General features: G+C 43.5%; 1 pseudogene; it reads left to right on the top strand.

Moving 5' to 3' along the window:
• The first annotated feature begins 79907 nt into the window (after positions 1 to 79907).
• On the top strand, positions 79908 to 139199 carry LOC114283162 (uncharacterized; annotated as a pseudogene).
• Positions 139200 to 144179: the final 4980 nt, after the last annotated feature.

The following is a 144179-nucleotide window of genomic DNA, read 5'->3' as shown; positions in this document are numbered from 1 at the left end:
TTCGGACTTGATTTGTTGTCACGGTTCCTAATCTTGAACCAAAGAGTCCAAATCCGGCAAATCGTTTTGAGAAACAGATTTTTTTTGAAAAGAAGTGCCAAACATGGACTGCTTTGCCAGATACAGAGTCGCCACCTAAACATTTTTTAATGGAGAAATTTAGGAAACCCTGACTCGGTGCCGAAGGCCACATGTCCGTCATCACCGGAGTTGTCTCGGCTCGGGAGCTTGGGTACGATCGGGGAAGGTCAGCTATGAGCACCCCCTTTCGCCCGGTCCGAAGACCGGCCTCTACTAACCATGATATCCGATTTTGAAAACGTTATGTGTTCTTATTCCATTTATTAGCCTAGAATTACTATGTTATGCGCGCAGCAAACAAGTATAGGGTAGATTGCCTAATTTGGAAATAAGCATTGCATATCCGTTTGTTTTAGAAAACACTTTGGAATTTGCTACTCGCAAGTAGGCTAAAATACGGATTTCAACGAGTTTCTCCAACTCAAACAATCTAACCTTCACCCACAGGCATTCAAACAATTTATCACATAAGCATTTAGCCGCATGGCAAGCATACTGGCATGGCAACACTCACACGCATGCGGGATGCTAAAACATAAATACTTACATCGTACTCCGTGCCAAAACAATAAACTAGTTAGTAAACATGCATGTCCTAGTTCATGTTAAAATGACTAATGCAACACAAGCAAAATGTCACTAGAGTAGGCTCGGCTAGTCTATGAATGACATGTGGAAATGCATAACATATATTCAATTTGGGGTTTGAAATACAGATGTAGTTAGAATGATGCGCCGAGCCCGATGCATGCAAAGCAAATGTATGAATGCATGCATGCATTGCATGAGGTATGCTAATTTAGACGTGCCCTAATACTAACCATCAAAGTGGGTAAATAAAAGGGAAGAAAGAAGTGGGGATTGGAAGACATACACGCCACTCACCCACACTTATTACAGATTTGCTCTCGCCCGGAGGGACCAAATAAATAATACAAATTAATTAACTACGCAAGCTAATTAAATATTACAAATTACCTAATTAGCTAACAAACTAATTAAGCTAGGAAAAACAGTAAACCGCCTCAGGAGGAGGGTCGGATGCAGCGCGTGCTCGGGTCTTGCTCGGAAGTGCACCGCCATGCATAGTCTGCCTCTGTTTTCCCTGCTCTGCCCCTCTGAAGACTGCCAAAGTCTCAAAGATGCTCTTCTGGATACTGGAGATCACCACCGGCTGAATGAAATTACCACCGGCAGTGGTATATAGTCACCGGCACAAGATGAAGCTATCGGCAGGAGAATGACTGCCGGTCGGCAATGTACACTGCCGGTCGGCAAAGAATGCCTGCAGAACCTGCAACTCACAGCAGCAGAGGACAAAACTTGCATGGCAATACAATTCAAACAGTGTATGCACCAATCATGCCCCCTATCATGTTTGTGACTCAAAAGGGCATGTGGCTCGATTCCCGGACCGCCAATCGCGCATTTCCATGCATGACGGCCCAAAGAATCAAGTGTGCAACTTTCATGTCAAATGAAATGCAAACCAAACAAACAAACCAAGGCCCAATTCCTATCACCAAGTCAAGGAACAAGGCATGCATGCAAGATGCAATGCAACCTAGGCATGCAAGCTAAGGGTGCAACATGGCATGGCAAGACACTTATGCAAGCATACAAGCAAACATGAGGTAATGCAAATCAATGGAAAGGTGGACTTACACATGATTTAGGCAACTCTAAATAGGCCTAAAACAATGGCCAAAATGACCAAAATAAGGGACCAAACACATACACACATGCACATGTTGAAGGCCTAAATGCTTAAGCATCAAAAGACTACTTCTAAGCACACTTAGGAGGGAATGATCATGGATAAATGACATGCAACATGAACTCTGAAAATCATGTTAAAACATGGTGCCAAACCAAGCAACAAGTCAAGTTAATCATGCAACAAATAACCCAAGTGCTTGAAGCAAGTCAAAGGGGCTTGAACCATGACCAAGCCAACCAAGCCTCACAAGGCTAAGAGGACTTAAAATAGGCTCAAGGCAGACCTAGACCATGCAAAGGGGACTCTTAGATGGCATCTAAGTGGCTCAAATTTAAAGGCATGCAAAATGGCCAAAACATGGAACATGCTACACAAGCTTTCAAAGCATTAAAGAGGTGTCCAAGGCAAACATACAAGCATGCTATAAGGTCTGAAATGACATGGTGGATGATTCCAAATCACCAAATCAATGCAAAAATGTCATGCTATACACTCATACACTTAAGGCCAACAAGCCGGAATGCAAAGGAGCTATACTAAGCATGCCAAATTCGACCCAAACAACCTAGGACAGACCTTAAACATGGCAAAATGAGCACAAAACCTTCACAAGGCTAAGCCTAAAACATGCTAGAACTAAGGCTAACAACCTAAGGCATATTAAGGCAATATCATGGCATTACATGGTAGGTATGCTAAGCATGCATTGTGTACCAAAACCAAGTAAAAACAGAGGCATATTATGACATAATAAGCACAAAAAACAACTAAGGCATGGTCAACATGAAGCTTAGCTAGGTGCTCCCTCAAGAGGCCAAAAATGGTCCTTTTCAAGGACAACAAGGAGAGGGGGTGGCCCTCTCCTTTTGGAGACTTCAAGGCACCATCTTCACCACTGAAATCCCTCAAGATTTCAGTGGTGAAGAGGCCCAAACACCAAAGTCTCGAAACTCACTCAAAATGGCTCAAAATGGGGCCTTTCAAGGCCTAAGAGGGGTCAAACACCCTCAAACCACAAAACACTCTTAATAAACAATCAAGAGGGCTAAAAAATAGAACTTTTTTGTATTATACACTAAGCACAAAAACAGTTCAAAGATAGGCAAAAACAAGATGCAAAAATGGGGAACAAAAGGGAAGTTTCTCACCCTTGTAGACCACCTTCACAAATGATGCTCCAATGGCCCTCCTTGGCTTGAATCCAACACCAAAACACCAAAATCAGCCCCTTAGAACCTCAGGAGCCAAAGGAAGGTGAAACACTAGGTGTTTGTGTGCAATAGTATGAAATAAAACACCTAGAGCACAAAGAGAGAAAAAGAGAGATAGGAGATATGTATGAACCCTAACCCTAAAACCAGAGCTTCTCTCTGTCTTTTCTATCTCTAAAATGTCTCAAGTGTCTAACCCTAAAGCCAAGAGACAAGGCTTCTCTTTATAGAGGCTTTTGTCTTGTAAAGCTTACAAGACAAGCTTCTAAAGAGGGAGATCCCTCCATACACGTGTATGGAGGGGAGCCAAAAGTAAGACAGCTGTCTTAAAATATCTGCAAAAGCAGATGCACAGTAGTCGGTCGGCCAAAAATGCCATTTTGGCAAAATTGAGTGCCGACCGGCAACAAAGAGTGCCGACCGGCAATATACATTGCCGATGGCATCAAAAACCAGCCGGTGTCCTCTAGCCACTGCCGGTGGTATGTGGGGATGCCTCACAAGGCATTCCCTGCCCCTCCAAGGCAAAACACAAGCGTTTGGTGCAAAACCAGACACTAAACAGTCGAGTTCGGAGATCCTGAGGCAAGGCGCGCGAGCCGAGACCTCCGGGAACTCCAAACGAACACAAACATGGATAATCACCGAGTGTTCCAAGCGGTGACGTCCGAGTCTTGAGGACGGTCAAAAATGGGGTGTCTACAAGGTCTCATAGAACATCTCTCAGTGGCCGTAGGCTACGTTTCGTGGTCGTAGGCCATTTTTCCCGTTTGGAGCCTAGTTTTCGATTTTCGGAGTCGTCGGTCGTGTGCCTCGATTCGGGACCGCTTAACTTCCTCCGTTTGCTCCGATTTTTGGTACACACCTTATTTCCTCCCTTTAGAGGGACACTGTGGCCCAGGAGACCACCTCCGTGGTCATACGCCACTTCCGGTGCCTAACAGCCTGTTTTCGGAGCCCCGGACTGCGCGTTTTGGCCCCCAAACCTTCGTTTTGCATCCGTCTTGGTCCATTTTTGGTAGGGACCCTATTTTCATTGCTAGGGAGGTGGTAGGATGGTGGAAGGCCACCTTTTCCCCTGAAAAACCAGTTTTTTCTTTTTCTCTCTCCTAAAGCCAGTTTTTCTGACAGAAAGCTGGTTTTTCTCACTTTTAAGCCACAATTTCTGGCTTTTCATACCACCATTGTGTTGTGCTCATCTGGGAGACCACCAATATGGGTAGGCCAACCAGTAATTCTTCTGGACCCTTTTGAACCTTGCTAAAAAGCTGGTTTTCCTCTCTCTTGGGTCACATTATCTGGTTTTCCACCATACAGCTGTGTTGCACTCATCTGGGAGGCCACCTTTCTGGGGTGGCCGGCCAGCATTTCTCCTTGAACCTTTTGACCCCTGGTCGGCTGACCAGGGGGAGTGGCCAGCCGACCACCTTCACTGGTCGGCTTGCTTCCTGCTTTTTGGTCTCTTTGAGTGTAAGCCTGTTGTGCCAGCTGGAAGCCTCAGAAGTGATCCTCCATACACGTGTATGGAGGATCTTTGAGCTTGGTTTTTAGCTTCCTTAAGAAGCTTTAGAGCCTCTCCTCTATAAAGGAGGGGCTGAGCTTCCATTGCAAGGGTTGAACACCTTTGAAGGGTTACAACTCTCTCTCTCTCTCTCTCTCTCTCTATATATATCTCTACACTTGAGCTTCCAAACCCTAGTTTTCTTGGACCATTTGCACTACAACCCTTAGCACCACACCTCCTCCATCCATTCCAGCACTTTGGGACTGATTTTCAAGGGTTGAAGGTTCACCAAATTGGTCCAAAAGCTCTACCTTTGCTGCTCTTCAAGGGTAAGCACCTATTTTCCTTAAACTTGCATTTTTTTTGTTCCATTGATTAGCCTTACTTGCAAGTATTTCTAGACTTTTTCATAAACTAAAAAGTGTCATATTTTGAGCCCCTCTTGAATATTGATTAAGGACAGTTTTCTGTTTGAGGTCTCCTACATCCTTGTATGCTTGATCCCTCTTTGTAGGCCTATTTTGCATCATATCTTAGTCCTACTTGTGAGTATTTTCGAGATTCGTTATAAACTAGAAAAAGTTTTATTTTGAGCTTATAAACATGTTTACTTAAGGCCACTTCTCTGTTTGGGGTCATCTCCCCCCTTTCATGCTTTATTTCTTCATGTTTTGAGCTGTGCATGTGAGTATTTGCATTGGCCTTGGTTTAGCCTCTTGGCCACTGAAATCCAGTGGATTTTCAATGGCTTGGATGTGTTTTTGAGAGCTAAAATCAAAGGAGGGTGACCCCCTCTCTCCTTGTTTTGTTTATTGGCCCTCTTGGCCTTCCAAAGGGCCCCTCACTTTCATGTTGTGAAGTCACTTTTTGGGCCCAATTCGGTGAGTTTCAAGGTCTGCCCTAGCTTTTTTTGGAGCCTCTTTGACCATATTTTATGTCTATGATGCATGTATAGAGCAATCCTATTCAAGGCCTTTCAAAGAGACCTTTCATTGCATGCTTCCTAGACCAATTCCAGGGCCTATTTGTTGAGTTTTAAGGTTGTCATAACTCATTTCCAGAGGTGGTTTTGACCTTTTATGTGTCCATCATATAGGTGTAGAATACCCCCTTGTATGGACTTCCAAAGGAGCTCATCTTTTTTGCATGCATTGACTGAGTTTCAGTGATTATGTGGGCATATTTTGGCATGGCATATATCTTTTTTTGGCTGGTTTAATGAGCTTTTATATGCTTCATATAGTTGTAGAACAACTCATGGTTCACTAGCTTTCTTTGCATACTTTGTGGGCCCTTGATTTTAGCACTTTTTGGCCATGACTTAAACTAACATTGTGCTTATTTTGGACTACCCTAGCTCTATTTTTGGGCCTCGTGGTCGAATGATGTCTATTTTGCATACTTGTAGTTCAATGCATTTGCCTAGCTTCGAGTTTTGAGTTTCATTGCATGCATATGCTGAGGTATTTTCGTGCTTTGGGATTGTTTTGCATCACATTTCAGAGCTTATACGAATGCCATGTTGCCATGTTTTGTACTCTTTAAATGCGTTTGAGAGTCGGGCTTGTATGCCTCATTTACCGACCATTGAATGAGCTCTATTCCGTTGCATTTCGAGCCATCATTTTAGGCCATTTCCCCACTATTTCAGACTTGCCTAGGGTCTGTTTGGGGTTGGTTTTGCCATTGGTGCATTGCTTTGGGTACCTCTAGTGTAACGCACTTCACTAGTTTCGGTACCCGGGCCCCCTAGCTTGCATTGTGTGACATATTTGCATGTTTCGGGACCATATTTCATGCTGTTTTAGAGCTGTAATTTATGCTATTCCATGTCATGTTTCATCCTTGCCATGCTTTGGTAGAGTGGTATTTCATGCCTTAGGTTTGGTCCTTGGCATCGTGCATGTGTGCATGCATTTCAGCTCGGTCCTTGGCATTCTCATTTTCATTTTCATCCTTGCGCATGCCATTTAGTGTTAGCATTGTATATGCTAGGTGCATGTTTGCATTTTATCCCTTGCATGCTTGCATCACTTGGTTGCATTACACTTAGGATTGCATGCTAGTCACATTTGCACGTGCCATGCATTGCTTGTTGCATTGTGTTTAGAGTAGGGTTTAGTCCAAGCACGGGAAACGAGGGACGTTTTGTACTCCAAGTGACGAAACGTGCCTCGATTCTTGGTCGCCAACATTCCGGATTTCCCATGATGGAGTTTAGGCCTTAAGTGTGTATTTGTACATTTATGTCACATTAAAACATGCAATTCGACTCCTCGGCCATCACGCATTGAGATGCGTGGTTGATGGCCCGAGGACCGAGGGCCACACTCCCTAGAGCTTGTGCAAGGACAGGGAGGAGTGGTCGTGCACACATATGTTGAAAATACCTTGCTTTCTCTCCTTCTTGCCTTTGTTGCAGAAAAACCAGAGTCCAGGGGTAGAAAGTGGTCGGCCGACCAGGTTTCCTGGTAGGCCGACCACTTTTTTGGGTTTCCACCACAAGGGGTGGTCGGCAAGGGTTTTCCAAGCCAATACCTGGTCGGTGGCTTTCCCAAGGTGGAGTTTCAGCCTTCTGGAGCTTTGTGTAAGTTTCTGAAATTAGCTGCAAACAAAGGCGAGACGAGGCATCGTGATGGAATTTACCGACAAAGCGTATCGAGCATGCATGCATCCATTATCATCCAAAACAGAGCAGAGGCAGTCACATTCATTTAATTTATTTGCTTACTTAGCTAATTTGTTAATTAGTTAGTGGTTGTGTAATAATTAATTGTAATTCGTTATTCATTCGGACTGTATATTATTTATTCGGACCCTCCGAGCGAGGGCACAATTGTAATAAGTGTGCGTGCGTGTGATGTATGTCTTCCAACCCCACGTCTTTCTCCCTTTTATTTACCAGCTTATGATGGTTAGATTAGGCCATGTTTCATTTAGCATACTTATGCTCGCATGTTTGCATTCATTCACCTGTCTTGCATGCACCCGGGCTCGGCGCATCATACTAACTGCATTTGTATTTCAATTCCGAGTTGAATACTTGTTAGCTGTAGCATTTCACATGTCATTTTAGAATAGCCGAGCCTATTGTAGTTGCATTTTTGCGTGTGTTGCATTAGGCACTTCTGTATAGTTAGGATCATGCATTGATTTCTAACTAGTTTCTGTTTTGGCTTGGAGTACTGGGTAAGTGTTTATGCTTTAGCATCTTGCATGCGTGTGGATGTTACCATGATAGCATGTTTACCATGAGGCTATATGCTTATATGATATAACTGCCTGAATGCTTGTGGGTAAAGGTTGGGTTATTTGGATTGGAACAATTCATCAATTGTGAGTTTTAAGCCCACTTGAGAATGGCAAATCATCATGTTTTCTAAGCCCACCTGAGGGTGGCAAATCCACATTTTAGCCTACTTGCGAGTAGCAAACCGTTTTCAAAACAAACATGAGATGTTTCGTTCCAAATCAGGCGACCCAGTCTGTACTTGTATGCTGTGCACATCACGTAGTAAATCTAGGCTAATAACCGGAATAAGAATGCATAAGGTTTTCAAAACTAGATATCATGGTTAGTAGAGGCCGATCTTTGATCGGGCGAGCGGGGGTGCTCACGAAGTGACCTTCCCCAATCGTACCCAAGTTCCAGAGCCGAGGCAACTTTGGTGATGACGGACACGTGGCCTTAGGCAATGAGTCAGGGTTTCCTAAATTACCCCAAAATAAATATTTAAGTGGCGACTCTGTATCTGGCAAAGCAGTCCATGTTTGATACTTCTTTCAAAAAATATGTTTTCAAAAACGATTTGCTAGATTTGGACCCTTTGATGATTCATCGGTATTGCATTGTACTCCGCGAGATTAGATACAGGACCGTGACACAAATTGAGTATGAACTGTAGTGAGGCCTGAGGGCGCGTCTACAGTTTCTGGCGACTCTGCTGGGGACTTAGAGAACTTGACTCAAACTCATGATATCTAGTTTTGACTACACTTATGTGTTTCTTTGCATTGCATTTGCATTGGTGCGCCTAGGACACCGTATTTGCCGTATGCTATTCCTAAACGATTTGCCGGAGGCTCGCTTCGAGAAGCGTGCCATAAGGCTGATCGGTTGTGGGCTCTGCCACGATGGGAACACAAACTCCGATTTTACCAGGGCACCCTTTTTGACCATTCGACCTAGTGCATATTCGGAACCCATAGTGACCATTCCAAACTAGGACAGGTTGCTTACCCGTTTATAGGTTGTTTGAAACCGCTACGTGCGTAATGAAACCCTAGCTCCTGACAAAATAGGACAGGGAAACCCTACCCTAACATAGCGGTGTTTTGGCTCTCACTTGTTTGTTATGTGCTTTTAGAGTGCATCTCTATACGAATGCATGCATCAGTTTACAAGTTTGGGCATCAGGCCTGCGAGCGCCAGTTCAGTATTTTGGGTATCAGGCCTGCGGGCACCAGTTCAGTATTTTCAGGAATCAGTTATCTGCGAGTATCAGATTCAGCTTCGGGGACAGTGATTTGGGAATAATGATCTGTCTTTGAGAACAGTGTATCAATTGCGTGTTAATTATACCCGACTGTGTGTTGTGTTTATTTACGCCGTTATGTTGTCCGTTTGTTTGCTCGTTTATTTCCTTATTATTGCTTTATTTATCTTTTGCTAGGATAGTTTAGCACAATTGCTTCAGACCAAGCAGATATTCCCCAAGCACTCTAGACAAGAGGCCGCCGACTCAATCGATCTGAGGATCTGGTCGACGGACAACTAGTGTATCATTCCCTACCCCCGGTTATCAGACGGAGGTCGAGAAGACGCAGTGTATCCAAGCAGAGGTTGCCAGAGCAGTGGATTACCCCATCAGTGGACAGTCAGATTGAGATCCCAATTGTTGCTATAGAGATAGACCTGCCAGTAGTTCAGACAGATAAGGGCAGTATGGCAGGATCGACAACAGTTAAGGAAATGATGTGTGATACCTCTGTCCCGTAATATGCTAATTGGTCCTTAATTTGAGTATGATTATGTGTTTAGCATGATTTTATGCGCCATTATGTGAATGTTTGTGATTTTGAAGTCTTATCTGTTCACCGTAGGAATACTTGTCTGAATAATTCGTTTTGGAAATTAAATTGAGGGCCTTATCGGCCACAGAACTCGAAATTGATTACGCCATCGTGATTGGCATAATTTTTAGAGCCTACGGTGAAATTTAATTAGAAATTGATTCGGGTTAGATTAAATCAATTAAATTGATGAATAATGCCAAATTACTTTATTATTATTATTATATTGTGAGTGGGGATTTATGTAAAGGCATGTTACACACAATTCCTTTCCTTTAACTTCATTTGGGCTGATCAACTCTCTAGAGAGAGGCAAGGTCGACTGTTAGAGTGAGAGAGGAGAGAACTGTGCAAATTTGGCCTAAAGCTTGGGAATCTTGGAGATTTAGCTCAAGAATTGACTAGAGCTTAGGAGATCAAAGCTTCTAGGTGAGTAATTCTTGGAGTATAGTTTGTTATTTTGTGTGTTCAAGCTAATTTGGTGATCAAGAGTAAGGTTAAAATGAAATTGGGTTGTATTTGTTGAATTGAAGCTTATTATGTGCATGTATGTAGGAAATCACCTTGATATTGCATGTTTGAGCACAAATGTGTATAATCCATGTGAAATGTTAAAGGAAACTCATGTCTTGATCACCATTTGTGTTACCTAAGTTGAGAGTGTGGCTAATTCATCACATGCATGTACAATTTGAGAAGATATGAGCTTGGATGCATGAGTTTGTTATGTTGGTGTTGAGTTTGACATATTTTGGGACATGCATGTAGATAAATCAAGAAATTGAGCTCTATAATGTTATAATCTTGCATTAGTACCATGTTGATATGATTATATTGAGATTTGAGCCATTGCGAGCAAGTATTGTGGCTTGAAAACCGAATTGGAGCTCAAGAACACATTCTGGGTTTTCCAGAATTTTGAAGTCCGCTCGAGCGGGGTAATGGCCGCTCGAGCAGGAAATACGTGCTCCCAGTATTTTTTTTCTTTAGACCTCGATGTCCGCTCGAACGGGTAAGTCCACGCTCGAGCGGGGAGCTATGTAGGATGGACTTCCACTCGAGCGTCCGAGGTCACACTCGAGCGTAAAAATGATACATCCAGAACTTTTTGCAGACATGGCTTATGCTCGAGCGGGGAATTTCATGCTCGAGCGGGGAGCCATGTAAAGAGGCCTTATGCTCGAGCGCCGGATTGAACGCTCGAGCGTAAATTTCCCATATCCAGTACTTTTGCAGGCCTCAGGGGCCCGCTCGAGCGGGTAAGTCCACGCTCAAGCGGGGACCCTGTTTTCTGAAATTTTGTTCATGCATTTTGTGATTCGTTTTCCATTCTCTTTCACTTATAAGCACTCTTAGGCATATGTTAAGCATTGTAAATGAGTTAATGAGATATGAACAAAGCCTAAAGAGGAATATGTGAATTAAGGAACGGATTGAATTGTTAGTGACCCTTTTGTGTTCATGAAATGTGTAGGGTCAAGCTCCAGGGCAAATCCACAAGCCGATCACTGTGAGTAATATCAATATTTGAAAGCTTGTCAATGTCCAATTGTTTATTCCCTTATAAACTTTATGAATTGTTAATTGGGATTGTGGACAAAATTCTGACATGAATGAATGAATGGACCGAAGGTCGTTTTGATGTAAATGAATGGACCGAAGGTCGTTTTGATATAAATGAACGGACCGAAGGTCGTTTTGACCTATATGAATGGACCAAAGGTCGTTCTGATAGAAATGAATGGGCTAAAGGTCATTTTGACGGAAATGAATGGGCCGAAGGCCGTTTTGACATAAATGAGTGCGCCGAAGGCCGTTTTGACAGGAATGGAAACCTGAATGCACCAAAGGCCAGTATGTTGGAACTACAGCCACTTCATCTAAATTTCGTATAGGTATATATATATGTTAAGTAGAAATGTGAATTGGGCCCAAGGCCGTTTGAAACATGTTGTTCTACATTGTTATGTAATTTTTGTATTTGATATTATTCACTGGGCTGTTGCTCACGCTCATTCATGTGTTTGTAGGTGAGCCAAGAGAAGTCCAAACCCATCCCTAGTGAAGTCTGCCAGGAACAACATGAGTTTTGGAGAGTTAGCCTTGTGTCTCATGCACGAGACCCATCCTTGCCATTTTGCTTTGTATTTATATTTTGTCTTGTTGGCTAGGACTTTATGGATATCTGTTTATAGTTTTGATATGTGTTGACTCAGTTTGGATGATCCTGTCTGTAAAGGATTTTATGGTACTGTATTTTGTTGTGGGTTATTAACATGTATGTGTATAGTTTGTTTGATGTGCATATAAGCATGGCTCTATGGACAAAGTTTTAAATTTTTGCTTTCGTTTGACCCCTTTACTCTGATGAGTTATGTCTGTTTTGGTTTGAGACCGTAGGTAATCTCTGGATTACTGGCCAGTTATGTCCTTAACCCATAGGGGCGGGTTCGGGTCGTGACAGAGTGGTATTAGAGCACGAGTTAATAACTCACACACTTGTCCAATAAGAGCAATAAGCGTCTAGATAAGATCTAGGATGCATTCATGTGGTAAATATGAATTTGGAAGCATTGATTATATGCTTAAATGTTTTGATATGAACAATTATAGGTTATGAGTTGTGAATTACTTGCATTGCAAACTACCTGAAAATGTATGCTCCTTGTTACATGCATATGTGTGTATCTTTTGTATAAAATATAATGCAAGTTTAATCAGATGGTGAGAACCAGAGGAGATGAAATAGAAGAATCCTCAACTGCCAGAATGGACAGGATGGAAAGACTGATACAGGAAATGGCAGAAGCTTTGAGACAGCAACGGGAGTGGCAACAACAGTGGCAGCAACCACACGCGCCATCTCCACCTCTGGCACCACCTGTGCCAGATCATCAGAATGATGATCGGATTATAGCTCTCACTAAGGAATTCAAGAAAATGAAACCACCACAGTTTCATGGGGGATTAGATCCGTTGAAAGCCGAAGCGTGGGTCCTCGGCATTGAGAAATTATTCGAAGTGTTCCCCTGTTCAGAGACTCAGAAAGTGCCTCTAGCCACTTTTATGCTAGAAGACGAGGCAAGAAGATGGTGGATGTTGATGAGAGAAAATCATAGGGATGTTGACTGGGTAAAGTTTCTAGAAATATTCTATGACAAGTACTTCCCGTAGTGTGCCCGGGATAGGAAAGTGGCAGAATTCATGGAACTCAAGCAAGACAGCATGACTGTAGCTGAGTATGAGGCCAAATTCACTGAATTGGCCAGGTTTGCACCACATGTAATTGACACAGACTATAAGAAGGCAAGACATTTTGAAGGTGGGCTCCGCAATGACATCCTAGAAAGGGTGAATGTCCTGAAATTGGAAACCTACATTGGGGTGCTTGACAGAGCCATCATATCAGAGGCTAACATAGCCAGACAAGCTAAGCCAGTAACAGAATGGAAAGGCAACAAAAGACAAGGCTTCTTCTCGAAGAAGAAATTTCTGAAAAAGAAAAACACCGGCTCCTCAAATACTTCGAGTTCTTCCCGAGACACAGCTCCCATGTGCAATATTTGTAGCAAAAGGCACCGTGGAGTCTGTTACCGTGCATCAGGAGCCTATTTTAAATGTGGGAAGCAAGGGCACATAGCCCGAGAATGTAATCAGAACAGTGGGAAACTAGCAGCTAGTTCCACTGCATCGATCCCAAAGCGGGAAACACTTTGAAAGCTGCTACTACTGGGGATAAAGTGAGACAGGGGAGAGTCTTTGCACTTGTTCCGGGCGATACACGGAATGCCAATGCCGTTGTCTCAGGTACTATTTCAATATGTAATCAGGATGTGTTTCTATTAATTGATTCTCGATCAACGCACTCATTTGTGACATATACTTTTGCATCTAGACTAAATAGACCCCTAGAGCTATTGCCATATTTATTATGTGTGTCTGCTCCATCGGGGGAATCTGTGTTATGTGATTATATATATCGGTTTTGTGACATGCATATCGAGGATGCTACCCTATATGTAGATTTGTTGCCCTTGAACTTTAGACATTTCGATGTAATTTTGGGCATGGATTGGTTGACCAAGTACTGTGCCACCATAGACTGTGTGACAAAAAGGGTTGTATTTAACCTACCAGAACAGAAAGAGATTGTGTTTGTGGGTAATGGGGTAGTGCCTCCACCTTATTTGATATCCGCAATGAAAGCATGTAAACTGATTAGGAAAGGGTGCCAGGGTTAATTGTGCTATGTGTCGTCTGAACAATCTAAGAATGTTGAATTGAATAATATTCCTATTGTTAGAGAATTTCCAGATGTGTTTCCGAATGAATTACCAGGGGAATTGGTAGACAGGGAGATCGAGTTTACCATTGAAACTGTGCCAGGCACCCAGCCTATTTCTAAAACTCCCTATAGAATGGCTACTGCCAAAATGAAAGAATTAAAGGAATAGTTGCAAGACCTTCTTGATAAAGGGTTTATTCGGCCTAGCACTTCGCCTTGGGGTCCACCAGTGTTATTTGTAAAGAAGAAGGATGGTACTTTGCGTCTGTGCATTAATTACCGGGAGTTGAACAAGGTAACGATAAAGAACAAATATCCCTTACCCCGTATTGACGACTTATTTGACTAGTTGCAGGGATCACAGGTGTTTTCTAAGATTGGTTTGAGATCCGGGTATCATCAGCTGAAAGTTAAGGCAGAGGATGTTGAGAAAACCGCATTCAGAATGAGGTATGGTCATTTTGAGTTTCTTGTTATGCCGTTTGGAGTGACTAATGCTCCGGCAGCATTTATGGACTTAATGAATAGAATTTTTAAAACCTACCTTGATGAGTTTGTTGTAGTCTTCATTGATGATATTTTGATATACTCTAAAGATAGACTTGAGCATGAACATCATTTGAGGACCGTTTTACAAATACTTCGGGAAAGAAAACTATTTGCTAAATTAAAGAAATGTGAGTTTTAGTTGGATGAGGTTGTTTTCTTAGGGCACGTGATCAACAAGGAAGGAATCTCAGTGGACCCGCAGAAGATAGAGGCAATTATGAATTGGCCTACACCGACCAATGTGACAGAAGTTCGCAGCTTCATGGGCTTGGCTGGGTACTACAGGAGGTTTGTGAAGGACTTTTCGAAATTAACAGTGCCTCTTACCCAACTGACATGTAAGGGGTAACCTTTTGAGTGGAACGAAGAAAGAGAATCAGTCTTTCATGAATTGAAGACAAGATTGACTACTGCACCAATTTTAACACTACCTTCAGGTACGGAAAATTTCGTAATCTTTAGTGATGCATCTTATAAGGGTTTGGGTTGTGTGCTAATGTAGAATGGAACGGTTATTGCTTACGCCTCCCAACAGTTGAGGCCACACGAGAAAAACTACCCAACACATGACCTTGAATTGGCCGCAGTCGTTTTTACTTTGAAAATCTGGCGGCATTATTTGTATGGGGCAAAGTGTGAAGTCTACACGGATCATAAGAGCCTGAAATACTTCGTCACGCAGAAAGACTTGAATATGCGTCAGAGAAGGTGGCTGGAACTAATAAAAGATTACGACCTAGAAATTCAGTACCACCCTGGGAAAGCTAATACAGTTGCTGATGCCTTGAGCAGAAAATCAATGGGGAGTATGGCCTGTTTGCTTATTGAACAGAGAGAGATCTTGCAAGATTTTGAGAAGTCTGAAATTGAAGTGGTAATGTGTGAACGGGGCAGATTGATACCCGTTATTACTGCCGAGCCGGCGATCATTGATGAAATCCAACGGAAACAGAAAGAGGATGAGTACCTCAAGAAAGTGATTGACGAATTCGAGGCAAGCCCGAAAGTAGAATTCAGTATTGAGAATGAAATGTTGAAATTTCGAAACCGGATATGTGTCCCAGATATCCCAGAACTGAAGAAGAGGGTTTTAGATGAAGCTCACAGGTCCATATTTGCTATGCATCAGGGTAACAATAAAATGTATCGGGATTTGAAACAAACCTATTGGTGGCCCAAAATGAAGAAAGAGATTGCAGAATATGTGTCCAAGTGCCTACAGTGTCAGCAAGTTAAGGCTGAACATCAGAAACCAGGCGGCCTACTTCAACCTCTCCCTATTCCTGAATGGAAGTGAGAACATGTGACTATGGATTTCGTTGTTGGCCTACCTCGGACTTCTCGAGGTATGGATTCTGTTTGGGTTGTAGTTGATAGACTGACTAAGTCTGCACTTTTTCTGCCTGTCAAAACTATATTTACCGCTTATAGATTGGCTACCATTTATGTTGATGAGATTGTCCGTTTACACGGAGTTCCAGTAGCTATTGTATCGGATAGAGATCCGAAATTTGTGTCTAGATTGTGGAAGAGTTCGCAGGAAGCTATGGGAACAGAACTAAGGTTCAATACTGCATTTCACCCACAGACAGACGGGCAATCAGAACGAATGATTCAAACTTTGGAAGATATGCTTTGCATGTGTGCTTTGGATTTTCAGGGGAGTTGGGAAGATTATTTGCCACTTGTAGAATTTGCTTATAATAACAGCTTCCACTCTAGCATTGGTATGGCACCATACGAGGCTTTGTATGGTAGGAGGTGTAGATCACCTAACTGTTGGACAGAGGTCGGGGATAGAGCTTTGCTTGGGCCAGAAATTATACAAGACACTTCTGAGAAAATCAAGACTATTCGTTAAAGGCTCAAAACAGCTCAGGACCGATAAAAGAATTATGCAGACATTCGAAGAAGACCTCTTGAGTATGAGGTTGGTGACCATGTGTTCATCCGTATTTCCCCGATGAAAGGCCAAGTCAGACTTGGGAAAAAGGGCAAATTGTCGCCCCGTTATATTGGGCCGTTCCAGATTTTGGAGAGACTCGGTCCAGTTGCTTATAGAGTTGCCTTGCCACCGGGATTTGAGCAAATCCATAATGTATTTCATGTGTCAATGTTGAGGGGTCACCTTCGAGACTCGTTGCATGTGATTGATTATCACCGGGTTGCTATTGATGAAAATATGGAATATGCTGAATGGCCGAAAAGAATTGTTGACCGACAAGTGAAAGAATTGAGAAACAAATCCATTCCAATGGTGAAAGTGGAATGGAAGGAACACTATGGGATAGATGCTACATGGGAAAAAGAGGAGGAAATGCGTCTACGCTATCCACATTTGTTTCCCGACGAAGGTAAATTAAGTTTGGAGGACCAAACTTCCTAAAGAGGGGAAGACTGTGATACCCCTGTCCCGTAATATGCTAATTGGTCCTTAATTTGAGTATGATTATGTGTTTAGCATGATTTTATGTGCCATTATGTGAATGTTTGTGATTTTGAAGTCTTATCTGTTCACCGTAGGAATACCTGTCTAAATAATTTGTTTTGGAAATTAAATTGAGGGCCTTATCGGCCACAGAACCCGAAATTGATTACTCCATCGTGATTGGCATAATTTTTAGAGCCTACGGTGAAATTTAATTAGAAATTGATTCGGGTTCGATTAAATCGATTAAATTGATGAATAATGCCAAATTACTTTATTATTATTATTATATTGTGAGTGGGGATTTATTTAAAGGCATGTTATACTCAATTCCCTTCCTTTAACTTCATTTGGGCTGATCAACTCTCTAGAGAGAGGCAAGGCCGGCTGTTAGAGTGAGAGAGGAGAGAACTGTGCAAATTTGGCCTAAAGCTTGGGAATCTTGGAGATTTAGCTCAAGAATTGACTAGAGCTTAGGAGATCAAAGCTTCTAGGTGAGTAATTCTTGGAGTATAGTTTGTTATTTTGTGTGTTCAAGCTAATTTGGTGATCAAGAGTAAGGTTAAAATGAAATTGGGTTGTATTTGTTGAATTGAAGCTTATAATGTGCATGCATGTAGGAAATCACCTTGATATTGCATGTTTGAGCACAAATGTGTATAATCCATGTGAAATGTTAAAGGAAACTCATGTCTTGATCACCATTTGTGTTACCTAAGTTGAGAGTGTGGCTAATTCATCACATGCATGTACAATTTGAGAAGATATGAGCTTGGATGCATGAGTTTGTTATGTTGGTGTTGAGTTTGACATATTTTGGGACATGCATGTAGATAAATCAAGAAATTGAGCTCTATAATGTTATAATCTTGAATTAGTACCATGTTGATATGATTATATTGAGATTTGAGCCATTGCGAGCAAGTATTGTGGCTTGAAAACCGAATTGGAGCTCAAGAACACATTCTGGGTTTTCCAGAATTTTGAAGTCCGCTCGAGCAGGGTAATGGCCGCTCGAGCGGGAAATGCGTGCTCCCAGTATTTTTTTTCTGTAGACCTCGATGTCTGCTCGAGTGGGTAAGTCCACGCTCGAGCGGGGAGCTATGTAGGATGGACTTCCGCTCGAGCGTCCGAGGTCACACTCGAGCGTAAAAATGATACATCCAGAACTTTTTGCAGACATGGCTTACGCTCGAGCGGGGAATTTCACACTCGAGCGGGGAGCCATGTAAAGAGGCCTTATGCTAGAGCGCCGGATTGAACGCTCGAGCGTAAATTTCCCATATCCAGTACTTTTTGTAGGCCTTAGGGGTCTGCTCGAGCAGGTAAGTCCACGCTCGAGCGGAGACCCTATTTTCTGAAATTTTGTTCATGCGTTCTGTGATTCGTTTTCCATTCTCTTTCACTTGTAAGCACTCTTAGGCATATGTTAAGCATTGTAAATGAGTTAAGGAGATAAGAACAAAGCCTAAAGAGGAATATGTGAATTAAGGAACGGATTGAATTGTTAGTGACCCTTTTGTGTTCATGAAATGTGTAGGGTCAAGCTCCAGGGCAAATCCACAAGCCGATCACTGTGAGTAATATCAATATTTGAAAGCTTGTCAATGTCCAATTGTTTATTCCCTTATAAACTTTATGAATTGTTAATTGGGATTGTGGACAACAGTCTGACATGAATGAATGAATGGACTGAAGGTCGTTTTGATGTAAATGAATGGACCGAAGGTCGTTTTGATATCAATGAACGGACCGAAGGTCGTTTTGACCTATATGAATGGACCAAAGGTCGTTCTGACATGAATGAGCGGGCCGAAGGCCGTTTTGACAGGAATGTATGGGCCAAAGGTCGTTTTGACGTAAATGAATGGGCCAAAGGCCATTTTGACAGAAATAAATGGGCCAAAGGCCGTTTTGACGTAAATGAATGGGCCAAAGGCCATTTTGACAGAAATAAATGGGCCAAAGGCCGTTTTGACAGGAATGGAAACCTGAATGGGCCAAAGGCCAGTATGTTGAAACTACAGTCACTTGATCTAAATTTCGTATAGGTATATATATATATGTTAGGTAGAAATGTAAATTGGGCCCAAGGCCATTTGGAACATGTTGTTCTACATTGTTATGTAATTTCTGTATTTGATATTATTCACTGGGCTGTTGCTCACGCTCATTCATGTTTTTGTAGGTGAGCCAAGAGAAGTCCAAACCTAGCTCCAGTGAAGTCTGCCAGGAACAACATGAGTTTTGGAGACTCAGCCTTGTGTCTCACGCACGAGACCCATCCTTGCCATTTTGCTTTGTATTTATATTTTGTCTTGTTGGCTAGGACTTTATGGATATCTGTATATAGTTTTGATATGGGTTGACTCAGTTTGGATGATCCTGTCTGTAAAGGATTTTATGGTACTGTATTTTGTCGTGGGTTATTAACATATATGTGTATAGTTTGTTTGATGTGCATATAAGCACGCCTCTATGGACAAAGTTTTAAATTTTTTCTTCCGTTTAGCCCCTTTACTCTGTTGAGTTATGTCTGTTTTGGTTTGAGGCTGTAGGTAATCTCAGGATTACTGGCCGGTTATGTCCTTAACCATAGGGGCGGGTTCGGGTCGTGACATGATGCGTCAGATGCAGGACACCATGAGAGCCATGCAGCAAGATGCTGTTCGCTGAGATGAATTTGCCAAACAACAGGCCGAGATCATGGCCCAGCAAGCAGAGTTAATTACCAGGTTGCAACAACAAACTGGGGCATCTGCTTCACATCCAGTTCCTCCCCCATCAGGAGTCCCAGTACCCGGGGAGGCACCAAATGTCCAGGCAGATACGGACATACCAACGGGGCCAGCTCCGTCCCCAATTCTGCCTCAACTATCCAAGGCACCTACGTCTGTCAATCAACCGGACTCTCCCTTTGAGTTCGAGGTAGACCATATAACATTAAAATTGAGCAAGCTCGAGAAGTTGTTCAAGAAATCCCAGGGAGTGAAGTCCATTCTAGACATCGAGGACGGATATACCGATGTGGCTGTGACACTGCCAGATAGGTTCAAGATGCCACAAATCGACCGCTTTGATGGATCCGGGGATCCCATGGTCCATCTTCGGTTCTTAGATATACTGCGATCGATGGGCCTCACCAGACCACAGAAGCTTTCGTTATTCGGCCGGACCTTGTCAGGTGTGGCCGCAATCTAGTATGCAAAATTAGAAGATGATGTTAAGCAGAACTGGGACGAGATGGCCAAGGCTTTCATTGCACAGTACTCCTATAACACTCAAATCGAGATTATAACCCGTGATCTTGAGACAACAAGGCAGGAGCCTAAGGAGAACTTTTCAAATTTTGTGACCCGATAGAGGGCGAAGGCCTCGATAATGACCCTAAGGCCTACAGATAAAGATCAAATCCAGATGATTGTGTGCAATCTCCAGCCAAAACTGATGCAGAAAATGATTGTGCTCTCCTTCCCTACCTTTTCAGATTTGTACGAGATGGGGGTACAAATAGAGGATGCTATGAAACAAGGTCTGATTGACCAAGATAGAGAGCAACCCCGAAGAACCTTCAACCGCAACAACAACACAAGCACCAGCAATGCCACAAATGCTAGGGCTTCAGAAGTAAGCATGGTCACCACCATTCCCCCTCCAAGACCCATGGCAGCTACACCTTTCTCCGGCGCGTCCGGAAGCAACACACAAACCACCAAATTCCAACCCAGAGGCCAAAGAACCTTCACCCCACTGTATATGCCCCTGTCCAAGGCTCTAGGGGTATTAATCAGGAAAGGGCACTTGAAGCCCCTGGAGCCGAGGCCATTGCCAAATCCAGTTCCCCCCTCCCACAATCCAACCAAATATTGCGCATATCACCAACAACACGGTCATGACACTGACCAATGTTATAGATTGCGTCACGAGATTCAGGATCTCGTCGACAAGCAGGTGATTGTGCCTCCGAAAAAACCCAATGTCACAACAAACCCTTTTCCACCGCACAACCAAGCTCTACCTCCCAAAAGAATCAACTTTATCCAGACTGGGGTCGTGTCTTACGATCCCAGCATATATATTACCCCAACCCACCTACCCAAGCCGGAGGTGCTCCTTCCGGACTGCACTGACTTGTGCATGTTGGACATCTTCAGAGCCCAACCCGAACCATTGGTGGTGGCTGTCGAAGACAGAACGGGGGAGATTCCAAGGGAAAATGGGATTGTTGAGCCAAGATCTGAGAAATCTAAGAGTTTTTTATACAGTCCGAGTGACTACATTCGATCAGTAGGCCAAGTTGGGCCGAACTTTGAATTGCTGGCGGGGGCAGAGCTTTGCATGATACAAGGGGATAAATCTGGTCAGAGGATAGATGACCTGGCAGCTGTGGAAGAGGACTTTGCCAACCTCCAATTTTTCAATGAACAAGAGCTAGAGGGCATGGTAGTCAACTGGTCAGATTTTGAGGAGTCAGCAGAGGTCACTGGGTGGCTTGATGACCTGCCAGATGTTGTTGACGAAGCTCAGTTGGAACAGGGCCTGGCAGGGGCAAGAATATCAGTGGTGGCCGGAAGGGCCGAAAATTAGAATGAATCGCCAGAGAGCGTCGGTGCTAAGAATTCTGCTTGAGACTTGGGCATTATGAATGTAGGAATTGTTGAACAGCCAGTTGTACTGACGCAGTTGGAACAAGAAAGGTTTGAGGATGCTGAGAGAATCAGGAAAGCCAAGGGCCCTGAGGGGACTGAAAGTGCTGTGTGCACGAAGATAGAGAATGCTGTGAGCATGTGGACGGAGAGTACTGCGGGTGCAATTGAACTGGAGCCAGACAGGTGTTTGTTGGCTGCCGACAAAATGTGGTAGGAGGACGACGATTTATGTCTTGCCCACACGGATGAGGATTGGGGGAGTAATCGGCCAGATGATACCTGGTATATCGGCGAAGTCGATCATATGACCAGGAGCGGGCGGTATTTCAAGCCCCCGCACCTAGACCAGCCAGAGGCATCTGGGAAAGATAAGGAGGCCGAGAAGCAGAAAGAAAAACAACTCGAAGAAGAGGCCGTACTGAAGCAGTTGAAAAAGATACAGGCAGACATCTCCATCTGGGGACTGCTTATGGCATCGTGAGTGCATCGACAAGCTGTCTTATCAGCCATGGACAAGGCCAAGCTCTCAATAGACCCCACGCCCGAACAGCTGGTGGGCTTAGTTTTTTCGAGAGAAGCTATCCCGATGTTGACCTTTTCTGACAAAGGACTACCACCTAAGGGTGCGAACCATAACAAGCCACTCTACATCTCCGTGGAGTGCAGGAACAAGTGGATACCCGTGGTACTTGTCAGCACAGGGTCCGCCATCAATGTGTGTCCAGCGAGGACTGCTTATGCAATCGGTTTGAAGACCGTGGACTTTGTGCCAACAACCCAGGTGATTCGGGCATACGACAACACAAGCAGAGAAGTCATGGGGACAGCGAAAATTCAGACCAAGGTTGGGCCGAGGCAGCATGAAATTGACTTTCACGTCCTAGAGGTTCCCGCCACTTTCAATCTACTCTTGGGGTGGCCGTGGCTGCATCAAGTGAAGGCAGTTTCTTCTACCTTGCATCAAATGGTGAAATACCCCCATGGAAAGGGAGTAGCCATTGTTTTTGGGAATTCATCGATCCATCCACCGCCAGAAGTATCTACGCCAGTTTTGGAAATTGAGCACGGTATGAAGGATGTGTTCTTATCCGGTTTTACCCTAGCTGAGGCCCAGGTCATGCAGAACATCTTAGCTGTTAATGAGGGGGTGTGTGTCAGTGCTTAATCAATATACCTCATGAACAAGCTTCAACACATCCCCGCGATGGGATTGGGAAAGAGCGGCTGGAAGGGCGTCGCAGCATTGGCCGAGGTGCCACATAACCCACATACCTTTGGTTTGGGTTATTTGCCCACCAAAGAGGATTGGACAAGGAAGGGAAAGGAGATGGCTGGGAGAGCCAGAGCGAAGAAGGCGGGGAAGCTTTTTGACTTAATGCACCGGCCCATTCAGGGTACCCTAAACGGACGCTTCGTCCGGGAGGGGGAGGACTTTCCGTTTTGTGGCTTCCCAGAGCCGTGGCTGAACGCGGAGAGGAAACGCGTGCCAGGTTTTGAGATTTTCTTTGACCTGCAGTTACCCGGGGATGACGTTGCGGAAGAGCAGACAGACCCATTAGCTGAGGTTGAGCAGAGCAAGAAAGTGGGGCCTGAGGACGCTGAAAGTGAAATAGGGGTAGCGCTGGTATGTCTACTTTCAGATCCTCCGATCGAATAGAAGTGCTTGAGGGATAACTTCTCGGTATGCGTGATCGGGAATGGAACGGCTGTGGGCCTACCAGCAAACATTTTGGATGCATCCATCGCACCCTCTCTCATCTGGTAGTATGAAGAGGGATTTTTGTCAAGCAGCACCGGGTCAGGTAGTGAGCCGGAATCTGCTTCTACCGAGTCTGTTGAGTCGGAATCAGGTTCCAACTCGACTGAGTCTAAGTCCGGTATTCCTAGGGATGATAACCTAGATACCACAATCTTGTCCAGGTCATCTTTTTCTTTCTCTTTTGAGTCTGTTGTAACCGAAGAATCGGATGATTTGGATGTGCTTAATGAGAATGATGTGGCTGTGGTTTCTGAGTACTTTTCCGTGCCCTTGATTTATTGCATTAACTCAGACTTTCAAAATTTTGATGAAAACGACGAGGAAGAAATTCCTCTAATTTTGCAACGCTTAATTGAACAAGAGCAGGAAAGATTTGTTAAACCCTTAATGGATGAAATCACTGCTGTGAATGTCGGTACTGAGGAGGACCCGCGGCTGGTCCAGATCGGGTCCACGTTGTCTTCAGAGGAACGCGAGCACTTAGTCGCTTTATTAAAAGATTTCAAAGATGTTTTCGTGTGGTCCTACGAAGACATGCCTGGAATCGATCCTGAGATTGTACAGCACCGGATCCCTCTTGACCCCAAGGCCTGACCTGTTAAACAGAAACTCAGGAGGATCCGCCCGGACTGGGCCCTCAAGATTAAGGAAGAAGTCACCAAGCAAATTGACGCAGGTTTCCTACTGGTATCCGTATACCTGACTTGGTTGGCCAACATTGTTCCAGTGCCGAAGAAGGATGGCAGGATCCGGGTATGCGAGGATTTCAGGGACGTGAACAAAGCTAGTCCGAAGGACGACTTTCCCTTGTCGCATATCGATGAGTTAGTGGACTTCACAGCGGGGCATGCTTTGCTTTTGTTTATGGATGGCTTCTTAGGCTACAATCAGATAGTGATGGCACCAGAAGACCGGGAAAAGACTGCCTTCACCACCCTGTGGGGGACATACTGCTACAGAGTGATGCCGTTTGGGTTGAAGAATGCTGGAGCTACATATCAACGGGCCGCGACCACAATGTTGCATGACATGATCCACAAAGTGGTTGAGGTGTATGTGGACGACGTGATTGTCAAGTCCAAAGAAAGAGACGGCCACTACACCGCCCTGCAAAAGTTCTTTCAAAGGATCAGAGAATTTCGGTTGCGGCTGAATCCTCAGAAGTGTACGTTTGGTGTTACAGCGGAAAAAATGCTGGGGTTCCTCATTACACAGAGAGGTATCGAAGTCAACCCTTCCAAAATCAAGGCCATCCTAGAAATGCCACCACCAAGGACTGAAAAGGAGGTGCGAGGCTTTCTGGGTAAAATGCAATTCATAAGACGGTTTATCTCAAAATTAACCTTGACTTGTGAACCACTTTTTGGTCTCCTGAAGAAAGGAAAGAAATTCCAATAGGACGGCCGATGCCAAGCTGCTTTTGAACAGATCAAAGAATATTTACAGAACCCACCCGTGTTGTCACCGCTAGAGCCGGGGAGACCGTTGATATTGTACCTTTCAGTAACTGAGACCACAATGGACTGCATGCTCGCGCAGGAGTCAGAGGACAAAGTGGAGAGGGCCATCTACTATCTGAGCAAGAAGATGCTAGAGTATGAGACCCGCTACCATTAGAGAAGGCTTGCTTAGCCTTGGTATGGGCTACCAGGAAGCTGCAGCACTACCTGTTAGCTCACTCCGTAATGTTGGTTTCACGTCTAGATCCCATCAAATATCTCTTCGAGAAACCGGCACTTACGGGTAGGCTAGCTCGTTGGTTGCTATTGCTTTCCGAATTCGATCTGAAATATGTGACGCGCAAGTCAGTCAAGGGAAGAGCAGTAGCAGAATTCTTAGCCGATCATCCAGTTGAAGGAGATGAAGCAGCTGAGTACTTATTTCCAGATGAGGCCATTTTGCATATTGACGACGAGTTTCGGACGATGTATTTTGACGGAGCATCCAACCAGTACGGGTATGGGATAGGAGTGTTGCTGATAGCACCTGAAAATTCCTGTATACCTCTAGCCTTCAAGCTTCGGTTCAAAGTCTCGAACAACGAAGTAGAATATGAGGCATGCACTGCCAGTCTAGAGGCAGCTCTGGAACTAGGGGCAAAACGGTTGGACGTCATCGGGGACTCGAACCTTGTTGTGTCTCAAGTGAAAGGAGATTGCAAAGTCAAAGAAGAAAAAATGATGATGTATCACCAGACCTTGGATTTGTTAATTCCTCGGTTTGAGAAGTTAAACTTCTCTAATCTATTAAGAGAGAACAACAGGTTCGCAGATTCACTAGCAACTCTATCTTCCATGATAGACATCCCATTTGGAGTCCGGATGCGTCCAGTCATCATTGATCTGAAGTTTGTGCCAGCATATGAATCAACCGCTGCTATAGATGAGGTTCAAGATGAGAACCCTTGGTATTACGATATTTGGAATTTCTTGGAGAAAGAGGGGTATCCACCAGGGGTAAATGCCATGGATAAAAGGGCAATCAGAAGAATGGCCGTTTAGTTCATCATTTGTGGAGGTAAATTGTATAAGAGAGGTCATCTGGGAATGCATAAGCTGTGCGTTGAAACTGAAGAATCAAAACGCCTGATGGAGGCCATTCATGGAGGGGAATGCAGTGCGCATATGAATGGGGTAATGCTGGCACAGAAGATCCTCAGACAGGGTTACTACTGGTCCACCATGGAGGAGGATTGTATCGGCTTTGTTCGGCGATGCCACAAATGTCAGATCCATGCAAATCGCATGAACATCCCGTCGTCGAAGCTGTACAATATGACTTCGCCATGGCCAATTTCAATTTGGGGAATCAATGTGATCGGGGCTGTCACTCCGAAGGGGTCTAACGGGCATGAGTTTATCTTGGTCGCGATAGATTATTTCACAAAGTGGGTTGAAGCCCAATCCTATGCGGTGTTGAAGGCGTCACATGTTGCAAAATTCATCAGAAACAACATCATCTGTCATTATGGGGTCCCAAACGAGGTCATTTCAGATCATGGTTCCCACTTCAAGAAGGAAGTGATTGACTTGTTGGAAAAATACAACGTGGCTTTTCATAAGTCATCCACATATCGACCGCAAACCAATGGAGCGGTCGAGGCCGCCAACAAGAATATCAAACACATATTATAGAAGATGGTGGAAACCTACTGAGATTGGCCAGACAAGCTGCCGTTTGCTCTGTGGGGGTACCGGACTTCAATTAGAACTTCTACTGGGGCGACTCCGTATTCATTAGTTTATGGAATGAAGGCCATTCTACCTATTGAAATTGGGGTTCCATCTTTGCGAGTGCTGGCTGAGTGTCAAATAGCCGAAGCAGATTGGCAACAGAGCAGATTTGAAGAACTCATGCTTTTTGACGAGCGCAGACTGAAAGCACTGTACCATGTTCAAGGCTATCAGCGCAGAATTGCCAGGGCTTTTAACAAGAAAGTTAAGTCCAGGAATCTAAAACAAGGAGATTTGGTGCTCAAGGATAACCGAGCTCCCATCCACGGCCCTAGGGGCAAGTTCAGACCCAATTGGACTGGTCCCTACATCATTAACTCTATCTGGTCAGGTGGAGTTGTGGTTCTAATGGACCTAGATGGCCTAGAGTTCTCCCAACAGATCAACATGGACAAGTTGAAGAAATATTATCCCTGAGAGGCTCGCTAGGCCGAAAACCCGAAAGGGCGACCTAGGCGAAAGCTAGAGCACAAAAAATTTGAAATTATAAAAACTGAGCTCGCAAGGTTGAAAACCCGCAAAGGGCGGCCTTAGCAAAAGTTAGAGCGTAAAAGGAGAGTGAAAATACTCGAGTGAACCTAAGCCTGAACTACGTAAGGCTTGATTCCCATCTTTGGGATACGTAGGCAACTTCATCCCGAAGTTCAGCCATAAACTTTTCCCCGATTAACTTTGTCCATTTGATCATCTCGACCATCTTTGTCTATTCAACATTCAAGAGTTTGGTTATGATCTCCGGTGCAGAGCTCTTCAGACTAGGGGCAACTTTCCGTTGCTGCACAGTGCTGCGGTACTATTCAGACTAGGGGCAACTTTCCAGTTGCTGGGATCCGGGGTTGTGCATCTCAGTGATAGATTTCAGGCGTGTCCAGTTTTGATCCATATCGAAAATGGTTTTGAAAAGTTTTAATAAAAGTTGACTTTGTTCAAAATTAATCTTTTTACAACTTAGACCATTTTTGGACCAAAGTGAAAAAATTTCAGTACCCACAACCTTTAATTTCATTGATTTCAATACAGAGTTCTCCCGCTCTTGCATACAAATTGAAGTTGCTTTTTATTACAATCATAAAGAAAACTTGAAAGTACTAATAAAGCAATAAATCCGGGGCATAGCTAAGTCAGATGTTCCTGCGCCCCCTCCTAGAGCTGGTCGAAGCCTTTGATGCCAAAGCGGGCCCTTCCTATGCCTCTTCGTTGAGCCAATCCAAGCACTCATCAGATAAAGTGCAACTGAAAGTGGAAGCAGGGGCCAAGAGCTCTCTAGTCCTCCATGCTGTGGCATACCGGGCGAGCTGTGCGCCTCGAACCGGGAATGCAGCAGGATACTCTATCCCTTCTGACGAGCAAGTTTGATCATGTCCGAATTAGCGCTGGAACCGAAACGAAAAATAGAAGACACAATGTGTCATGCCAATCAATTGAATCCCAGGTTGACGAGTCATGTTGTAACTCATCGCCGGCAGATCGAGCCAAGGGCAGTGCCAAGCAATGCAGTTTGCAGACAAATTGCACATCCAGTTGTACCACCATCCCGCATCAAGGGCATCGACCAGGCGTTGTCGAAAAAAGTAGCCGCGAGCTGAGTATGCGAGGCAAGACCCCACAATCTGTAATTTGTCCATCAACCACACCTGGGGAGGGATTGAAAAATGAGAGAATAAAGAATATAGAGATGTACGATGAGAGAAAAGAAAGAAAAGGGTTTTGTGAGAAAAACCGAGTCTGAGAGCCAAGTAATGTGAGCAATACATATGTGAGATGGGGTGGGAAACATTACCTGCAATAGTAGTGGGCTCCATGCAAGCCTAGCCGTCTCCCGGCGGTGAAAAGCGTCTAAGCCCATCAATGTCTCAGCCAATGTTATAGCAATGCAGCTCTTGCCCTCCTTCAAACCTTGGGCAACCTCGATCAACCGAACACTAGATCCTCTGGAACCTGAGGCCAGTAAGAAATGAGATAGCAAGCATAGGCAAAGCGCGTGTTACCAATAGCCTTGCCAATGATGGTCGTCGTGGTCACCAGCATCAGAAAACCGGCAAACCAAGCTTGGGATGTCCAACTCCCTGTCATGAATCAATGATCGAGCATCATGCAAAGTGAACCCGCACATTTGTCGTAAGGCTTGGACGTGGTCGAATTGGAGTTGAGGCAAGATTTCCTTGTTGCGCTCGGACTCCACCAAAGCTTGGAAATCCTCGAAAGTAGGACACATCTCCTGCTCGCTAAAGCTAAAGACGTGTGTTACCGGATTCCAAAACCTTGCCGCGGCATAGAGGAAAGGAAGATGCAGCGAAGTACGGCCCAACGTGAATAGTGCGTTCAAGCCGAAGCCCCGGAAGTTCAACTTTTTTGAGCCGTCTAGGGAAGTAATCCAAGCCGTGAGATTTTGGGTGAAGAACGCCTCCATTTTGATGCAAAACTAAGATGAAATGAAAGAGCCACGAGGCTGGAGCTTTTAAAGAGGGTAAGACACTGTTCTGAGGACACGTGTCGAAAATTTGGCGGCTGCCAAGCTAGGTGGTCGGCCGGCCACCTTTTCCGGTAGGTCGACCACCCCCTCCCCTCCAATGCAAAAAGCTGGTCGGCCAGTTCCCTTAGGTGGTCGGCCATAGAGAGGAAGGTGGCTTTGGTCTTGTTCTAGCTTCTAGAAGAAAGTTCCTAGCATTTCCATGCATTGGGGGTGTTGAAAGTGTGAGTTTTCCTCTGTTTCGGATGCGTTCCGTCACCCAGATCGTCCGAAATGCATTTGTTTATCGAGTTGTTGTGAAATCCTGCTTATTGAGTTGTTATTTTGCTTATCAAGTTGTTGTTTTGTTTATCGAGTTGTTTAGTTTATCGATTTATTAAGTTTTGTCGAGTTGACGAGTTGTGTATATTGAGTTGTTACTCTATGTTTAATCAACATTGTTGTGTCTTGCTTATCGAGTTGTAAGCTTGCTAAGGTTCTGTTCTTTCTTAGTAAGTTAAGTTGCTTTCTTTGTTGCATCGATTCACTACTTGACTTGGCAATTTTCAAATGCACAATTCCATTCAATCTCATTTTGTGCAAAATGATGCGATGCGATGCAAGAACATAAAAGGCAACACTTTTTGAACAAAAACTGTTTCATTCCAACATGCTTCCTTTGTTACAACATTTTACAACAAGGGTACAAGTTTTACAGAAAATAAAACTGCCTAATAATGCGCAATGTGCTACAACTACTAGTAAAAAAGGGAAATAAAGCAGGAACATCTGTGCTCTCAAGTGAGAGAAAAAGAGGCCCTCTTCGTCCTCTTCTACGGAACCTCCCCTGCGTCATCCCCATCAGCACCACTATCTGAATCGGAGCAGCTGTCTTCGGAACCCTCCTCAGTGTAGACGCACCCGTGGGCCTCACTACAGTTCGGACTCTCAATTTGTGTCACGGTTCTTAATCTGAACCAAAGAGTCCAAATCCGGCAAATCGTTTTGGAAAACAAATTTGTAGAAAGAAGTACCAAACATGGACTGCTTTGCCAGATACAGAGTCGCCACCTAAATATTTTTTATGGGGGAATTTAGGAAACCCTGAGTCGGTGCCAAAGGCCACGTGTCCGTCATCACCAAAGTTGCCTCGGCTCGGGAGCTTGGGTACGATTAGGGAAGGTCAGCTGTGAGCACCCCCTCTCGCCCGATCTGATGATCGGCCTCTACTAACCGTGATATCCGTTTTTGAAAACGTTATGTGTTCTTATTCCAGTTATTAGCCTAGAATTACTATGTTATGTGCACAGCAAACAAGTATTGACCAAATTGCCTAAATTGGAACCAAAACATTACATATCCATTTGTTTGGAAAATAATTTAGAATTTGGTACTCGTAAGTAGGCTAAAACACGGATTTCAATGAGTTGTTCCAACTCAAGCAATCCAACCTTCACCCACTGGCATTCAGGCAATTTATATCATATAAGCATCTAGCCACATGGTAGGCATGCTGTCATGGCAAACACTCACACTCATGCAAGATGCTAAAGCATAAAAAAGCTTACCTAGTACTCCGTGCCAAAACAAGAACATGTTAGTAATCATGCATGATCCAAGTCCATGTTTAAATGCGTAATGCAACGCATACGGAATGTCACTAGAGTAGGCTTGGCTAGTCTATAAATGATATGTGAAAATGCACAAGCAGCATATATTCAAGTTAGATTTGAAGTACTTATGCAGTTAGTGTGATGCGCCGAGCCTGGTGCATGCAAGACTAATGAATGATGCACGCATGCATAGCATAAGGTATGCTAAAGTAAACATGTCCTAATACTAACCATCAAAGCAGGTAAGTAAAAGGGAGAAAGAAGTGGGGGTTGGAAGACATGCACACACGCACCCACACTTATTACAAATTCACCCTCGCTCGGAGGGGCCCAAAGAATAATACAAGTTAATTAACCTACAAGCTAATTAATTATTACAAACCACCTAATTAATTAAGCAAATTAACTAAGCTAAGAAAGCAGTAACGGCCTTGAGAAGAGGATCCAATGCGCGCGTGCTCGGGTTTGCTCGAAAATCCAACGCCATGCACAAGTTTGCCTCTGCTTTGACTGTTCTGCTTCTCTGAAAATTGCACAACTCCCAAGGTTGTTTCTCTGAGTGTTGTAGAACACCACCGGCTGAGTGGGATCATCACCGGTCATTTTGAAGTGGTCATCGACCATCTATTGAGCTCTCGGCCAAACATTATTTGCCGGTCGGCACTAAATACTGCCTGCTGGCCAAATATTCTTGTTGAATCTGTTTTGACAGCAGCAGAGGACAGAACTTGGCATGGCAATGTATTTCAAGCAATGTATGCACTAATCACACCCCTTATCATATTCATGACTCAAAGGGATATGATTCTCGATTCTCGGACCACCAATCGCGCATTTCCATGCATGATGGCCCAAAGCATCAAGTGTGCATTTTGATTTCAAATGAAAGGCAATGCATATAAACAAATCAAAGGGGCTTTCAACCTCTATCATGGCTTGATCAAGAGGTGAAGCATGCATGCAAATGCAATGCAACCTAAGTCTGTGAACTAGCATACAACATGGTGTAGACACCTCATTTTTGACCATCCTCAAGACTTGGACGTCACCGTTTGAACACCCGGTGATCATCCATGTTTGTGTTCGTTTGGAGTTCCCGGAGGTCTCGGCTCGCGTGCCCTGCCTCAGAATCTCCGAACTCAACCGTTTAGTGTCTGGTTTTGCACCAAACACTTGTATCTTGCCTTTGAGAGGCAGGGAATGCTATATAAGGCATCCCCACACACCACCGGCAGTGGCTGGAGGCCACCGGCTGGTCTTTTTCTGCCATCGGCACTTTTGTTTGCCGGTCGGCACATTTTAATGCCGGTCGGCATAGTTTGTTGCCGGTCGGCACTGTTTTTTGCCGAAATAGCATTTTTGGGCAGCCGACCACTGTTCATCCACTTTATGGAGATATTTTATGCCAGCTGTGATAGCTGGCACCAACTCTTCTCCCCTCCATACACGTGTATGGAGGGATTTCCCTCTAGCCAAGCTTGTTGTATAAGCTTTGCAAGAGGGAGTCCTATAAGAGAGGGGCTTTCCTCTTGGTTCTAGGTTAGAAAAACAGAAGCAAAAACCAGCCCTTAGCAATATAGATACATATTATCTCTATACCTCCCCCTCTCTCCTCCTTTGTGTGTGTTTTCTAGCTCAAAAGGTGTGTTTTACCTTACTTTTGCACCATTACACACACCATTACACCTTACTCCGAGATTGAGGGACTTGGAGGAGTTGTTTCTTGAGTTTTGGACTGGTTTTGATCCAAAGAAGGTGGCTAGACCATTTGTTCTTCAAGGGTTCTTCAAGGGTGAGCATCTTCCTTTTTATTCCCCAAACTTGCATTGGTTTTCTACCTATTTTGTTTACTGTTTTAGCTCTTGTGTATAACATGAAAAAGGCTTAAATTTTCCTGCTCTAGCACTTTCATTAAGGTCATTTTGTGGTTTGAGTGCAAACTCACCCTCATAGGCCTTGTTTGGTCTATTTTGGTGCCTTGTTGATAAGGCTTTGTTCACTTCAGCATTTTGATCTTTTCATCACTAAAAACCAGTTTATTTTTGGTGTTTAAAAAGTTGGTTTGAAGTCTTGCATAGGGGAGGGACACCCCTCTCCCTTCATGGTTTGTTTCCTTGCTTTTTGGGCTCAAAAGGATAGCATGTGTGCTTGATGTTTCTTGGCTTCATTTCAGCATTTTTTTAGGCATCTTAGGTCATATATAACCTCTGTTTTTGGTCAAAATTGTGCCTCCTTGTATGCTTGTAATACTTGCTTTGTATTGCTCTACTTTGCTTAGAAGTCCATATCATGATTAGGCCATGATTCTTGTGAGAGTTGGCTTAGTTCCATGAAGTTCTTAGTGATGTTCTTCCATGCTTAAGGTTTAATGGTTATCCATTTAGCCATGCTTGACATGTTTGTTAGGGTTGCTTTGTATTTTAGCTTAAAAGCTTTGAGCATGTTGACTTCTAACATGTATGTTTGTGATTATCCCTCATGATTTAACATCATCTAAGGACCACATTTTAGTCCAAGAATCATGCTTGTATGTGTGCATGCATGGCCCCTTTCATACCTTGAAGGTGTGTCCTCTTATGCCTAGGAGTGAGCCTTAGCGCATTTGTTTCATAGGGGATACTTTAGCTGCCATATTAGGAGTTTTTTGGGTCCTATTTTGCATGCAAAAACTCTGTTTTTACTTGTTTTGATCATGCCATGAGAGGTCATATTGGTGGGGGTAAGTTGTCTCCTTTTGTGCCTTAACTTTGGGATCATAAGTTTGCTCGTTAACATGAGTTGATTGTCTATCATTTTGAGCACTTTTGGCCACTGTTTTGAGAAGGGTGAGGGCCTGCCCCTTTGCCATTTTAAGCCCTCTTGCATGCTTGCTCCATGTTTGTTGCATAGTTGTTCCATTAAGCTTTGTAGCACATCAATCCCATGGTCAATTTGGTCCATGTTTGCATCATGTTTGTATCTTGTATGCTTGGTATTATACATTTGTCATGTTGGTTGCATAATGCTTGTTGTGCTTTACATCTTGGTGGCATGATACATTTGAGGCTTGTGAGCATTACATGCACTGCATTTACATGGTTTGGGGTGTCAAACCAAGTGTGGGAATCAAGGACCATTCATACTTCAAGTGATGTAATATGCCTCAATCCCCGGTCATCGGGACCTTTGACTCCAACTTGATAAGGCCTCGGTTTTCACTTTGCTTGTTACATGCATCTTCATATCAAATGGCAAATTCGATTCTTTGAGCCGCCATGTACCATTGATGGTTCAAGGATCGAAAATCATGCTTCCTTGAGTTCAAAACGTGATAGGAAGTATGACCATGCTTACATGTGCCTGAAAATTCCATACCGTGCACTGTCTGTTCTCTATTTGCTGTCAAATTGTCTTCTGCAGGAAATTTCTGCCGACCGGCAGAATTTTGTGCCGACCGGCAATCTCTGGAGTGTCGACGACTCCAATAAAGTGCCGATGGAAATTGAGAAGTGCCGGTGGTAATTCTGTCCGGCCGGTGGTGCTCTGCTGGATGCAGGGAACTTGCTCCAGTGCTTTGGCAATTTTCAGAAAGACGAGGCAGTACAAACAGAGGAGGCAGGGGTACGGTACGGGCTTTTCGGGCGAGCCAAGTTCCGAGCATGCATCATCTGCACACCCCGAGGCAGAGGCTGTGGCCACCCTCTTCTTTCTTTTGCTTCCTTTCTTTTAATTAATTAGGAAATTTTGTAATAATTTTATTTGTTCATTATTTTGGGACTGTAATATTAATTCGAACCCTCTGAGTGAGGGTAAACATGTAATAAGTGTGGGTGAGTGTGTGTATGTCTTCCAATCCCCATTTCTTTCTTCCCTTTTATTTACCTGCTTATGATGGTAGATTAGGGAATTTTTGAAATTAGCATACCTTATGATATGCATGCGTGCATTCATGCATTTGTTGACATGCACCGGGCTCGATACATCATACTAACCGCATTCGTATTTTCAAATTCCAAAATTGAATACATGAATCAGTTGGTTGCATATCGTATGCCATATTTAGGTTAACTGAGCCTATTCTAGCAACATTTTGTATACGATGCATTAGGCACTTAACATGGACTTGGATCATGCATGTTTGCTAACTAGTTTATTGTTTTGGCACGGAGTACAGTGTAAGTGGTTATGCTTTAGCATCCAACATGCGTGTGAATGTTGCCATAATAGTATGCTTGCCATGCGGCTAAGTGTTTACATGAGATAAATTGCTTGAATGCCTGTGGGTGGAGGTCAAATTGCTTAAATTGGGATAGTGCGTTAAAGCTATATTTGTTTGAAGCCCACCGGATAGTGGCAAAACCGTCTTTTCCAAAAACCCACTTGAAGGTGGCAAAATCTGCATTTTAGCCTACTTACGAGTAGCAAACCATTTTCAAAACGAACATAGAATGTTTTTTTCCAATTTGGGCAATTTGGTCTATACTTGTTTGCTGCGCGCATAACATAGTAATTCTAGGCTAATAATTGGAATAAGAACACATAACGTTTTCAAAACTGGATATCACGGTTAGTAGAGGCTGGTCTTCGGACCAGGCGAGAGGGGGTGCTCATAGCTGACCTTCCCCAATCGTACCCAAGCTCCCGAGCCGAGACAACTCCGGTGATGACGGACATGTGGCCTTCGGCACCGAGTCAGGGTTTCCTAAATTCTCCCATTTTAAAATATTTAGGTGGCGACTCTGTATCTGGCAAAGCAGTCCATGTTTGGCACTACTTTTTCAAAAATCTGTTTCTCAAAACGATTTGCCAGATTTGGACTCTTTGGTTCAGATTAAGAACCGTGACACAAATCGAGTCTGAACTGTAGCGAGGTCCCCCCCCGGCGGGCTTGTTACAGTTTCTGGCGACTCTGCTGGGGATTTTTAGAGAGTTTGACTCGAACTCGTGATATCCTGTTTTGATCTCATTTATGTGTTTCTTTGCATTGCATGTGCATTGGTGCGCCTAGGAACACAGTGTTTGCCATCTGCCATTCCTGAACGGTTTGCCGGAGGCTTGTCTTGTCAAGGCATGTCCATAAGGCTGACCGGCTATGGGCTCTAACAGTATGGGAACACAAACCCCGGTTTACCCGGGGCACCCTTTTTGACCATTCGACCTAGTGCATATTCGGATCCATAGTGACCATTCCAAACTAGGACAGGTTGCTTACCCGTTTATAGGTTGTTTGAAACCGCTGTGTGCGTAGTGAAACCCTAGCTCCTGACAAAATAGGACAGGGAAACCCTACCCCAACATAGGGGTGTTTTGTTCTCTTTACTTGCTATGTGCTTTTAGAGTGTTGCTCTACAGGAATGCACATGTCAGTTTGCAAGTTTGAGTATCAAACCTGGGGACACCAGTATCAGTATCAGTTGTGAGAATCAGTTATCCGCGGGTATTGGTTCAATTTTCGGGAACAGTGACTTCTGGGAACAGTGATCAGCAGTAGGGTACAGTTGTTCGGCTACACCCGTATTTGATCAGTTTGGGCTGAAATGCTGTCTGTTTCTCTTTCAAGGTTCAGAGAGTTGCAGAGTTGAAACAGAATAGCCAGTGTCCCCCCTTGCTGAGGCAGGATTTATGGCGGCACAAAGTTCAAAAGAAATTGTGGTTATGGCAGCTGTATCGGAGCAGGGAACCAGTCCGCAGAATGAGGCCAGCATCAGTATGTCATATCCGCCCAGGTCGCCCGTTGTGCACCCGGTCTGGGCTCCCCAGTTATACCAGGCTCGTGAGCCCACCACCTTCGAATTGATGGGGATGATAGGCGATCTCCAAAGGTCTGTGGCAGACCTCGCCTATGGAATGTCGGCTTCACCGCCAGCGGCGCCGTATGCCGGGAATTTCATACCACAGGAGCCCCCGCTACTGGGGCGGATTGTGATAGAGCTCAGCCAGCCAGAGGTGGCTTCCGGCTATAGCCACGACATGCCAGCACCAACCCAGACCCTCGATCAGGCTGAGGCCAAAGGAAAAGACAAGGCAAAGATAGATGCCGACCCCATTGAGCAACTGCTGTAGGCAGTCGAGGCTCTGAAAGCCAGAGGGATGAACAAGCAACAAACGTCTGCAATAGTGACCAAAGCTGTAGATGATGCTTTTCCCGCTCCAATCAAAGGCAGTTCAAGCCAGGCAGAAAACCGGGATGGGCCCCGTCATGCCCAGACAGTTCCTGTAGTTCCCAACCCTGCACCGGGAAAGGTTCAAAAAGCCAAGGCAGCGCCAGCCGATCCTTTCGCTAGTGCATCTGGCAAGAATCCTCAAACTGCAAAGTACCTGCCCCGAGGGCGCAGGGTCTTTCACGATCTCCACATGCCTTTGTCTAGGGCATTGCTGATATTGGCGAAGAATGGGCATCTTAAGCCTTTGGAGCCCCGGCCACTCCCGAAGAATCTCCCCGCCACTCATGATGCTACCTTGTACTGCGTGTACCATCAACAGTCCGGTCACAGTACCGATGGATGCTCCCGCCTTCGTCATGAAGTGCAGGATTTGATTGATAACAAGGTTATCCTACCACCCACCTCGGGCAAGCCCGTTACCACTCAGTTGTTGGATTTCGAGGGCTCAGATACTGCGAGTATGTGAAGTGAAACGCCTGCGGGCAACATTTGGTGTATTTTTGAAGCGTCTGGCACGCATTTTTGAGCATCGGCGAAACCGAGTTTTGTAAACCCTGACTTGGATATCGAGTCAGTCTTTTGTTTTGGGTCTGTCTCTTTGTCCTGAGTCAGTCTTTTGCTTAAGGGTCTGTCTTGTTGTATCGAGTCAGTCCCCGTTGTATATAATACCTGGTGATTCTGAGGTTGTTGTCCCGAACACCGTTTTGTTTTATTATTATCTGTTTTTGTTTTGAGTATGTCTCTACCGAGGAGCCAGTTGCACCAACAAAGCCGATTGAAACAGCTGTTGCTATCTCAACTTCATGCTTACTTTCAGCATAAGTGCCGGAGAATTTGAATGGGCTGACAGTACATCTCGCCTGCTCTCCTGTGTGCCAAACTCATTGCATTAACCTAAGTTTTTTTTAAAAAAAAAAAAAACTTTTGAACACTGCAGTGATAAAAACGAAGAGGAAGGAATCCCTCGGGTTTTGTAAAATTTTGATCATTTTGAGAGAAAGAGAGGCGTGCTAAGCCTTTTTATGAATAAAATCATGCTTGTCGGCGTGAGTACTGAGAAGGACCCTGGCCTGATCCAGATTGGTCCCACACTATCTTCAGCGCGAGCGATTCGTCGCTTTCTTAAAAACTTTCAAAAGCAAATGTTTTACGCGGCCCTGTGAAGACTTGTGTGGAATCCCTCTTGAGGTCGCGCAGCCTAGGATCGCTCTCAGCCTCAAGATTCAACCTATTTGTTTTCCGACTTTGAACCCGTTCAGAGCGTTCAGAAAGTTCAACGGACAAACACCATGAAAGGCCCGTGTGGCCAGTTTTGGGGTAGCCTTCGATCAAGAAGCATCAAGGCCGAATCAGAAGGAGTAGATCTCGCCGGAAGAAGCTCGTAGAGTAACCCTGATGGATTCTCCGCGAATCAGTGCAACAGCCGTTCTCCTAGACACAGAGAGGCTTCAATTTCAAAAAAACCATTTGGCATGGACTTGCTACACTTTTACCCTTTGAGAGGCTCACTGGGCCGAAAACCCGGAAGGGCGGCCCAGGCAAAAGTTAGAGCAAGAGAAAAATACAAAAAAGAAAGAAGAAAAGAAAAAAAAAGCAAGAAAAGAAAAAAAGAAAGAAGAAAAAAAAAAAAAAGAAGAAATAGAAAATGAAAAGAAGCTCGCAAGGTCGAAAACCCGCATTGGGCGCCTTGGCAAAAGTAAGAGCCTAAAAAAAAAAGTGAAGGTTAAAATACCCGAGTGTACCTTAACCGGAACTACGTAAGGCTTGATTCCCATGTTTGGGATACGTAGGCAACTTCATCATGAAGTCCAGCCCCCAACGCTTTCATAGCGTCTCAGTCCATGCAATGGTTTCGATTTCATCCCCAAAGTCTAGTCGCCAATGCCTCCAAGGCGATTGTGTCCATATATGTGTTGTGACCGTCTTCATCATCTCTGTGTCTGAGAGTTCGACCATCGCTAAATGAAGACTGTTTACAGATTGATGCGGCACCATCCCAAACAAGGGGCAACTTTCCGTTGCCACAAGCCGCCGTGAGCCGCCATTCAAACTAGGGGCAACTTTCCGTTGCCTCCCACCCCCCCTTTAAACTAGGGGCAATTCTCTATTGCCTCCGATCCGAGGTTGCGCATCTCAAAGGGTAAGCTCCATGCCTATCGAGCATCAGCCGTTTGAAAAATAGTTTTTGAAAATTTGTACTGAGGTTGACTATTTTCTCGAAAACTATTTCATTTTCCAAAACCGGACCATTGTCTTGGACCCAAAAAGGAAAATTTTCAGTGCTTACAGCCTGACTTGCATGCTTTTCAAATCCAAAATCGAACAAGTACGTTAATCCAACTCTCGTTTTGATCAAAACCGTTTTAGTAGAAAGCAAAAACAAAAAATGGTTAAAATGATGAACTAGGGGCACAGTCGAGCCATGCGTTCTGTCTTTCCCCTGTCGTCGACGTACTTGCCAGAATAGCGCTCTACCCGTCAGAAGAAATGGCCGTGAGCTAACGGTGTTGGGCGTGAACCCGCAACTTCCTATTCATCCATTAATCACCCCGGGGAGGGATGGAAAATGAGAGATTGAAGAATAGAGAGGTGTAAGTTGAGAGAAAAGTGAGGAAAAAGGTTTTGAGAGAAAATCCGAGCTTGAGAGTCGAGTGATGTGAGGATCACAAATCAGAAAGGGTGGGAAACAATACCCAGATTGAACTGGCTCCTCGTGGTCCGAGGTCTCCCATCTTCGTTTACGCGTCTGTGTGTCGTGTCTCTTTAATTTGACGGTCTCGTCTTTTGTTTTGAGTCTCTCCCGAGCGTGTCTCGTTGTGTTTAGGTCGTGTACCTCTTTGTTTGAGTCCTCCCCGCTGTGTTCAGTTGTAGGCTCGATATCCTGGTTTGAAAAACCCTCATTCGATTTCAAAAATCGCTCATGATCAGAATGCTGTGCCATTCTCTACATTTGAACGCGTTCCCACTCCAACCGGTTCCATCTTTGAGGTCCGTCTTGTCAGATCGGGCTGTTTGTTTGAGAATTGCCGTGTGCAGAATGAATCGAATGCTGTGTTATGGGCTGTGTGCAGATTGATCCCCAGTAGAGCAAGGGCTGTGTGTCCAGAATCAGGCAGTGGGTTGCTTGGGTTATTTTGCTGTTGGCTGTTTAAGTTATCTGATTATTAGAGTGCAAGTGTTTAATTTTCAGACAGCCAATCGGTTCCATTTACATTGAGGTGTAACATGATGAGATGCGATGCAATGCATGAGATGTGTAAATGTAAACACTTTTTCAGATAAAAAGTCCGTTTCATTTCATTATCTTTTCAAATGTACAAGTTTTGAAGAAAACAAAATCTGCCTGCGGCAGTACAAGGTAATCTATCTACCAACAAAAAGAAAAGTACAAGGAAAGAATGAAAAGATAGCAAAAATCTGCATCTATGTCAAGCACTCCAAGGGTCGTCAGTCCGCCCTAGTCCTCTTCCTGGACGAGGGTCCAGGAGCATCATCAGCGTCGTCATCAGAGCCCGAGCTAGAACCGTCTCCGGTCTCCTCCTCCGATGACTCTGCCTCCGCCTCTGACTCCTCGTCGTCGTCATCATCCGGGACTGGAGCTCGCGAGCTACTCCCGACGTGAGTACGCCCTCCCCTGGTACGGGTAAATATCCTGCCCTCCTCATCTCTCCCCCGAGCAGGGACAGAAGGTCTGGCCGGAGCACCTCCTGCCATGGGAATCTGGAAAGGAGCCTGAAAAAGTACACAAAAAGGGAAATGCATCAGTACACTGTGAACAGTTTAAAGGTGCAGAATGCAGCGTATGAATACAGCAAGAGTGCCGTGAGCAGTTTAGCAATGCAGAATGCAGTGTATGAATACAGTGTAGGAATGCCGTGAGCAGTCTATCAGTGCAGAATGCAGCGTGCGAGTACAGTGTAGGAATGCCGTGAGCAGTTTATCAGTACAGAGTACGGTGCAGAATGCAGTGTATGCAGTGTGCCAGATACTGTGAGATCAGTGGATCAGGTGTCATGCCATGCATCAGATTATGTGAAGCAGTGTATAAGTGGTTTGAGGCCAATGTCAGAAGAACATACCGGTATGCTGTAGACGGCTAGGAGGTCAAAAGTCCGCTGAAGCATCCCCATCATCGAGGCATTCATCGCCAATGACTGACGGGTGTACCCCGAAGAAGCCTGCAAAAGTATCAGACGCATCAATATTCTGTGGAATATCAAGTAAACTGAATTGAATAACTGTACAAAATGCAGTAGAACATACCGGCGGTAAGTCGGGGACGTCAATGAACTCATGACCAACCGGTGGAGGGGCGAAGGGGATCTGATAGGTCGACCCACCCTGCCCCTGGAAAGTCAGTACAGCAGGCAGGGCAGGCCAGCCAGCTCCTCGTCCTCCCCGCACTCCTCCCCTACCACGGACCCGGGCCCTCCTCGAAGATCCAGCCCCTGCTCCCGCTCCGGCCCCAGCCGCCGATGCTACAGGCCTGGCCCCCTCTGCTCGACGGCCGCTCAAGGGACGCATCAGGTACGTCCGCACGTACTCCTGATAGTCGCCGGTGCCTCGGAAGCCGGCCTCCTCCCAGCCGATGGAGTAATCATCCAGCTGCTCAGTGGTAAGCCCCTCGGTCTCCCTCATCTCTGCAGGAGGGTGAGCCGGGACTATCTGCTCAGGTAACCCGCGCGTCTGGCGTAGAAAACGCTCCCCCAGGTACCAAGCCCGACAGACCGGGCCCTCTAGCAAGATCCGGAAACGCGAGGTCTCCTCAGCACCAGGGAACCGACCCCGCATCGCCGACGGCAAGGAGGCCCATGGCCGCCATGTGATCTGAAAGCGACAGACTGTTTGTTATCTACTGTTATTGAAATATGCAGTGGGAAAGCGAAGCTAAATAAACTGAAAATAAAACATACCTCGACCGGGGTGATGGTGTCGAAATATCGGCGGAAGAAGCCGAATGTCTCCCGTGGTCGCCGGGTGCATCTCCCGTCGAAGCGACTCGAGAACGGGACAACCGGAGGAGGCTCCGCGACTGGTACGGGTGCAAGCCTAGGGAAGTAGGCGTAAACCCACAACTGCAAAATAGATGTCAGTATGACTATCAGAAAAAGCAGAATATGCAGAATGAAGCAGGAATGGCAGAGCCGTGTTTTGTATTGTGTACAGTGTACAGTGTGAGCAGTGTACAGTCAGTGTAAAGCAGAATGTATGTGTGTGCCGTGTGTACAGTATACAGTAAGTGTAAAGCAGACCGCAATGTATGCAGTGTACAGAGTACAGAGAATATCGGACAGAAATGAAAAGTGGAGAAGAAATGTACCTCCCAAGCCCGCCAGTAACCTCCAAGCAGCTGGCCGCTGCCACGAGAAGCCGAGCTCATATATCCGTACAGGGTGGCCAGAGCAGCGCCGCCCCAATCGTAGTGCAGAATGTCCCGGACGTCCACCAGTGCGCTGAGAAGACAGAGAGGCACGGTGTTCGCCCGGTCGGCGAAGATGGTAGTCCCGAACAGGAACATGAGGAAGCCACGAGCATACCTCTCCTCGTCCTCCGGGGTCATCTGCGCCTCCTCCTCCAATGCGGGCTGGACCCGAAACTGTACCTCGAACCAGGAATACCGCACGAAGCCTGGACGAGCTAGTGGTGGGGCCTCCCCCAGTAAATGGACCTGAGCGGCGGTCCACTCATCCATGTCTGTGTCAAAATGGATCGGATCCCCCCTACCCCGATGCCTGTGAGCATCGAGAAGTCATAAGGGGTCATCGTCATGTCCCCTGCAGCAGAAAAATGGAAAGAATCGGTGGTGTCCCACCACCTCTCCGCCAAAGCGGCAAGAAGAGGTCTGCATGTGGACAACCTAGAGAGCCCTCGGCAGAAGGTGCCAAAGCCCGCCCGGTCCACGATGCGCTGGACCGCATCAGGGAGCTCATCATACCACTCCCGTGCACCAGTATTCCCATACCCGCGAATGGTATGGGAACCCTCCTGCAAACAGAAAACAACAATTGCAAGACAACATTCAACATGCAGCTTTGAAAGGACAGATATGGCATGTATGCAAGTTTGTCAGATTCAGGCAAATACCGGGTATCGGTGTGCTTGCAGTGAAATACGTGTGCTGTGTCAGCGTGTTTGGGTGTTTCAAAACAGATGTAGCATATGTGCAAATCTAACAGATTCAGACAAATACTGGGTGCCAGTGTGTGCAGTAGAATACAGTGAGTGCAGTGTGTTTGGGGCTAGTGCAGTGTGTGTGCATGTGTCAGTCTCAAGCAGATATCAGTTGCATGTATGTTTACAGTCAACTACGGTCTAAAGCATATCAGATTTCAGCAGTTAGAGAATACAACTAACTATGGCGGTTTTGTATCCTACATTGCAGAAAGTAAAGCAGAAGATGAAAAGTTACCTCGGAAGTGCTGAAAGACAGATGGGAGGTAGGCTCGCGTAGTAGTAGCTCAGGCGCTGCGTACCTCTCAAAGCTCCGGAACTGACGCAGGCCGTCTGGGGGCAGAACATGGATCGCCGGCTGGTAGGTCGCCGGGTCGAACGGGCGCTCGCTCAGTGGTAAGAGCTCGACCCCGGGATCCATCTCGTGGTCCGGGGGAGTCCCACCACGTGGAATGCCGTCCGCCATGTAGAGAATGGTGTGAAAATGGCCGGAAAAGGAAAACCGAGCCGGAATACGAAGAGTCAACCGGAAAGTCAACTCCCGAGAGGGTCGGAAATGGCCGGGAAGGCTGGAATGTGAAAAGGCACGGAAACGAAGAGCAAAGTGAGGGGAACAAACCCCGAAAAGGCGAGAACGCCAAACAAGGCACCGAAACAAAAATGTGATCGGTGGAAAATGTCCGAAACGCGAAGAGGATCGCGAATCCGACGACGAAACGAGCGTAGAACGCGAAGAAATGGACGAAAAAGGAGAGGGAGAAGCTCTAGAGAGAGAGAGCAAAGGATTTCGGCGTGAGAGAAATGAGAAAATAGGGTTTAAAACCCTATTTTATAACACCCAAGGTGAAAAGACAAAACTGCCCCGCACCAGCAACTGTTTGCCGGTCGGCAATATTTTGTGCCGGCCGGCACTTTTTTTGTGCCGGTGGAATTATTTTTGTGCCGGTGGCCAGCCGGTGGCCTCATCTTTTGGCCGGTGGGGTTCCCACAGCCTTGTTTAGGCCATATGAGAAGTTCGTGGTCTTCATAGCTCAAGAAAGTGCAAGAAAGTGCATCTCCGACGTTCAACCGGCCTCCGTTCTGACCGCGGGCCGTGTCTCCAGTGCGTGGCACTCGAATTCGTGCAAGGTGTATCCTTTTTGTATCCTTTTAAATTCAAAAATTGCCCCATGTGTGTTGCGCGAGTTCATCACACTACTTCGGTGCATTACATCGCGCTGTCGTGCGCCACTCATTTGCATTGTTATGCACGTGTTACAAGCGCCGCAACACGCACCCCTTTGCATTGTCGTGCACATTTCTCATGCATCATCATTGCATTTCCATCCCATGCATTGTCATGCATTCCGGAATACGTGCGTTGTTGCGCATTTAAGCCCATTTACACTCCGTGTGGCATGCGTGTCGCACTTAGCATTGCACTGTTTTGTGCATTTCAAAATTGCTCGCGCTGTTCTGCGCATTGCACTGTTTTGTGCATTTCAAACCGTCGCACTGTTTTGTGCATTTCAAACCGTCGCACTGTTTTGTGCATTTCAAATCGTCGCACTGTTTTGTGCATTGCATTCCGTCGCGCTGTTTTGCGCATCTCATTGCATTTTGCATTGTCATGCATGTTAATTTCTTTACTTGCGTAGACCGCATGTTAATTCTTTACTTGCGTAGACCGCATGTCAATTCTTTACTTGCGTAGACCGCATGTCAATTCTTTACTTGCGTAGACCGCATGCCAATTCTTTACCTGCGTAGACCGCATGTTTTGATTGCGTAGACCGCATGTCAATTCTTTACCTGCGTAGACCGCATGTTTTGATTGCGTAGACCGCATGCTTAATTTCATTACCTGCGTAGACCGCATGTTTTGATTGCGTAGACCGCATGCTTAATTACATTACCTGCGTAGACCGCATGTTTTGATTGCGTAGACCGCATGCTTAATTACATTACCTGCGTAGACCGCATGTTTTGATTGCGTAGACCGCATGCTTAATTACATTACCTGCGTAGACCGCATGTTTTGATTGCGTAGACCGCATGTTTAATTTCATTACCTGCGTAGACCACATGTTTTGATTGCGTAGACCGCATATTTAAATTCATTACCTGCGTAGACCGCATGTTTTGATTGCGTAGACCGCATGTTTAATTTCAATACCTGCGTAGACCGCATGTTTTTGATTGCGTAGACCGCATGTTTAATTTCAATACCTGCGTAGACCGCATGTTTAGTTTCATCACCTGCGTAGACCGCATGTTTAGTTTCATCACCTGCGTAGACCGCATGTTTCAATTGCGTAGACCGCTTGTTTGTTTCGTCACCTGCGTAGACCGCGTGCTTATGATCAACTTCGTCGCCTGCGTAGACCGCTTGCTCCACGTACCTATTTGTATTTTCACGAGCATTGTCATGCTCCCCACTTGCTTTGCGCTGTCACGCATTTCGAGTACACCACTATCCTTGCATTGTCATGCATGTTGCTAACCATATTGTACCTGTTAAGTTTGTTTTCTTTGCAGGCACGATATTGTATGTACGGTTCATTTGAAGCTGGTGCAACCAGACGAGCCGCACAGGTATTGTATCTCCCGAGTGAGACGTATTGAGAATTCCATAATTCTCTTACATCCTTTCTGCATCGTAGTGTAGTTTGGTATGCTAGCTTAAAATTGTCGCTTGTTTGCTTCATTACAGCTTTCTTTGCATGATCATAAGTTATGCTCGGCTCTGTGCATTGTCTTGCATTTTGCCCCTGCCTCCGGGCGCATACCTTATTTGTCTTGTATGCTTGTCTAAGTCTTCGGCCTTGTCAAAAATGGGTCGTCTCTGGGCTTTGACATTTACTCCCGTCATTGTTATGACTTTCGAGTTCTGTCAAAGAGGGGCAACTGTAGACACCCCATTTTTGACCGTCCTCAAGACTTGGACGTCACCGTTTGAACACCCGGTGATCATCCATGTTTGTGTTCGTTTGGAGTTCCCGGAGGTCTCGGCTCGCGTGCCCTGCCTCAGAATCTCTGAACTCAACCGTTTAGTGTCTGGTTTTGCACCAAACACTTGCATCTGGCCTTTGAGAGGCAAGGAATGCCATATAAGGCATCCCCACACACCACCGGCAGTGGCTGGAGGCCACCGGCTGGTCTTTTTCTGCCATCGGCACTTTTGTTTGCCGGTCGGCACATTTTAATGCCGGTCGGCATAGTTTGTTGCCGGTCGGCACTGTTTTTTGCCGAAATAGCATTTTTGGGCAGCCGACCACTGTTCATCCACTTTATGGAGATATTTTGTGCCAGCTGTGATAGCTGGCACCAACTCTTCTCCCCTCCATACACGTGTATGGAGGGATTTCCCTCTAGCCAAGCTTGTTGTATAAGCTTTGCAAGAGGGAGTCCTATAAGAGAGGGGCTTTCCTCTTGGTTCTAGGTTAGAAAAACAGAAGCAAAAACCAGCCCTTAGCAATATAGATACATATTATCTCTATACCTCCCCCTCTCTCCTCCTTTGTGTGTGTTTTCTAGCTCAAAAGGTGTGTTTTACCTTACTTTTGCACCATTACACACACCATTACACCTTACTCCGAGATTGAGGGACTTGGAGGAGTTGTTTCTTGAGTTTTGGACTGGTTTTGATCCAAAGAAGGAGGCTAGACCATTTGTTCTTCAAGGGTGAGCATCTTCCTTTTTATTCCCCAAACTTGCATTGGTTTTCTACCTATTTTGTTTACTGTTTTAGCTCTTGTGTATAACATGAAAAAGGCTTAAATTTTCCTGCTCTAGCACTTTCATTAAGGTCATTTTGTGGTTTGAGTGCAAACTCACCCTCATAGGCCTTGTTTGGTCTATTTTGGTGCCTTGTTGATAAGGCTTTGTTCACTTCAGCATTTTGATCTTTTCATCACTAAAAACCAGTTCATTTTTGGTGTTTAAAAAGTTGGTTTGAAGTCTTGCATAGGGGAGGGACACCCGTCTCCCTTCATGGTTTGTTTCCTTGCTTTTTGGGCTCAAAAGGATAGCATGTGTGCTTGATGTTTCTTGGCTTCATTTCAGCATTTGTTTAGGCATCTTAGATCATATATAACCTCTGTTTTTGGTCAAACTTGTGCCTCCTTGTATGCTTGTAATACTTGCTTTGTATTGCTCTACTTTGCTTAGAAGTCCATATCATGATTAGGCCATGATTCTTGTGAGAGTTGGCTTAGTTCCATGAAGTTCTTAGTGATGTTTTTCCATGCTTAAAGTTTATTGGTTATCCATTTAGCCATGCTTGACATGTTTGTTAGGGTTGCTTTGTATTTTAGCTTAAAAGCTTTGAGCATGTTGACTTCTAACATGTATGTTTGTGATTATCCCTCATGATTTAACATCATCTAAGGACCACATTTTAGTCCAAGAATCATGCTTGTATGTGTGCATGCATGGCCCCTTTCATACCTTGAAGGTGTGTCCTCTTATGCCTAGGAGTGAGCCTTAGCGCATTTGTTTCATAGGGGATACTTTAGCTGCCATATTAGGAGTTTTTGGGGTCCTATTTTGCATGCAAAAACTCTGTTTTTACTTGTTTTGATCATGCCATGAGAGGTCATATTGGTGGGGGTAAGTAGTCTCCTTTTGTGCCTTAACTTTGGGACCATAAGTTTGCTTGTTAACATGAGTTGATTGTCTATCATTTTGAGCACTTTTGGCCACTGTTTTGAGAAGGGTGAGGGCCTGCCCCTTTGCCATTTTAAGCCCTCTTGCATGCTTGCTCCATGTTTGTTGCATAGTTGTTCCATTAAGCTTTGTAGCACATCAATCCCATGGTCAATTTGGTCCATGTTTGCATCATGTTTGTATCTTGTATGCTTGGTATTATACATTTGTCATGTTGGTTGCATAATGCTTGTTGTGCTTTACATCTTGGTGGCATGATACATTTGAGGCTTGTGAGCATTACATGCACTGCATTTACTTGGTTTGGGGTGTCAAACCAAGTGTGGGAATCAAGGACCATTCATACATCAAGTGATGTAATGTGCCTCAATCCCCGGTCATCGGGACCTTTGACTCCAACTTGATAAGGCCTCGGTTTTCACTTTGCTTGTTACATGCATCTTCATATCAAATGGCAAATTCGATTCTTTGAGCCGCCATGTACCATTGATGGTTCAAGGATCGAAAATCATGCTTCCTTGAGTTCAAAACATGATAGGAAGTATGACCACGCTTACATGTGCCTGAAAATTCCATACCGTGCACTGTCTGTTCTCTGTTTGCTGTCAAATTGTCTTATGCAGGAAATTTCTGCCGACCGGCAGAATTTTGTGCCGACCGGCAATCTCTGGAGTGCCGACGAATCCAATAAAGTGCCGATGGAAATTGAGAAGTGCCGGTGGTAATTCTGTCCGGCCGGTGGTGCTCTGCTGGATGCAGGGAACTTGCTCCAGTGCTTTGGCAATTTTCAGAAAGACGAGGCAGTACAAACAGAGGAGGCAGGGGTACGGTACGGGCTTTTCGGGCGAGCCAAGTTCCGAGCATGCATCATCTGCACACCCCGAGGCAGAGGCTGTGGCCACCCTCTTCTTTCTTTTGCTTCCTTTCTTTTAATTAATTAGGAAATTTTGTAATAATTTTATTTGTTCATTATTTTGGGACTGTAATATTAATTCGAACCCTCTGAGTGAGGGTAAACATGTAATAAGTGTGGGTGAGTGTGTGTATGTCTTCCAATCCCCATTTCTTTCTTCCCTTTTATTTACCTGCTTATGATGGTAGATTAGGGCATTTTTGAAATTAGCATACCTTATGATATGCATGCGTGCATTCATGCATTTGTTGACATGCACCGGGCTCGGTACATCATACTAACCGCATTCGTATTTTCAAATTCCAAAATTGAATACATGAATCAGTTGGTTGCATATCGTATGCCATATTTAGGTTAACCGAGCCTATTCTAGCAACATTTTGTATACGATGCATTAGGCACTTAACATGGACTTGGATCATGCATGTTTGCTAACTAGTTTATTGTTTTGGCACGGAGTACAATGTAAGTGGTTATGCTTTAGCATCCAACATGCGTGTGAATGTTGCCATAATAGTATGCTTGCCATGCGGTTAAGTGTTTACATGAGATAAATTGCTTGAATGCCTGTGGGTGGAGGTCAAATTGCTTAAATTGGGATAGTGCGTTAAAGCTATATTTGTTTGAAGCCCACCGGATAGTGGCAAAACCGTCTTTTCCAAAAACCCACTTGAAGGTGGCAAAATCTGCATTTTAGCCTACTTACGAGTAGCAAACCATTTTCAAAACGAACATAGAATGTTTTGTTCCAATTTGGGCAATTTGGTCTATACTTGTTTGCTGCGCGCATAACATAGTAATTCTAGGCTAATAATTGGAATAAGAACACATAACGTTTTCAAAACTGGATATCACGGTTAGTAGCGGCTGGTCTTCGGACCAGGCGAGAGGGGGTGCTCATAGCTGACCTTCCCCGATCGGACCCAAGCTCCCGAGCCGAGACAACTCCGGTGATGACGGACATGTGGCCTTCGGCACCGAGTCAGGGTTTCCTAAATTCTCCCATTTTAAAATATTTAGGTGGCGACTCTGTATCTGGCAAAGCAGTCCATGTTTGGCACTACTTTTTCAAAAATCTGTTTCTCAAAACGATTTGCCAGATTTGGACTCTTTGGTTCAGATTAAGAACCGTGACACAAATCGAGTCCGAACTGTAGCGAGGTCCCCCCCCCCCCCGGCGGGCTTGTTACACATGGCAATGCAATGCGAATATGCAAGTATGCAAGCAAACATACAGGGTGAGCACACAATCAAGCAAAGGGGATGGACTTAAACTAATTTAGGATGGCTCGCAAGCATGCCAAAATCAGTGGCCGAAGTGCTCAAACGTGAGGACCAACACACACACACACATGCACATGTTAATGGGCCAACATTTAAACATCAGAAGGCAACTCTCAAGGACGCTTGGAAGAGACTAAACATGGACTAAGGGCATGCAATGTAAGCTCTGAAAACCATGCTAATGATGGTGCCAAACCAACTTAACCAAGACAAACATAGCGTACAATTGGTCCAAGTACTTGAAGCTAGTCAAGGAGACTTAAACCATGGCTAAGCCAACCAAGCCTCACAAGGCCAACAGGGCTTAAAACAGGTTCAAGGTAGGCCTAGACCATGCAAAGGGAACACCTAGATGGTATCTAAGTGGCTTAAACATGGAAACATGCAAAGGAGGCTAAACATGGAGCATACAACACAAGCTTTTAAGGCATCAAAGAGGCATCAAAGGCACGCATGCAAGCATGTTATGAGAGCTGAAATAGCATGGTAAGCGGTTCCAAACCACCGAAAATGATGCAAGCAACGCACACTACACACTCACACACTTGAGGCTAACAATCCAAGATGCAAAGGGACTATGCAATGCATGTCTTGGTCAACCAAAACAGCCAAGGACAGACCTTAACATGGCAAGACAAACATAAAAGCTTCACAAAGCTAGGCCTAAACATGCTTGAATAAGGGCTCAAAGCATAGGACATGTTAAGGCTAAAACAAGGCATTACAAGGCATGTATGCTAAGCAAGCATGGTGTACTAAAACCAACATACAACAATGCTATATTATGACATAATAAGCATGAAAATCAGTCAAGGCATGGTCAATACACACTCAAACTATATGCTCCCTCAAGAGGCTAAAAATGGCCCTTTTCAAGGACAACAAGGAGATGCGGTGGCCCTCTCCTTCCTAGGACCTCAAGGCACCATCCTCACCTCTGAAATCCCACAAGATTTCAGTGGTGAGGAGGCCCAAACACAATGGTCCCGGAGCTCAACCGAAATGGCACAAAACAAAGGCCAAACAAGCCTTAAGAGGGGTCAAACAACCCCAAAGCTTAAAGCACCCTCAACAAACTATTTAGAGCACTCAAAAACAAGACTTTTCTATGTTATAAGTTAAGCTCAAAAATAGTTGCAAATATGGAAAAACAAGCTATGAAAACAAGGCTTAAAAAAGGTAAAAGCTCACCCTTGAAGCACAGCAGCAAATTAGCAACTTTTGGACCAAGAAAAGGCTTCAAATGACCCCAAAAATCACCTTCAAGGACCTCAACTCAATAAAGCGAGTAGAGAACTAGGTGTTTGTATGCAAAAGTGCAAAGAAAATGCACTTTTGAGCACAAACAAGCCCTAAACCTTAGAGAGAGAGGCAGAAAATGTAGAGAGAGAGAGATTTTTTTTTGCTCCAAGTTGTATCTCTCTTCCTTCTCCCTTGTATCTCTCTTTCTTTTTGAGAGAGCTTGATTGATATAGATATATCAATCTGCAGCCCCCTCAGAAGTCCCACGTCCAGGCATGGGCTGGGGTATGGCCTGGAATGACAGCTGCCAGCTGTCTACAAAAATATCTGTTGAAAACCACACTTGGCCGGCTGGCCATCAAAGTGGTTGACCGGCAGTCAAATTGGCCTGCCGGCCATCACATTTGGCCGATGGCAACAGAACTGAGCCGGTGGCCTCAAGCCATGGCCGATGGAGTGTGGGGATGTCCCAAAAGCCATTCCCTGCCCTCCAAAGCAAAAACAAAAGTGTTTGGTGCAAAACCAGACACAAAACGGTCAAGTCGAGAGATCTTGAGGCAAGGCGCGTAGCCAAGGCCTCCGGGAACTCAAGACGAACACAAACATGGATGATCACCGAGTGTTCAAGCGGTGACGTCCAAGTCTTGAGGACGGTCAAAAATGGGGTGTCTACACTCGGCATCACCTCCATCCTCGGAATCGGACTCAGAGTCATCCTCTCTGCTAACGGATGTCTCTGACTGAGGATGCGCGGACTCCTCCTCCTCGCTGGACCCCTTCTTGATGATATGTGCTCTGCACCCACCTCGTCTGTGAGACGACTGCCCTCTCCCAGCTCCTCAAGAAGGCCTAGATGGCCCAGCTCCTCGAGAAGGCCCAGATGGCCCGGCCTGTGGTCTGATATGTAGTGGAGGCATCTGAAAAGAAAGAATGCAATACATCAGCCAAAGTATGTATATCAGATGCAGATGCAAGAAAACCACATGAAGTGGGTGCAGGCAGATACAGTGCATGAATGTGGTGAGTGTCAGATGTGCTCTACACATACAATTAATCAATGCAGTAAGATGTACAAGTTCAACATGTCATCAGAAGTATGATAAATGCAAGAAAATTAAAGAGTACCTGAAAACCAAGGATGGACAGCTGTGCCTCTCTCCGCAAGACCATGCCCTCGAGCGAGGCCACTAATCCGAGCATCCCGTCCATGTACTCTCTAGGTGGCTGCAAATACAAGCTCAGATCATCAGTGACTGAATGAATGCCTAAGTATCTGGGTGATAAATGAAAAGCAGTGGAGCATACCGGTGGTAAGTCCGGGTCACTGACGTATTGGTGATCAGGCATAAGAGGCTCTATCAGAATCGGGTAGGAAGTCCCGTATCGCCATCCTATCAACTTAGTAGGGATGTCTGGCCATCCAGCGTGATGATAAGTCGAGCCCGGCCCCACCTCTCGACGTACCAGTTCTGCTAGTGCAAGGAGCACCTGCAGCCCGAGCTCGACTTGAAGATGGTATGTCAGCGGACCTCCTCGTAGGAGTACGAACGCCTGTCAACGGGGGCATCAAGTATGTGTGACAGTAGGTCGCGTACTCCCCCTCCTCCAAATGTAGCAATACATCAGTACCCAGCATGGCACTAGTAACCTCCTGAGAAGTGAGCCTCCCGGAAGTCCGCATGTCGACCGGAGGTACTGAAGGGATGTCCTGATGAGGGTAGCCCATCGTCTGGCGCATAAAGTGTTCCCTCAGGAACCAGGCCCTACCAACCGGCCCCTCAAACAGGATCCTATACCGAGAGGCGGCCCATCCTCCGGCAAGCTAAAATCAGAGGTCCCCGCCTAAAGGCACCCAAGGCTGCCAGGTGATCTGCAGATAACCAATGCATAAGCCGATTAGAAATCATAGATGTGCAAAATAAATCAAAGATGAAAACATGGAGGACTGAGAGTTTTGAATTACCTCTGTCGGCCGCACCGTGTCGAAATACTGCCGCAGGTAGGGGAGGGTCTCCCGAGGTCTCAGCCGGTACTGGCCCTTGAAAACGAGCGAGTAGGGGGTCATAAGGGGCACCTCCACCTCGAGCTCTAGGGCTAGCGTCGGAAAGTACGCAAAAACCCATAACTGTGGAAAACAGGGCAAAAGCCATCTGAATACAGAATGCTGAGTGCAGGATCTGAATACAAAATGCTGAGTGCAGAATCTGAATACAGAATGCTGAGTACAGAATCTGAATGCAGAATGTGAGTACAGAATGTAAAGTGTGTCGTGCGTGCAATGTACAGATAATAAAAAGCAGAAATGTAAGTCAAGAGGGCAGAAGGTACCTCCCAGGCTCTCTAGTAGCCGCCGACTATGTTCCCCCGTCCGCAGGAGGTCGTGCTCATGTAGCAATAGAGGGTAGCCAAGCTGGCGCCACCCCAGTCATACTGACAACCTGCGAGAGGTCTACCAGGGCACTCAGCAGATATAGCCCAATGGTGTTCCCCCTATCGGCGAACTGAGTGGTCCCGAAGTGGAACATCAAAAACCCTCGGGCGTACTCTGCAATCTCCTCAGGAGTCTCGGGCTCAGTATGCCTGAACTGTGTAGAAAACCAGATGTATCGGACCCAGCCCGAAGATCGGTCGACCGGTGGGCGAGCTCCCAACAGATAAACACATGCAGCCTCTCACTCACCCATGTCCTCATCGTAGGGGATCGCCCAGCCTCCCACGCCAAGGCCTGTCAACACGGCGAGGTCAAATGGGGTCATAGTCATATCCCTGGCAGATGAGAAATGAAAGGAGTTAGTGGTGTCCCACCACCTCTCCACCAGGGCGCCCATCAACGTCCTGCTAGCTGGATAGCGAGATATCCCGGTACAAAAGGGCCCGAACCCTACTAGATCAACCTAATCACGGACGGCCTCCGAGAGCTCTGCATACCAATCTCTCGCAGCAATGGAGCCATATCCCTATGTAACGCAGGAGGACATCTGCATTCATAATGAACACATGTATTAAGTTTCAAAATGAAATGGATAAGCTACGTGTTCACAATTAAATTTGGGCTGTGTGTTCAGATTTCAGAAATTCAAAGTTTGGGCTGTGTGTTCAGATTTCAGAAATTTAAAGTTTGGGCTGCGTGTTCAACTTTCTACAAATGTGGGCTGCGTGTTCACAATTAAATTTGGGCTATGTGTTCAGATTTCAGAAATTTAAAGTTTGGGTTGCGTGTTCAACTTTTAACAAATGAGGGCTGCGTGTACACAATTAAATTTGGGCTGTGTGTTCAGATTTCAAAAATTTAAAGTTTGGGCTGCGTGTTCAACTTTCAACAAATGTGCGCTGCGTGTTCACAATCAAATATGAGCTGCGCGTTCAGAAATTTAAAGTTTGGGCTGTGTGTTCAACTTTCAACAAATGTGGGCTGCGTGTTCACAATTAAATTTGGGCTGCGTGTTCAGATTTCAGAAATTTAAAGTTTGGGCTACGTGTTCAACTTTCAACAAATGTGGGCTGCGTGTTCAACTTTCAACAAATTTGGGCTGTGTGTTCAGATTTCAGAAATTTAAAGTGTGGGCTGCGTGTTCACCAACAAATATGGGCTGCGTGTTCAGAAATCTAAAGTTTAGGCTGCGTGTTCAACTTTCAACAAATGTGGGCTGCGTGTTCACAAACAAATTTGGGCTGTGTGTTCAGATTTCGGAAATAGTGTGGGCTGCGTGTTCAAAATGAGCAGAAGTATGGCATGCGAATGTGTTCAGAACGAGCAATAAGCATACATAGCATGAAATGCACGAAAAATGCAGAATTAAGGCAAGAAATGTAAAAAAGTGAAGTACGTACCTCTCGTGCCTGATGAGAGAGATGGGACTCCGGCTCCCGCAGTAGCAGGTCCACAGGAGCTCGAGGATCGAAGTCGGTAAAGTGATAAAAAACTGCCTAAGGAAGGACGTGTGCCGGAGGGTCATACCTCTCGGGAATGAATGGCCGAATCCTCGGCGGCAGAGACATGATATCTCAATCGCCTCCGGCATCTGAAGAACCTCCGTTGTGGGGAAATTGACCCGCCATCTTAGGGAATTGCAAAAAGGAGCAAAAATGAGCCAAAATTGAAAAAAGTCAACAAAAGTCAACTCTTGGGAAATGAAAAAGTCAACAAAAGTCAACTCCTGAGAAAATCTCCCAAATGTTGAAACAAAATTACCTCAAGTGGTGAAAATGAGAAAAGAAGCTCCGGAATCAAAATTTAATCGGTTCAAAGTGAAGAGAACTGAAAGTTTTTGCGAAACAACTTGGCGTAGGGCGTTGGAAAACGCGTATAGAGCGCAGATCTGAGGGAGAAAATAGTTTAGGAAGGAGGAGAAGGTGATTTCGGATATGAAGATGTGAGCAAAAAGAGCTTTGGCCAAGTATACTTAAAGATCCAAGTGTGAAAGTACCAAATTGCCCCGGATTTGGGCTAGGTGGTCAGCCGGCAACCATTTCTGGTAGGCCGACCACCCCCTGCACTCAAGCTTGGTCAGTGGCCTCCAATAGCCTCCAAACCTGGTCGGTGGTGTTCCCAAGGTGGTCTTCAAGGTCTCTGAAAATTTTGGTAGTGATCGGAGTCCCCGGCACCCGAGAAAGTATAAGAAAAGTGCACTTTTCGTCGCGAAATCCCTCTGCGGGAACTTTAACTCCAACTTTCAATGCGTGTTTCATCGTCACTCATCAAGAGAAAAATGTATCTTTTTTGAGCATGTTGTGACCCTTCTGGGAGGTAAACCGGAGGTCACGATTGAGTTGCACTCGTCAAAACTTACATTTCTTTGCTCGTTGTTTCGTGTCAAACTTGCATTCTCATACACACCACTTGCATTTTTATGCACGTCACTTGCATTCTCATGCATACCACTTGCATTGTTGTGCACGTTTCATGGGTATTGTCATACCCTCACGCTTAGCTTGAATTGACACGCGCGTGTCTCTCGCATTGCGATGCACTCTCCCATCGGCACCCTGTTTGTCTACGTTTGATATAGCGTTGAACATGTGTTGCTAACTATGTTGTGCTTGTTAAGTTTCTCTCTTTTGCAGGCACGATATTGTATGTACAGTTCATTTGAAGCTATGCGACTAGACAAATCGCGCAAGTATTGTATCTTCTCTGTGTGAGACGTGGCGAGAATTGAATAATTCTCCGCATTCTTAAACTGCATGAAATGTAGTTGTTGCTTTGCATTCTTGCTTAAAATCGTTGCGTGTACGCTTCATTACAACTTCCTGCTTTGCATGATCATGAGTTACATACGGCATTGTGCATATCATTTTGCATCTTGCCCCCTGCCTACGGGCATGCCTACGGGCACATCTTTGTTTTCTTGCCTGTTTGTCTAAGTCTTCGGCCTTGTCAAAAATGGGTCGTCTCTGGGCTTTGACATTCACTCTCGTCACGTATGACTTTCGAGTTCTGTCAAAGAGGGGCAACTGTAGACACCCCATTTTTGATCGACCTTAAGACTCAGACGTCACCAGCTGAGCACTCGGTGATGACGCATGTTGTGCTCGTTTTGAGGTTGCGGAGTCTCGGCTGTGAGCCTTGCCTCCGGACTTCGGGGCTCTTTTGTGCTTTGCCTCGGTTTGCGAACCAGATCTTGTTTTCTCTGTTTCCTCTTCCCGAAGGGAGGGAGAGTTCTCATAGACCATCTCTCAGTGGTTGTAGGCTACGTTTCGTGCTCGTAGGCCATTTTTCCCGTTTGGAGCCCAGTTTCTAGTTTTCGAAGCCGTCGGCCATGTGCCTCGGTTCGGGACCGCTTAACTGCCTCCGTTTGCTCTGGTTTTTGGCACACACCTTATTTCCTCCTTTTAGAGGGACACTGTGGTCCAGGAGACCACCTTTGTGGACATACGCCACTTCCGGTGCCTAACAGCCTGTTTTCGAGGCCCTAGACTGCGCGTTTTGGCCCCCGAACCTTCGTTTTGCATCCATCTTGGTCCATTTTTGGTAGGGACCCTATTTTCATTGCTAGGGAGGTGGTAGGATGGTGGCAGGCCACCTTTTTCCCTGAAAAACCTGTTTTATCTTTTTCTCTCCCCTAAAGCCGATTTTTCTGACAGAAAGCTGGTTTTTCTCACTTTTGAGCCACAATTTCTGGCTTTTCATACCACCATTGTGTTGTGCTCATTTGGGAGGCCACCAATATGGGTAGGCCGACCAGTAATTCTTCTTGACCCTTTTGAACCTTGCTAAAAAGCTGGTTTTCCTCTCTCTTGGGTCATATTTTCTGGTTTTCCACCATACAGATGTGTTGCACTCATCTGGGAGGACACCTTTCTGGGGTGGCCGGCCAGCATTTCTCCTTGAACCTTTTGACCCCTGGTCCGCCGACCAAGGGGAGTGGCCGACCGACTACCTTAACTGGTTGGCCTGCTTCCTGCTTTTTGGTCTCTTTGAGTGTAAGCCAGCTGTGCCAGCTGGAAGCCTCAGAAGTGATCCTCCATACATGTGTATGGAGAATCTTTGAGCTTGGTTTTTAGCTTCCTTAAGAAGCTTCAGAGCCTCTCCTCTATAAAGGAGGGGTTGTGCTTCCATTGCAAGGGTTGAATACCTTTGAAGGCTTACAACTCTCTCTCTCTCTCTATATCTCTACACTTGAGCTTCCAAACCCTAGTTTTCTTGGACCATTTGCACTACAACCCTTACCACCACACCTCCTCCATCCATTCCAGCACTTTGGGACCGATTTGCAAGGGTTGAAGGTTCACCAACTTGGTCCAAAAGCTCCAGCTTTGCTGCTCTTCAAGGGTACGCACCTATTTCCCTTAAACTTGCATTTTTTTTTTGCTCCATTGATTAGCCACACTTGCACGTATTTCTGGACTTTTTCATAAACTAAAAAGTGTCATATTTTGAGCTCCTCTTGAATATTTATTACACTTTTCTGTTTGAGATCTCCTACATCCTTGTAAGCTTTATCCCTCTTTGTAGGCCTATTTTGCATCATATCTTAGTCCTACTTGTGAGCATTTTCGAGATTTGTCATAAACTAGAAAAAGTTTCCTTTTGAGCTTATAAACATGTTTACTTAAGGCCACTTCTCTGTTTGGGGTCATCTCCCCCCTTTCATGCTTTATTTCTTCATGTTTTGAGTTGTGCATGTGAGTATTTGCATTGGCCTTGGTTTGACCTCTTGGCCACTGAAATCCAATGGATTTTCAGCGGCTTGGATGTGTTTTTGAGAGCTAAAATCAGAGGGGGGTGACCCCCTGTAGACACCCCATTTTTGACCGTCCTCAAGACTTAGACGTTACCGCTTGAACACTCGGTGATCATCCGTGTTTGTGTTCGTCCTGAGTTCCCGGAGGTCTCGGCCACGCGCGCCTTGCCTCAGGATCTCTTGACTCGACTGTTTTGTGTCTGGTTTTGCACCAAACACTTGTGTTTTGCCCGTGAGGGACAGGGGATGGCTTGTTGGCCATCCCCACACATCACCGGCCATGGATTGAGGCCACCGCCATTGGTTTGTTGCCACCGGCCAAATGTTTGGCTGGCTGGCACTTTTTGTGGCCGGCCGACCATCTATTTTGGCCAAATTACATTTTTTGCCGGCCGACCACTGTTCATCTGCTTTTGCAGATATTTTTGTGCCAGCTGTGATAGCTGGCACCCACCTTTGCTCCCCTCCATACACGTGTATGGAGGGATTTCAACCTTGTTAGCTTGCCTTGGAAGCTTTACAAGGTTGAATCTTCTATAAGAGGAAGCCTTTTCTCCCTCTTTGAAAGAGAGAACATTTTTCCAGAGCTTTGAGTTCTGGGGTTGGGGTTTGTATATCCTCCATCTCTATATCTCTCTCTCTCTTGTGTATTAGTGTGTGTTTTGTCTTACTTTTGCACACAAACACCTAGTCTTACACCTTTTCTTGGTTGCTGAGGGGCCAGAGGTCTGTTCTTGGTGTTCTTCGGTGGTTTTAAGCTCAAAGAAGTAGCTGGTCCACCATTTGTGAAGAAGGTCTTCAAGGGTAACATTCTTGCTTTTTTTTTTACCCCTTTTTTGCATAGTTTTTTGACTACCTTGCAACTATTTTTAGACTTGGTGTATAACATATAAAAGTCTTTTTTTTTTGTCTACTATAAATAGTTGTTTAAGAGTGTTTTGAGCTTTGAGGTTGTTTGACCCCTCTTAAGCCTTGTTAGGCTCCATTTTTGTGCATTTTTTGGTGAGCTCCGGGACCATTGTGTTTGGGTCTCCTCACCACTGAAATCTTGAGGGATTTCAGTGGTGAGGATGGTTCCTTGAGGTCCTAAGAAGGAGAGGGCCACCCCCTCTCCTCGTTGTCCGTGAAAAGGGCCATTTTAGCCTCTTGTGTGAGCATCTAATTTAGGTTCATGTTGGCCATGTCCTAACTGATTTTTGTGCTTATTATGTCATAATATAGCTCTGTTTTTACTTGGTTTAGACACATCTTGCATGCCTTGCATACATGTCTTGTAATGCCATGTTTAGGCCTTAACATGCTTTAGGTGTTGACCCTTGTTCTAGCATGATTTTGGCCAAGCTTTGTGAAGCTTTTTGTGTATGTTTTAGTGTGCTTTAGCTCTGTTTTCAGTCTCTTTGGTCATGCTTAACATGTTTTGTATAGTTTCTTTGCATTCTAGCTTGGTGGCCTTGAATGTGTGATGTCATGAGCATGCTTTACTTGCTTTAATTAGTTGGCTTGGCACCTCTATTTATGTAATTTCAGAGTTTGGTATGTTTGCTATATGTCCATGATCATCTCTTTTAAGTGTGCTTAAGAGTTGCCTTTTGATGCTTAGGAATTGGATCATGTATGCATGCATGCATGCTTGTATCTCCATAGTTCATGGCCACTGTTTTAGGCTTGTTTGAGGGCTGCCTAAATTAGTTTAAGTCCATCCTTCATGTGTTATAGCATGCTTGCCTCGTGCATTGTTGCATACTTGGCCTATTACATGTTGTTGCTTACTTGAAATCATGATACATTTGGCATGTATTTCATTGGTCAAGTTGCTTTGCATTGTTCCTATGCTTAGTCCATTTTACATGTTGTTGCATGTTTGCCACTAGCATAGTTGTCACATGCCTTGCATGCTCATTTTGCATACTTAGCCTCCACGTCTAGGTTGCATTCCATTTGCATGCATGCTTCACCTCTTGAGTTGAGTATGATAGAGGTCGAGCCCCTTTGTTTGATTATGTGCATTGCATTCCATACCAAAATGCATACTTGGTTTCTTGGGCCATCACGCATTGAAATGCGCGATTGAGGGTCCAAGAATCAAAACCCATCCTCATTTGAGTCATGAATATGATAAGGAGTGTGGTTGGTGCATACATTGCTTGAAATGCATTGTCATACTATGTTTTGCCCTCTGTTGCTGTCAAAAACAGATTCTGCAGGAAGCTTTGGCTGGCCGGCCATCTCCAGTGCCGACCGGCCATTCATCAATGGCCGATAGCTTGAACAAGTGGCCGATGATCATTCCCTTTGGCCGGTGACCAATTCCATTAGCCGGTGGTGTTCCACAGCACTCAGAGAAGCAGCCCTGGGACTTGTACAGTTTTCAAAGGAGGGTAACAGTCAAAGCAGAGGCAACTTGTGCATGGCAGTGGCTTTCCGAGCAGAGCCGAACACGCATTGCATTGGGCCCTCTTCCCGTGGCTGTTTACAGTTTTATTAGATTAATTAATTTGATAACTAGTTTAATTGGTCTGTAATATTTAATTAGCTTGTAAGTTAGTTAATTGTATTATTCTTTCGGTCCCTCCGAGCGAGGGCAAATTTGTAATAAGTGTGGGTGCGTGTGTGCATGTCTTCCAACCCCCACTTCTTTCTCTCTTTTACTTACCTGCTTTTGATGGTTAGTATTAGGGCATGTTTAATTTAGCATACCTTATGCTATGCATGAGTGCATCATTCATCAGTATTGCATGCACCGGGCTCGGCGCATCATACTAACAGCATAATATTCCAAATATAACTTGAAAACATACTACTTGTTGCATCCTACATGCCATCCTAGGATTAGCCGAGCCTATTCTAGTGACACTCTGCATGCGTTGCATTAGCCACTTAACATGAATTAGGATCACGCATATGATTACTAACTAGTTCACTGTATTGGCTCGGAGTACGCTGTAAGTATTTATGTTTTAGCATCTCGCATGAGTGTGAATGTTTGCCATGATAGCACACTTACCATGAGGCGATGTGCTTACGTGTTATAACTGCCTGAATGCCTGTGGGTGAAGGTTGGGTTACTTAAATTGGAACAATGCATTGGATGCGAATTTTAAGCCCACTTGAGAGTGGCAAAACCATATTTTCTAAGCCCACTCGAGGGTGGCAAAATCCATGTCTTAGCCTACTCGCGGGTAACAGCATCAAACCATTCTCAAATAAACAAACATGAAATGTTTTGTTCCAATTTAGGTGACTTAGTCTATACTTGTTTGCTGTGCGCATCACATAGTAAATCTAGGCTAATAACCGCAATAAGAACGCATAATGTTTTTAAAATCAGATATCATGATTAGTAGAGGCCGGTCTTCGGACCGGGCGAGAGGGGGTGCTCATAGCTGACCTTCCCCAATCGTACCCAAGTTCCGGAGCCGAGGCAACTTTGGTGATGACGGATACATGGCCTTTGGCACGGAGTCAGGGTTTCCTGAATTCCCCCCCATTAAAAAAATATTTAGGTGGTGACTCTGTATCTGGCAAAGCAGTCCATGTTTGGCACTTCTTTTCTAAAAATCTGTTTCCTCAAAACGATTTGCTGGATTTGGACTCTTTGGTTCAGATTAAGAACGGACAACAAATCGAGTCCGAACTGTAGAGTGAGGCCCTCCCGGGGCGCGTCTACAGTTTCTGGCGACTCCGCTGGGGATTTAGAGAACTTGACTCGAACTTATGATATCTTGTTTTGACTACACTTATGTGTTTCTTTGCATTGCATGTGCATTGGTGCGCCTAGGACACCGTGTTTGCCATCTGCTATTCCTGAGCGGTTAGCCTGAGGTTGTACGCCATAAGGTTGACCGGTTACGGGCTCTGCCAGTATGGGAACACAAACCCCGGTTTTACCGGGGCACCCTTTTGACCATTCGACCTAGTGCATATCGAAATCCGTAGGGACCATTCCAAACTAGGACAGGTTGCTTACCCGATATAGGTTGTTTAAAACCGCTGTGTGCATAGTGAAACCCTAGTTCCTGACAAAATAGGACAAGGAAACCCTACCCCCAACATAGGGGTGTTTTGGCTCTCACTTATCTGCTATGTGCTTTAGAGTGTGTCTCTACAGGAATGCGTGTATCAGTTTGCAAGTTTGGGCACCAGGCCTGAGGGCATCAGTATCAGTGTTTTGGGGAACCAGTTATATCTACGGGTATTAGATTCAATTTTTTGGGACAGTGATTTTGGGGAACAGTGATCAGTAGTAGAGTACAGTTATTTAGCTATACTTGTGTCTGTTCTGATTGGGCCGAAATGCTGCGTGTTTTCTCTTTAGGTTCAGAGATTTAGTACAGAATAGCTGGTGTTCTTCTTCGCTGAGGCAAGACAGATATCTGATCCGTCAGTCACCATTCAGTTCAGCGGACTTATGATGACGCAGAGTTCAGAGGAAATTGTGGTTATGGTAGCTGCGTTAGACCAAGGGATCATCTTACAGGATGAGACCGATGTTGATGTACCGCATCCGCCCAGGTCGCTTCCTGCGCACCCGATCTGGGAACACCAGATATTTCAAGTTCGTGAACCTACCACATTTGAGTTAATGGGAATGATCGGCGACCTCCAGAGATCCGTGGCCGATCTGGCCTATGGAATGTCGGCTTCACCACCAGCCACATCATATGCCGGGAATTTTGTACCACAGGAGCCCCCGCTACTGGGGCGGATTATGATCGAGCTCAACCAACCAGAGGTTGCCTCCAGCTACAGCAACGACGTGTCAGCAACAATCGGGCTTCGCTCTGATGTAGTAACCCAAACCCCCGATCAGGCTGAGGCTAGAGGTAAGAACAAAGTGGGAACAGATACTGATCCCGTCGAACAACTGCTGTGGGCAGCCGAGGCTTTGAAAGCCGGGGGGATGAATAAGCAACAAGTATTCGCAGTCATGACTAAAGCTGTGGATGATGCTTTCCCCACTCCAACCGAAGGCAGTTCAAGCCGGGCGGAAAATTGGGATGGGCCCCGTCATGCCAAGACAGTTCCTATCATTCCTAACCCTGTACCAGGAAAAGATCAGAAGGCCAAGGCAGTGCCTGCTGACCCTTTCGCTAGTGCGTCTAGCAAGAACCCTCAGACTTCAAAGTACCTGCCTCGAGGGCGCAGAGTCTTTCATGCCATCTACATGCCTTTGTCTAGGGCATTTCAAATATTGGCTAAAAAAGGGCATCTTAAACCCCTCAAGCCTCGGCCCCTCCCGAAGAATCTCCCTCTCTCGCATGATGCTACCTTGTACTGCGCGTACCACCAACAGTCCGGTCACAGTACCGATGGTTGTTTCCGCCTTCGTCATAAAGTGCAAGATTTGATCGACAATGAGGTCATCTTGCCACCTACCTCAGCAAAGTCTGTTACCACGGAGCTATTGGACTTTGAAGATACTGCAAGTATGTGATCAAGGTTTGGACCACTTGCGGGCGGTGCTCGGTGTATTTTGGATGTGGCGTCTGGCACGCACTTTTGAGAATCTGCGAATGCCAATTTTTGTGGTTTCTAACTTGGGTGTGGAGTCAGTTCAGTGGTCTTGTTTTGAGTCTGTCTCTTTGTTTTGAGTCAGTCTTTTTGCTTAAGGGTCTGTCTTGTCGCGTCGAGTCAGTCCCATTGTATAGAACATCGGGTGATTTCGGGGTTGTTGCCTTGAACACCCTTTCGTTTTGTAATTACCCTTTTGCTTTTTGTTATGTCTGTCTCTTCCGTGGAGCTAGTTGCAACCAGGGAATCTGAATGAAACAGCTGCGGCTATCATGTTTCCGTGCTTACTGCTATTTTTGAGCTAGTTGTGCCAGAGGATTTGAATGGAATAGTGGTACATTCCACCTGCTCTCTTGTGCCCTGAAAATCATTGCATTGACCTAAGTTTTTCAAAACCTTTTTGAACACTGCGATGAAAACAAAGGGGAAGAAATTCCTCGAGATTTGCAAAACTTTGATCAAATTAAGAGAAAGAGAGGCATGCTAAGCCCTTAATGTTTGAAATCATGCTTGTTAAACGTGAGTACTAAGAAGGACCCTGGCTTGATCCAGACTGGTTCCACACTATCTTCGGTGCGACCAATCTGTCGCTTCTTTAAAAACTTTCAAAAAACAAAATGTTTTGCACGGTCTTGCGAAAACCTGTGTGGAATCGCTCTTGAGATTGTGTAGCTTAGGATCGCTCTCAGCCTCAAGACTTGAGCCCTTGCTTTAAAACCTTGAACCACAATCCGGAGTGTTCAACGATCGACCATCAAGAGAGGCCTGTGTGGCCAGATTGGAAGCAGCCCTCGAACAAGAGGCACCAAAGTCAGATCAAGAAGATCAGATCTCGTCGGAAGAAGATTGTGAAGCTAGAACAGAAGCACCCCTCCAACGAGGGGCAAAAATGTCCGATGTGCTCGAAGAGCCGAAAATGGGTCCTTCAGCAAATCAATACAATAGTCATTTTCCTAGACTCAGATGACTTCAGGATCTCAAAACCATTTGACATGGACTTGTTACACTTTTACCCTTTGAGAGGCTCGCTGGGCCGAAAACCCGAAAGGGCGACCCAGGCAAAAGGTAGAGCAAGAGAAAAATACAAAAAATGAGAATGCAAAAAAAGAAAACGAAAAAAAAAATGATGAAGAAAATAAAAAGAAAAAATGAAAAAGAAAAGAAAATATGAAAGAATTAAAAAGAAAAGAAGAACAAAGCTCGCAAGGTCGAAAACCTGCAACGGGCGCCTTAGCAAAAGTTAGAGCCTAAAAAGTGAAGGTTAATACCCGAGTGTACCTTAACCGGAACTACGTAAGGCTTGATTCCCGTGTTTGGGATACATAGGAAACCTCATCCTGAAGTCCGGCCCCCAACGCATTCATAGCGACTAAGTCCATGCAATGGTTTTTTATCTTCCTTGATTCCCATGTTTGGAATACGTAGGCAACTTCATCCTGAAGTCCAGCCCCCAACGCTTTCATAGCGACTAAGTCCATGCAATGGTTTTTTATCATCCTTGATTCCCATGTTTGGAATATGTAGGCAGCTTCGTCCTGAAGTCCAGCCCCACGCACTTTCAAAGTGACTGTGTCCATATATTGGTTTTGACCATTTTCGTCTTCTCTGTGTCCGAGAGTTTGGTCGTGATCATCACTAATGAGGACTGTTTACAAAATGCTGTGGCGTTATCCAGACAAGGGGTAACTTTCCGTTGCCATGAGTCGTCGTTCGAACCAGGGGCAACTTTCCGTTACCGTGCAGCGTCCTTCAAACAAGGGGCAATTTTCCATTGCCTCCAATCCGAGGTTGCGCATCTTGAAGTAAGTTCTGCGCTCGTTGAGCGGCGGCCGTTTGCGAAAATAGTTTTTGAAAATTTTTATTAAGGTTGACTATTTTCTTGAAAACTATTTTATTTTTCCAAAACTGGACCATTTCTTGGACCCAAAAAGGGAAAATTTTCAGTGCTCACAGCCCAACTAGCGTGATTTTAAATCAGAAAATTAAACAAGTATGTTAATCTGACTGTCATTTTGGTCAAAATCGTTTCAATAGAGAACCAAAACAAAAAATGGTCAAAATGATGAACTAGGGGAACAGCTGAGTCAGGCTTCTTGTCTTTCCCCCATCGCCAACATACTTGCCAAGAAGGGCACAACTGAAGCTGTCATTTAAGGGCTGAAAGCTCTCTCAACCTCCGAGCAACGAGGTATCAAACCAAGTGGGAAGCACGAATCTGAAGGGATCAAGGTACTCCGTTCCCTTTACCTGGGGCATTGACCAAACGCCACCAGAAGAAACAGCCGTGAGCTAACTATGTCGGGCGTGAACCCACAACTTCCTATTCATCCATTAAACACCTCGGGAAGGGATAAAAATGAGAGAATAAAGAATAGAGAGATGTAAGTTGAGAGAAAAAATGAGCCAAAGGTTCTTGAGAGAAAAACCGAGCCTGAGGGCCGAATGATGTGAGAACCACAAATAAGAAAGTGTGGGAAACAATACCTAGAGAAACTGGCTCCTCGTGATCTGAGGTCCCCCGTCTTCGTTAACGCGTCTGTATGTCGTGTCTTTTGTTTTGTTTACTTCAACCTTTGTTTTGAGTCTTTTTCGAGTGTGTCTCGTTGTGTTTAGGTTGTTTACCTTTTTGTCTCCGCTAGTGAGTCGTTCTCGCTATGTCCAGTTGTAGGCTCGCTACCCCGGTTTAAAAAACCCTTCTTCAATTTCAAAAATTAATCATTTTGTGCTCAGAATGCTATGCCATTCTCCACATCTGTGCGAAAACATGATTTGGTTCTTTCATACAACTGCAGGGTCCACCCCCGATAAGTGTGAATAGAAAAACCTAGGCCTCTCTGAAGCTTTTGGGTTTCGGATCGCATCTGAGTGTGCTTCAACTTCAGCAGATTCAACCTTCATGGTCTGTCTTGTCAGATTTGGGCTGTTTGTTCAGGATCCGCTGTGTGCAAAATGAACCAAGCGCTGTGTTATGGGCTGTATGCAGATTAATCCCCAGTAGAGTATGGGCCGAGTGTTCGGACTGAGTAGTGATTTGTATGGGTTATTTCACTGTTGGCTGGTTCGTTATCTGATTATTACAATACGAATGTTCAATTTTTCAGACAAAAGATCAATCTTATTTACATTGAGGTGTAATATGATGCAATGCGATGCAATGTATGAAATGTACAAATATAACACTTTTTCAGATAAAAAGTTTTGTTTCATTTCATCATCTTTTTCAAGTACAAAGTTTTGGAGAAAACAAAAGAAAACCTGCCTATGGTAGTACAAGGTACTCTAGCTACCAGCAAAAAGTACAAAAGAAAAAGAAAAAGAAAAATAGCAAAATCTGGATCAATGTCACAAGGCCGCGGGTCTAGGGGTCCGTCCTCGTCCTCTTCCTGGACGGAGGTCCAGGAGCATCGTCGTCAGCATCGTCATCTGAGTCTGAGCCCGAGCCGTCTCCGGTCTCCTCCTCGGACAACTCTGCCTCCGCCTCTGCCTCAGCCTCGGACTCATCATCATCATCAGGGACGGGTGCTCGTGAGCTACTCCCAACATGGGTGCGCCCCGCCTTGGTGCGGGGGTATACTCTGCCATCTCCTCCAGTAGAAACAGAAGGTCCAGCTGGAGCACCTCCCACAAAAGGGATCTGGAAGGGAGGCTGAAAAGTACGAAAGGCAAACGCATCAGTATACTGTAGTTAGTATGCTAGTGCAGGATGCAAGGTATGAGTACAGTGTGTGAATACTGTAGGCAGTATGCCAGTGCAGGATGCAAGGTATGAGTACAGTGTGTAAATACTGTAAGTAGTATGTCAGTGCAGGATGCAAGGTATGAGTACAGTGTGTGAATGCCGTGAGTAGTGCTATGAACAGTCTGTGGGCTACAGTATGTCAGATGTCGTGAGGGCAGTGTATCCAGTGTGGTGTTGTGCATCAGATATGAGAAACAGTTTATGTATGGTTTGAGACCGCGGTCAGAGAAACATACCGGAATGCTGTAAATCGCCAGAAGGTCGAGGCTCTGCTAGAGCATTCCCATCACGGAGGCGGTTAGCTCTAGAGACTGGCGAGTGTACTCAGAAGGGGCCTGCAAAAGCGTTAGAAGCATCAGTATTCTGCGGAACATCAAACGAAATGAAATGAAATGACTGTGCAGAATGCAAAATGTAGAAGTACATACCGGAGGCAAGCCATAAAACCCGACTAGCTCGTGGTCCGCCGGAGGGGAAGCAATAGGGATCTGGTAAGTCGCCTCACCCTGCCCTCGGCATGTCATCGTCACGGGCAGTGCTGGCCAACTAGCCCCCTGTCCCCTTCGAGCTCCACTCCTGCCACGGCCCCGAGCCACCCTCGGCGCTCCTGCTCCCACTCCTGCTCCTGCTCCAGCTACTGGCGCTGCAGGTCTCCCTCTCTCAGCTCGGCGACCACTGCTCAAAGGCCGCATGATATACGTCCTCACATACTCTGAGTAGTCGCCTATGCCTCTGAAGCGGGTCGCATCCCAGCCGATCGTATAGTCGGCCATCTGCTCGGGAGTGAACATCTCAATCTCCCTCATATGGTCAGGAGGGTGAACCGGGACTATCTGCTCCGGCAAACCCAAGGTTTGACGCAAGAAGCGCTCACCCAGGTACCAGGTCCGACAGACCGGGCCCTCTAATAGAAGTCTGAAGCGGGAAGTCTCCTCTGCACTGGCGAATCGCTCCTGTATCTCGGCTGGCAATGGAGCCCAAGGCTGCCAGGTGATCTGAAAACAAAATGCAATTTGTTATCTACTGTTATGGAAAATACTGTGCAAAGCGAAGCTCAAATGAACTACAAGTTCTAAACATACCTCTGGGGGTTATGGTGTCGAAGTAGTAGCGGAAGAAGATAAACATCTCCCGGGGCCTCTGGACGCACCTCACGTCAAAGCGACGCGAGAACGGAATGACGAGAGGGGTCTCCACGTCTGGCACTGGGGCAAGTCTCGAAAAATAGGCGTAGACCCACAACTACAGAGCAAATACCAGTATGCTTATCAGATAAAGCAGAATGCAGAATAAAAGTAGAGTGTACAGTGTGTGCAGTGTACAGTCAGTGTAAAGTAGACTATATGTGTGCTGTGTGTGCAGTATACGGTCAGCGTGAAGCAAACCACAGTGTGTACAGTGTACAGAGTACAGAAAATATAGAACAGAAATGAAAAACAAAGAAAGGGATGTACCTCCCAAGCTCGCCAGTAACCTCCGAGCAACTGCCCACTGCAACGGGAGGCTGAGCCCATGTACCCGTAGAGTGTGGCCAAGGCTGCTTCACCCCAGCCATAGCGCAGGATCTTGGTCACGTCCACTAGAGCGCTCAGCAAGCAGAGGGGCACGGTGTTCGCCCGATCGGCGAAAATGGTCGTCCCCTGCAGAAACATGAGGAAGCCGCGCGCGTACTGCTCCTCCCCTAACCGAGTGATCAGCGCCTGATCCCAGAAGTGGCTCTCGAACCACGAATATCGCAAATATCCTGCCTGAGCGAGTGGCGACTGAGTGCCAAGCAAGTGTATCTGGGCAGCGTACTACACATCCATGTCTGTGTTGAAGGGGATCGGATCACCCCCTACCCCAATGGCGGTGAGCATCGAGAAGTCATAGGGAGTCATCGTCATGTCTCCCATGACAGATATGTGGAATGAATCGATGGTGTCCCACCACCTTTCCGCTAGAGCAGGAATGAGAGGTCTGCTCGCAGTAAGCCGAGAAAGTCCTCTGCAGAAGGCGCCGAAGCCCGCCTGATCGACAATGTGACGGACTGCATCCGGTAACTCCATGTACCAATCCTTGGCGGCAACATTCCAATACCTGCGGACAGTATGGGAATGTCCCTGTTCAAAAGCAAATAGTTGCGAAGCAATATAAAATGTACAATTTTGAAGAGTATTCAGAATTGGTGGCAATATAGCGTATGTGCACGTTTTTAGGTTCAAACAAACATCGGGTGCCGGTGTGCTCGCAGTGAACTACAACATGTGATGTGCCAGTGTGTTTGAGTGGTTCAGGGCAAATGCAGTGTGTCCACGTGTTCCATTCAAACAGATATCAGTTGCAAGTGTGTTCACAGTCAACTACAGCATACAATGTATCGGTGTATCCGAGCTAAGCAGTTGAAGAACAGAATCAACTTATGGCAGTTATGTTCTACATTGTGGAAAACAAAAAAGAGGGAAGAATGTACCTCGAAAGCGCCAAAGGACATATGAGACGTCAGCTCGCGCAAAAGAAGCTCCTGTGGCATGCCCCTGTCGAAACTCTTGAACTGGCAAAGACCGCCAGGAGGTAGCACGTGAATCGCCGGCCGGTAGGTCGCCGGGTCGAACGGGCGGACACTCAAGGGGAAGAGCTCAGCCTCTGGGTCCATCTCGTGATCCGGGGTAGTCCTGCCCCGTGGAATATCATCCGCCATGTCAAAAGTGGTGTGAAGATGGCCAGAAATGTGGAAACTAGGCTAGAATCCGAAAAGTCAACGGAAAGTCAACCCCGGGAGGGCGGAAAATGGCCGGAAAAGCTGAAATGTGGAAAAAGCACAGGAATCAAGGAAAACTTGGGGGAAACAAACCCCAAGAGGCAGAAATCAAAAAAAACTACACCGAAACGAAGTTTCGTTCGGATGAAAATGATCGAAACGCGAAGATCTTCACGAATCAAACATCGAAAGGGGCACGAGAATCAAGGAAAATAGAGAATGGAGGCTCGGGAATACTCTAGAGAGAGGGAGGAAGGAATTTCGACCAAGAGAAAGTGAAAAGAATAGGGCTAGAGGCCCTATTTTATAAAGCCCATGCCGAAATGACCAAACTGTTCCGACTCAGCAAGATTTGGCCGGTCGACTAAATATTTGGCCGGTGTAATGTTTCTATGGCCGGTGAACAGCCGGTGACCTCCCATGATGGCCGGTGAGCCTCCTATAACCTTTTTGGGTCGTAAGTGTAGTTTTGGGGCCTTCAATTGCTCAAGACAGTGCAAGAAAGTGCATTTCCGAAGCTCAGCCGATCTCCGTTTCGACCTCAGACCATGTCTTCTGTGCTTGGCACCTAAATACGGATGCGGTGTATCCTTTTTGTATCCTTTTGTCTCTTTCAAGATTCGAAAGTTGCCCCCACATGCATTGTCTTGCATTTGCATACCTAACTTGCATTGTTTTGCACCTTAAATACGCCCGGTCTGGTGAGACCTTAAACACACTCCGGTCTAGGAGACCCTAAATCCTCGAAAGATGCAAGACCTTTGGTTTTTGCATGCATACACACATCGTAACAAGCACAACTTACATTGATGTGCCCTGCATCTCAAGCGACAGGCGTTGTCGCACATTCGAGTCCACATGCATTATTATGCATCTCAAGCAACACGCATTGTCGCGCATTCGAGTCCATATGCATTACCATGCATTTCAAACGACCCGCGTCGTCGCATATTCGAGTTCACATGCATTTCAAAAGCCACGCGTCGTCACACATTCCAAGATCATTTGTATTTTCATGCATCACAAAAGCCGCGCGTTGTCGCTTGTTTCAAAAACAACATGCATCGTTTGCATTTCAAAAAAAGAGAGAAAACAACAAAAACATGCATCATTTGCATTTCAAAAAAGTGCATTATCATGCATTTTCCCTTCATCATGCATTGTTATGCAAAACAAAAAAAAAAAAAAAAACAACAACAACAAATAGTGCATATGTCATGCATTGCATCGTAAGTAGTGCATATGTCATGCATTCATTGTAGATAGTGCATAGGTCATGCATCCCTTGTATACATTGCATATGTCATGCATTTCATTACAAATAGTGCATACGTCATGCATCACTGTAAATATCGCATTTACATCCATCCATTGCATATTTGTATGTATTGCATTGTAGCTTGCATGCATCCACTGCATCACATTCATCTATGGCTTGCGCCTTTCCATGTTGAGCTTGGTTTGGTATGTGCCCATACTTTTCGCCTTAAAGCACAGTTCTACATGTGTACGCGCCTATTCCACTGCTGATATTGTGGTTTGAGGGTTGCGGCACCTTTTCTGTGTTAGACGCGGTTTGTTTGTATACATGCCTTTCCTAGGCAATATATGTTTTGGCCCGCGTGCCTTATCCACTGTATCCATTCCATCCACTACATATTGTATATATTGCATTGTAGCTTGCATGCATCTACTGCATCACCTTCCATCTATGACTTGTGCCTTTCCTTGTTGAGCATGGTCTGGTATGTGCCCATACTTTTCACATCAAAGCACAGTTCTGCATGTGTACGCACCTATTCCATGCTGGTATGTTGGTTTGAGGGTTGCGGCACCTTTTCTGTGTTAGACATGGCTTGTTTGTGTACATGCCTTTCCTAGGCAAGATATGGTTTGGCCCGCGTGCCATATCCATTTTGTATATTACATTGTAGTGTAATTTTTGCATCCAGCATTAGGATCATGTTCTTTCATTAGCGGGTCATTCCCCCACCTATGTCAATCCACCCAATTATTCGTTCTTTTGTCCGTCTACATCACTCATAGTTCTGCATGTGTACGCGCTTTGAGGGTTGCGACACCTTTTCTATGGTAAACGGACTTTGCATCTCCATCATCTCTTTGACATTTGTGTGGTTTTGTACCGCTCGTGGTTCGATTATGATTCAATTGCATTGCATTATCGTTTGCATTGTTTATACATAGTTTTGTATATACTGCATATCATTTTGTATTGTCACACATGTTGCTAACAATATTATACCTGTTGAGTTTTCTATCTCTTTCAGGCACGATATTGTATGTATGGTTCATTTAAAGCTGGTGCAACCAGACGAGCCGCACAGGTATTGTATCCTCCGAGTGAGATGTATCGAGGATTGCATAATTCTCTTACATCTTTTCTGCATTATAGTGTAGTTGGATTGATGTATGCTAGCTTAAAACTGTTGCATGTTATGCTTCGTTACAGCTTTCTTTGCATGATCATAAGTTATGCTCGACTTCTTGCATTTTCAGTTGCATTTTGCCCCTACCTTCGGGCGCATATCTTTATTGTCTTGCATGCTTTGTCTAAGTCTTCGGCTTTGTCAAAAATGGGTCGTCTTTGGGCTTTGACACTCACTCCCGTCATTCTTATGACTTTCGAGTTCTGTCAAAGAGGGGCAACTGTAGACACCCCATTTTTTTACAGTCCTCAACACTTAGACGTCACCGCTTGAACACTCGGTGATCATCCATGTTTGTGTTCGTCCTGAGTTCTCGGAGGTCTCAGCCACGGGTGCCTTGCGTTAAGATCTCTTGACTCGACTGTTTTGTGTCTGGTTTTGCACCAAACACTTGTGCTTTGCCCGTGAGGGATAGGGGATGGCTTGTTGGCCATCCCCACACATCACCGGCCATGTCTTGAGGCCACCGGCCATTGGTTTGTTGCCACCGACCAAATGTTTGACCGACCGGCACTTTTTGTGGCCGGCCGACCATCTATTTTGGTCAAAATGCATTTTTTGCCGGCTGACCACTGTTCATCTGCTTTTGCAGATATTTTTGTGTCAGCTGTGATAGCTGGCACCCACCTTTGCTCCCCTCCATACACGTGTTTGGAGGGATTTCAACCTTGTTAGCTTGCCTTGGAAGCTTTACAAGGTTGAATCTTCTATAAGAGGAAGCCTTTTCTCCCTCTTTGAAAGAGAGAACATTTTTCCAAAGCTTTGAGTTCTAGGGTTAGGGTTTGCATATCCTCCATCTCTATATCCCTCTCTCTCTCTCTTGTGTATTAGTGTGTGTTTTGTCTTACTTTTGCACACAAACACCTAGTCTTGCACCTTTTCTTGGTTGCTGAGGGGCCAGAGGTCTGTTCTTGGTGTTCCTGGGTGGTTTTGAGCTCAAAGAAGTAGCTGGTCCACCATTTGTGAAGAAGGTCTTCAAGGGTAACATTCTTGCTTTTTTTTTACCCCTTTTTTGCATAGTTTTTTTTACTACCTTGCAACTGTTTTTAGACTTGGTGTATAACATATAAAAGTCTTGCTTTTGTCTACTCTAATAGTTGTTTAAGAGTGTTTTGAGCTTTGAGGTTGTTTGACCCCTCTTAAGCCTTGTTAGGCTCCATTTTTGTGCATTTTTGGTGAGCTCCGGGACCATTGTCTTTGGGCCTCCTCATCACTGAAATCTTGAGGGATTTCAGTGGTGAGGATGGTGCCTTGAGGTCCTAAGAAGGAGAGGGCCACCCCCTCTCCTTGTTGTCCTTGAAAAGGGCCATTTTAGCCTCTTGTGTGAGCATCTAATTTAGTTTCATGTTAGCCATGTCCTAACTGATATTTGTGCTTATTATGTCATAATATAGCTCTGTTTTTACTTGGTTTAGACACATCTTGCATGCCTTGCTGTAGACGCGCCCTTGGGCCTTACTACAGTTCAGGACTCAAAGTCACGGTCCTGTATCTAATCTCGCAGAGTGCGATGCAAGACCGATGAAATCATCAAAGAGTCCAAATTCGGGAAATCGGTTTTTGAAAACAGATTTTTTGAAAGAAGTGCCAAACATGGACTGCTTTGCCAGATACAGAGTCGCCACCTAAATATTTTATTTTGGGAAAATTTAAGAAACCTTGACTCGTTGCCTAAGGCCACGTGTCCGTCATCACCAAAGTTGCCTCGGCTCGGGAACTTGGGTACGATTGGGGAAGGTCACTTCATGAGCAGCCCCGCTCGCCCGGTCAAAGATCGGCCTCTACTAACCATGATATCTAATTTTGAAAACATTATGTGTTCTTATTCCGGTTATTAACCTAGATTTACTATGTGATGCGCACAGCATACAAGTATAGACTGGATCGCCTGAATTGGAACAAAACATCTCATGTTTGTTTATTTGAAAATGGTTTGATGGTGCTACTCGCAAGTAGGCTAAGACATGGATTTGCCATCCTCGGGTGGGCTTAGAAAAACATGATTTTGCCACAATCTAGTGGGCTTTAAAACTCACAATTAATGAATTGTTCCAATTCAAATAACCCAACCTTCACCCACAGGCATTCAGGCAGTTATATCATATAAGCACATAGCCTCATGGTAAGCATGCTATCATGGCAGTAACTCACACACATGCAAGGATGCTAAAGCATAAACACTTACCGAGTACTCCAAACCAAAACAGAAGCTATGTTAGAAATCCATGCATGATCCTAACTATACAGAAATGCCTAATGCAACACATGCAAAATGTAACTAAGATAGGCTCGGCTATTCTGAAGATGGCATGTGAAATACTACAACTAACAAGTATTCAACTCGGAATTGAAATACAAATGCAGTTAGTATGATGCGCCGAGCCCTGTGTATGCAAGACAGATGAATGAATGCAGACATGCTATCATACTGTATGCTAATTGAAACATGCCCTAATCTAACCATCATAAGCTGGTAAATAAAAGGGAGAAAGACGTGGGGTTGGAAGACATACATCACACTCACGCACACTTATTACAATTATGCCCTCACTCGGAGGGTCCAAAAGAATAATACAGTCCGAATGAATAGTACAGTCCGAATAAATACAAAAATCCTAATTAATTAACAAATTAATCTAGGAAAGCAGATAAATTGGCATGCAAATCCATGGACCGCCTCAGCTCTATTCCAAATGATGAATGATGCATGCTCGAGTTGCCCGGCGCGAAAATCCATTGCGGTGTCCCGATTTGCCTCTGTTTGCAATTAATGTCGGAATACTGCGCAACGCTCCAGAAGGCCGATGATTTCTGATTTACTGCAACAGAGAGCAACAAAGGGGCATGGCAAAGTATTTCACATATGTATGCATGACTACTCTTCAGGGAGTGTAGTCCTCGATCCTCGTGCCACCAATCATGCATATCGATGCATGATGGCCGAGGAACCGAATTGCACGACTCAATATGAAATGAATGCACATGAAAACACAACAAGACCTAAACTCCATCATGGGTAATCCGGAGTGTCGGTGACAGGAAATTGAGACACGTTCCGTCACTCGGAGTACGAAACGTCCCTCGTTTCCCGTGCTTGGGCCAACTCCTATCTCAAACATAATGCAAATGAGATGGCATACACAATGCGACTAACATACAACCTAGCATACGCAATGCTATGAGATGGCATACACAATGCGACTAACATGCAACCTAGCATACGCAATGCTATGAATTGAAAAGGCATACACAATGCATAATGGACTTACACCAACATAAGTGGACCTCAGCCACACTCACGTCAGTAGCCGTAAGATGAAAAAGAGACAATCGAAATGTGTGCAAACATGCACGCAAACCGAGGACCGAACCTAAGGCATTGAATGCCACTCTACCAAAACATGGCAAGGATGAAGCATGGCATTCAAACATGTAATTTTTAGCACTGAAACATAATGCTAAATGGTCCCGAAACATGGAAATATGGCACCCGATGCGTGGAATATGCCCCGAAACTCAATATTAGGCACATGCATTGAACCACAAGTATACAAAGAAAGCATTATTTGATCATGAAGTCTAAAGACAGAACCAAGGCCATCCCAAAACATGCACATTTCTAGTTTAGAGCATGGCCAAAAGATGCTAAAATGATAGACTAAAATAGCATGCAACATTGACTAGCAAACATGGTTTATAAGGCAAATATATGAAGCAAATGAGAACTCACCAAACCAGCCAAAAACAGTGAATAAAACATGCCAAAATATGCCCAAATAATTACTGAAATACAGCCAATGCATGTAAAAATGAGGGGCTTCTTTGGAAGGCCATTCAAGGGGTTGTTAAGCACATATAAGATAGACACATAGCATGACCAAAAAAACTCTGTAAATGAGTTATGACAGCCCTAAAACTCACAAAATGGGCCCTGAAATCAGTCTAGGAAACATGGAAAGAAAGGCCTCCTCAAAAGGCCTTGAATGAAATTGTTCTACACATGCATTGTAGGTATAAAAAATGGCCAAAAGGGCCCTGGATAGACCTAAGGAAGACCCCAAAACTCACAAAATTGGACCCAAAAAGTGACTTCAATGCATGCAAAATAGGGTCCCTTTGGAAGGCCTAAAAGATCCCCAAACAAGACAAGGAGAGAGGGGGTCACCCCCCTCTAATTTTGGCCCTCAAAAAAGTATCCAAGCCACTGAAAATCCACTAGATTTCAGTGGCTAAGAGGCCAAACCATGGGCAATGCAAGTGCTCTAATGCATAGCCTTAATCATGAAGAGATGAAGCATGCATAGGGGGAAGATGACCCCAAAAAGAAATAGGACCTTGACAAAACTTGAAGAGGAGCTCAAAACAAGACTTTTTCCAGTTCATAACAAATCTCGAAAATGTTCACAAGTAAGGCTAAAGTATGATGCAAAAATAGCCCTAAAAGAGAGATTGAACAAACAAGGAAGTAGATGACCTCAAACAGTAAAGTGACCTTAAACAAACATGAAGAAGAGCTCAAAATAAGACTATCTTAAGTTTACACCAAGGCTCAAAAATGCTTGCAAATGGAGCTAAGGTATAGGGCAAAATAATGCAAAAACGGGGGAAATGAGGACTTACCCTTGAAGAGCCGACCTCCAGCAGCTTTTGGACCAAGTTGATGAGCTTCCAACCTCTGCAAATGGCTTCCAAGGTTCTGGAATGGATGATGGAGGTGTGGTGCTAAGGGTTGTAGTGTAAATGGACCAAGAAAGTTAGGGTTTTGGAGCTTGGAGTAGTAGCAATGGAGGTGGGAGGTTATGTGCCTTGGCCAAAAATGTCTAACCAACTGAGATGAAGAGGAGGGCCTCTCTTATAGAGAAGAGACTCCAAAGCTTCTCTTGGAAGCTTCAAAGATCCTCCATACACGTGTATGGAGGATGCACCAAATGGTCTCCAGCTGGCACAACTGCATTACACTCAGAAAGGGCAAAAGCAATAAGCAGGCCGACCAGTTCAAGTGGCCGGCCGGCCACTCCCCCTGGTCGGCCGACTAGGGGTCAAAAGGTTCAAGCAAAAATGCTGGTCGGCCTACCCAGAAAGGTGGCCTCCCAGATGAGTAGAATATAGCTGTGTGGAGAAAAACTAGAAAATGTGACCCAAGAGAGAGAAAAGCTAGTTTTTAAGCAAGGTTCAAAAGGGTCAAGGTGAATTTTTGGCTGGCCTACCCATATTGGTGGCCTCCCAGATGAGTAGATCACAATGGTGGTATGAAAAGTCAGAAAATGTGGCTCAAAAGTGAGAAAAGCCATCTTTCTGTCAGAAAAATCGGCTTTTAGAGAGAGAAAATGAGAAAACTGGCTTTTCAGGGGAAAAGGTGGCCGGCCACCATCCTACCACCTTTCTAACAATGAAAATAGGGTCTCTACCAAAAACGGACCAAAACAGATGCACAACGAAGGTTCGGGGGCCAAAATGTGCAGTTTGGGGCCCCGAAAACAGGCTGTTAGGCGCCGGAAGTGGCGTATGACCACGAAGGTGGTCTCCCGGGCCACAGTGTCCCTCTAAAGGAAGGAAACAAGGTGTGTGCCAAAAACCAGAGCAATCGGAGGTAGCTAAGCGGTCCCGAACCAAGGCACACGGCCGACGGCTCCGAAAACTGGAAACCGGGCTCCAAACGGGAAAAATGGCCTACGACCACGAAACGTAGCCTACGGCCACTGAGAGATGGTCTACGAGACCTCTCCCTCCCTTTGGGAAGAGAAAACAGAGAAAACAGGACTTGGTTCGTAAACCGAGGCAAATCATAAAAGAGCTCCGAAGTCTGGAGGCAAGGCTCTCAGCCAAGACTCCGCAACTTCAGAACGAGCACAATATTCAACATCACCGAGCGCTCAACTGGTGACGTCTGAGTCTAAACGTTGGTCAAAAATGGGGTGTTTACAGTTGCCCCTCTTTGGCAGAACTCGGAAGTCACACGTGACGGGAGTGAATGTCAAAGCCCAGAGACGACCCATTTTTGACGAGGCCAAAGACTTAGACAAAACATACAAGATAACAAAGATGTGCCCGCAGGCATGCCCGCAGGCAGGGGCAAAATGCAAAATGATATGCACAAAGCCGGATATAACTTATGATCATGCAAAGCAGCAAGCTGTAATGAAGCGCACACGCAACAGTTTTAAGCAAGAATGCAAAGCAACAACTACATTTCATGCAGTTTAAGAATGCGGAGAATCGTTCGATTCTCGCCATGTCTCACACGGAGAAGATACAATACTTGCGCGATTCGTCTGGTCGCACTAGCTCCAAATGAACCGTACATACAATATCATGCCTGAAAGAGGAAGAAACTTGACAAGTACGACATAGTTAGCAACACATGTTCAACGCTACCTCGAATGCAGACGAGCAGGGTGCCGATGGGAAAGTGCATCGCAATGCAAGAGATACGCGCGTAACAACGTAAGCTAAGCGTGAGGGTATAACAATACCAATGAAACATGCACAACAATGCAAGTGGTATGCATGAGAATGCAAGTGACGTGCATAACAATGCAAGATAAGTGCAAATTCGAATGCATGTTTGGCGCGAAACAACGAGCAAAGAAATGCAAGTTTCGACGAGTGCAATTTAATTGCGACCTCCGGTTTACCTCTAGAAAGGGTCACAGCATACTTAAAAAGGATACATCTTGCTCTTGACGAGTGACGATGAAACACGCATCGAAAGTTGGAGTTAGAGTTCCCGCGGAGGGATTTCGCGACGAAAAGTGCACTTTCCTTGTAATTTCTCGGGTCTCGAGGACTCCAATCATCACCAAAATTTGCAGAGACCTTGTAGACCACCTTGGGAACACCACCGACCAGGTTTGGAGTCCAAGGGAGGCCACCGACCAGGTTGGAGTGCAAGGGGTGGTCGGCCTACCAGAAAAGGTGGCCGGCCGACCACCTAGCCCAAATCCGGGGCAGTTTGGTCTTTTTGCTCCCATTTGTTTAAATATACATGTCCAAAGCTCTTTTCCTCATAACTTCAGATTCGAAACTGCCTTCTCCTCCTTCCTAGACCATTTTCTCTCTCAGATTTGCGCTCTATACGCGTTTTCCAACGCCCCACGCCAAGTTGTTTCGCGAAAACTTTCAGTTCTCTTCACTTTGAGCCGATTAAAATTTGATTTCGGAGCTTCTTTTCTCATTTTCACCACTTGAGGTAAGTTTGTCTCAATATTTGGAAGATTTTCTCAGGAGTTGACTTTTGTTGACTTTTTCATTTCCCGAGAGTTGACTTTTGTTGACTTTTTCCAATTTTGGCTCATTTCGCTCATTTTTGCTCCTTTTTGCAGATTTCTTGAAATGGCGGGTCAATTTCCCCACGGTGGAGGTTCTCCAGGCGTCGGAGGAGAGCCTGACATCATGACTTTGCATCCGAGGGTTCACCCTTTTATCCCCGAGAGGTACGATCCTTCGACTCATGTCCTCCCTCGGGCGATTTTTTATCATTTTACCGACTTCGACCCTCGAGCTCCTGTAGACCTGCTATTGCGGGAGCTGGAGACCCATCTCTTTCATGAGGCACGAGAGGTATGTACTTCACTTTTTTACATTTCCTGCCTTTATTCTGCATTTTCCTTACATTTCATGTTATGTATGCTTATTGCTCGTTCTGAACACATTCGCATGCCACGCTTCTGCTCATTTTAGCACACAACTTGTTCTATACGCTTAGTTTATAACACAATACTCCGTCTTGAACACATAGCTCAATCACCTGAATCTCTGAAATCGGAACATACAGCCCAAATTTAATTGTGAACATACAATTCACATTTGATTGAAGTTGAACACGCAGCCCAAACTTTAAATTTCTGAAATCTGAACACACAGCCTAAATTTAATGGTGAACACGTAGCCCACATTTAATTGAAAGTTGAACACACAGCCCAAACTTTAAATTTCTAAAATCTGAACAAACAGCCCAAATTTGATGGTGAACACGCAGCCCAAACTTCAAATTTTTGAAATCTGAACACGCAGCCCAAATTCGATTGTGAACACGCAAGCCACATTTAATTGAAAGTTGAACATGCAGCCCAAACATTAAATTTCTAAAATCTGAACACGCAGCCCAAATTTGATGGTGAACACGCAGCCCACATTTAATTGAAAGTTGAACACGCAGCACAAACTTTAGATTTCTGAAATCTGAACACACAGCCCAAATTTGATTGTGAACACGCAGCCCACATTTAATTGAAAGTTGAATACGTAGCCCAAACTTTAGATTTCTGAAATCTGAACACGCTGCCCAAATTTGACGGTGAACACGCAGCCCACATTTGATTGAAAGTTGAACACGCAGCCCAAACTTTAGATTTTTGAAATCTGAACACGCAGCACAAATTTGATGGTGAACACGCAGCCCACATTTGATGGAAAGTTGAACACGCAGCCCAAACTTTAAATTTCTGAAATTCAAACACGCAACCCAAATTTGATGGTGAACACATAGCCCACATTTAATTGAAAGTCGAACACGCAGCCCAAACTTTAAATTTCCAAAATCTGAACACGCAACCCAAATTTGATGGTGAACACGCAGCCCACATTTAATCGAAAGTTGAACACGCAGCCCAAACTTTAAATTTCTGAAATTTTAACACGCAGCCCAAATTTGATGGTGAACACACAGCCCACATTTAATTGAAAGTTGAACACGCAGCCCAAACTTTAAATTTCTGAAATTTGAACACGCAACCCAAATTTGATGTTGAACACACAGTCCACATTTAATTGAAAGTTGAACACGTAGCCCAAACTTTAAATTTCTGAAATTTGAACACGCAACCCAAATTTGATGGTAAGCACACAGCCCACATTTAATTGAAAGTTGAACACGCAGCCCAAACTTTAGATTTCTGAAATCTGAACACGCAGCCCAAATTTGATTGTGAACGCGCAGCCCACAATTAATTGAAAGTTGAACACGCAGTCCAAACTTTAGATTTCTGAAATCTGAACATGCAGCCCAAATTTGATGGTGAACACGCAGCCCACATTTGATTGAAAGTTGAACATGCAGCCCAAACTTTAGATTTTTGAAATCTGAACACGCAGCCCAAATTTGATGGTGAACACGCAGCCCACATTTGATTGAAAGTTGAACACGCAGCCCAAATTTTAAATTGTTGAAATCTGAACACGCAGCCCACATTTGATTCTGAACACGCAGCCCAAACTTTAAATTTCTACAATCTGAACACGCAGCCCAAATTTGATGGTGAACACGCAGCCCACATTTAATTGAAAGTTGAACACGCAACCCAAACTTTAAATTTCTGAAATTTGAACACGCAGCCCAAATTTGATGGTGAACACACAGCCCACATTTAATTGAAAGTTGAACACGCAACCCAAACTTTAAATTTCTGAAATCTGAACATGCAGCCCAAATTTGATGGTGAACACGCTGCCCACATTTAATCAAAAGTTGAACACGCAGGCCAAACTTTAAATTTTTGAAATTTGAACACGCAGCCCAAATTTGATGGTGAACACACAACCCACATTTAATTGAAAGTTGAACACGCAGCCCAAACTTTAAATTTCTAAAATTTGAACACGCAGCCCAAATTTGATGGTGAACACGCAGCCCACATTTAATTGAAAGTTGAACATACAGCCCAAACTTTAAATTTCTGAAATCTGAACACGCAGCCCAAATTTGATGGTGAACACGCAGCCCACATTTAATTAAAAGTGATTTGATTTGCACACAGCACATTTCCTTTATTTGCATACAGTTTATTCATTCTATTCTGAAACTGAATCCATGTGTTCGTGATGAATGCAGACATCCTCCCGCGTTACGCGGGGATACAGTTCTATTGCTGCGAGAGATTGGTACGCGGAGCTCCCAGAGGCTGTCCGCGATTGGGTTGATCTAGCAGGATTCGGGACCTTTTGTACCGGGATATCTCGTTATCCAGCTAGCCAGACATTGATGGGCGCTCTGGTGGAGAGATGGTGGGACACCACCAACTCCTTCCATTTCTCAACCGCCGGGGACATGACCATGACCCCATTTGACTTCGCCGTGTTGACGGGCCTTGACGTGGGATGCTGGGCGACCCCTTACGATGAGGACATGGACGAGTGGGAGGCAGCCTGGATTCATCTGTTGGGAGCTCGCCCACCAGTAGACCGATCTTCGGGCCGAGTCTGATATACCTGGTTTTCTGCACAATTCAGGGGGACTGGGCCCGAGACTCTTGAGGAGATTGCACAGTACACTCGCGGGTTTTTGATGTTCCTCTTCGGGACCACTCTGTTCGCCGACAGGGGGAACACCGTTGGGCTATATTTGCTGAGTGCCTTGGTAGACCTCACACAGGTTAGTCAGTATGACTGGGGTGGCGCCAGCTTGGCTACTCTCTATTGCTATATAAGTGCGACCTCCCGCGGACGGGGGAACATAGTCGGCGGCTATTGGAGAGCTTGGGAGGTACCTTCTGCCCTCTTGATTCACATTTCTGTTTTTCATTATTTGTAATATTGCACACACGGCACACTTTACATTCTGTACTTACATTCTGCCTTCAGCATTCTGTATTCAGATTCTGCAGTCAGCATTTTGTATTCTGATGGCTTTTGCCCTATTTTCCACAGTTATGGGTCTTCGCGTACTTTCCGACGCTAGCCCCGGAGCTCGAGGTGGAGGCCCCTCTCATGACCCCTTATTCACTCGTCTTCGAGGGCCAGTACCGGTCGCGGCCCCGGGAGACTCTTCCTTACCTACGGTAGTATTTTGACACTGTGCGAACGACCGAGGTATGTCAGAACTCTCAGTTCTTCTCGTGTTCATCTTTGATTCATTTTGGACATTTGCGATTTCTAATCGGCTTATGCATTGGCTATCTGCAGATCTTATGGCAGCCCTGGGCACCTCTGGGTGAGGATCTCCGATTCCAGTTTGCTGGAGGATGGGCCTCCTCCCGGTATAGGATCTTGTTCGAGGGGCCAGTTGGTAGGGCTTGGTTCCTGGGGGAACGCTTCCTCCGTCAGACTATGGGCTTCCCTGAGTCGAGTGTCCTTTCAGCACCCCCAGACGATATGCGTCTCGCTGATAGGCTTACTCCCCAGGGTGTCATTGATGCTAGGCTGGGCATTGATGCACTGTTGCATTTGGAAGACGGGGAGTACGCGACTTACCGTCACACCTACTTGATGCCTCCATTGACAGGTGTTCGTACTCCCTCGAGGAGGTCTACCGGCATGCCGTCTTCGAGTCACACCCAAGCCAGAGACATTCCTTCGGCCAGTAGGGCTGGCACATCCAGAGGTGGGGCTAGACTGGTCCCCCCGATTCCCCCGACTTATCATGATGCCAGATGGCCAAGTATCCTGACTGAGTTGACGGGATGGAGTTACAGGGCTTCCTACCCAATTCTGCTAGAGCCTCCTATGCCATATCATCCATACACCAGAGACCTTGACTCACCACCGGTATGTTTTATAGCTTTGCTTTATCACTCAGATATTTGGACATTCATTCATTCACTGATGATTTACACTTGCGTCTGCAGCCTACCACAGAATATGCTGAGGGGTTACTCGGGTTAGTGGCCTCGCTCGAAGGCATGGTCTTGCGGAGAGAGGCACAGCTGTCCATCATGGGCATCTCGGTATTGTTCAGTTTTCTTGTATTTATCATATTTCTGATGACATGCTAAATTTGAACATTTCACTGCATTGATTGACCGACTGTATGCGGAGAGCACATCTGACACACACCACATCTATGTACTATATTTGCACACATCCACTCCATGTAGCTTTTTATCCGTACATCTGATATACATATTTTGACTGATGTATTCAAATTACACTCTTTCTTTTCAGATGCCTCCAATATATACCAGACCACAGGTCGGGCCATCTGGGCCTTTCGGAGGAGCTGGGCCATCTAGGCCTTCTCGAGGAGCCGGGAGAGGGGAGTCGTCTCGCAGACGAGGTGGGCGCCGAGAACATATCATTGAGGAGGAGTCCAGTAAGGAGGAGGAGTGCGTGCATCGTCAGTCAGAGACATCTGCTGGCAGAGAGGATGACTCTGAGTCTGGTTCTGAGGGCGGAGATGATGCCGAGGAGGATCTCGAGGATGACAGCTCTGACTCAGATGGCGATGATGGTGCTGAGGCTGTTCCGCAGAAGAGGACGAAGAGGGCCTCTTACTCCTGTGCTTGAGTGCACAGATGTTCCTGCTTTATTTGCCTTTTTTACTAGTAGTTGTAGCACATTGTACATTATTAGGCAGTTTTATTTTCTGTAAAACTTGTACCCTTGTTGTAAAATGTTGTAACAAATGAGGCATGATGGAATGAAACAGCTTTTGTTCAAAAAATTGTTGTATTTTATGTTCTTGCATCGCATCGCATTATTTTGCACAAAAATGAGATTGAATGGAAATCATGCATTGAAAATTGCCAAGTCAGGTAGTGAACCGACGTAACAAACAAAGCAACTTAACTTACTAAGAAAGGACAGAACCTTAGCAAGTTTACAACTCGATAAGCAAGACACAACAATGTTGATAAACAAAGAGTAACAACTCAATACACAAAACTCGTCAACTCGACAAAACATAACAACTCGATAAACTTGACAACTCGACAAACAAAACAACAACTCGATAAGCAAAACAATAACTCGATAAGAAAAACAACAACTCGATAAGCAAGACTAAACAACAACTCGATAAACAAATACATTTCGGACGATCTGGGTGACGGAACGCATCCAAAACATAGGAAAACTCGCATCTTTAAGGCCCCCAATGCATGGAAATGCTTGGAACTTTCTTCTAGAGGCTAGAACAAGACCAAAGCCACCCTCTTCTTGATGGCCGACCACTAAAGGGAGCTGGCCGACCAGCTTTTTGCATTAGAGGGGAGAGGGGTGGTCGGCCTACCAGAAAAGGTGGCCGGCTGGCCACCTAGCTTGGCAACCACCAAATTTTTGACACGTGTCCTCCGAACAGTGCCTTATCCTCTTTAAAAACTCCAGCCTCGTGGTTCTCTCATTTCATCTTAGTTTTGCACCAAAATGGAAGCATTTCTTACCCAAAATCTCACAGCTTGGATTGCTTCTCTAGATGGCTCGGAAAAGTTGAACTTCCGGGGTTTCGGCTTGAATGCACTATTCACGTTGAGCCGTACTTCGCTGCACATTCCGTTCCTTCATGCCACGGTGAGGTTTTGGAATCCGATAACACATGTCTTTAGCTTCGGCGGGCAAGAGATGTATCCGACCTTCGAAGATTTTCAAGTTTTGATGGAATCCGAGCGCCATGAAGAGATTTTGTCCCAGCTTCGCTTCGGTCACGCCCAAGCTTTAGGATAGATGTGTGGGCTCACCAGGCACGATGCTCGGTCTCTGATCTACAACGGGGAACTGGATATCCTTGGCTTGATTCATCGCTTTTCTGATGCCGATAACCGCGGCGACCATTATTGGCAAGGTTTTCGGCAACACGCCCTTTGCTTGTGCATGCTATCTCACTTTTTGCTTGCCCCGGGCTTTAGCGAATCTAGCATCCGTCTGATTGAAGTTGCTCAAGGCTTGAAAGAAGGAAAGAGCTGCATTGCCCTGACATTGGCCGAGACGCTGATGGGCTTGGATGCTTTCTATCGCCGAGAGACGACCAGATTCGCGGGGAGTCCACTACTGCTGCAGGTAATGTTTCCCATCCTTTCTCACATATATGTTGCTCACATCACTCGGCCCTCAGGCTCGGTTTTTCTCACAAAACCCTTTTCTTACTTTTCTCTCATCGTACATCTCTTTATTCTTTATTCTCTCATTTTCCAATCCCTCCCCAAGTATGGTTGATGGATAAATTGCAAGTTGTGGACTCTTGCCCAGCCTACTCAGCTCATGGCTACTTCTTCCGGCAACGACTAGTCGATGACCTTGATGAGGGATGGTGGTTCGACTAGATGTGCAATTTGTCTGCGGATCGCATTGCTTGGCACTGTCCTTGGCTCAATCTTCCAGCAATGAGCTATAGCATGTCCTGGCAGACCGGGATCCAGTTGATTGGTCAGACTCACTGTGTGTTCTACTTTCCATTCCGGTTCCGGCGTCAGTTCGGCCATGATCAGACTTGCCCGCCAGAGGGGATAGAGTATCCTGCTGTATTCCCGGTTTGAGGCGCACAGCTTGCCCGGTATGCCACAGCATGGAGGACTAGAGAGTTCCTGGCCCCTGCTCCCACTTTCAATTGTACCTTGTCTGATGAGTGCTTGGATTGGCTCAATGAAGAGGCACAGGAAGGGCCCACTTTGGCATCAGAGGCTTCGACCAGCTCTGGGAGGGGGCGCAGGAACACCTGACTTAGCTATGCCCCGGATTTATTGCTTCATTAGAACTTTCAAGTTTTCTTTATGATTGTAATAAAAAGCAACTTCAATTTGTATGCAAGAGCAGGAGAACTTTGTATTGAAATCAATGAAGTTGAAGGTTGTGGGTACTGAACGTTTTCTACTTTGGTCCAAAAATGGTCTAAGTTGTAAAAAGATTAATCTTGAACACAGTCAACTTTTATTAAAACTTTTCAAAACCATTTTCGATATGGAATCAGAACTGGACATGCCTGAGATCTGTCACTGAGATGTACAATCCCAGATCCCTGCAACTGGAAAGTTGCCCCTAGTCTGAAGATTACCGCGGCATTGCACAGCAACGGAAAGTTGCCCCCAGTCTGAAGAGCACTGCACCGGAGATCATAACCGAACTCTTGAATACTGAATAGACAAAGATGGCCGAGATGATCAAATGGATAAAGTTGATCGGGGAAAAGTTTATGGCTGAACTTCAGGATGAAGTTGCCTACGTATCCCAAAGATGGGAATCAAGCCTTACGTAGTTCAGGCTTAGATTCACTCGAGTATTTTCACTCTCCTTTTACGCTCTAACTTTTGCCAAGGCCGCCCTTTGCGGGTTTTTAACCTTGCGAGCTCAGTTTTTATATTTTTCAATTTTTTCAATGCTCTAACTTTTGCCTAGGTCGCCCTTTCGGGTTTTCGGCCTAGCGAGCCTCTCAGGGATAATATTTCTTCAACTTGTCCATGTTGATCGGTTGCGAGAACTCCAAGCCAACTAGGTCCATTAGAACCACAACTCCACCTGACCAGATTGACATGATGATGTAGGGACCAGTCCAATTGTGTCTGAATTTGCCCCTTGGGTCGTGGATGGGAGCTCCGTTGTCTTTGAGCACCAAATCTCCTTATTTTAGATTCCTGGACTTAACTTTTTTGTTAAAAGCTCGGGCAATTCTGCGCTGATAGCCTTGAACATGGTACAGTGCTTTCAGTCTGCGCTCGTCAAAAAGCATGAGTTCTTCAAATTTATTCTGTTGCCAATCTGCTTCAGCTATCTGACATTCAGCCAGCACTCACAAAGACGGAACCTCAATTTCAATAGGTAGAACGGTCTCCATCCCATAAACTAATGAATATGGAGTCACCCCAGTAGAAGTTCTAATTGAAGTTCGGTACCCCCACAGAGCAAACGGCAGCTTGTCTGGCCAATCCCGGTAGGTTTCCACCATCTTCTGCAATATGTGTTTGATATTCTTGTTGGCGGCCTCAACCACTGCGGCCGATATGTAGACGACTTATGAAAAGCTACGTTGTATTTCTTTAACAAATCAATCACTTCCTTCTTGAAGTTGGAACCATTATCTGAAATGACCTTGTTTGGGACCCCATAACGACAGATGATGTTGTTCCTGATGAACTTTGCAACATGCGAAGCCTTCAACACCGCATAGGATTGGGCCTCAACCCACTTCGTGAAATAATCTATCGCAACCAGGATGAACTCATGCCCGTTAGACCCCTTCGGAGTGACAGCCCCGATCACATCGATTCCCTAAACTAAAAATGGCCATGGCAAAGTCATATTGTACAGCTTCGACGGCGGGATGTTCATGCGGTTTGCATGGATCTGACATTTGTGGCATCGTCGAACAAAGCCGATACAATCCTCCTCCATGGTGGACCAGTAATAACCCTGTCTGAGGATCTTCCGTGCCAGTATTACCCCGTTCATATGTGCTCCACATTCTCCTCCATGGATGGCCTCCATCAGGCGTTTTGATTCTTCAGCTTCAACGCACAGCTTATGCATTCCCAGATGACCTCTCTTGTACAATTCACCTCCGCAGATGATGAATTGAACGGCCATTCTTCTGATTGCCCTTTTATCTTTGGCATTTGCCCCTGGTGGATACGCCTCTTTCTCTAAGAAGTTCCAAATGTCGTAATACCAGGGGTTCTCATCTTGAACCTCGTCTATAGTAGCAATTGACTCATAAGCTGGCGCAAACTTCTGATCAATAATGACTGGACGCATCCGGACTCCGAATGGGATGTCTATCATAGAAGATAGAGTTGCTAGTGAATCTGCGAACCTGTTGTTCTCTCTTGCTAGATGAGCGAAGTTTAGCTTCTCGAACCGAGGAATTAACAAGTCCAGGGCCTGATGATACATCAACATCTTTTCTTCTTTGACTTTCCTATCTCCTTTCACTTGAGATACAACAAGGTTTGAGTCCCCGATGACGTCCAACCGTTTTGCCCCTAGTTCCAGGGCTACTTCTAGACCGACAATGCATGCCTCATATTCTGCTTTGTTGTTCGAGACTTTGAACCGGAGCTTGAAGGCTAGAGGGATACGGGAATTGTCAGGTGCTATCAGCAACACTCCTATTCCATACCCATACTGGTTGGACGCTCCGTCAAAATACATCGTCCAAAACTCATCGTCGATATGCAAAATGGCCTCATCTGGGAATAAGTACTCAACTGCTTCACCCCCTTCCACTGGATGATCAGCTAAGAATTCTACTACTGCTCTTCCCTTGACCGACTTGCGCATCACATATTTTAGATCGAATTCGGAAAGCAACAACAACCAACGAGCTAACCTACCCGTAAGTGCCGGTTTCTCGAAGAGATATTTGATGGGATCTAATCTCGAAACCAACATTACAGAGTGAGCTAACAGGTAGTGCCGCAGCTTCCTGGTAGCCCATACCAAGGCTAAGCAAGCCTTCTCCAATGGTGTGTAACGAGTCTCATACTCCAGCATCTTCTTGCTCAGATAATAGATGGCCCTTTCCACTTTGTCCTCTGATTCTTGCGCGAGCATGCAACCCATTGTGGTCTCAGTCACTGAAAGGTACAATATCAACGGTCTTCCCGGTTCTGGTGGTGACAACACAGGTGGGTTCTGTAAATATTCTTTGATCTTTTCAAAAGCAGCTTGGCATCGGCCGTCCCACTGGAATTTCTTTCCTTTCTTCAGGAGACCAAGAAGTGGTTCACAAGTCAAGGTTAATTTTGAGATAAACTGTCTTATGAATTGCACTTTACCCAGAAAGGCTCGCACCTCCTTTTCAGTCCTTGGTGGTGGTATTTCTAGGATGGCCTTGATTTTGGAAGGGTCGACTTCAATACCCCTCTGTGTAATGAGAAACCCCAGCATTTTCCCTGCTGTGACACCGAACGTACACTTCTGAGGATTCAGCTGCAACCGGAATTCTCTAATCCTTTGAAAGAACTTTTGCAAGGCGGTGTAGTGGCCCTCTCTTTCCTTGGACTTGACAGTCATGTTATCCACGTACACCTCAACCTCTTTGTGGATCATGTCATGTAATATTGTGGTCGCGGCCCGTTGATATGTAGCTCCAGTGTTCTTCAGCCCAAACGACATCATTCTGTAGCAGTAGGTCCCCCACGGGGTGATGAAGGCAGTCTTTTCTCGGTCTTCAGGTGCCATCACTATCTGGTTGTAGCCTGAGAAGCCATCCATAAACGAAAGCAAAGCATGCCCCGCTGTGAAGTCCACTAACTCATCAATGTGCGGCAAGGGAAAGTCGTCCTTCGGACTAGCTCTGTTCAAATCCCTAAAATCCACACATACTCAGATCCTACCATCCTTCTTCGGCACTGGAACAATGTTGGCCAACCAAGTTGGGTATTCGGATACCTTCAGGAAACCTGCGTCAATTTGCTTGGTGATTTCTTCCTTAATCTTGAGAGCCTAGTCCAGGCGGATCCTTCTGAGTTTTTGTTTAACGGGTCGGGGCTCGGGGTCAAGAGGGATCCGATGCTATACAATCTCAAGATCGATTCCAGGCATGTCTTCTTAGGACCATGCGAAAACATCTTTGAAATCTTTTAATAAAGCGACTAAGCGCTCGCGTTCCTCCGAAGACAACGTGGACCCGATCTGGACCAGCCGTGGGTCCTCCTCAGTACTGACATTCATGGTAGTGATTTCATCCATTAAGGGTTTAACAAATCTTTCATGCTCTTGTTCAATTAAGCGTTGTAAGACCGGAGGAATTTCTTCCTCGTCGTTTTCATCAAAATTTTGAAAGTCTGAATTAATGCAATAAATCAAGGGCACAGAAAAGTACTCAGAAACCACAGCTACTTGATTCTCATTAAGCACATCCAAATCGTCAGATTCCTCGGTTACAACAGACTCAAAAGAGAAAGAAAAAGATGACCTGGACAAGACTGTGCCATTTGGGTTATCATCCCCAGGATTACCAGACTCAGACTCAGTCGAGTTGGAACCTGATTCCGCCTCACAAGATTCGGTGGAATCAGATTCCGGCTCACTACCTGACCCGGTGCTGCTGGACAAAAATCCCTCTTCATACTGCCAAATGAGAGAGGGGTGCGATAGATGCATCCAAAATGTTTGCTGGTAGGCTCGCAGCCGTTCCATTCCCGATCACGCATACCGAGAAGTTATCCCCCAAGCACTTCTGTTCGATCGGAGGATCTGAAAGTAGACATGCCAGCGCTACCCCCATTTCACTTTCGGCGTCTTCAGACTCCACTTTCTTGCTCTGCTTAACCTCAGCTATTGGGTTTGTCTGCTCTCCGGCAACGTCATCCCCGGGTAACTGCAGGTCAAAGAAGATCTCAAACCCCGGTACACGCTTCCTCTCCGCGTTCAGCCACGGCTCTGGGAAGCCACAGAACGGAAAGTCCTCCCCCTACCGGACGAAGCGCCCGTTTAGGGTACCCTGAATGGGCCAGTGCATTAAGTCAAAAGGCTTCCCCGCCTTCTTCGCTCTGGCTCTCCCAGCCATCTCCTTACCCTTCATTATCCAATCCTCTTTGGTGGGCAGATAACCCAAACCAAAGGTATGTGGATTATGTCGTACCTCGGCCGATGCTGCGACGCTCTTCCGGCCGCTCTTTTCCAATCCCATCCCGGGGATATGTTGAAGCTTGTTCATGAGGTATACTGATTGAGCACTGACATACAACCCCTCATTAACAGCTAAGATGTTCTGAATGACCCGGGCCTCAGCTAGGTTAAAACCGGATAAGAACACATCCTCCATACCGTGCTCAATTTCCAAAACTGGCGTAGATACTTCTGGCGGTGGATGGATCGATGAATTCCCAAAAACAATGGCTACTCCCTTTCCATGGGGGCATTTCACCATTTGATGCAAGGTAGAAGAAACTGCCTTCACTTGATACAGCCACGGCCGCCCCAAAAGCAGATTGAAAGTGGCGGGAACCTCTAGGATGTGAAAGTCAATTTCATGCTACCCCGGTCCAACGTTGGTTTGAATTTTCGCTGTCCCCATGACTTCTCTGCTTATGTTGTCGTAAACCCGAATCACCTGGGCTGTTGGCACAAATTTCGCGGTCTTCAAGCCAATTGCATAAGCAGTCCTCGCTGGACATACATTGATGGTAGACCCTGTGTCGACAAGCACCATGGGTATCCATTTATTTCTGCACTCCATGGAGATGTAGAGTGGCTTGTTGTGGTTCGCACCCTCAGGTGGCAGTTCTTTGTCAGAAAAGGTCAACATCGGGGTAGCTCCTCTCGAAAAAATTAAGCCCACCAGCTGTTCAGGCGTGGTGTCTATAGAGAGCTTGGCCTTGTCCATGGCCGATAAGACAGCTTGTCGATGCACTCGCGATGCCATAAGCAGTCCCCAGATGGAGATGTCCACTTGTATCTTCTTTAACTGCTTCAGTACAGCCTCTTCTTCGACTTGCTTCTCTTTCTGTCTCTCAGCTTCCTTATCTTTCCCAGACGCCTCTGCCTGGTCTAGGTGCGGGGGTTTGAAATACCGTCCGCTTCTTGTCATATGATCGACCTCACTGATATACCAGGTATCATCTGGTTGATTACTCCCCCAATCCTCATCCGTGTGGGAAATACATAAATCATCGTCTTTCCACCACATTTCGTCGGCAGCCAACAGACACCTGTTTGGCTCCGGTTCAATTGCACTCGCAGTACTCTCCGTCCACATGCTCGCAGCATTCTCTATCTTCGTGCACACAGCACTTTCAATCCCCTCAGGGCCCTTAGCTTTCCTAATTCTCTCGGCATTCTCAAACCTTTCTTGTTCCAGCTGCGTCAGTACAGCTGGCTGTTCAACAATTCCTGCATTCATGATGCCCAAGTCTCGAGCGGAATTCTTAGCACCGGCGTTCTCCGGCGATTCATTCTGACTTTCGGCCCTTCCGGCCACCACTGATATGCTCGCCCCTGCCGGGCCCTGCTCCAGTTGAGCTTCGTCAACAACATCTGGCAAATCATCAAGCCAGCCAGTAGCTTATGTCGATTCCTCATAATCAAACCAGTCGACTGCCGCGTCTCCCGGATCTTGATCGTTGAAAAACTGGAGGTTGGCCAAGTCCTTTTCCACAACCGTCAAATCATCTGTCCCCTGCCCAAGTCCATCTTCTCAGATCACACACAGCTCTGCCCTCTCTGGCAATTCAATATTAGGCTCAAACTGGTCTGCTGGCAGAATGTAATCACTCGGATCATAGGCTTCCCCAGCGACAATCCCAAACTGCTCAAACCCTGATTGAACAATTCCATCTTCCTCTAAAATCTCCTCTGTCCTATCTTTGCCAGTCACCACCAATGGCTGGGGTTGGATTCTGGAGATATCCAACATGCACAAAGAGTCAGTGTAATCAGGAAAAGGCACCTCCGGCTTAGGCAGGTGGGAATGAGTGATATATATGCTGGGATCGTAAGACACGACCCCAGTCTGGATGAAGTTGATTCTTTTGGGAGGTGGAGCTTGGTTGTGTGGTGGGAGAGGGTTTGTTGTGACATTGGGTTTTTCCGGAGGTACAATCACCTGTTTGTCGATGAGGTCTTGAATCTCATGACGCAATCTATAACATTGGTCAGTGTCATGACCGTGTTGTTGGTGATATGCGCAGTATTTTGCCGGGTTATAAGAAGGAGGGAGTGGATTCGGCAATGGCCTCGGCTCCAAGGGCTTTAAGTGCCCTTTCTTGATTAATACCCCTAGAGCCTTGGACAGGGGTATATACAGTGGGGTGAAGGTTCTTTGGCCTCTGGGTTGGAATCGAGTGGTTTGTGTGTTACTTCCGGACGCGCCAGAGAAATGTGTAACTGCCATGGGTCTTGGAAGGGGAGGGGGAATGGTGGTGACCACGCTTACTTCTGAAGCTCTAGCATTTGTAGCATTGCTGGTGCCTGTGTTGTTGTTGCGGTTAAAAGTTCTTCGGGGTTGCTCTCTATCTTGGTCAATCAAACCCTGTTTCATTGCATCTTCAATTTGTACCCCCATTTCATGTAGATCTGAAAAAGTGGGAAAGGGGAGCACAATCATTTTTTGCATCAGTTTTGGCTGGAGATTGCGCACAATCATCCTGATTTGGTCTTTGTCGGTAGGCCTCAGGGTCATCATCGAAACCTTCGCCCTCCCCCGAGTTACGAAATCCGAGAAGCTCTCCTTAGGCTCCTGCCTCGTTGTTTCGAGATCTCGGGTCGTAATCTCGATTTGGGTATTGTAAGAGTATTGCGCGACAAAGGCCTCGGCCATTTCATCCCAACTTCGCTTGACATCATCCTCTAACTTTGCATACCAGATAGCGGCCACACCCGACAGGGTTCGGCCGAATAGTGAAAGCTTTTGTGGTCTGGTGAGGCCCATTGGCCGTAGTATATCTGAAAATAGCCGGAGATGCACCATGGGGTCCCTAGATCCGTCGAAGCGATCAATTTACGGCATTTTAAACCTATCCGACAGCATCACAGCCACGTCGACATATCCGTCCTCGATATCCGGAATAGCCTTTACCCCTTGGGATTTCTTGAACAACTTCTCAAGCTTGCTCAATTTCAGTGTTGTATGGTCTACCTCGAACTCGAAGGGAGAGTCCGGTTGATTGACAGGCGTGGGAGCCTTAGATAGCTGGGGCAAAATTGGGGGACGGAGCTGGCCCCGTTGGTATGTCCGTATCTGCCTGGACATTTGGTGCCTCTTCGGGTGCCGGGATTCCTGGTGGGGGAGGAACTGGGTGTGAAGCAGATGCCCCAGTTTGTTGTTGTAACCTGGAAATTAACTCTGCCTGCTGGGCCATGATCTCGGCCTGTTGTTTGGCAAACTCATCTCGGCGAACAGCATCCTGCTGCATGGCTCTCATGGTGTCCTGCATCTGACGCATCATTTCCTCAACTCCTGTCGGTCCCGCCATACTGCCCTGATTTGTCTGAACTACTGGCAGGTCTATCTCTATAGCAACAGTTGGTATCTCAATCCTACTGTCCACTTATGGGGTAATCTGTTGCTCTGGCAACCTCTGCTCAGATACGCTGCGCCTTTTCAGCCTCCGTCTGATAACCGGGGGTAGAGAGTGAAACACTGGTTGTCCGTCGACCAGATCCTCAGATCGATTGAGTCGGCGACCTCTTGTCCAGGGTGCTTGGGGAATATCTGCTTGGTCTGAAGCAATTGTGCTAAATTACCCTAGCAAAAAGATAAATAAAGCAATAATAAGGAAATAAACGAGCAGACAAATGGACAGCATAACGGCGTAAATAAACACAAAACATAGTCGGGTATAATTAACACGCAATTGATACACTGTTCTCAAAGACCGATTGTTATTCCCAAATCACTATTCCCAAATCACTGTCCCCGAAACTGAATCTGATACCCGCAGATAGATGATTCTGAAAATATTGAACTGGCGCCCGCAGGCCCTTGATACCTAGAAATACTGAACCGGTGCCCGCAGGCCTGATACCTAGAAACACTGAACTGGTGCCCCGCAGGCCTAATGCCCAAACTTGCGAACTGATACATGCATTCGTATAGAGACGCACTCTAAAAGCGCATAACAAACAAGTAAGAGCCAAAACACCCCTATGTTGGGGGGTAAGGTTTCCCTGTCCTATTTTGTCAGGAACTAGGGTTTCACTACGCACGCAGCGGTTTCAAACAACCTATAAATGGGTAAGCAACCTGTCCTAGTTTTGAATGGTCACTATGGATTCCGAATATGCACTAGGTCGAATGGTCAAAAAGGGTGCCCCGGTAAAATTGAGGTTTGTGCTCCCATACTGGCAGAGCCCATAACCGGTCAGCCTTATGGCACGCTTCTCGAAGCGAGCCTCCGACAAACTGTTCAGGAATAGCAGATGGCAAACACGGTGTCCTAGGCACACCAATGCATATGCAATGCAATGCAAAGAAACACACAAGTGTAATCAAAACAAGACATCATGAGTTCGAGTCAAGTTCACTAAACTCCCCAGCAGAGTCGCTAGAAACTGTAGACGCGCCCTTGGGCCTTACTACAGTTCTGGACTCAAAGTCACGGTCCTGTATCTAATCTCGTAGAGTGCGATGCAAGACCGATGAAATCATCAAAGAGTCCAAATCCGAAAAATCGTTTTTGAAAATAGATTTTTTGAAAGAAGTGCCAAACATGGACTGCTTTTCCAGATACAGAGTCGCCACCTAAATATTTTATTTTGGGAAAATTTAAGAAACCTTGACTGGTTGCCTAAGGCCACGTGTCCGTCATCACCAAAGTTGCCTCGGCTCGGGAACTTGGGTACGATTGGGGAAGGTCACTTCGTGAGCACCCCCGCTCGCCCGATCAAAGATTGGCATCTACTAACCATGATATCTAATTTTGAAAACATTATGTGTTCTTAATCCGGTTATTAACCTAGACTTACTATGTGATGTGCACAGCATACAAGTATAGACTGGATTGCCTGAATTGGAACAAAACATCTCATGTTTGTTTATTTGAAAATGGTTTGATGGTGCTACCCGCAAGTAGGCTAAGACGTGGATTTGCCACCCTCGGGTGGGCTTAGAAAAACATGATTTTGCCACTATCTAGTGGGCTTTAAAACTCACAATTAATGAATTGTTCCAATTCAAATAACCCAACCTTCACCCACAAGCATTCAGGCAGTTATATCATATAAGCACATAGCCTCATAGTAAGCATGCTGTCATGGCAGTCACTCACACACATGCAAGGATGCTAAAGCATAAACACTTACCGAGTACTCCAAGCCAAAACAGAAGCTATGTTAGAAACCCATGCAGGATCCTACCTATACAAAAATGCCTAATGCAACACATGCAAAATACAACTAAGATAGGCTCGGCTATTCTAAAGATGGCATGTGAAATACTACAACTAACAAGTATTCAACTCGGAATTGAAACACAAATGTAGTTAGTATGATGCGCCGAGCCCGGTGTATGCAAGAGAGATGAATGAATGCAGACATGCTATCATACTGTATGTTAATTGAAACATGACCTAATCTAACCATCATAAGCTGGTAAATAAAAGGGAGAAAGACGTGGGGTTAGAAGACATACATCACACTCACGCACACTTATTACAATTGTGCCCTCACTCGGAGGGTCCAAAAGAATAATACAGTCCGAATGAATAGTACAGTCCGAATAAATACAAAATCCAAATTAATTAACAAATTAATCTAGGAAAGCAGATAAATTGGCACGCAAATCCATGGACCGCCTCAGCTCTGTTCCAAATGATGAATGATGCATGCTCGAGTTGCCCGGCGCGAAAATCCATTGCGGTGCCCCGGTTTGCCTCTGTTTGCAATTAATGCCGGAATACTGCACAACGCTCCAGAAGGCCGCTGATTTCTGATTTACTACAACAGAGAGCAACAAAGGGGCATGGCAAAGTAATTCACATATGTATGCATGACTACTCCTTAGGGAGTGTAGTCCTCGATCCTCGTGCTACTAATCACGCATATCGATGCATGATGGCCGAGGAGCCGAATTGCATGACTCAATATGAAATGAATGCACATGAAAACATAACAAGACCTAAACTCCATCATGGTAATCCGGAGTGTCGGTGACAGGGAATTGAGACACGTTCCATCACTCAGAGTACGAAACGTCCCTCGTTTTCCATGCTTGGGCCAACTCCTATCCCAAACACAATGCAAATGAGATGGCATACACAATGCGACTAACATACAACCTAGCATACGCAATGCTATGAGATGGCATACACAATGCGACTAACACGCAATCTGGCATACGCAATGCTATGAATTGAAAAGGCATACACAATGCATAATGGACTTACACCAAGATGAGTGGACCTCTGCCACACTCACATCAGTATCCGTAAGATGAAAAAGAGACAACCGAAATGCGTGCACACATGCACGCAAACCGAGGACCGAACCTAAGGCATTGAATGCCACTCTACCAAAACATGGCAAGGATGAAGCATGACATTCAAACATGTAATTTTCAGCACTGAAACGTAATGCTAAATGATCCCGAAACAGGGAAATATGGCACCCAATGCATGGAATAAGCCCCGAAACTCAATACTAGGCACATGCATTGAACCACAAGTATACAAAGAAAGCATTATTTGATCATGAAGTCTAAACACAGAACCAAGGCCATCCCAAAACATGCACATTTCTAGTTTAGAGCATGGCCAAAAGATGCTAAAATGATAGACTAAAATAGCATGCAACATTGACTAGCAAACATGGTTTATAAGGCAAATATATGAAGCAAATGAGAACTCACCAAACCAGCCAAAAAAGTGAATAAAACATGCCAAAATATGCCCAAATAATCACTGAAATACAGCCAATGCATGTAAAAATGAGGGGCTTCTTTGGAAGGCCAATCAAGGGGTTGTTAAGCACATATAAGATAGACACTTAGCATGACCAAAAAAACTCTGTAAATGAGTTATGACAGCCCTAAAACTCACAAAATGGGCCCTGAAATCAGTCTAGGAAACATGGAAAGAAAGGCCCCCTCAAAAGGCCTTGAATGAAATTGTTCTACACATGCATTGTAGGTATAAAAAATGGCCAAAAGGGCCCTGGACAGACCTAAGGAAGACCCCAAAACTCACAAAATTGGACCCAAAAAGTGACTTCAATGCATGCAAAATAGGGTCCCTTTGGAAGGCCTAACAGATCCCCAAACAAGACAAGGAGAGAGGGGGTCACCACCCTCTAATTTTGGCCCTCAAAAAAGTATCCAAGCCACTGAAAATCCACTAGATTTCAGTGGCTAAGAGGCCAAACCATGGGCAATGCAAGTGCTCTAATGCATAGCCTTAATCATGAAGAGATGAAGCATGCATAGGGGGAAGATGACCCCAAAAAGAAATAGGACCTTGACAAAACTTGAAGAGGAGCTCAAAACAAGACTTTTTCTAGTTCATAACAAATCTCAAAAATGTTCACAAGTAAGGCTAAAGTTTGATGCAAAAATAGCCCTAAAAGAGAGATTGAACAGACAAGGAAATAGATGACCTCAAACAGTAAAGTGCCCTTAAACAAACATGAAGAAGATCTCAAAATAAGACTATCTTCAGTTTACACCAAGGCTCAAAAATGCTTGCAAATGGAGCTAAGGTATAGGGCAAAATAATGCAAAAAAGGGGGAAATGAGGACTTACCCTTAAAGAGTCGACCTCCAGCAGCTTTTGGAGCAAGTTGATGAGCTTCCAACCATTGCAAATGGCTTCCAAGGTGCTAGAATGGATGATGGAGGTGTGGTGCTAAGGGTTGTAGTGTAAATGGACCAAGAAAGTTAGGGTTTCGGAGCTTAGAGTAGTAGCAAGGGAGGTGGGAGGTTATGTGCCTTGGCCAAAAATGTCTAACCAGCTGAGATGAAGAGGAGGGCCTCTCTCATTGAGGTGAGAGGCCAAAGCTTCTCTTGGAAGCTTCAAAGATCCTCCATACACGTGTATAGAGGATGCACCAAATGGTCTCCAGCTGGCACAGCTGGATTACACTCAGAAAGGGCAAAAGCAATAAGCAGGCCAGCCAGTTCAAGTGGCCGGCCGGCCACTCGCCCTGGTCGGTCGACCAGGGGTCAAAAGGTTCAAGCAAAAATGCTGGTCAGCCTACCCAGAAAGGTGGCCTTCCAGATGAGTAGAATACAACTGTGTGGAGAAAAACCAAAAAATATGACGCAGGAGAGAGAAAAGCTAGTTTTTAAGCAAGGTTCAAAAGGGTCAAGGTGAATTTCTGGCCGGCCTACCCATATTGGTGGCCTCCCAGATGAGTAGATAACAATGGTGGTATGAAAAGCCAGAAAATGTGGCTCAAAAGTGAGAAAAACCAGCTGTCTGTCAGAAAAACTAACTTTTGGAGAGAGAAAATGAGAAAATTGGCTTTTCAGGGGAAAAGGTGGCTGGCCACCATCCTACCACCTTCCTAACAATGAAAATAGGGTCTCTACCAAAAACGGACCAAAACAGATGCAAAACGAAGGTTCGAGGGCCAAAATGCGCAGTTCGGGGCCCCGAAAACAGGCTGTTAGGCACCGGAAGTGGCGTATGACCACAAAGGTGGTCTCCCGGGCCATAGTGTCCCTCTAAAGGGAGGAAATAAGGTGTGTGCCAAAAACCGGAGCAATCGGAGGTAGCTAAGCGGTCCCGAACCGAGGCACACGGCTGACGGCTCCGAAAATCGAAAACCGGGCTCCAAACGGGAAAAATGGCCTACGACCGCGAAACGTAGCCTACGGCCACTGAGAGATGGTCTACGAGGCCTCTCCCTCCCTTTGGGAAGAGAAAACAGAGAAAATAGGACCTGGTTCGCAAATCGAGGCAAAGCACAAAAGAGCTCCGAAGCCCGGAGGCAAGGCTCTCAGCTGAGACTCCGCAACATCAGAACGAGCACAATATGCAACATCACCGAGTGCTCAACTGGTGACGTCTGAGTCTAAAGGTTGGTCAAAAATGGGGTGTCTACACTTGCATACATGTCTTGTAATGCCATGTTTAGGCCTTAACATGCTTTAGGTGTTGACCCTTGTTCTAGCATGATTTTGGCCAAGCTTTGTGAAGCTTTTGTGTATGTTTCAGTGTGCTTTAGCTCTGTTTTCAGTCGCTTTGGTCATGCTTAACATATTGTGTATACTTTCTTTGCATTCTAGCTTGTAGGCCTTGAATGTGTGATGTCATGAGCATGCTTTACTTGCTTTAATTAGTTGGCTTGGCACCTCTTTATATAATTTCAGAGTTTGGTATGTTTGCCATATGTCCATGATCATCTCTTTTAAGTGTGCTTAAGAGTTGCCTTTTGATGCTTAGGAATTGGATCATGTATGCATGCATGCATGCTTGTATCTCCACAGTTCATGGCCACTGTTTTAGGCTTGTTTGAGGGCTGCCTAAATTAGTTTAAGTCCATCCTTCATGTGCTATAGCATGCTTGCCTCGTGCATTGTTGCATACTTGGCCTATTACATGTTGTTTCTTGCTTGAAATCATGATGCATTTGGCATGTATTTCATTGGTCAAGTTGCTTTGCATTGTTCCTATGCTTAGTCCACTTTACATGTTGTTGCATGTTTGCCACTAGCATAGTTGTCACATGCCTTGCTTGCTCATTTTGCATACTTAGCCTCCACGTCTAGGTTGCATTCCATTTGCATGCATGCTTCACCTCTTGAGTTGAGTATGATAGAGGTCCATCCCCTTTGTTTGATTATGTGCATTGCATTCCATATCAAAATGCATACTTGGTTTCTTGGGCCATCACACATTGAAATGCGTGATTGATGGTCCGAGAATCGAAACCCATCCTCCTTTGAGTCATGAATATGATAAGGACTGTGGTTGGTGCATACATTGCTTGAAATGCATTGTCATGCTATGTTTTGCCCTCTGCTGCTGTCAAAAACAGATTCTGTAGGAAGCTTTGGCCGGCCGGCCATCTCCAGTGCTGACCGGCCATTCATCAATGGCCGATAGCTTGAACAAGTGGCCGGTGATCATTCCCTTTGGCCGGTGACCAATTCCATTAGCTGGTGGTGTTCCACAACACTCAGAGAAGCAACCCTGGGACTTGTACAGTTTTCAGAGGAGGATAACAGTCAAAGCAGAGGCAACTTGTGCATGGCAGTGGCTTTTCGAGCAGAGCCAAACACGCATTGCATTGGGCCCTCTTCCCGAGGCTGTTTACAGTTTTATTAGATTAATTAATTTGATAACTAGTTTAATTGGTCTGTAATATTTAATTAGCTTGTAAGTTAGTTAATTGTATTATTCTTTCGGTCCCTCCGAGCGAGGGCAAATTTGTAATAAGTGTGGGTGCATGTGTGCATGTCTTCCAACCCCCACTTCTTTCTCTCTTTTACTTACCTGCTTTTGATGGTTAGTATTAGGCCATGTTTAATTTAGCATACCTTATGCTATGCATGCGTGCATCATTCATCAGTATTGCATGCACCGGGCTCGGCGCATCATACTAACAGCATAATATTCCAAATCTAACTTGAATACGTACTACTTGTTGCATCCCACATGCCATCCTAGGATTAGCCGAGCCTATTCTAGTGACACTCTGCATGCGTTGCATTAGCCACTTAACACGAATTAGGATCACGCATATGATTACTAACTAGTTCACTGTGTTGGCTCGAAGTACGCTGTAAGTATTTATGCTTTAGCATCTCGCATGAGTGTGAATGTTTGCCATGATAGCATGCTTACTATGAGGCTATGTGCTTACGTGTTATAACTGCCTGAATGCCTGTGGGTGAAGGTTGGGTTACTTAAATTGGAACAATGCATTGGATGCGAATTTTAAGCCCACTTGAGAGTGGCAAAACCATATTTTCTAAGCCCACTCGAGGGTGGCAAAATCCATGTCATAGCCTACACGCGGGTAGCACCATCAAACCATTCTCAAATAAACAAACATGAAATGTTTTGTTCCAATTTAGGCGACTTAGTCTATACTTGTTTGCTGTGCGCATCACGTAGTAAATCTAGGCTAATAACCAGAATAAGAACGCATAATGTTTTTAAAATCAGATATCATGGTTAGTAGAGGCCAGTCTTCGGACCGGACGAGAGGGGGTGCTCATAGCTGACCTTCCCCAATCGTACCCAAGTTCCCGAGCCAAGGCAACTTTGGTGATGACGGACACGTGGCCTTTGGCACCGAGTCAGGGTTTCCTAAATTCCCCCCCATTAAAAAAATATTTAGGTGGCAACTCTGTATCTGGCAAAGCAGTCCATGTTTGGCACTTCTTTTCTAAAAATCTGTTTTCTCAAAATGATTTGCTAGACTTGGACTCTTTGGTTCAGATTAAGAACCGACAACAAATCGAGTCCGAACTGTAGAGTGAGGCCCTCCCGGGGCGCATCTACACCCCCTCTCTCCTTGTTTTGTTTATTGGCCCTCTTGGCCTTCCAAAGGGCCCCTCACTTGCATGTTGTGAAGCCACTTTTTGGACCCAATTCGGTGAGTTTCAAGGCCTGCCCTAGCTCTGTCCGAGGCCTTTTTGGCCATATTTTATGTCTATGATGCATGCATAGAGCAATCCTATTCAAGGCCTTTCAAAGGGACCTTTCATTGCATGCTTCCTAGACCAATTCCAGGGCCTATTTGGTGAGTTTTAAGGTTGTCATAACTCATTTCCAGAGGTGGTTTTGACCTTTTATGTGTCCATCATATAGGTGTAGAATACCCCCTTGTATGGACTTCCAAAGGAGCTCATCTTTTTTGCATGCATTGACTGAGTTTCAGTGATTATTTGGGCATATTTTGGGATGGCATACATCTTTTTTTGGCTGGTTTAATGAGCTTTCACATGCTTCATATAGTTATAGAACAACTCATGGTTTACTAGCTTTCTTTGCATACTTTGTGGGCCCTTGATTTTAGTACTTTTTGGCCATGCCTTAAACTAACATTGTGCTTATTTTGGACTACCCTAGCTTTTTTTTTGGGCCTCGTGGTCGAATGATGTCTATTTTGCATACTTGTAGTTCAATGCATTTGCCTAGCTTCGAGTTTTGAGTTTCATTGCATGCATATGCTGAGGTATTTTCATGCTTTGGGGTTGTTTTGCATCACATTTTAGAGCTTATACGAATGCCATGTTGCCATGTTTTGTACTCTTTAAATGCATTTGAGAGTCGGGCTTGTATGCCTCATTTACCGACCATTGAATGAGCTCCATTCCGTTGCATTCCGAGCCATCATTTTAGGCCATTTCCCCACTGTTTCAGACCTGCCTAGGGTCTGTTTGGGGTTGGTTTTGCCATTGGTGCATTGCTTTGGGTACCTCTAGTGTAACGCACTTCACTAGTTTCGGTACTCGGGCCCCCTAGCTTGCATTGTGTGACATATTTGCATGTTTTGGGACCATATTTCATGCTGTTTTAGAGCTGTAATTTATGCTATTCCATGTCATGTTTCATCCTTGCCATGTTTTGGTAGAGTGGTATTTCATGCCTTAGGTTCGGTCCTTGGCATTCGTGCATGTGTGCATGCATTTCGATTCTCTCATTTTCATCACATGGCGACTGATGTGAGTGTGGCTGAGGTCCACTCACATTGGTATAAGTCCATCTTGCATTGAGCATGCCATGCAGTTCATGTTGTTGCATGTTTAGCCTTTGCATTGTGTATGCTAGGTTGTTAGGAGCATTGTGCATGCCATGATATGTCATTCCTCGCATTGTGTATGCTAGGTTGATAGTCGCATTGAGTATGCCTTAGTTCACGAGCATTGCGCATGCCATGTAGTGTTAGCATTGTATATACTAGGTGCATGTTTGCATTTTATCCCTTGCATGCTTGCATCACTTGGTTGCATTACACTTAGGATTGCATGCTAGTCACATTTGCACGTGCCATGCATTGCTTGTTGCATTGTGCTTGGAGTAGGGTTTAGTCCAAGCACGGGAAAGGGGGGCGTTTCGTACTCTAAGTGACGAAACGTGCCTCGATTCTTGGTCGCCAACATTCCGGATTTCCCATGATGGAGTTTAGGCCTTAAGTGTGTATTTGTGCATTCATGTCACATTAAAATGTGCAATTCGACTCCTCGGTCATCACGCATTGAGATGCGTGGTTGATGGCCCGAGGACCGAGGGCCACACTCCCTAGAGCTTGTGCAAGGACAGAGAGGAGTGGTCGCGCACACATATGTTGAAAATACCTTGCTTTCTCTCCTTCTTGCCTTTGTTGCAGAAAAACCAGAGTCCAAGGGCAGAAAGTGGTCGGCCGACCAGGTTTCCTGGTAGGTCGACCATGTTTTTTGGTTTCCACCATAAGGGGTGGTCGGCAAGGGTTTTCCAAGCCAATACTTGGTCGGTGGCTTTCCCAAGGTGGAGTTTCAGCCTTCTGGAGCTTTGTGTTAGTTTCTGAAATCAGCTGCAAACAAAGGCGAGACGAGGCATCGCGATGGCATTTACTGACAAAGCGCATCGAGCATGCATGCATCCATTATCATCCAAAACAGAGCAGAGGCAGTCACATTCATTTAATTTATTTTCTTACATAGCTAATTTGTTAATTAGTTAGTGGTTGTGCAATAATTAATTGTAATTCGTTATTCATTCGGACTGTATATTATTTATTCGGACCCTCCAAGCGAGGGCACAACTGTAATAAGTGTGCGTGCGTGTGATGTATGTCTTCCAACCCCACGTCTTTCTCCCTTTTATTTACCAACTTATGATGGTTAGATTAGGGCATGTTTCAATTAGCATACTTATGCTCGCATGTTTGCATTCATTCACCTGTCTTGCATGCACCTGGGCTCGATGCATCATACTAACTGCATTTGTATTTTAATTCCGAGTTGAATACTTGTTAGCTGTAGCATTTCACATGTCATTTTAGAATAGCCGAGCCTATTGTAGTTGCATTTTTGCGTGTGTTGCATTGGGCACTTCTGTATAGTTAGGATCATGCATTGATTTCTAACTAGTTTCTGTTTTGGCTTGGAGTACTCGGTAAGTGTTTATGCTTTAGCATCTTGCATGCGTGTGGATGTTGCCATGATAGCATGTTTACCATGAGGCTATATGCTTATATGATATAACTGCCTGAATGCCTGTGGGTGAAGGTTGGGTTATTTGGATTGGAACAATTCATCAATTGTGAGTTTTAAGCCCACTTGAGAGTGGCAAATCATCATGTTTTCTAAGCCCACCTGAAAGTGGCAAATCCACATTTTAGCCTACTTGCGAGTAGCAAACCGTTTTCAAAACAAATATGAGATGTTTCATTCCAAATCAGGCGACCTAGTCTATACTTGTATGCTGTGCGCATCACGTAGTAAATCTAGGCTAATAACCGGAATAAGAACGCATAAAGTTTTCAAAACTAGATATCATGGTTAGTAGAGGCCGATCTTTGATCGGGCGAGCGGGGGTGCTCACGAAGTGACCTTCCCCAATCGTACCCAAGTCCCGGAGCCGAGGCAACTTTGGTGATGACGGACACGTGGTCTTAGGCAATGAGTCAGGGTTTCCTAAATTCCCCCAAAATAAATATTTAGGTGGCGACTCTATATCTGGCAAATCAGTCCATGTTTGGCATTTCTTTTAAAAAATCTGTTTTCAAAAACGATTTGTCGGATTTGGACCCTTTGATGATTCATCGGTCTTGCATTGTACTCCGCGAGATTAGATACAGGACCGTGACACAAATTGAGTCTGAACTATAGTGAGACCGAAGGGCGCGTCTACAGAACCATTAAAAAAAGATTGGAACATTTCAAATTGAAAATCAATCCCTCAACCACTTTGGCAATTGGGTTAAAAGCCAACTTTTGGTTTTTTAACTTTTTTAGGTCACATTATCTCTTCACTTTTTTACACATTTTTTCAAAAAAAGTCAAAAAGTTGACTTTTAACCTATTTTTCAATATAAGCAATGAATGAATCATTTTACTCTTCCATTTTAGTTCAATTTTTAAAGGATTAATGTCAATTGGACTAAATTAACATAATGTGAAAAATTCAAAGATAAAACTAATACAATTGGCCCCGTTTGTTTGGGGTTATGGGGAGGAAATTGGGTTTGATAATGAGGGGGGGATTGAGAATGGGGTGTTTGTTTTGAGAGATAGGGAGGGGATTAGGTATTAGTAAGGAGGAGGAAGGGGGATTGGTAAGGAGGAGGTAGAGATGGTATTAGAAAAATAGTAAGAGGATTAGAAATTTTTTTATTTTATTTTTTTTTATATATTGAGATTTTTTTTTTAAATATAATGTTTATTTTTTTATATTTTTTATTATTTTATATAAAAATAATTTAACAATTCCTTACTATTAATCCCCTCACTATTAATTCACTCACTATCAATCCCCTCACTATTAATCCCCTCACTATCAATCTCCTTCATTCTATCTCCCAAAACAAACGGGGCCCCCCGTTTGTTTGGGGTTATGGGGAGGAGATTGGGTTTGATAGTGAGGAGGGGATTGAGAATGGGGTGTTTGTTTTGAGAGATAGGGAGGGGATTAGTAATCCCTTGGTATTAGTAAGGAGGAGGAATGGGGATTGGTAAGGAGGAGGTAGAGATGGTATTAGAAAAATAGTAAGGGGATTAGAAATTTTTTTATTTTTTTATTTTTTATATATTGAGATTTTTTTTTTAAATATAATGTTTATTTTTTTTATATTTTTTATTATTTTATATAAAAATAATTTAACAATTCCTTACTATTAATCCCCTCACTATTAATTCACTCACTATCAATCCCCTCACTATTAATTCCCTCACTATTGAGGTCTATTCATATATATATATATATATATTAAAAATAAATACATTTGTTTTTGGAATTCAGTATAGTTTACATAATTTGTTTTTTTAATAATCAAGAAATCATTCTAACCATTGTCTTTTGGGCCATCCTAAGAAGCAATTTTCAAAAGTCGTTCCTAAGTCAGTAAACTAGACAAACGGGAAGGCAGTTAAACACTAAATAATAATGTGAAGAACATATCCACTAATCAGCTTTAAACCCTTATTATATACACTTCTTTCTATCAAGTTTAATATTTTTTCACAATATTGGAAAAAATAAATTGAATGTATAATCATAGAAATAATAGGAATCATAGTTATGTTATCACGTTAGATTATCAATTGTCTCAAAATTTTCCTTTGTTCTCACATTTTGTTTTGTATTCTTTAATTTGATTTAGAAACGAAGTGATGAGCTTGCTGATGCATTCAGCGAAAATGCAGACGCTGTTGGCAATTTGGGCAACAAAACTGCATTGGGATCCAAAGGAACCAATAGTGTGGCACATCAATTTTCCAGTGCAAATAGTTCACATGTTTATGGCGATGAATTTGACACTTCTGGGACAATGTTAAATATAGTATGTTCAATTGATACTGTGTCTAGTTAATTTATTGGTGGCTTGTTGTAATGGTTTTGCTTTTTGATTCCTTTTTTTCCCCCCTTTTTCGTTTTTTCTGACGCTTAATTTGGATTGATGTTTGTTTCAAAATGGCTCTACACAGGCAGTTATCTGGTTTCATCTTCATGAATATGCGAAGGCCTATTCCATTCCTGATTATTTATAGCAAAAGATTGAACCAATAGATGAGGTATGATTGAATAAGCTGCAAGGGTTATGCTATGGTGCCTTATAACCCTCCACCCAAGAAAAAAGAAACAATGATGAGACAATGTTATTCAAATTCCTCTGTGTAATGTTTTTGTAATTATGTATTTGCAGGCAACAACTCTTCATATTTGCCTTTTGTTCCTAGATATTGCATTAGCTTCCCATGATCCGTGGAAATTTGTTGTAACTTCAATTTCAAGGAGCTTGACTAATTGTCTTCATTCAAAGTTTTACTTGAGATTTATTATTTTAAATGATGTGTCCTGAGTCTTCAGCCTGACATTTTGTGCTATAATCGTTCTCTTGCCTTTTCTACCATTGGTACAGCTCCATTATTAGGAGACTTCTGATTTAGAGAGTGGGTGAGGTTTATTGTTCTGTGCTTTTGGACAGGGAATCATTGCTCTTTAGTCTAATTGATACATTGAAAACTTTTGTTTCAGGATTTGAATTTGTAGTCATCCAATTTATTACTGTCTCTCTCTCTCTCTCATAAGGTAGTTGGGTAGAGCATGAAATTATGTTTCTGGAACATCTGATAGAATGATGTGGAAAGATAAGCATTAAGCTTTTTTTTTTTTTTTGGATAAATAATAGAACTTTATTAGAAAGCATCAAGACGATGCAAAGAATACAAACAAGCCACCCACAAATGGACTAAACAAAACTAACTAATCAATTCCTCCACAAAGTCAACAAAGACCAAGGCAGTGCGTTCGATTGTACCCGTAACCCAACTATGCAGCACCAACAATAACCTATTATCTAGCTATAAAACGGAATGACATTCATCATGAAACACTCGCATATTCCATTCTAACCAAATCTATCAAAGCAAACAATGGGAAGCAAGCACCCAAGCCTTACGGCGCCTCTACCCCATCCTAGCCCCACCCCAACACTGTAACACTCCCAGTAAAGACCCCGGTTGCACCCACACTAAGCCAAACAAAGCAACAAGGATATTCCAAAGTCTAGACACAACTCGGCAATGAAGCAAATGATTCACCATTTTCGCATCCCTGGAACACGTGCAACACCAATTCACCAACACATGCCCCTGTCGGATGAGATTATCAATAGTGAGGATACGTCCCAAAGCAACGGTCCAAACAAAGAAAGCGACCTTAGAAGGAGAACTCATGGCCCAAACACATTTCCAAGGAAACACACCACCAACACCTCCTACAAGCACCCCATAAAATGCAGACACGGAGAAGACACGAAGAAAACACCTTTAGAGCCTTGGACTTCCCAAACTAAAGAATCTAAACCATCCCCCCCATTCCGCAAGCCATACAGAAAGCTTAGAAGATTCACCAATTGGTCTACCTCCCAATCATGTATAAAACGATGAAGACGAACATTCCAAACAATTGCGTCGCCGTGTGTAGCCTTAACCGAAGCAACCAACTCCTCCCATCGGTAGCTATAGCGATCCGGGTTTTTCCCCGTCCTTTGTGGTATTCCGGACTCGAGTTCCGAGTTGTGTGCTGATATTTGTATCTTGTTTCCATCCTTTAATTTCTTATATTTGAGTTTTGGGATGTGTGGGGTAGGTTTGTAACAGGTTGGTTGTGTTTGTAAACACAGTGTTGCTGCCCAGTTTTTGGTGACTTCGCTCGAGCGAGGCTTTTGTCACTCGAGCAAGCTCTGAGTTTGTATCTCTTGGCTCGAGCGAGCACTTTTGCGCTCGAGCGTGCGTCTGCGTCTCTTTTGACCTGAAGGTTGTGTTTCTTGGCTCGAGCGAGCTTTCCTTTGCTTGAGCAAGCGAGCGAGCTGTATGTTTTGTGTTTCTTCACTCTAGCAAGAACTCTTGCGCTCGAGCGTGCTTCTGGGTTGCAGACTTGAAGCTTCGTGTTGTTCGCTCGAGCGAGGTTTCTTTGTGTCTGGTTGCTTGAGCGACCACTCCTTCGCTCGAGCGAGGATCGATTATATCAGTTCGCAGCAGGGGTTTTCTTCTCCATTTTTTATCCTCTTTCTTTTTCAAAACCCTAGATCGGCAGCTTCTCTCTCTAAACTCCCTCTCTCTCTCTACAAATACACCTTGTTCTAGAGACCTTCTACCCTAGTCTCTTTGTAAGAAAGGTTGAGCATCGCAGGGGCTACGTTTTGATCCGAAAAAGTTTGGGTTTGGAGCATTTTCAAGTTTTTCTCTTTTTCTCCTTTGGGTGTCTCCATTTGAGGTAGGGATTTCCTTGCTCTTTTTCAATACCTCGTTCATAGATAGACATGTGGTAAATTTATATTGCATGAAAATAATATCCATGTTGGATTTCTTTGAAAATCATGAAAGAGAACCTAGGGTTGGTTGTCAAGAATGAGTTTGTTACCATTGATTGTTGTTTGGGCTAATTGGGGAGAAAATCTAGCATGATTATGTTGAAAGACGAGAAAGTCCTAAATTATATTTTGATTTGGTAAATTAAAAGGGAGGATGATTGGTCAATGTTTGTAAATTACTATTGTTTATATGGGTTCTGTAAATGAGTTAATGGCTAAGGGATTAACTATGGCATTGGGGTTATTTTGAAATGAACATATTGAACTAAGATGGGTTATGGCTTTATTACCGTAGAATTGTGTAGACGTCCCCGAACGTCCCGGGAGGATGTCCCCCGTTTTGTTCATTGGGCTCACTACAGTTCAGGACTCAATGTCACGGTCCTGTATCTAATCTCGCAGAGTGTAATGCAAGACCGATGAAATCATTAAAGAGTCCAAATCCGGCAAATCGTTTTTGAAAATAGATTTTTTGAAAGAAGTGCCAAACATGGACTGCTTTGCCAGATACAGAGTCGCCACCTAAATATTTATTTTGGGAGAATTTAGGAAACCCTGACTCGTTGCCTAAGGCCACGTGTCCGTCATCACCAAAGTTGCCTCAGCTCGAGAACTTGGGTACGATTGGGGAAGGTTACTTCGTGAGCACCCCGCTCGCCCGATCAAAGATCGGCCTCTACTAACCATGATATCTAGTTTTGAAAACATTATGCGTTCTTATTCCGGTTATTTAGCCTAGATTTACTATGTGATACGCACAGCATACAAGTATATACCGGATCGCCTGAATTGGAACAAAACGTCTCATGTTTGTTTATTTGAAAATGGTTTGATAGTGCTACTCGTAAGTAGGCTAAGACGTGGATTTGCCACCCTCAGGTGGGCTTAGAAAACATGGTTTTGCCACTATCTAGTGGGCTTAAAACTCGTAGTCGATGAGTTGTTCCAATCCAAATAACCCAACTTTCACCCACAGGCATTCAGGCAGGTATATCACATAAGCAAATAGCCTCATGGTAAACATGCTATCATGGCAGTTACTCACACACATGCTAGGATGCTAAAGCATAAAACTTACCGAGTACTCCGAGCCAAAACAAAAGCTATGTTAGAAATCCATGCATGAATCCTAACTATGCTGAAATGCCTAATGCAACGCATGCAAAATGCAACTATAGTAGGCTCGACTATTCTAAGGATGACATGCGAAATGCTACAACTAACAAGTATCCGACTTGGAATTGAAATACAATGCAGTTAATATGATGCGCCGAGCCCGGTGCATGCAATACAGATGAATGATGCAAACATGCAAGCATAAGTATGCTAATTGAAATATGCCCTAATCTAACCATCATAAGCTGGTAAATAAAAGGGAGAAAGACGTGAGGTTGGAAGATATACATCACATGCACGCACACTTATTACAATTGTGCCCTCGTTCGGAGGGTCCGAATAAATAATACAGTCCGAATAAATAATTACAGTTCGAATAAGTACAAAACCCTAATTAATTAACAGTTTAACTAGGAAAACAAGTAAATTAGCATACAAGCTATGGACCGCCTTGGCTCTATTCCGAATGATGAAAGATGCATGCTTGAGTTGCTTGGCGCGAAAATCCATTGCGATGCCCCGATTCGCCTCTGTTTACACTTAATCCCGGAACGGAAGGTTGTTGATTTCTGATTTCCTGTAACAGAGAGCAAGAAAGGGGCATGGCAAAGTATTTTCACATATGTATGCATGACTACTCTTCAGGGAGTGTAGTCCTCGATCCTCGTGCCACCAATCACGCATCTCAATGGATGATGGCTGAGGGGTCGAATTGCATGACTCGATGTGAAAGGAATGCACGTATAAATACAACAAGACCTAGACTCCATCATGGGTAATCCGGAGTGTCGGCGACCGGGAATTGAGACACGTTCCGTCACTTGGAGTATGAAACGTCCCTCATTTCCCGTGCTTAGGCTAACTCCTATCCCAAACACGATGCAAATGAGATGGCATACACAATGCGACTAACATACAAACTAGCATACACAATGCTAAGAAATGGCATACACAATGCTCGATGTAACATGGCATACACAATGCTCTAACATGCAACCTAGCATACGCAATGCTATGGACCGAAATGGCATACACAATGCACGATGGACTTACACCAAAATGAGTAGACCTCAACCACACTCACATCAGTGGCCATTAGATGAAAATGAGACAAACGAAATGTGTGCACACATGCACGAATACCAAGGATCGAACCTAAGGCATGGAATGCCACTCTACCGAAGCATGGCAAGGATGAAACATGACATGGAATAGCATAAATTATAGCTCTAAAACAACATGAAATATGGTCCCGAAACATGCAAATATGGCACACAATGCAAGCTAGGGGGCCCAGGTACCGAAACTAGTGAAGTGCGTTACACTAGAGGTACCCAAAGCAATGCACCAAAGGCAAAACCAACCCCAAACTGACCCTAGGAAGGTCTGAAACAGTGGGAAAATGGCCTAAAATGATGGCTCGGAATGCAACGAAATGGAGCTCATTCAATGGTCCGAAAACAAAGCATACAAGCTCGACTCTCAAACGCATTTAAAGAGTACAAAACATGGCAATATGGAATTAACATAGGCTCTGAAATGTGATACAAAACGACCCCAAAGCATGAAAATACCTCAGCACATGCATGCAATGGACCTCAAACCTCAAAGTTAAGCATGGACCTTGAACTACAAGCATGCAAAACTAACATCATTCAACCACAAGACCTAAAAATAGAGCTAGGGCAGTCCAAAATAAGCACATTATCAGTTTAAGACATAGCCAAAGTATGCTAACATGAGGGGCTAAAAGAATGCGCAACCTAGGCTAGTAAGCATGGTTTACATGGCATGTACATGAAGCATAAGAGAGGTCACCAAACCAGCCAAGAATAGGAATATGATATATCAAATAAACTCTAAATAACCACTGAAATGCATCCAATGTATGCAAAAATGATGAGCTCCTTTGGAGAGCCATGCAAGGGGTTACTCAACACATACAACAAGAACACTTAACATGGCAAAACCAACTCTGGAAATCAATTATGACAGCCCTAAAACTCACCAAATTGGCCCTAAAATGGGTCAAGGAAGCATGCAATGAAAGGTCCCTTTGAAAAGCCTTGAATGGGATTGTTCTACACATGCATCATAGACATAAAATATGGCAAAATGGGCTCTGGATAGAGCTAATTCAGACCATAAAACTCATAAAATAAGTCCTGGAATGTGACTTCACAACATGCAAAATGGAGCTCCTTTGGAAGGCCAACAAAGCTAGTAAAGAGAATGAGGGGTGAGAGGGTCACCCCTCTATGATTTTGGAACTCAAAGACACATCAAAGCCACTAAAAATCCACTAGTTTTCAGTGGCTAAGAGGCCAAAACAAAGCCAATGCAAATGCTCAAATGCATGGCTCAAAGCATGAGGAAATGAAGCATGCAAGGAAGAAGATGACCCCAAAAAGAAAAGAGTCCTTAAACAAACATGTTTAGCAGATCAAAACAAGACTTTTTCTAGTTTATGAAAAATCTCGAAAATGCTCACAAGTAGGGCTAAGATATGATGCAAAATAAGCCTACAAAGAGGGATAGAGCATACAAGGAGGTAGATGGCCTCAAACAGAAAAGTGTCCTTAATCAAACTCCAAGAGGAGCTCAAAAGAAAACACTTTTCAGTTTATGACGAAATCAAAAATGCTTGCAAGTAAGGCTAATCAATGGAGAAAAATAATGCAAAAATGGGAGAAATAGAGACTCACCCTTGTAGACAATGACTCCAGCAGCTTCTGGACCAAGGAAGGAGTTCTTCAACTTCTGAAAATTAGCTCTAAGATGCTTGGATGGATGGTGGAGGTGGTATGCTATGAGGTGTAGTGCAAATGGTGCAAAAATATTAGGGTTTGGAGCTTTGAAGAAGAAGGCTATGGAGGGTGGAGTGTATATGCCTTGGCTAAACTTTCTAACCCTTGCAAATGGAGATGGAGAGTTGGTTTTATAGAGGAGAAGAGCCAAGGCTTCTTGGAGAAGCGTTAAGAGGGGTTCAAAGCTTCTCAAAGAAGCTTAACCAAAAGGGGTCAAGCTTCTTGAGGAAGCTAGACCAAAAGGGTCAAGCTTCCTCAAGAAGCTTGACAAAAGAGTCAAGCTTCTCCAAGAAGCTAAGCAAGGGGGTCAAAACCAACTAAAAAGGATAAAAAAGATGGTCAAAATCTCAGACAGTGGGTCAAATGCTTCACAGTTGGCACAGCTGTGTTGCACTTGAGAAGAGTAAAAAGCAGAAAACTAGCCGACCAGCTAAGGTGGCCGGCCAGCCACTCCCCCTGGTGACCAGGGGTCAAAAGGGTCAATGAGAAATCCTGGCCGGCCATACCAGAAAGGTGGCCTCCCAGAAGAGTGTAACACAGCTGTATGGTGGAAAACCAGAAAATATGACCCAGGAGAGAGGAAAACCAGCTTTTTAGCAAGGTTCAAAAGGGTCAAGAAGAAATAATGGTCGGCCTACCCATATTGGTGGCCTCCCAGATGAGCACAACACAATGGTGGTATGAAAAGCCAGAAATTGTGGCTCAAAAGTGAGAAAAACCAGCTTCTTGTTAGAAAAATCGGCTTTAGGAGAGAGAAAAAGAGAAAACTAGTTTTTCAGGGGAAAATGTGGCCTCCCACCATACTACCACCTCCCTAGCAATGAAAATAGGGTCGCTACCAAAAATGGACCAAGACGGATGCAAAACGAAGGTTCGGGGGCCAAAACGCGCAGTCCGGGGCCCCGAAAACAGGCTGTTAGGTACCAGAAGTGGCGTATGACCACGAAGGAGGTCTCCCGGGCCACAGTATCCCTCTAAAGGGAGGAAACAAGGTGTGTGCCAAAAACCAGAGCAAACGGTGGTAGTTAAGCAGTCCCGAACCGAGGCACACGACCGACGGCTCCGAAAATTGGAAACTGGGCTCCAAACGGGAAAAATGGCCTACGACCACGAAATGTAGCTTACGGCCACTGAGAGATGGTCTACGAGACCTCTCCCTCCCGTCGGGAAGAGGAAACAAAGAAAACAGGACTTGGTTCGCAAACCGAGGCAAAGCACAAAAAAGCCCTGAAGTCGGGAGGCAAGGCTCGCAACTGAGACTCCGCAACCTCAGAACGAGCACAACATGCGTCATCACCGAGCGCTCAGTTGGTGACGTCTGAGTCTTAAGTTCGGTAAAAAATGGGGTGTCTACAAATTGGTTTTGTGAAATGAAAAGAATGAAATTGATTTTGTGAGATGGGAAAAGTGGGTTAGAATAAATGGTGGAATATGTTGACCTGGAACATTATGAAAGTTGATCTTGAAAGTGGAAAATGAAATGATAACTCTATGTGAGTCTCGGAAAATAAATATGAGAGTTGAACTATTATATCTTGAGTGTTGAATACACACATTTGGGGGTTTTACCTGTAACTATTGTACTGGTGCCGTTGTTGGGTTTAAGATCTCACGAGAGTTGAATATTTTTAAATAGTGTGTTGAATACATGCATCTAGAGGTTTTGTCCTTGGTCATCGGTGGAGGATGACATTGTTGTGTTGATTTTTTGTGTATGCATTACACTTGTGTTGGTTGAACATTATTGAATAGTTTATGTGTATGTATTACACTTGTTGGTTATGCTTTGTCGCACTGTAATGGTTGGTGTTTATATACCGTGCTTAGAATGAGGGGTACCAATACCTTCCAGCTAGCGTCTAGAGAACTTGACAGAGGTACCAGCACCTTCCAGCTCATGTCTGGAGAACTTGGTAGAGGTACCAGTACCTTTCAGCTTGTGTCTGAAGAACTTGGCTTGTCATTTGTCGAGAGGTGTATCCTTAACTTACCGTGCTTATGGCAGGTAGAGCAGAGCTTTTTATCATTATTGTCTCAGGGTATCTGAATATGTTATGGTTTACATTGGTTACAGTTTTGAAAGGCCGAGTTGCCTCATTTGTTGATTATATACATGTTGATGGTTTGTTATTTCCCTTTTTACTAAAGGCATGCATGTATAGTTATGAATGTGTTAAGAACAGACATAAATACTACTTTGAGAATTTGGAAAGTGTGAAGGAAATTGGGTATTTGTGAACATGTTTTGAAAAAGGCAAATCTGTTGTAAGTACGGAAAATAGGAGAACAGTAATGGGCTTGGTGAAATTGTTTTCTAGAACTGTTATTGTCATGAAAGTTTGAGAAAAAGGGTAATGAAAAGAAGAGAAAGGTGAATCGCTTTCAGTGTTGAATGAAATGGCTGATTTTGAGAAAAGTTCATACCTATGTATATTTTTGTATAAACCACCACATTACTATTCTAGTATGAGATTGAGCATTCATGATCATAGCTATCTGTAAGTTGTTATTGTTGAGGACCATGTTGAGATCCCTACTGGACTATATGTTCATCCGACGTTGTTGAATCTTTTTCAGGTGATAATCAGGATGTGCTACAAGATTTTGGGATCTTTTTATTTGTTGGCCACGGGGTCTCTTTTGTGTTGGCGGAATGCCATTTATGTAAAAGGGTTACACCCTTCTTCTTGATCCTTTAATGATGTAAGCCCACGGGCAATTTATTTGATATGCTCATGTTGTATTTAATTTGCATTCGGATAAGAGAATGGTTATTTATTTCTACTCGTTGAATAAAGAGTTTTCCGCATGTTATCTCTGAAATTGAATTAAATTAATGAATTTGGTAAAGATTTCGAGTAATAAAAAGTGGGGCGTGACAGTAGCAATAACATAAATCAAAGGAAACAAGGCGGCCAAAATCAAACCATCACACCACCGATTTCGCCAGAAGCGAACCCGATCACAAACCCCCACTTTAAATCAAACTCTCTCCCAAAACCCTGCCCTCCCCAACCAAATCCCCTTCCACAAACCACAACCATGAGGTTGAGCTACTCTTTGCGAACACCAACCCCCCCCTCTCCTCTCCATACTTGGCCGCCACCAGCCTCCTCCATAACCTGTCCCGCTCCCCCACAAAATGCCACAACCACTTACCCAATAAAGCCCGATTAAACACCACCAATTTTCGCACACCCAACCCCCCCTCCTTCAATGTACAAACCCTCTCCCAAGCCACCAAATGATAATGAAAACCCATCCCACCCCCACCCCACAAAAACTCCCGCTGCAACTTCTCCAACTCCTTTGCCACCCCCACAGGGACCACATGCACAAACATTAAGTATTTTGGAATGCTGGAAAGAAAACTCTTTACCAAAGTAATCTGCCCCCCCCCCCTTTGGACAAGTATTGGCGCTACCACCCTGCCAACCGCCGTTGCACTTTGTTCACTACCCCATCCCACACTCGAGTCTCCTGAAAAGAAGCCCCCAAGGGAAGTCCCAAATAAGAACACAGGCAACCTGGCCACTTTATAGCCCATAACGGTTGCCAACACCGGTAAACTAGCCACTTGACCCACATGTATCAATTCTGATTTTGACAAATTAACCCGCAGCCCAAACACCGCCTCAAAACATAACAAAACACATCACAAGGGATCAATTTGAGTAGCCTCCGCATCACAAAAAATCAATGCATCATCAGCATAGAATAGATGAGAGACCATCAAAGAGGCTGATCCATTCTCTACCACAAAACTTGATAATAAATCCCCCTGGACCGCCCTAGAAATCAGACGACTCAAGCTTCCATAACCAAAATAAACAACAACGGGGATAGTGGGTCTCCCTGCCGTAAACCTCTCCAAGTGGGGAAAAACCCGTCGGTGTCCTATTAACCAGGACTGACATCCGAACAATGGAAATACAAAAATGTATCCATCGCCTCCACCGGGCCCCAAAACCCAACCTCTCCAACATGTATAACAGAAAGTTCCAATTGAAATTATCATAAGTTTTCTCAATATCCAACTAACATATAATTCCCTCTTTCCCTTGCCAAAGCCACGAATCCACGCACTCATTAGTCACCAAAACAGCATCCAAAATTTGTCGCCCACCCACAAAAGCATTCTGAGACCACTCCCTTCAACACCCCCCGAAGCCTATTAGTCAAAACCTTGGCCAGCAATTTGTAAATATAACCCAAAAGACTAAAAGGCCAAAAGTCTCGGATATCTCGCGCCCCCTTTCTTGGGAATCAAAGCAATAAAAGTTGTATTCAGACTCCTCTCAAATTAACCAGTTTGATGAATTCCTAAAACACATCCAACACCTCCCCTTTGACCACCCCCCAGCAATGCTGAAGAAAAGCAACTGAAAACCATCTAGCCTCAGGGCCTTGTTCCCAGGCATATTTCTTAACGCACCCAAGACCTGTCCCACAATTCCCACCAAAGCCCTATTCAACAAACCAAACCACCCCTCCTCCGCCACACCCTGAACCAACTGGCCATCGTCTCCAATGGGAGCAAAACCTTTGTCCCGCACCGAAATAGCCCTATGCACCACTGATGCCTCGTTTGCAGTGCCAATCTTTGAAACCCAACCCTCCCCTTTGGAAAAACCCTCGATGACTAGAGCCACACCATTCCACCCATCCCCAAACTCCGAAGCAGGGATAAAAGTCTGGAACCGCTTACCATCCAATGTGACCACAACTTGAAACGAAGCCCCACCCTCTTCCTCGCCACGGATCCAAACTGCCACACTCCGAAAATTCCCATCCAAACGACCTAGAAATGATACAGTTCCAATGAGACTCGAAGCCTTCCATAACTTCTTCACAATCCAAACTACTTCAAAGTCGACTAATAACACTTCTCACTGTAAACCTAATCCACGTTCCACAATCCCTAGCCGTCGATGGCCTCGGGAGTCCAGTGATGCCTCCTAAAACTCAAAGGATTGACCCCCAAGGAAAAGAATCCGTCGTCGTAGCCTGTCCTCCCTACTCACCGGAAACATTCCATGTAACTCTCTCAACCCTTTGGAAATCGCGTCTAATTATGGAAATCACTCACTCTGTGAAAATCACTCATGGATGTATGATCTGTTGGTTCTCTAGGTTTCCATCATCAGATTTTTGGACATAGCGTATGCAAAATTGTGTCAAGATTTATTTACCTTTACCCTTTCAAGAGGACTAGGCGGATATATTTCGTTGGAATCTGATATATACAATCCTTATTCTTTTAAGATCTCAACAGATGGTCTCTAGCTTATATAATTGATTAAGCATTGAGCTTTACTAGATACATATTATTTGTTTCTTTAAAATTGGCTCTTTTTCATCCCCTCTTCTTATTAGCTTTAATATATTGATGTATGTTGAACCTGCTTGTCCAGTTTCCATATCTTTTTAAAATTTTCAAAATAAAGAAAACCTGTGAAACTTGTACCTTTACAATAGTAGTACAAAAAATCTTCATTCCATATGTTTAATTACTGCATGCTTGCTCCCCTTTGGATCTAGTTTATTACATTATGATTTGAGTGATATAAATGAGGCTAATCTCCATCAGAAAATTTTCTGGTAACTTGTGCACTATGTTTTGTTCCTATTTTATGTACTATAGATATCCATGTTTTATGTAAATGTACCTTTACCATATCTTATTTATTTATTTGAAAATAATTGAACCTTGAACCAAATCTATTTTGACATCTGGATCATATATCCTTTTAAATCATATTAATTTTAGATTTCAATACAATTAGAGACTAAGCTGGAAAGGTATTACATTTCCTGATTTGTAGGGTAATTGTGTTTGTTTGTTCTCTTCAATAGAGATTGGTAGATATGATATATTGCATGCATTTTCTAGTCTAAATGTTTTGCAGGTGTTTTTTCGTTGCAGGGATTATCAAATTTTTTTTTGATAAATAAAAATTTATAGAAAATTAAGCATCAAAGACATGTAAAAAATACAAATTTGTAGGGATTATTATTTTATTTTTATGATTTTCCATCTTATAGGTAAGAATATCATTACAAATGCCAAATGAGGTCCCTCACATGCGAAAAAGTGTATTTGACTAAACAAAAGCTATATCCTTTCTAGAATGTATCAAAAAAAAAAAAAAAAAGGTTCTATACCCCTTCTTGAAAGTATAAGAAAGTACAAATTCCGTACAGTCTGATAAGGATAACGAGAATCAGGAAACACTGTTAGTGTATAGAGTAATTTTTGTTCTTAGATAGTTGATTCATATGATACAAGGCTTGATATCTAGGAAGCAAGGGGTGCAGGTACTGATATGGATATGGGCACGATACAGATACGCCGATATGACAAATTCTTTAAAAAGTAGGGTACGAAAAACGACTGGGGTACGCCAATTATTTATTTTTTTATTATTTATTTATTTATTATAATTTATAGTTAAACATCCAACATACAAATCAAAATTTAATATCATAATTAAAAAGAGAAATTACAAAATCAAAATAATTTGTGAATTCTTTCACTTCATTCGAGTATATAATTTTTCAAATACTAAAATAATAAATTAAAACCATCAATATTATGGAACTAATTACAATGAAATAAATACATCAGAATCAGTTTATGAACCCATTTTTTTTTTTTTTAGTTTTTTTGATAAATTATGAACCCTAAATTTAAATGTTTCTTTCTTTTGTCCTTTTAGATTTTAAATTTTTCTATCTTTTATTTTATATAATTCTGATTGTGTATACTATAGAACTATATCAAAAATAAAAATAAAAATAAAATATTAGATGTTGGGAAGATCAGAAAAAACGATACTTAAAGAAGAGTAGATTGGCTATTTATGAAAAAAAAGAAAAAAAAAAGAAGAAAAAGAAGAAGAAGAAGAAGAAGAAGAAGAGTAGATTGGCTACAAGAGGAGGTAAGAAAACTCACCAAAAATAAGAAAAATCAGATGCTGGACAAATCTGCTTGTTTGTTGCGAAAAAAAAGAGGGAAAATTTGGAAAAAGAAAAAAAAAGATTAAAAGAAAGAGGAAGAAGAATCGAAGAAGAAAAAGAAGAATTGAAGCTAAGCAACTAAGAGAAACTCACTGGAATATCGAATTTTGCCATTGACCAGCACTGGAATATCAAGTTTTGCCGTCAACCAGTACCGTCGTCTTTGAAGAAGAGTTCAATTGCCGACTGTGTTCTTTCTTCGAACTCGTCAACTGTGCTCTTTGCCAGAGAGAATTGAATCAAAACAATAAACTTAATTTCAATTTGTGTTTTTTTTATTATTACAAAAGAACCCCAAAGTTATTTAATTTTTTAAAATTAACAAGAAAAATTGCTCCGGTACCCTTATAATTGTTGAAAATCTTGTTTTTTACCCCGCATACCCAACAACGAACCCATGGAGTACCCATGGTGCACTAGGCATCTACAAATCGTATAAAATGTACCCGGTGTGTTTTTGCCGTACCCGATACGCGTATGCATACCCGTACCCGGTAAGTATCCGGTACTTGTACGGCAACATTTTTGGAGTACCCATGCTTCATAGCTTGATATCTATATTAATATGTAAGCGAGCACCCTTTCTACTTGGCCGGAACCACAAAACAATGCCAATTTTCTTCAACACAACTGTTTGGTCTTCTCTAGCTTTGAGGGAAAAAATTGGAACCATGTTTTTTGTGTTAACCCCACATCCAATTAGTTAGAATGTAAAATGAAGAAATTTAGTGTTAGGAAGAAGAAAAAGAGATAAGAGAAGAAGAAGAAATTTTTTATATGTCTTATAATGTTGTGCTCAACCCTACATTAGTACATTAGCAAAATATAGATACAAACGCTAATATTGCAATATGACCATCGTACCCTCCACTTCAACAAATATTAACAATAGAACAGAAATAACTGTTCTAACACAATCCAATTCAGAAGCTACTTGATTATTGGTAGGAGATGTTTTTCTTGACAAGGCAGCATAGTGAGGAAAAAAAAAATTATGGATAAAATTATGAATTGTTTGGGTTATGTTTTGGTCACTCCTGCTTTACACTTGTATTGCTTTGGAGTCTAGTTTCAAGAAGCTAGACAGTGTTTTGCTAATTTCAAACTTTGGATAGTGTGATTGGTCTCTGCTTGATTGAAGGTTGATTTTTTTTTTTTTTTTTTTTGGCATTTGGTCATTGGTTCTAGTCATCATTACTCATTATTAGTTTGTTTCTTTCGAGAATTTAAAACTGCGAGTCTGACAAACATTGTGAAAGAAAAGTTGCATGTACAATGGAAATGTAGAAGATGAATTGTCTTTTGTAGAACAATTTATTGATGAAGGCAATGAAGAAGTATAGACAAGAAGGATGAGTTATACCTTTCATCGATGAAAAAGAAAGTTGCAATGCTATAATATTGAAGTTAGCTACCACCCGATGGCCTCTCCACACACCCATCCATGCACACATGCATGCTTATTGCCCTAGTAACAGAATAGAAATAAACACTAAAAAACAATGAGAAAGAAGCTAGGGTAAATATGGACCCTTACAAAACTAATTAAGAAAACCTTGCTCGTGTCTCATTGCTCGAATCTTTCTAATTGTCCTCCTTTTAGGCGTCTAGACGCCTTCCCCCAATTCTAGGATGCTTAGTAGCTCTAGTAATTCCATAGCTGGTAGTTGCATGTGTGTTACTTGGAACATGGATCGTTCTAGTAACGAGAATGAGAACAGGAGCTTGGTATGCCACATGCTTTAAAATGTGCTATGATATTAGGGGTAGTAGGTTTGTACTAATTGCACCGTTAGAATTTGGCTACTTGTTAATGTGTTGAGTAAATTGATCATGTAAAACATAATTCTGGAAGCTTTATGTCCTTCTAAAACTCCACTCTATGGAGACTTAGTTCATTATATTTGATGTTTTCCTCTTATTAGATTTTTAAGAGAATAGGAATAAATTTTGGAATCTCTTTGGATGGCTGAATCCAGCATTTTATAGAACATAAGTGTATCATGTTTCAGAAAGTGTGTTCCAAAATGTAAATTGGTAGGACATTGGCCTTGTCTGGTAATACTAATATGCATTAAAGAAGATGACAAAGCTAAAATCCATCTGAGTAGGTGCCATACTATAAAGCGGTTGATGAATGGATATCTAACCCATTCCATTTCTGTGTCAAATCTTCCTTAAAGAAACAATGCCTCAGGTTTCAAGGTGCCGTCATTCCTTTTAAGAGGGTTTGGATCTGAGAGACTCCATCGTAGAGGTAGTGCCTTTTTCAAATCTGTCGTCTTTTCCAAGTTTAATGATAAACTGCATCTCAAAGATATTACTTGCGCTATTTAGTGTTGTATAGTAAAAGTGTAAGTGTATTGTAACACAATGGGTAGGTTGACAACTATGCGACTAGGGAAAATCATTGTATTTCTAAAGTTCATTAGGCATGCTCAAATGAGCATGCTATTTGAAGTGGTGAGATTTATTTTTTATTTTATTTTATTTTATTTATTTTGGGAGAAGAATCCTTTGCTTAATCTATTGTGTTGTCAGTCAGGGTTACAGTACTTGACATGTTCATTTCTCTAATTTCTTTCCTTTCTTGGAATTTTGGTTAGAACCTTTCCTCTCTTCTCAATCTTGTTGCACGTCTCTCTCTCTCTCTCTCTCTCTCTCTCTCTCTCTCTCTCTATTTATATATATGTATATATATAGTGCATTACCACTAGATGCTACTCCACGGTGAATTCACTTGCAAAGCCTTTTGCCAATCCGCTATCTTTTGAGAAGCACCGTGTGATTTAACCAAAATTGGGGGTATGATGTCATTAGAGAGAGAGTCCCAAATTGGGATACAAAGTGCTAAAGTTCTAATCACAATATGAAAATTTCTTTAAAATACTAATTACTGAAGGGCCTAACTACCTATTTATAAGACAAGAGAAAAGATTGTATGTATATAACAAGTGAAAAGATTTATAAATTATATTTGTTGTATATGATATGTATAAAAATATATATTCATTTGTTGTACCCTACTTTGTTGTATCAGGGATTTTTGGAAATTAGTGTGCCTGCAATCCGTATTGTGTTATATATGTGTCGTGTTTCTGTTTTCATGCTTGTGTCCGTGCTTCTTAGACTTCGTAGTAATCCTCTTCTTTTGCTGTTAACGTTTGTCATATCGGCCTTGTTGTATTTGAGATTTTTGAAAATTGACGTGTTGGCAAGTCTGTATTGCGTTATATCTGTGTCCTGTTTGTGTTTTCGAGCTCGTCCATGCTTCTTAGACTATCCTCAATTCTTAGTAATCCTCTTCTTTCACTACAAAGTTTATGTGATAATCTGAATTATCCCACTGAGGAGAAATGATTGGATTCTAGCTCATGGAAGGTGCAGCCTCCTCAGGAACTGCTCTCCATTTTGTGTTTTCAAAGGGATGAAGATTTTACCTATTCTTTTGCATTATCTGTTGACTCATACATTGTTGCAAATGATGTTCGGCTTTGTGAAGGTTAGTTGGTTACCTGAATATGGATCCTTTGCAATGTTCTTTTTCATCTTTGGCAAAGTAAAATTGGAAAGTTCTGTCACAATGTGTCATTGTTTTAGCCATTATATGGTTACATGTGGGTGGGAAGGATTGGAAGAAATTTTTAAGAGAGTAACAATGAAGAATTGCAGTTTCATCTTCTTTGGTTTTGAGTGCTGTTTGGATGTAGCTGATTGTTAAAGCTTAGAGACATGGTGGTCAATTATGTGAAATGGGTGAGTGGTGGGTAATTGTGTGGTTATATATATATATTCATGACAGGTAGTTAATGGTAACTAAATTCTTTCTTTAGAAAATGTATATTGTGAGTATGTAGGGATATAGGGAGGTTGTATTGATATGGAAATCTCCAAAATAAAGCCTTCTACATGAAATGTTTTAACGCTATGCTAGATCAGGTAGTTGTTGAGAAGTTCCGCTATTGGTCTGTTTAGAGGACTTCTGTTTCTTTGATTCTGGACTTTCTTTTTAGCTAAATATTAGTTATTTTTCATTAAGTAAGCTAAGGATTGTTCTTCCAATTGAAATGCATGTTCAAAAGAGAGAGATTGGGCTTGTGAATTGTCTTTCATTTAAATTCTTTTTAAGTAGAGATGTATTATAGCTTTACTTTACTCTTCTTTCTTTTTTTTTTTTTTTTGTTGTTGTACTTTTCTAGTTCTCCTTTAGCTTGGTTGTTTGGAAAGCAGAAGTGGTTATTTTCAGTTATTTTATGGGATGCCCAGTTTTGTGCATGACTGGGGATTGTTGTAAATTGTGGATTATGGTGCCAAAAGCTCAAATAACCATTTGTGGGTTCTTTACTTCTTGTGCTTTGAGTAAAGCTATTTTCTCTTGTAATTGTAACCATTCTGTAGACTTAGTGCCTAGTGTGCTTGGAATGAAGGAATTTGGTGGAACTATAGTTGAAAATGGAATTTGATATGCTCGGAATGGATGGAACTTAAAATGGGTTTTGTCACGCCCCACTTTTTATTACTCGAAGTATTACCAATTTCATTTACTTAATTCCATTCAGAGATAACATGTGGAAATAAACTCGTATATTCAACTCGGAAGTGAATAACATTGCTCTCATTCGTATGCATGTAAATACAACATAAGTGTAATAAATAAATTGCCCTTGGGCTTACATCATTAACGTATCAAGAAGAAGGGTGCAACCCTTTTACACATATGGCATTCCGCCAATACAAAAGAGGCCCCGTGGCCAACAAATAAGACGATCCAAATCTTGCAGCACATTCAGCTCAACACTTGAAAAAGATTCAATAACGTAGGATGAACATATAGTCCAGTAGGGATCTCAACATGGCCCTCAACAATAACAACATACAGATAGCTATGATCGTGAATACCCAATCTCACACTAGAATAGTAATGTGATAGTTTATACAAAATATACATAAGTATGAACTTTTCCTGAGAACAAGCATTTCAATCAACGCCATAGGCGATTCAATTTTCTTTTCTTTCATTAACCCCCGTTCCCAATCTTTCATAACATTAAGGGTTGGTTTGGGATGTTCTAAAAAAGTGCACTTTTTGACTTATTGGCTTATATGGGTTGGGTTTTGGTTGGGTTTTCAGCGCAGTCAGTTCTTCAGGCGCTAGCTGGAAGGTCACGGTACCTCTGATTCTTAGCGCAAAGTATAACACTACCAACCAAAACATAACAGGGCATAACCAACATGTATAACACATATACATAAACCATCAGGATACAAGCAATGTGTTAAAGTATCTGAACACATAACTACCTCCTTCCGAGAAAGTATACATATATAATGTATCTCAACACTTCATCGCATACGATGTTCAATCAACAATGGTATAATGCAAACACGACAATTCAACACAACCCCGTCATCCTCCACCGATGACCAAGAACAAAACCTCTAGATGCTAGTATTAGTACATCTATTAGAGACTCAATTATTATGAGGCCACAAGTTCAACAACAACACTAACACGGTAGTTAAAGATACAACCCCCACATGTGTGTATTTAACACTCAAGAAACAACAATCCAATTTTCGTACTTATAACAAAGATACTTTTCTCATTTCACAAAACAAATTCCATTTTCCTTTTGTTCTCACAAAACCAACTCCATCCCTTTTGTTTCCACAAAACCAATTCCGTTGATAATAAAGCCATAACTCACATTAGTCCACTACATTCATTTCAAAACCATTCCAAAGCCAAAGTTAACCACTTAGGCACTAACACCTTCACCCAACTCGCATTAACAATAGGGATTTACAACATGGGTTAACTACCCTCCATTTTAATTTACCAAATCAAAATATAATTTTGGGCTTTTTCTTCTTTCAACTACAACATGCTAGTTTACACTCCAACTAGCCCAAAACAACCATCAATGATAAAATAACTATTTTCAAACAACCAACCCTAGGTTCCTTCTCATGATTTCAAACAAATCCAACGTGGATATAATTTTCATGCAATACAAAACTACCACATGTCTATCTATAGACGAAGTATTGAAAAAGAACAAGGAAATCCCTACCTCAAATGTAGAACCCAAGGAGAAGAAGAGCAAAACTCGGAAGTGCTCCAAATCCTAAATTTCTTGGATCAAAATGTAGCCCTCAATGATCAACACACTATTTGTAAAGGCCAAAGGGTAGGAGAATACTCTAACTAGATCAATCCCTAGAGAGAAGGTGGGTTTCTAGTGAGAGAGGCTCTCCAATGGAGTTTTAGAAAAGTAAGAGAGAGAGAGAGAGGATGTAAAAAGTGATCTAAAATAGCTCAGCTACCAACTGATATACGACTCTCCCGCTAGAGCGGATAAAAGGACGCTCGAGCCTCAAGTACAAAAACTGGACCCGCTCGAGCCCAAGATGTCTCGCTTGAGCTCCAAGACACAAGAACAAAACACACCCGCTCGAGCGCGAAAATCAGTCCGCTCGAGCGTAGATTCTCCTTCCTCAGTAACTTCACCGACAATGCTCACCCCGCTCGAGCGCCAATAGACCTGCTCGAGCTCGACCCGCTCGAGTGTAAGGAAACTCACTCGAGCGTGAAAAACACACCTGTAGAAGTTTTGCAGAGGCACGAAATACTAGAACTGTGAAAACCCCGCTCGAGCGTAACGAGAGCCACTCGAGCGTACCACCAAAAATCTGGGCGACAAGGAATGGGACTAAGGCTCAACTAACCAGTTCGAAACACGCCCAACACAACCCAAAACTCTAAAACAAAGAGTAAGGGACAGAAATGAGGATAAGACAACAACAGATCTACGGAACAAAGCCCGGATTACAGTTCAACAACAACAGAGAAAACCGGGATCGCTATAACCTCCCCCCCTTAAAGAATTTCATCCCCGAAATTAAGGATATGCCAAAACACAAGGCCAACTGATCACACAACACCAACACCCGAGTACTAGGAGAGGAACTATTCTCCCTACAAACCTTCGATTCACTCTTACCAAGGAAGAGACTAACCAAGGGAACACGTTCCAAACGACAACACTCAAGCACGAAAAACTGCAATAAAACCAAACCTTCCCGAAACAATTTACCAACATCTGACTAGCGCTTCAAGCTAAGTCACTACTTAACAACCATAATTTCCAATAAAAGGATAATCAAAGCAAATCTTTTGCATTAATACAAGGAAAACATTTTCTTGTTCATGAAACATTTCACGAAGATAGTCAAATTTTCAATGTTGACATTCCGAAATAAACCTTTTATTTTCCATGCGAAACTCAAAAGTTTTGTAAACATCTTTCACAAATACAGTGTTATCCAAAACACATAACCATCCACAGTTTATTTGCCAAAAAGATTCATTTGGAATTCCTCAAAACCCTTGAATTAAATCAATTTCTCAACAACGCCTTTAGGTGGCCCAAACACTAGGAAAAATTTTGTTTTCCATTTCTTTCCAAAGAAAAACACTATCAACAACCATCACTCACACAGTGAGGCCAAAACTAGCACAAAACATAATATTTCTATAATGATAGTTAATAGAAATAACAACAGTGCTATCAACACACAAGGCGTAAGAAATTCATGAATTTACAATTTTATTCCACCTTCCTTTACTTAACCAATTTAAAATCATATACGGCTCAGAACCTGGCCAACAATTAAAGGAAACCATATCTCACATCAACAATACCTCCTTAATACACAAATGATACACATTTTGGTGCTGTATCAATATAACATAGAAACACTTCTATACTCCACAATTGATAACGATATACATTTTAGTGTTATATCAAATCAAACAAATCCGGTTTAGAAATCATCTTCTCCCACACAATACAATGTATATAAGCGATTATCATATACAAGTTCAATTAATCAATACAAAACTTGATGTATTATTCCAACCGTCAGATGCATTGACATAACATGTTCGATTAGTTTCAGTTTTTCCTAATCAACATACAAGTCTATAACGAATGAGACTAACCTCAAGGTGACAGATGTCAACCCAAAACCCCATACTAAAAGCTGACTAATCAACTTAATAAACCACCACTCTCAGAAAACCACACACTGAAGTGCCACTAACCCCAAACACAGAGTTCCCCACACAAACCCCTAAATTTTGGAATCTCAACGGATCTCCTAAAATCAAACCACATCAACATTGTGTCTAAGGAAATTACTATCCCCCTCCCCCATGGCTACATAGCAAGCCTGCTCATCGCCTCGACCGAAGACTGACCTGGTAAACCTCAATTACAACAACCCAATCACGAAGGACAATTTGACCGACGCTATTCTCGTCACCCTAGAACACAACCTGTTCTTCCTCTTAAGAATGCTGCCAAAATCCACTCACAGACCATACCCAACAATTGATAGCCAATCACAATACGAACACTACCCCTATACAACCGATGGGGTCACCACGGACTCATTAACTAGTAAAGCCCAAAACACTAATCAACATACAGGTACCATTCCCGCTAACCCGAGATACAAATCTCACATTCCCTCGAACATTCTCACATAACTTATCAATACTACACAACTCTCGAAACCATCACATTAGTCTCATTCACCCACGGGTTCCCGATCTCAACAAATAATCTCTAAAAGTGAACAAGGCCCACAGGCCGTCACCAGACTATCTTAACATACAGTACCAAGCAAGCAACAACATCAGGATCATTAATCCTATTAACAACTTCTCAATAGATATTACAGGGGTTTCGAAATTCCATACATACTCCCCAATACATAAGGATTAAACAAACAACACTATGCATACATATGCGATACATAAACATGGTGCCTCAGCATCCAACAGTACACCGGTCAACCACAAAATGATTCATATAATACACCATCGGCCAATAACACAAAAATCCCCCTCCAGGGTAGTACCATAGGGCTAACTAATAAGTCGCCCCTCGCGAGGCTCCTGAAGCCTGACCTGTCCGTTTCTGGTACCGATAACGCCCTTGACTGGACGGGTACAACTGAGTCTGACTGGGTTTTGAACCACCCGAAGAATTTACACGCAAAGGACAAAAACGTCTACCATGGCCCAGCTGACCACAAACAAAACAAACACCAGACCCCCTACTCTGAGACTGGTCTGAAACCTGCACCTCCCCGGACCCCCCAACAGATGAGTCCGAAACCCCTGGCGAAGGAAAGGAATTAACCCCTGACTGAGCACGTTTCCGCCTCCACCCCTTAGTGAGCCTAGAGTGCTTAGGAATCGTAAGACTTACCGAGATGGTCTCTTCCCGATCCCGACCATCACTCCCAACCATGGCCTCCACATGGGCTGCTGCCTCGACTAAATTATAATAATCCTTCCAAAAGGATCCAGCTACCTTCTCCCGAATATCGAAACACAACCGCCTTTCAAACTCATAACAACGACGCTCCTCGGTTGCCACCAACTCTGGAGCAAACCTCGACAAACTAGTAAATTGTATCTCAAACTGTGCCATAGGAGTATCATCCTGACGCAACTCCAGAAACTGATCCCTCAACCTTTCCCGAGCAGAAGGAGGGAAATACTTGGCCCAAAAGGCCTCGGTAAAAGCAACTCACGTGCTACCTACGGTATTCTTAGCATACTTCCACCAATAACTCGCATCGCCCTTCAATTGAAAAGTCGCCAAGAAACCCTCAACTCCTCCTCTTCGACTCTGAGCATATCAAGAGTCTTGGTAATCTGCTCCAACCAACTCTCTGCCTCCAACGGTTTAGCCTCCCCCACAAACTCTGGTGGGCCGGAGCGGAAAAACTCTTTAGTAAGCTTGAGAGCATGGTCGCTGCCGCCCTCACTGCGAGCTAGGGCATCTTGCACTGCTCTCACAGTCTCTCGTGCGATATCCTCGCCAACAGCCGATGCTGCAACGGCGGGTGCTAAAGGAACTGTTGTGCCCCTACCGACACTCCTACTATTCAACCATCCTCTACTTCCTCGTGTAGACATCCTATAAAGCACAAAAGCAAATACCACACTTAGTGCACAACACAATAGCCTTCTCTGAGGCACACACCACTGCTATTTAGTCACAAGACTCACTAGTCACAAAATACACATCCCTATTGCATATAATTATCTAAACATATAAACACATAATCGAATCAAGTCCACAAAGATAGCCACTCATCCCGGAACTCTCAAGGAATTCCTATCAGAAACCACGTTGATCAGGCGTGTTTCCGAAAGGACCTCAAAGCAAGTTTACCGGCTATGAATACTATCTGAGAGACTGAATCCCATGCTCACATAAATGCAACACACAAGTCCTAACTTTCATGATATCTATATGCAACGTCCTCACTATACGTAGTAAACCCAATGTGGTAAAAACCACTTCCCACGAGCCCAAAGTATTCAAACCCGGCTCGCTCTGATACCAAGTTGTCACGCCCCACTTTTTATTACTCGAAGTATTACCAATTTCATTTACTTAATTCCATTTCAGAGATAACATGTGGAAATAAACTCGTATATTCAACTCACAGAAGTGAATAACATTGCTCTCATTCGTATGTAAGCAAATACAACATGAGTGTAATAAATAAATTGCCCTTGGGCTTACGTCATTAACGTATCAAGAAGAAAGGGTGCAACCATTTTACACATATGGCATTCCGCCAGTACGAAAGAGGCCCCGTGGCCAACAAATAAGAAGATCCAAATCTTGCAGCACATTCAGCTCAACACCTGAAAAAGATTCAACAACGTGGGATGAACATATAGTCCAGTAGGGATCTCAACATGGCCCTCAACAATAACAACATACATATAGCTATGATCGTGAATACCCAATCTCATACTAGAATAGTAATGTGACAGTTTATACAAAATATACATAAGTATGAACTTTTCTTGAGAACAACCATTTCAATCAACGCCATAGGCGATTCAATTTTCTTTTCTTTCATTAACCCCCGTTCCCAATCTTTCATAACATTAAGGGTTGGTTTGGGATGTTCTAAAAAAGTGCACTTTTTGACTTATTGGCTTATATGGGTTGGGTTTTGGTTGGGTTTGATGTGATGTGTTAGAGAGGTGATGTGATTTAAATAAGATGATGTGACTTAAATAGGATAGTAACTTTTTGACTTTTTGTATTATTTACTAGATGCCAAACTTGGCCAACAATACCTGAGGAAATAAATTCACTAAGCCCACTACTCTCTTCCATTTTCCTAACATACACAGATACGCCTTTTCAAAACATATATCTCTTTAAAATATCCGTTCTCCTACATACTTTCCAAAAGACAAAAAAGACATTTTGGCTTCTTCCCGATACAATCAAATCTATACATGCACCGTTATAAAAAGGGAGATAACAACTCACCAACATGCATAAGATAAACCAATGGGGCAACTCGGCCCTCCAAAAACATAACCAACACAATCCATGATATTCTCAGACATACTGAAACATCAACAACAAACTTTACTCTACTAGCTATGTGCGTAGTGAGCCTAAGATACACCTCTCACAACGACATGCCAGTTTACCAGGCGCTTGCTGGAAAGGTATGGTGCCTTAGATTTTCAGCGCAGTTAGTTCTTCAGGCGCTAGCTAGAAGGTCACGGTATCTCTGATTCTTAGCGCAAAGTATAACACTACAAACCAAAACATAACAGGGCATAACCAACATGTATAACACATATACATAAACCACCAAGATACAAGCAATGTGTTAAAGTGTATGAACACATAACTACTTTGGATTTGGTGGGATTTGAAAGGGGGAAAACGAAAAAAAAACCATCTTGAAATCCCATTCTTCTGTCTTTCTCTACTAACTAATGTCTCTCCTAGGGGCATCATTGTCATTAATCTTGTTTCCTTTCCAATTCCTCATCAAACCAAATAGAAAATGGAATTTTTTCCTTTTAATTCCAATTAGTAAAGGGGCGTCCTTAGAACTCTGTTATTTTCCTTTCCCATTTTGAAATTCCATTTCTAATAAAAGCATTTGGTTCTAAACACTGTAGGGTTTGCCCATTTCATTTTTCTGAATTCATTTCTTATTGTTACTTTGTTTGAATTAGGTCTGAAAGCCCACTAGTATTTTGTGCATTTTTTTGATCATGTATGAGATTCAATAATCATGTTATATAATGGTCAATGCATCAGAGTGATTATTATTTTTATTTTTTTACATATTTTTGGAATTTCTATGCAGTGTTTTAGTCTTCACATTTATTGACAGCATGATTGAAATTTTACATATCCTTTTTTCTGTTTGTATGTTTTAAATTTATGCTGAGGTACCGGAATAATTTTGTCGTGGTTCTTTTTTATCCAGGATGTAATTAATTATTTGGAGAAAGCTTATTGTTTCATAAATTTGATCAGTTAAAGTGACAATGGAAGCTCCACGACACAACAATCTTCTAACCTAGTGGTGAAATCTTCTTCGCTTCCAAGCAATTCTAACGCCACAGATGTTTCTAATTCTGATTCAGTTGCTAATTCAAATTCCTCAGAAAGTCCTTTATCTAGAACTTTATCAGAGGAAAATCTCGAAAGCCTAATTTCAAGTATCGACATAAGCGGACAGAACCTAACAAGACCATCAGGCGTAGCGACCAATGATTTTTCAAGAACTCCTACTGATCATTCAATTTCAACCAGTGATCTGAGATTGAAGTTGCAACTTTACAAGGTTCGGCTTTTGCTTCTCACTAGGAACCTCAACGCAGCAAAGCGTGAAGTAAAGATGGCTATGGCTATGAATGTAGCACGGGGGAAAGATTCTTCCATGGCTCTCCTCTTGAAGTCCCAGCTCGAGTATGCACGTGGAAATTACCGTAAAGCCATCAAGCTCATGATGGAATCGAGTAATCAGACAGAAATGGGGATTTCAAGCATATACAACAACAATTTGGGGTGTATCTATTATCGACTCGGAAAATATCATACGTCAACGATCTTCTTTTCCAAGGTTTTGAGTAATAGTTCATCTCTTCGGAAGGAAAAACCGTTAAAGCTCTCGACTTTCTCACAGGACAAATCACTCCAAATCATATACAACTGTGGTGTTCAGTACTTGGCTTGTGGGAAACCAATACTTGCCGCTCGTTGTTTCCACAAGGCGAGTTTAATTTTCTACAACCGGCCTCTCTTGTGGTTCCGAATCGCTGAATGTTGTCTAATGGCTTTAGAGAAGGGACTTTTGAAGTCCGGTCCTGCCCATTGAATGGATCTGATGTTAAAGTTCATGTGGTCGGAATGGGAAAATGGAGACAACTTGCCGTGGAAGATGGGGTTTCACGTAATGGGAAGGTGGATTTTGTTGGAATGGACGATTGCTTTTTGGGTGATGATAAACAGCCTAATCTCTCGCTGTCACTTGCCCGACAGTGTCTGTTCAATGCCCTGTACTTGTTGAACCGTTCTGAGTTGAAGTGTTCAAATTCTGATTCCCCTCGTAGTTCCACCTTGGAGGAAAACGAATCAGGAGAGGTCACATCATCGACTAATACTAATTACAAAAGTGGGTCTGGTGGTGATTCCAAGGCATCTAATCTGATGGTCAGCACGGGTCAAATCAATGGAAACGGGGATGCTAAAGAACAGAAGGGTGGAAATGGAAACAGTCCGAATGCCGCCTTACAGAGCTCCATATCGGATTATGAAGAGATTTGCGAAAGAGAGAATCTGATGATCAAGCAAGCTCTTCTTGCTGACTTGGCATACGTCGAGTTGGAATTAGGAAATCCTTTGAAGGCACTGTCAACGGCACTGTTAGTAATATAATATATTAGTAGATAGTGAGCCTCCCTTTCGATGCCTTTAGGTGCTAGTGCTTTCGGCTCTTTTCATCATGAGCCATCATTGTCCATTGTCTGTAAGGATTGTATTTTCTCCTCTATAAGGAGCCCCTCACCATTTGTAATATACAACAATCAATAACATCAATATATACACAATTTATTCTCTCTTTATCAATTTATCTTACATGGTATCAGAGCTATAAGATTTAGGCCCGTATTTTGTTTTCTCACCGGCGGGCAGCTGGCCGGCAACCTTGCCTTCGCTGCCCGCTGGAATTTTAGAAACAGAGGATGAACCAGAGGGTGAAACCAAGCCATGCTCTGTCTCTGTTTTCCCTCAACAACACGACCAAAATTCCATCTTCCTCTCTCTCTCAGTTCTAATTCTTCTTCACCAAGCAACCACCATGGCATAAAATGAGGAGCTTCCTCCATTTCAGTCACTATCGTAGCCCCTCCCTCGGGCATGGTCTCTCTCTCCTATCACACACATATCCTATCACATAGATATATATCTACTCTCTCTCCCTTCTCTCGGGTGAGAGAGCGGGGCGGGGAAACATGATCTGAGAGGCTCCATATGCCATATACTACTCTTTACAATTCACAGGTTGCTGTGAGTGCACATCGCCATGAGCCACCACTACCACTTGTTGCAGCTCCGTTGTAGAAGCTGACCGGAATCAATGTCGGGACAGTTTACGGGGTCATGCCGGACCGATGTAGAAGCTAACCGGAATCAATGTCGGGACAGTTTATGGGGTCATGCCGGACCGATGCAAAAGCTTGTGGTGGTGCACCAAGGGGGCGACTTAGGGAGTGCGCCATGGGGTGGCTTGGGTGGTTCCCATGGTGTGTAACCATGCTCACCATGATACATGATACATATACTACTCTTTACAGTTCACAGGTTGCTGTGAGTGCACATCGCCATGAGCCACCACTAACACTTGTTGCAGCTCCGTTGTAGCACAGGCTCAGTGTTGCCGAGTACTCCGTCGGCCTACACGACAGCTAGACGTGGATCTTCCCCGCACGCTCGATCAGCGAGCTCGCATGGCCTGCGCGCCTCATGTCTATCATCGGAAGCCTCGCCACTGCTTCCAGCTGTGACTGATCACTGCCGAGCCACCACCGCTGCAACTCCACGACCGAGCCACCTTCACCTACAGCCTCACTCACCTCGGCTGCTTCATGTTTCCTCCACAATCTTCTCAGGTCGAACCTTGAACCCATCCTGGCAAGAGAGAGCACATGCATATGTGTGTTGTCTCTCTACTCAAGGACACCCACCCCTATGTCTACTTTCCAACCCATCGTCCACCACCTTGTGCACACCCATACCCCTTTTTTTATTTTTTAAACCAATCTCCACCAGCACAAAACATGCTCATATACATACCCAGCTCTCTCTCCACTTTATCACATGGGCTTGTCCCCTCTCTCTCCTCCTATCATGTTTTGATTTCAAAATCAATTATTTTTATTTATTTTCTCCAAATCATTTTTAATCTCTTTCAAATACCCACTCTACACTAATATATCTTTTGCAGGGGCACTACCCCCAACTTTATTTTAAAACATTCATGTTCCCTTCGTCATCCACCTCACACCGATCTTTCTCAAATAACCCATCCAAAAATATATATATATATATATATATATATATTTATCTATTTATTTTATTTTATTTTATTTTTATTATTAAACAAAACAACAACACAACATAACACCAAAAACATTCCAACCACTTCTGATTTTTCCAAATTCTCTTTTCTTTCATTCCACAAAAAAAAAAAAAAACAAAAAAAAAAAAAAAACAATTTCATCAAAACAAAAACATCAAAAAGAAAAAAAAAAAAACAAACAAACAAACAAACAAACAAAAAAAAAAAAAAACACAATAACACAAATCCCTCTATAATATATTCCATCTCTCTGTCATCATTGTTTGGCCACCCACCGAATTGCCCATGACCATCTAATATATATATATATATATATAATCTAATATACTAGATTGTATTCTTCATCACCATACTCATCCTTTCATCAACCCCTTGTTTTATTCATATCAGGGATTCACCCCGCTCACCATTCTACACCAAAAAAAAAATAAAATACAAACATACAAAAATATTTTGCTCCACTTTATCAATCCCTTTGTTTCAACCTCAAATAGGTTTCTATCTTCACACCTATTTGAGTTTGAGGGGGGGTTATACATATATCATGTATCATGGTGAGCATGGTTACACACCATGGGAACCACCCAAGCCACCCCATGGCGCACTCCCTAAGTCGCCCCTTTGGTGCACCACCACAAGCTTTTACATCAGTCCGGCATGACCCCATAAACTGTCCCGACATTGATTCCGGTTAGCTTCTACATCGGTCCGGCATGACCCCGTAAACTGTCCTGACATTGATTCCGGTCAGCTTCTACAACGGTCCAGCATGACCCCGTAAACTGTCCCGACATTGATTCCGGTTAGCTCCTACAACAGTCTGACACAACCATATAGTGTCTTCACCAACGGTTCGACACGACCATACAGTGTCTCCTATCCTATTTTATTTTCCTGTTTTGTTACTCTTTTCAAACTCAAGTTGGTTGGTTCCTATCCTCCTTGAGTTTGAGGGGGGCTGTTAGTAATATAATATATTAGTAGATAGTGAGCCTCCCTTTCGGTGCCTTTAGGTGCTAGTGCTTTCGGCTCTTTTCATCATGAGCCATCATTGTCCATTGTCTGTAAGGGTTGTATTTTCTCCTATATAAGGAGTCACTCACCATTTGTAATATACAACAATCAATAACATCAATATATACACAATTTATTCTCTCTTTATCAATTTATCTTACAGGCACGATGTCGCTTAGAACTTCCGAAATGCTCTAGAATATACATTTTTCTAGGCAACGTGTATGCAGCCGAGTCTCTCAGCTTGCTAAACCGGCCAAAGGAAGCCGCCGAGCAATTGTTGATCTATTTGTCCGGTGATAACAACGTTGAATTACCATACAGCAAAGAGGACTGCGAACAATGGCGAGTAATTAAAAACTTGGATTGTGAGGAGTCGAATGACGGGTTTTCAAAGAACTATTCGCTTGATGAATCACAAGATGTCATGCTTCTCAACCCCGAAGAGGCACGTGGAACTCTTTACGCAACCAAGCTGCGATTTTTGCTTTGCAGGGAGAGCTCGAGCAGGCTCATCGTCGGTCTGTGTTTCAAGCCCAGAAGCAATTGTTACCCCCATTTATGTGGATCTCATGATCGGGAAGACACAAGAAGCGCTCGCCAAGTTGAAACAGTGTAGTCGCGTTATGTTTCTCTCGGGAAGTTCAATACTAAAAAACGCTTGTTGATCGGTGTTGTGTTGGTGGATTTTAGCACTGTTGAGTTTTAGGAGGTAGGTCAAAAAATCCTTTTTTTGATGAGGATTTTGTAACATATATATAGTTTCAACCCAGGGAATAAGATTTTTTTTTCTTTTTTTTACAATTTTATGTTTTAATATTTTTCATTTTGTTGTAGGGTTCAGGGGATTGGTGGTGGGTAAAATTGTTTTGGTTGGTCATGAAATGCCCCTACCCTATATGATTTGAGATGTAGTTCTGATTCAGAATATTTTTTTTTTTGTTGTTTTAGTGGCTAAATCAGGTTGGCATTCAAAGATTATAGAGGTCATGCTATTTTCTCGAGAAAATGAACTCTGAAAGAAAATTCATTCCTTCCAGATGATAATGTAGGATTAATCTTTTATTTTTATTTTGTCAATGCCCTATCCTATAGATATAGTGTAATGTGGCATGCGGAGCTCTATTGTGATTTTGATAGAAAAAGAAAAAAAAATGTGTGAAATGGTTATATTCAATGTGTTTGGTTTCAGTTTTTGAAAATTAAGTTTTTCGCATTTTTTTTTTATTTTTAGTGAATTTTTTTTAAATTTTAAGTAATTTTTTTATTTTTTTTAGATGGATTTTACTTAGATGTATTTAAATAGTAAATTATTTATGAAAAAACATTTTAAAAAATTAATAAATGCACAAAAATATGAAAACCATATTGAATTTTCATTTTTTTTTTGTATTTTTGGTATTTAGTGAATTTTTTAATTTTTTTTTTTTACAAATTTTACACTTTTTTAAGTGTATTTATGTCAAGTTTGTTTAAAAATTAAAAAAATTACTTAAAATATTAAAAAAATTTAGTGGAAACAAAAAAAGTAGAGTTTTTTAAAAAATGAATTCTGAAAACTGAAAACAAACAGAGTGAATTTCTCTTTATATTTTACTCACTTTTTCTTTTTTTCTTTTTATTTAAATTCATAATCTAAACACAGTTTAAGAGTTTTTATTCGAGCTTGACTTGATAAAATTTTGTTTTAGATGTATTGATTATGTAAATAAATTAAATTTGAATCTATTTTGAAATTTGCGAATCTTTAATGTATAAAAATCTTTGAGTTAAGTTTGGTTGAAATTTATTTGAGATTGTCTTGAAAAATTGAATGAATAATCATTTTCTATTCTTAAATTTTGATTTACCACCACGAAAAACAAAATGACAAGGATTTAACTTTGCAAAAATAACCAATCTATGTATTGGTTGAAAAAAAAATTCAAAATCATTATATAGTTTGTAAATTTTAATTATTAAAATCATAATTTTTTTTAATGAATATATAATTATTGTTAAAAATTAAACCTAATTTGTAATTTTCCCTTTAACTTTTAGTTGTTAGTATTTGATTTGTATTTGATGAAATTTGAAATTTATTATTTTTAAATTCTCTTCAAATATTTATATTATAATGATGAAGTAACAATGGTGGAGGAGGTGGTGGTTGTAATTGTAGCGATGATAGTAGCAATAGCAGTGGTAGGGGTGAGGGTAAGGGTAACAGTAGGGTTGTAGTGATAGTGGTTGTATCAGTAGTCATGATGGTAGTTACAATGACAGTGGTGACAATTGTGTCAATAGTCGTGATGGTGATAGTGCTAATAGTGTTAGTAGTAATTATGGTGGTAGTGATGGTACTGATGATAGTGATTGTGGCAATAGTTCTCATCGTTTATTTTTACTGATACAAAATTAATTTGATTATAATGTTACCAATATCTGATTAATTTATTTTTTTATAAGAATGTTTTACTTAAAAAAAAACCTTAAATAGTAAATAATTTGAATTATTCAATTAAGATCTGAAGTGAACCTTATCAATCCAAACAACAGTAATTACTATGCACATGACACAACGGTCACCCTTCATCCATTTCATTCCCAATTTCTTAAAAAAACAACCCAAAGGTGCTTTTTGAACATGATTCATTTCGGATTTGGAGCTCTATTCAAACCATTGTTTTATTTATAAAATAAACCCAAACCGAAAACATTCCATATAAGAAAATCATTTTAATATATATTTTTTCCAAGACATGCAGGCTTCATTTGTATTTTTTTTTTAAACTTAATTTTTTAATTTTTTTTATTATTTTAATATTGTTAAAAAAGTTAAATTTAAAATAAATTTTTAATTTTTTTATAATTTCATATAAAAAATAATAATTATAATTTGAATATAACATTTTATATTATATTATTGACTTTTTATTCTAATAGGTCTTATTTCCTATTTTATCTTTTGAGTTTTTAGTAGGGCATTCATTGCCCAGGCTGTGTGTCAAGTTGCGCCCATCAAAAGGTCAACACCTTGATGTCACACTCATTTGTGCCATTTGGAGAGCCAAAAACATACCCAAGAAGTTGGTGCAAGTGCAAGCAAAGACCCAAGGCATAGTGCAAGGCAATCCACAACAGGCCATGAGACAGCACTTGCCAAGCCGCAGCCAGCAATTGCTCTGGCCGCGTCCCAACAATAGCTAATAGCCAGCAAAAGCTAGCAATCAGACCGCAGCCTCGCCAGCAGGCCAGCAGGCTGCAGCCCCAACCACAGCAAGTCGCAGCCTAGCCACAGCCTTACTTGTGCAGCAGCAACTTTGAAGCACATTTTGAAGGGTCAAACGTACTATTTTTGTTTTATAAATTTTTATCTAAGTACCTTCGTATTAAAGGTGTTTTGGGACCAAATTTTGTAATTTTTTCTTTTTTGTAGAATTTTTAGAAATTCATTATATCTCCTCAAATATAGAGGATGTTTCCTCTTGCTAGCTAGGAAAATGCTTAACAAGTTATGTTAAGGAGGGAATACCCTATTGTTGAACCATAACACTTGTGCCTTTAAAGTACCCTAAAAAATCTAGAAATTTCCTAGATGTTGATTTGTGATTATGTATCAATTTGAAGCAGAATATAACAATCCCAATCAAACAATCAAGACAAAATGGCACAACGATTTTATGTGGAAAAACCACAATTGGACACCTCCAATTGTGATAAAAAAAAAACCACGAGCAACAGTCACAAAACAATCCACTAAGAAGATATAAAGGAATTACACAAGTATACTCTCAATTACCTAGCAAATCCACGCCCGATATGCTAGTATAGGTCAATTCCTCTAGAAAAACAAAAGATACAATGCCAGAAGTCCATAGAAAAAATAATCACTAAGGCGGAAGACTCCGATATTTGCTAATCCAAGAGTGTGTACAGAATGAGACATACTAATCAAAGAACACACACTTCAAAATGAGTAATGACCACAAAAAGTACACATATATTAACATGTAATGGATATTCTCATCAATTCCAATATGCACCAAGAACCACTCAAAAATTTCAAGCTTGCAAAACCATACTAAGAAAATCTTTTTGGGTTTTTTTTTTTTATTTATTTCTTATTTTTTTTCTTAACCAAAGCAAGACAAAAAACGAACAAGCACACATGTAATGACAAAAAAAAAAAAAAAAACACACACACACACACACACAGAAACCCAAAAACTAAAATGACAAAACAAATTAACACAAGTCAAGTTTTCTCACCCAAACTGCTTTAGTACGAACAAAGTTATGAGCATTGCGGTTCTTGGGTGGTGTCTTGACGTTGTGGTTCCCTTTGCTTTCAATGGGAACTCGTCTCGACTTGGTTTCAACATCCTATTTTTAGGTCTAGACAAATACACTCTCCCATGCAACTTATAACAATAAGGGCGAATATGACCATGCATACCACAATGATGACAAATAAAAACATGGTGTACATGGTGTACTTTCTTTTCTTTTCCCTTACCAACTCTAGAAAGTTTGAGAAGTCCATCCTTATGTTGAATTTTTTGTTCCCCCTTTTCTTGAGTTCTTGTATCATGAGATGTGGAAGCACTCTGTTTTTGCTCTTTCTTACCACCAAACCCAATGCCACTCTTGTCAGAACAAATTTGTTGAGACCCAATGATATTGTCCAAAGTCTTTGATCCTTTGTTCCGAAGACCAATGGTAGCCATAGCACACTTGAGTTCTTTCTCTTTCTTGATGATCAGTTCTTCCAAGGCAAGTTGAGACATCTCGAGAGTTTCAATCTTTTCTTCATATGCTGCATAGATTTACTGTAATTCATTGCTCTCTGTCTCACAATTCAAGAGTTTTGCACAAAGAGTTTGTCGATCATTAGAAATCTTGATGGCATCAATCCTAGCCCCGAAAATCTCCTCCTTTAGTTTGACATTCTCACTTTCACATGCTGCGAGTTTCATAGTGAGTTTGTCATTCAATTTGGACAACGTAAGAGATTCCTTATACAACTTTTCATAAGCTTGCTCAAGCTCTTCATCATCACGTCCCGAGGATTCATCATCAATGGCATTCTCAACCGAGCTCTTCGGATACTCTGTTCGTCCTTCAGTTTCAGAAGCCACCATGAAAGTAAGGAATTGTTTATGTTCCTCTTCGCCTCGATCTTCATTGTCACTTTCATCTTCATCAGATTCTGATTCATCATCCCAAGTGATGGCGAGGGCTTTCTTCTTCCTTAAACGAGTGGGGCATTCTGAAGCAAAGTGACCATGTCCTTGGCATTCATAGCATTGGACTCTTTCAGAGTTCCCTTGCATTTTTCCTTTCTCCTTCTTGGCTATAGAATTAATTTTGAGTTTATTTTTGCCTTTGGTTTTATGAGTATGAGTAGATTCCAAAAGATTAGGATTCTTTTTCAAAAAAGATTTTTTTAATTGTTTAACAAAAGCAGCTGTAATCTTGGAATCTATCTCACAATCCTCATCAGAATCCTCTCCAACTCTATGAGCACTACTAAAAGCAATATCTTTTTGTTTCTTTTTGAAATTCCTATGTGCCTCATAAGTTTGGAGATTTTCAACCAACTGATCTAGCTTGAGGTTGTCAACATCTTGAGCCTCCTCAATAGCCGTAACTTTTGGTTGGAACCGATCGGGCAAGGATCTCAAAATTTTTCCCACAACTTTGGATTCTGGTATTTTTTTCACCTAAATTGAAGCTGGAATTTATAATGTCACTCAACTTCGCATAAAATTCATCAAAGGTCTCACTATCTTTCATTGAAAGGTTTTCGAAACTAGACGTGAGCCTTTGAAGTTTTGAGCATTTAACAGAAAGAGTGCCCTCATGAATAGTTTGTAAGATATCCCAAGCCTCTTTTGCGACTTCACAATTGCAAATTCGACTAAACTCTTCAGGTGTGACAGCGCAAAAGAGAGAATTGATAGCTTTACTATTCCAGCTACTATTTTGGTAATCAATTGTGTCCCACTTTTCAATTGGTTTGGGAAAAGTTACTCCATCAACGGTAATTGTTGGTTCGGTCCACCCATTCATGACAAATTGCCAAACTTTTTCATCTATTGATTTCAAAAACGAT

This window comes from Camellia sinensis, chromosome 5 (genome assembly GCF_055761805.1).
Source record: "Camellia sinensis isolate YWXY chromosome 5, ASM5576180v1, whole genome shotgun sequence".
NCBI lineage: Eukaryota > Viridiplantae > Streptophyta > Magnoliopsida > Ericales > Theaceae > Camellia > Camellia sinensis.
This window is presented reverse-complemented; position numbering and strand designations above follow the sequence as displayed.